We start from the raw sequence: 144,179 nt of genomic DNA on the forward strand, positions 1-144,179 counted from the left end.
TTCCGCTTCCCACAGCATCCCTCTCTCCACTTCAAAAGGATGTCAGACGGTATATAAAAAGCTTTGCGATTTCTAGATGTTATTCATGGGCACAGAGATCTTACCACAAGGTAATTTCACAATTTCACCCCAGAAGAATTTATGACAAACTGAAAAATATGCCTCATTTGTCTTTCTGACAATTTAACAAGGTTAGCTTAATTAAGCCAGAAGTTCCTCCTTAACATAGACATATTTTCAGGCTTTGTCCTTTTTAGGTGCTTTGTTCACAGCACACTTCTGATGAATACATTATGAAGCAATTATAATTTCCAGATATGAAAGAAGATGCGAAAACCAAAAATCGTCTCTTGAAGACGGATAGCATCACTCAGGAAATATTAAGAGTAAACAACTGTGCATGTCTTTCAAATTCCCCAAATGAGATAGCATAAATGCTGTTATAGGGAGAATAAATATAGCATCTTTTTCAAAGGACAAAAAAAGTAGATAAGCACTGCAGAAGTGTCAGCACGACACATTTAAGAATTTTCCTTCAGCTACTATCTTAGCTGGTCTTCGACAATGGTTAGTCAAGACTCCAGTCCCTAACATAAAGGTTGCCTTAAAATTACTGGTAAGAAAAGGTTATTATTTCTGATATTTTAATTCGTATTTGTTCAACAATGTCTTTTGGACACACGTTAGGACCAGAGTGAGAATGAACTTTAAAGACAAGTTAGTCCAGGGCTCCAGATTCCAAATAGTACAGTGAGAGCTCCCAGGAAACCTACAATGTTACCGTACCGATCTGGAAGCCACTTGCCATCCACCTGTCTCTTCTATGGCCTGGGGGGAAAAAAAAAACAACACTAGAACTTCCAATGCAAAGTCAATAGTCTTTTCTTTCTTTATTTTACTGAGGAACTTTAAGCATGTACTGGTAGTGAAAAGACAAAGGAATCACAAAACTTCAGAGAAATGAAAACTAGTTTCTTCTACTTGGGAAAACCTTAATATGGTCCAACTCTTTCATGTTATGGGCAAAAGATAAGGCTCCAAATGAAATTATTTGTCCCGTTAATTAAGCAGGGACAAGAATAAATCCAGTGTTTCCTCCTACATACTATGTTCTTTTTACTGAATGTGGAACTTAATGTGTGCAGAGACTACAAGAGTTGAATCTCCAGACACAATAGGGAAAATGTTTTTGTCTGGGTTATAATAGTAGTAATACTGGATTCAAAATTAGAGATTACTCAAGATTATATTCAAAAGCTGTTTACCTACAGAAATCACCCATAAAATTAAACAGTCTCATATTTTATAATTTTAAGAGGTAACAATAACTTACCTGATTAGAAGCTGCTACTTTGAGAAGTGTGGGTAGGAAAAACAGGGGCCATGTAAGTTCTGATATTTGGTTCACTTGTAAAGTGATATAAATCACTGATACTCATTTCTAAAATATTTTCTTTCTGTAATATGTACCCCTAAGGATGGTCATGATCAGTCAGTACAAAAGAAATTCAGCTCAGTAATTATGGGTAACTAAGCTCTCGTCACTCAACAACTTTTAAGGAGTTTATTTTAGTGTTATACTTTCATTTTTCAGGGCATCGCCTTTATTTATGACTTCAGTAAAGCATGAAACACAAGAGATCAAGTTGTTCCCAAGCTAAGAACAAGGCTTTTTCTTAAGAAGCGAATAAACAAACAAATACACAAAATCCACAACCATAAATCATACACTAAAACCAAGTAAAACATCAGATTATCTGTACATCAAAAACAAATGAACTGCCTGGATTCCCTTTTAAAAATAACCTTGAATTAATCCTAAATCCTCCCTAGCTTTTCCTCCCGTCTCTGAATTTCTATAACATACTTTCTGTAATTCATAACACACTTCTTGCATTGTCTATATTGTTTTTATACAGAAAGGCATTAATTACATATCAAAGTAGACAGTTCCTTTGAGGAGACTTTACAGTATCTAGCACTATACATTGAATGTTAATAGGCATCCAGTAAAGACTGGTTGGCATCTACTTTTTTGGCAAACATTTCTCTATGATCCAGTTGGAGTGAGGACCATGTGTGCTGGCGGTAAGATATGGAACCTAGAAGAGTAGGACGCGAATTACGCACAGAGTCAACATCAAATAGGTTGCTGCCTAGAGAGAAGGGCCGATATAGCTTTGCTTTGCTATTACTAAAAGCCAAACTACAGTATCATTCTCAACAGCACAATACTTAAATGGGAAAAAAATGAACATACACTTTATTGCCACCAAAGATTGAACTGTAACTGTAAATACTAGTCTGATGAACACCATTAACATTTATAGGTCATGTATAATCCAAAAACAGCATGTTGAAGACAGGATCATTCAATCAAAAGCAATCCTGATATTGCGGTCTTGCTCCTGGCGACGACGATGCTCGAAAACCTGTGTTACCTCTTCTACCTTCCTTTGCAGCATGCCTACGGGGGGGAAGTTAGGCAGTGTTACTCGGAGGTCAAAATAGCCCAGGGACATAATAACTTATGTTCTCCCTTCAACCTATTATTTATAAAGCTTTACATGTCAATGTTAGCAGCCTTAAGTATTAAAAATAAAGAAGACAAAAAACTGCCGCTATCTAGTTGGAAACTTTGAAAACAGTGAACAGGAAGACAGTTCTTGACTTGCTTTCCCTATCTTTCAGGTAAGTAACAGTCGCCTTGACACTGTATGTTTTGTCGAAGAGAACTGTTAGCTGCTTTTTACTCATTACAGCCTAAAAGCACCGTACAGGATGGCCATTAAATTGAATGTGTAGATTTTGGTGGGTCTTTGCTGCCTATAAGCAAATTAGTACACTGAGTATCTTCACATTTCTAATGATTTATTTAACTTGGTGGTCCTTAAATTTGCTCGGTGGCAGAGCAACACAAAATACCATTCATTTTACCTTATAAAACAGTAACTTTCTGTGGTAAAAATAAGCTGTTGAAGTAAGCGTGATAATCTGATGTTTTCTATTTACGTGCACAAATAAATTTGGTCACTTGTTTTAGGGTTTATTAATGCTCAGTGGTTCAGAGGCAATAACTGGTGCCACAAATTTCAGAAAAATTTTACAAAAGAAAAACTAAAAACGTGAAAAAATATACTTTAGTTTTCTTCAACTGATTGGTAAAGAAGCAATGCTATGTAGTTTTTGAAGTATAATATCTCACCCTATCTTATGACATATAGGCATTCTGTGAGCTCACACCTTTTTTAAGAACAAGTGATGTAAATGATGGTTGTCTACGAAAAGACTAGGAAAACCATCTGGCAAAACACATCTCCTTTCTGTTGTAATAACTAACTGCAGGGTGCAAATTTTTTCCCCCAGATAACATTTTTCAATGTGGTAGAAGCACAAATGAGCACTACAAACAAACCGTTAACTTGAGGCCAGAAGTGTCAACATAAGCACAATCTGCTTAATTTGCTGATTGATACATGTTAAATGCAAAGGAGGACATTTACACAAATTTTCAAAATCAATGAAATGTTGAGAAACACAAGTCAGCATTATTAAGAGAGTCTTACCATAAATATTTTGTCATGTCTTCAAATTGAATTCTCAGGACTATTTCTGTATTAACATATTTTAAATTTTTTGGAGTTTTATTTTTTAAGGGCACCCAGGCACTTAACTGCCCAGAGTTCTGGTCCCATGATATGCATGCGTGACTGGTCTCTGAAGGCCTATTAAATTATATATCAAACTAGAAGTAAAAAGCTAGTAATAGTCAAAATTTGATGGGAAATATGCTATGCACATCTGACAGTTTTTTTAAAAAGTAACTGTATTAACACTATGAAAATGAAATTAAGAAAACAACTCTACTCCCAGCACCATCAAAAGATTCAAAATACTGAGGAATAAGCTTACCAAGTTAACTATAGAATCTGTATACTGAAAACTATAAACCATTGCTAGGAGAAACTAAAGAAGATCTAAAAAATTAGATGCTCCAGGTTCATGGATTGAAAGACACAGTGGTGTTAAGATATCAGTTCTCCTCAAATTGATCCACACATTCAATGCAATCCTTATGAAAATTCCAGTGGGCTATTTTTATAGAAGTAACAAGCTTTAAATTTTTCATGAAAAGACAAGGACCTAGAATACTATAAAAAGAATAAATTGCAGGAATTACACTACCCAGTTTTAAAACTTACTACAAAGCTACAGTAATCAAGACAGTATGGTATTAGCATAGGATAGAGATCAGTGGAACAGAAAGAAAGTCCAGAAATAAAACCCTATATTTATGATCAATTGATGTTTTTAAATTTTATTGGAAAATAGTTTATTTATAATGTGTTAGTTTCAGGTGTACAGCAAAGTGAATCAGTTATACATATAATATATCCACTCTTTTTCAGATTCTTTTCCCATATAGGTTATTACAGAGTATGGAGTACGTCCTTGTTAGTCATTTATTTTATATATAGTATTGTATATCTGTTAATCCCACTCTCCTAATTTATCCTTCCACACCACATTTCCCCTTTGGTGATCACAAATTTGATTTTGAAATCCGTGAGTCAGGTTCTGTTTTGTAAATAAGTTCTTTTGCATAATTTTTTATAGATTCCATATATAAGTGATATCATATGATGTCTGTCTTTCTCTGTCTGACTTACTTCACTTAGTGTGATAATCTCTAGGTCTACCCATGTTGCTGAAAATGGCATTATTTCATTCTTTTTTATGGCTGAATAATATTCTATTGTGTACATATACCACATTTTCTTTGTCCATTCATCTCTCGATGGATACTTAGGTTGCATCCATGTCTCGGCTATTATAAATAATGCTGGTATGAGCACTGGGGTGCATGTATGTTTTCAAATTATGGTTTTGTCTGGATATATGTCCAAGAGTGGGACTGCTGGATCATATGGTAGTTCAATATTTAGTCTTTTAAGGAAATTCCATACTTTTCTCCATAGTGGTTGCACCAATTTAAATTCCCACCAACAGAGTAGGAGGGTTCCTTTTTACCCACACCCTCTCCAGCATGTATTTGTAGAGTTTTTGATGATGGCCATTCTGACTGGTGTGAGGTGATTTTCATTTCTCTGATAATTAGTGATGTTGAGCATCTTTTCATGTGCTTTTTGGCCATCTGTCTGTCTTCTTTGGAGAAATGTCTATTTAGACCTTCTGTATAGTCAATTTTTAACAAAGGTGCCAAGACAATTCAGTGGGGGAAAGCATAGTCTTTTTCAGCAAATGATACAAGGACAACTGCATATCTACAAGGAAATGAAGTTGAACCCCTACCTTTAACTATGAAGAAAAATTGATTCACGGTAGATTATTGACCTAAATGTAAGAGCTAAAATTATATATGGAAAATAAAACAGGAGTTCCCGTCATGGTTCAGTGGTTAACAAACACGACTAGTATCCAAGAGGACACAAGTTCGATCCCTGGCCTTGCTCAGTGAGTTAAGTATCCAGCGTTGCCGTGAGCTGTGGTGTAGGTCACAGATGTGGCTTGGATCCTGCATCACTGTGGCTGTGGTGTTGGCCAGCAACCACAGCTCCGATTTGACCCCTAGCCTGGGAACCTTCATATGCCTCAAGTGCGGCCCTAAAAAAACAAAAAAAAAAAAAAAAAAAAAAAGAAAGGGAAAAGAAAAGAAAACACAACTGATGAAAGGATGAAAAAGATATGGTATATTCATACACTAGAATGCTAAAAAGGAATGAAGTACTGATGCACGTTACAACATAGATGAACCTTGAAAACATTGTCAGACAAAAAAGGCCATATATAATATGACTCCATGTATTTAAACTTTCCAGAAAAGGCCAATCTATATAGACAGAAAGTAAATTAGTGGTTGCCTGGGGCTCAGAATACGAGTGGGGATTAACCATAAATGAGCAAGAGAGAACTTCTGGAGGTAATAGAAAATGTCCTAAAACTGGATGTTGTGCTATTTGTACAAGCCTATAGCTTTAGTTAAACAGCTATTGTTTAAAACAGCATATTTGTATGTTTAAAATATTTCTTAAAAATGACTTCCCCCCCAAAAAAAATAAGATTCTGGTAAAACTGGTTCCAGCTAGCCCCATTCTGTTTGGGGCAGATGTTTTCTTCACCTTACCCTACTTGCAAATATTTCAGGTAAAGATTAGAAGACTTTCATAGAAAGTTGTGAAAATTAGAGCCTTGGTCATTAAACACAAACACTGTTTTCTACTGTAAATATTTTTAAGTTATACATACAAATATTCTTAGATAATATTAAATTCACTGTCAAAGGAAGCAATGTATTCTCATAATCACTGCTATAGTGTACCTCTTATTCTCCTTGTAGAAAAAATGACTGTGGCAGTAAGAGAAAAAATATCCTGATAAAAAAATGGTCAAAAGATATAAACAGGCAACTTAGAAAATCAAATATAAATTGTTTATAAATGCTTTTATTTATTGATTGATTGATTGATTTAAGGTTTTTATTTTTTCTATTATAGTTGATTTACATTGTTCTATCATAAACATTTTAAAAAACTCAACCTCATTAATATTCAGAGGAATGTAAATTAAAGGGAAATATTTTCACCTATAACTTTTAGCAAGGAATGATAATGATAATGGTAGTGGTAGTGATAATGATTTTAGAACCAGTAATAAAAGGAGTGCAGAAAGATGAGTACCCTAATGAATTGGTGGTGAAAATATAACTAGTACAACTTACTTGGAAGGAACTGTAAGCAACTGGCATTGCCGTGAGCTGCGGTGTAGGTCGCAGACGCGGCTCGGATCCCGCGTTGCTGTGACTCTGGCGTAGGCCAGAGGCTACAGCTCCGATTAGACCCCTAGCCTGGGAACCTCCATATGCTGCGGGAGCAGCCCAAGAAATAGCAAAAAGACAAAAAAAAAAAAAAAAAAAAAAAAAAAGCTGAGTACAGTGTGCTATGTACATATCAGGGGACAAATAAATTAAAAACATATACTGGCTCCCAAGTTCATGTCAGACACTGCTAAGTTCTGAAGATATAGAAATAACTAAGATATACTCTCTATCATCAAGGATCTCAAATTTCAGTAAGAGAGGCAAATATGTAAATAAACAGCTGCAACAGTGTATGATAGATGCTGATAATATCATATGTAGAATAACCTATTAGAAAGATGAGTCAAGGAAGGGTTCACAGAAGAGATGGTCTGGCACGGGAGCAGCTACCAGACAATGATGGGGTGGGATATGCCAGGTAGAATCAACTGAACATCCAAAAACATGGAGAAAAGAATATTAAGTGTTTGTGAAAACCAAAAATATTACTCACAGGCATTGCAAACAAACTTAGGGATCCCAAAGGGGAAAGGGAGGGAGGAAGGAACACATTAGGGGTATGAGATTAACACATATAAACTACTACACATAAAATAGATAAGCAACAAAGATTTACTGGATAGCACAAGGAAGTATACCCATTATTTTGTAATAACATATAATGGCATATAACCTGCAAAAAACTGGAATCATTATGCTATACTTCTGAAACCAACACAATATTGTAAATCAACTATACTTCAATGAAAAAAAGTAATGCTGCAAACAAAAGATGAAGCTGAAAACAGCAGGGGTTAGATTAGGTTATACAGAGTAGTTTGTAAATTATGCAAAGGAACAATTTATCATTGGGCAATGGGAACTACTGAAGAGATGATTAGAATAGAGTATCATTATATCAAGATCATTCTGGCAGTTGTGTAAAAGTGAATTGGAGTCGGGTAACACTGGGGAAAGGAGATCAGTGAGGTTCCTGGTTAAAGATTTAAACATATGAATTTATTGCTACTGAATTCCAAAACACTGGTGAAAGAGCAGTAAGGAGACTTTTAAAAAAAGAAAAGGATAAAAGCATAAAACTACAAGGACAAAGACAAAAGAAAGGAGACAAGAACAAAATTTTGAGAAATTTAACTAGAACCGTAGAAAAGACTTGGAATTAGCAGGACAGGTAATCCAAAGTGGTGCTGAAAGTGGGGCTAAAAGCAGGAATATGAATGATTAAAGAGACCCCCTCTTTTTCACCACATCCTATGCATCTGGGTGATTCTCCCTACCCAAGCCCAACAGAAGGCTTTTCCTTGGAGAGGGTAAACAGATGACCTCTAGACTGGGGATACCAGACAGAGCTGAGGGCAGGGAAACTGTACCAAAAACAGGGATTTAAAGCTTGCAAGAGATTAAGTAAAAGTCTACAAAATGAACATTGAGCCCCTGGTCCCCTCTCTAACAGCTTTATGAATACTGGCTTACCACTAAATTCATTAATCTCTAGCCAAGAATTAGAAAATTCTTCTTTGGAGAATATGATCAACTAAAGAGAAAAATCCTAAAGGTAAAAAAATCCTAAAAATTCCCAATCAAAAGTTTTTGCCAAGCTACTTTATACCAAGTTAGTAAATAAGCCCCATCCACAATTTGGTGTCTCATTCTTGAATATAAATGGACAATCAAGGATCACCACATATTTGAGAAAAGCTTCTAACATAAGAAAGACCAGGGGGAACACAACATTGTAAATCAACCATACCTGAATAAAATTTAATTAAAAAAAACCCAAAATAAATTAACCACCACACACACACAAAAGACCAAAACAAAACAGAAAGATAAAGAAAGTTGAAAGAAACAATCCAGGAAGAATAAAATATTTTTAAATATCATTAATATCCTCAGAGAGAGGATATTAAATCCATGAAATAAGAACTGGGTGCTATTTAATGCGCACACACAATCATAAAACAACACAACAAATGCTTGCAAAATAAAAATTATGGCAGAAAGCAAAGATCAATAGAAAGACTGGAATAAAAAGTTCAGTAAATATCTGAGAAAATTTAACAAAGACATAAAGAGAAATTAGAGAAAATAAATTTAGATCAGTCTAGGATATCAGACAGAATAAAAGAACTTCCAGAATCTTCTTATTCTTAATGGAGAATACATAGGAAAGTAAATTATCAGAATCCTAATTGAAGGAAATTTCCCCAAACTGAAAGAAATTAATTTCCCAACAGGAAGAGGTCACCAAACACCAGTTCAGTGGATGAAACAGACCCACAATGAGGCAGGTCAGCTGAAATTTTAGTATTGTGATCCTTAAAACTTCCGTAGAATAAATAAAACATAAAAATGAAGAGTTAACAAAAAAGTTCAGGAATTAAAGTGCCCTCAAAACTAGAAGATAATGGATAATATTGCCAAAAGTTTAAGAGAAAATTATTTCCAAGCTAGAATTTGACGTTCAATATTATCCATTAAGTGTGAGGGTAGATTAAAGATCTTTTCAGGAGTTCTCACTGCAGCTCACTGGTAATGAACCCGACAGTATCCACAAGGATGCGGGTACGATCCCTGGCTTTACTTAGTGGGTTAAGGATCTGGCATTGCCATGAGCTGTGGTGTAGGTCACAGATGTGGCTCAGAGCCCGTGTTGCTGTGTCTGTGGCATAGGCTGGCAGCTGCAGCTCCAGTTCAGCCCCTAGCCTGGGAACTTCCATGTGATGTGGGTGCGGCCGTAAAAAAAAATGAGGGTGGTATGGTGGTATATATATTATATGAATTGCATAATTATATATATTTGTATATTGTATGCATGTATTATGTATATTATAGATAGATAAATAGAAAGAAAGACATGAAAGAAGGAAGGAAGGGAGTGGTGAGGGGAGGAAGGGAGGAAGGAAGAGAGAGAGAGAAAGAAGGAAAGAAAGAAAGAAAGAAAGTGGTATAAAAGAGTTAAACCCTCACCTCTTATTTTGGGAAGTCAGTACAGAAGGCCTATAATGGAAAAACTAAAAAGTAGTAGTATACATGGTTTTTAGAGATACTTATATTTTGCTTTTTTTTAAAAAAATAGCTAAAATAATGAATATGCTTCTGGGGAGTAGGAAATGGGGTATGGACAAGGAACTGATATTTTTCATAAATGATATAAAACTATTCCACTTTCAAAGTAGGAGAGGACGAAGATCTGAAATAAAGCAGTGGCAGTTATCTACTGAAAAGAAAAGATTCAAGAGCTACTTAAAAAGTATAATCATAATCACTTACTAAAGAAATTGAAACAGCCTATCTTAAGTCTCTGAATAAATAGTAGCAATCAGCTGAGAAAAAGAAAAGTTGAAGGAGTTACAGATCTGGGAGGCCCAGGAGAGAGTGAAGATAATGATAAACTTATACAAATTTAATTTGAGGTGCTTTTGGCATATCCTATGTGCAGATATTTGTTAACATGGAGCTTTAGAACAGATAGAGAAGCATTAGTGAAATTGATGATTAGAGATGACAACCAAGGTTTCAAAAATGCCGATTATCAGGAAGCCCTTAAAAGAGAATACTTTTAGAGACAAGGAGAGGTCTCAAACCAAAAATCTAAGTTCCTAACTTAAGAAAACTGAAAAAGAGTAAAATGAACCCAAAGCAAGGAGATAGAAGGAAATATTAAAGAGTAGTTTTCACAGAAATTGAAAAAAAAGGAACACTATTGAGAAAAAGCAAGGAAACCAAAAAGGCTAGTTCTTCAGAAAAAAAAAACATCAATAAATTGATAAACCTCAATAACGAGACAAAAACCTCTGTACCAAGACAGGAAAAAAAATTGAGAACACAAATCATCAATATAAGGAATAAAAGAGGGTATATCATGACAGAACCTGTAGCCATTAAAAGGATAATATTTCTATGAACAACTTTATGCCTATAAATTAAATGACAGTAGAAATACACCACAAATTAAGAAAACTCAACCAAGATAATATGAATAATCTAGTCCAGAAGCATGAAAAAAATTAACTTAGTAATTAAAAAGTTCCCAGAAGAGAAATATTCAGGCTCAGATGGTTTCACTGGAGAATTCTACTAAATATCTAAAGACAAATCAATACCAATTCTTCACAAACTCTTCTAAAACAGAGGCCTGGAATTCTGTTGTGGCTCAGCGGGTTAAGAACCCAACACAGCGTCCATGATGATGCCGGTTTGATCACTGGCCTTGCTTAGTGGGCTAAGGATCTGGCATTGCCACAAGCTGCAGCATAAGTTGCACATGTGGTCAGATTTAGCACTGCCATGGTTGTGGTGCAGGCTGGCAGCTGCAGCTCTGATTCAACCCTTAGCCTGGAAACTTCTATATATGGCAGGTGTGTCTATAAAAAGAAAAAAACAAATAAATAATTTTAAAAATAGTGGCCTGATAACAAAACTAAGAAATGACAGTACAAAAAAATAAGAGAAAACTATAGATGAGTACTGCTCAGGCGCATTAAAAAAAAAAAAAATCTCTCAAACTCTTAAAAATACTCAAGAAAATTCTAGCAAACCAACTCCAACAATGTATAAAAGGAACTAGTAACCAGGACCAAGTAGATTTTATTCCATAAATGTGAGGTTGACTCAGTGTTGAAATATGTGTCAATGTAATCCACCATATCAACATGTTAAAGAAAGATCACGATTATATTGATTGATGTAGGAAAAGCCTTTGACAAAATCCAGTATTCATTAATGATAAAAAGTCAGGAAGAGTAGAATTACCTCAATTTGTTAAAAAAAAAAAAAACTACAAAAAACCCTACAGCTAAAATCATACTTCTAGTGAAAAACTAAACTCAGAAACAAGGAAAGGGTGTCTGCTCTCATCACTCTTATTCAACATGGTACTACAGTTCTAGCCAGTGCAATGTGAGAAAAAGAAATAAATAGTATACAGGTTGGAAACCAAGAAATTAAAATGTCCCTTTTTGCAGATGATATAACTACCTATGTAGACAATCCCAAGGAATCAAAACCAAAACAAAACAAAAACCCCCCAAAAACAAACTCCTAGAACCAAGAAGTGAATTCATCAAGCATACAAGATAACATAAAAACTGAGTTTTTATGTACTAACAATGAACATGTGGAAACCAGAATTTAAAATTCAATACCATTTGTAATCACTACCAATAAAATTAAATACTTAGGTATAAGTCTAGCAAAACCAAAACATGAATATGATATGGGTGCTGAAAATGACAAAATGCTGATGAAAGCAAGCAAAGAAGATCTAAATAAATATTGAGACATACTATGTTCATGGATGAGAAGAATCAACATAGTAAAGATGTCAATTCTCTCCAAACTGACCTACAGATTCAATGTAATTATTATCAAATCCCAGCAAATTTTTATCGAAATGCAAAGAAATTAAAATAGATATAACAACCTTGATGGAGAAAAAGAAAGTGAAAGAAATCACTCTCCAAGATATTAAGGCTTACTAGAATGAAGAGAGTGTGATATTGGTGAAGGGAAAGACATATAAATATATGGAATAGAAATCTCAGAAAAGTTTTATATTCATAGAGGAAAAAAATAACTTTACCTAAATCTCACATCTTATACAAAAATTAACTCAAAATGGATCACAGCCTTAAACGTAAAATATAAAACAATAAAACTGTAGGGAAAAAAACACTGGAGAAAATTTAGGGGATATGGGACTATACAAAAAGTTCTTAGACTTGACACCAAAAGCATGATCCAATTAAAACCTCAATGATCTCACTACACATCTATCAGAATGGCTAAAATGAAAAAAAAAAATAGTGAAAATACCAAATGCTGAGGACACAAATTAGATCACTTATACATTCCTGGTGGGCATATAAAAATGGTACAGCCTTTCTGGAAAGCATTGTAACAGTTTCTTATAAAACTATATATGCAACTACCATATAACCTAGCAATTTCACTCTTGGGCACCTACGCCAGAGAAATGAAAACTTATGTTCACACAAGATTCTGTAATAAATATTCATAGAAGTTTTATTTCCAGGAGCCAAAAACTGGAAACATCTAAGATGGACTTACAACAGTTTGTAAGATAAATATCTGGGGAATTATGCTGAGTTTAAAAAAAAAAAAGCCAACCCCTAAAGATTACATGCTGTATGATTCCATTTTAGATGGTATTTTGAAATGATAAAATTTTAGAAAGGGAGAATAGATTGGAAGTTTTCAAGAATTAGGGGAGCATGGAGTAGGAGAATGTGGTGGGAGGTGGGTGTAGTGATAAAAGGGGAGTATTGAGAAATTCTCGTGGTAATGGAACTGTTCTGTATTTTGACTTTAGTTGTGGATATACAAACCTGCACCTGTGATATAACTGTATATGACTAAACACACATACACACAAGTAAAACTGGAAATCTGAACAAGTCAGATTTTATAGATGTTAATACCCTAGTTGTGACACTGTACTACAGTTTTGGTTGTTGTTGTTTTGCTTTTTTAGGGCCACACCCACAGCATATGGAGGTTCCCAGGCTAGGGGTCGAATTGGAGCTACAGCTGCTGGCCTCCACCACAGGCACAGCAATGCAGGATCCAAGCCACGTCTGCAACCTACACCACAGCTCCTGGCAACGCTGGAACCTTAACCCACTGAGTGAGGCCAGGGATCAATCCCGAAACCTCATGGTTCCTAGTTGGCTTCGTTTCCACTGAGCCATGATGAGAACTCTTTGTACTACAGTTTTGTAAGATGCTACCACTGGGGAAAACTAGGAAAAGAATAAATAGGAACTCTACATTATTTCTTCAGGACCTCTGTTATTTCTTCCACTATACGTGAATCCACAATTACATAATAAAAAATTTCAATTAGTGTAAAAGACTAACACACACAAATAAGGTTTTGATTCCCAACTTCTAGAAGTGCCTGCTAGGCACCTAATATGACCCTCAATTTGTGTGAGGCAACAGTGTCACTGTTTAGTATAGTTGGCCATCTTTTCAGCTTTCCATACGGGTTTCCTCACTGTTGCATGTCTGCTAAGCCAAAGCCACATTTTAAGGTTTAGTTACTGTAGTATATACTTCAGTAGTAGGTTAGACTGCTGTTTAAAAGCAACCTTGAAAACCTGGGAGCTTAACCTAATTAAGGTTTATTTCTCAATCAAAAAGGGGAAGAAGGAGGTCGGAAGTGGGAAATGGGGAGGGAGAGAGGGAGGCAAAGAAAGGAGAGACAGAACACTGTTTTCCCACTTGTCACAGGTACTTTTAAGAAGATTCCCAGGTTACTGAAACTAAAGTAACACTCAGAATAAACATACTCGAATTCTTAGTGCTAACTATGGTCTGATGGGAAGAAGAGTATTTCTAGAGACGTTCGAAGCTCTCAACTCTGCCACAAGAATTCTCATCCTAATCTCGTCACTGATAAATTAAGGTGGTGATGACAAGACACTCCGCTTGTATACAGCACTATCCTTCACATGAGATTCATAAAAAGTACATTTCAGGGAAAGGAATAAAAACAAAAAATGGCGAAGGCATCCTGAATTCTTGGAGGTAGAGAGGCAGGAAGCAGGACACGGTAGTGGGATTATTACATCTGAAGTGGCCCTTAGAGAGTCATCCTGTTGAAATGTAACTTACTATTCAAGTCTCATTTCAAATTCTAGCTTTTCTAGAAAATCAACTAAAGATTAGGTTGCTCTTTCTTTACTGCCCCCAGAGCCACACGAACCTGTTCAAGGTAGAGGTGCGTGCCATTGATGTTTCTACTTCCTACACTAATTAACACAGCCCCTTGGCACATAGTAGGTGCTTTGTATTTAGAGTCACAACTACTTTGTGGTTTTGACTTGCATCTAAAAGAACACTTTCTATTATGTAGCAGTTGAGTTTTCAAAATGCCTATACATATTACCTTATTTGATTCCCACAATATCCTAGGGTAAAGAGAATAACTAAAAACTCAGGAAGGCTCAGTGGCTTCCCAAAGGCCAAAACTAATGAGAATGGATAGCAGGACTCATATCTTCAGACTCCCAGATAAGAGTACTTTTTCTATTACAGTGCGTCTGTCTGTCAAATGCTATGAAAATTTTAAATAAAAAGTACCAACTGGCACCACAGCATAACACTATTTGTTGTCCTTTCAAACACTGAAGTGCTCAAAATAAAGCAGGTCTATCTGAATCCCAACTGGGGAGATGTCATTGGTGAAATACTATCAGGCCACTTTATCTATGAGGTGGCCATAGAGCGTGGGCCCCAAAACAGCATTATTGCAAGGCTGTAGTATATTTATAGTTTTTAGCCACTAATAGGAAGAAAATTGCTTTGGAGAAAAATCTGTATATCACACAAACAATATAAATTCTGCTATTTGGGAGTGATTTAAATCATGTTACATATAATTCATCTGGGGAGGCTCTCCAGCTTGAGGAAATTCACTTGGGCACAAAATGTACATAAGTAGGATTAGTGAGAAATCTAATTTTGCAGATGTATTGAGTTTATTTCAAATCTGGATTTACATATAGAAAGGAAGTTTGGGAAGAGGAGCTCTGAGAATGTTAACTATCACATACTCTTTCCTAACAGGAGCTGAAGACTTGATCATTTTTAATCTTAGTACCCTAATCTAACCTACAACAAAGTCCTTAGGATCAAGGAACAATGGTGTGACAATAAATCTATTTCATCTGTAAAGGGGAGCAGAGATGAAGGGGCAGCTCATTAAACAATGGGAAGACATAAAATACCTTTCACTTAACTGCAGTGGGAAGAAGCAAGTAAGTACCTGTTTCTGTTGAGCTTAAGAGACCCTTTTAAAGTGTTTCTTTGTGTTGTTGCCACATCTCTGATCAAGATCAAGAGCATTCACCTCTCAAGTTTCTGAAGTGAAACATTATACTCCAGAACACACAGATGACCTCATTGATCAACTGATGTCACCAAGATTTCCCAAAGAATTTTTGAAAAAAGAAGAGGTAAAAGAAACCACCTCAATCAGTAAAGCAGATTCTATTCTAGAAGATGAAATAGGAAGAAGACACATTAATTGGAATTCAAACGTATCTTTTGGCATCTTGGCATTAGATACACTTTAGATATGAAGCAGCTGAAAGTAATTAATAAAAATATTTTAGGTGTTCCCTGGTGACTCAGTGGGATCTGGCATTGCCACTGCTGTGGCTCAGGTGGCTGCTGTGGTGCGAGTTCGATCCCTGGCCCAGGAACTTCTGCATGCCATGAGTGTGGCCAAAAAAAAAAAAAAAAAAAAAAAAATTAAAGCACTTCTTGTCTGGACCAAAGTTTCTTAACTATAGTTAATAACACTGTATTGCCTATTGAAAGATGCTAAGAGTAGATCTTAAAAGTTCTCAAGAAAAAAATTCTAACTATGTAATAAGGTGACAGATGTTAACTAGACTTATGGGGCAATCATTTGGCAATGCATACAAATACTGAATCATTGTGTTGTACACCTAAATCTAATGCAATGCTGTATGTCCAATACACCTCAATTTAACAAAAAAGAAAAAAGAAAAAGATGCCCATCCTTGAAAAAAGATCTATTTTAAAATAATCTTTCAAACAATAAACATTAACTTTGGGTAAAAATGAAATATGATTATGACATATCACAAAAAGTTGCTTCTCTAAAATAATCCTGAAGGCATTTTATGTAAGTTAGTAGCATCACACTAGATGACTAAGTATGTTTTATGTCAAAAATAAATAAATAAGGTGTTCATAGGCCAGTGTTAGTAGGACTATATTTTAGAAATATCACAGTTTCTTACAGCATTTCTAGGTATGCTAAGGATTATTCTCTTTCTGCCATAAATAGCTGGCTAAATGTTGTGAGCAGATATTAAATAATTATGGCAGTCTAACCCATAAGAGACTGCAATGATTACAGATGAAATATATTTTAGTCATGTACCTTTGGGACACTTCGTAAGAGAAGCAAATGTGATGACAATATTTAAGGAACTTTCAAATAATGACAAGTATAAGATTTTCCACCGCCCATCTTTCCACCTTTATTATGGTGTTTGATAAATATATATATTTTTTTTTGTCTTTTTGCTATTTCTTGGGCTGCTCCCGCAGCATATGGAGATTCCCAGGCTAGGGGTTTAATCGGAGCCATAGCCACCAGCCTACACCAGAGCCACAGCAACGCGGGACCTGAGCCGCGTCTGCAACCTGCACCACAGCTCACAGCAACGGCAACGCTGGATCATCAACCCACTGAGCAAGGGCAGGGACCGAACCCGCAACGTCATGGTTCCTAGTTGGATTCGTTAACCACTGCGCCACGACAGGAACTCTTGTTTGATAAATATTAACAGATATGACAAGGTTTGGTATATGAAGAAACCAAAAATGCCTTTCCTTCAGGCCTATCTCCCCCCCTCTAAAAGAAGTAGCTCCATATATTTTAAATGAGTAACAAATTGGCTCAGATTGATTGCCAACCCTGTCATAAGTGGTCCCAGCAGAGCTGGAGTTGCCGCAGTTTCAGTGAATGCCAACTGAGAAGACAGATGTGTGACTACAGCATTGCCATCAAGCCAACCTCGAAATAATGCCATAAATTTGTACAAAGAGAAAGATAACAGAGGGAACTACTATATGACTATAGTTACTATTAACTCTCAATTAGCTATATTAATCATGAGGAAAAGCAGCATAGAAAATGTTAAAAAAAATGAAAAAGTATCAAATTTGAAAACTGGCCAATACCAGCACATGTTCAGATGCTCTCATTCAATACTCTTATGGCTTATCTCTTTCTAGTTCAGTTCCATCATAGTTCTATGTAGATTACAGGAAGAAAGGGGCCTGGTTCTTTATTTACTCATAGATATTGAAAAATTTACTGAATATGGTGTAATATTTTAACATACTTAAAGTGTAATGTATGATTTTCAAACCACCTTTAAAAACAAGTTGATTTTTAACTTAAATACATGATCTTATTAGCATTAATAGTTGTTTTATACCAGAAAAAAACTGTACTGTCATTAAAGATATCAAATCATAAAAATGTTTCCCAGAAACCTTTCAAAATACAGATTTCAGCTTTAAAATCATTGTTTTAAAAAAAATCTTAGAGATTTCTCTTTGGTAAACAAATTATATTATTTCTATTGCTAAAATAACAGATGTATTAGTTTTTCTATAAGTATTATTTAGAATGTGAATAAAGAGACTCATTGATAAGTTTAACCTTAAAACTTCTCAGTCCACAACATAGAGAACAGACTTGTGGTTGCCAAGGGGGAGGGGTTTGAGGGAGGGAAGGAATGGGAGGATGGAGTTAGCAGATATAAGCTAATATATAAAGAATAGATAAACAAGGTCCTACTGAACAGCACAGGGAACTATATTCAATGTCTTGTGATAAACCATAATGGAAAAATTATATATATATAATTTTGTTGCACAGCAACAAAATTAACACAATATTGTAAGTCAGAAATTACAATATTGCACAGCAGAAATTAACACAATATTGTAAGTCAACTATACTTAGACTTGTAGTTGCCAAGGGGGAGGGGGAGGGAGTGGGATGGATTGGGAGCTTGTGGTTAATAGATGCAGACTATTGCCTTTGGGATGGACTAACAATGAGACCCTTCTGTATAGCACTGGGAACTATGTCTAGTCACTTATGATGGAGCATGACAATGTGAGAAAATAGAATGGGTCACCACGCTGTACAGTAGCAAAAAAAAAAAAAATGTATTGGGGAAATAACAATTGATTACAATTTAAAAAAATTAAAACAAACAACTTAGTCCACAGATCATTTCAGCAGACATGATCCCATTAATTATTAAAAAGCAAAATAAACCACCACCACCAACAACAAAAACCTTCTCTTAGCATAAATTCTGCCACTCTCCATTCCTTGATCATGTCATTTGCTGATGTGAAAAGGAAAGCTTCCTTGGGTGGGAATAGTAAAAAGGAGCACACAGTATCAAGAATTACCAGACTTTTTCCATTATCATGGCCTCCTTTGTCTCATTTGGGAACCTCTGTGAACTCTCATTGCCCCTCCAGCTGAATTGAACAGAAAAGTAACTCCAAGTAATCATTACTCTCCATTGTCTTACTCTTCTTACCCTGTGTCCACTGAGAACTTTACCCAAACATCTAGAACTTACATCCCATCCAAGTATCACCATTATCATACTTTCAAAACTCTTGTTCTCTACGGTTAGGTACATGACTAAGATTTGTTTTTATATCCAGTAATGCCTACGTTAGAATTGTTTTAAGGGCATACCAGTAGAAAAAAAACACTGTTGTGATAATTAGGAAATTTGGATTCTGGTCCTAGCTCTGCCACTAATTAACTGTGTGCTCTTAGGGAAGTCATTTAACCTCTCTGAACTGCAGTTTCTTCATTTACATAATAAAGTAAGTTCTTTGTAGTGCTAACAACCTTAATTTTATTAGTAGGAAAACACTGGCTGAGAGCCTTGAGATTTCATTTATGACAAAGAGGATCCCAGCCAAGAGAAAAAAAAAAAATCACCATAATCTTTCTTTACCTAATTACATTTTGACATCCCCCAAAACTCCATCCAAAAAGCATTGCTCATTGTAGGAAAATATGCATCAGACAGGAATACAACTGAGTGAAATTTTGTATAATCTCATTGCACAGTGTTTTCTGGCCACTTACATTCTCCCACATCTCAGCTGTTCCAACATCACTAAATAGTTTTCAATGATAATCTACCTGGAACTACCTTCTCCAGGCCCAATTTAATAGCTACCTTTTGAAATCTAAGACCCTTCTTGTCTTTCTCCCCACCCCCACTTCTATATGCAGTAAACCCTGACAACCGGTTCTGTTACTATCATTTACTGACCACTGACCATGGGCCAGGCACCACTCAAGGAAAGTTCAATGTCACTTCTTTTAATCCTTACAAAAGCCCTAAAAGGTAAATATTACCCTCCATTTAGAGAGAGATTAAGTAACAATTAAGGTCACACAACTATTAAGTGGTAACACCTTGACTTGAATCCATATCTGACTCCGAAACCTCTTCCCATCAGGTAATTTGTACTAAAGCAATATAGAACTTAACCTCCCTCTAATTAGATTCAAAACACAATTTAGAGAAAAGGAAGTAAAGATGGATAATGATGATATAGGTTATGTGTAGAATGGAAAAAGAAGTAGTTCATGGCTGATGACCTCTATTAATGCAGAGAATAAGGAATCTATAAAGCCAAATAAGATTTGTATTATTTTCATACCACATCTTTAAAAATAGTAACTCTGATTGGCTAACTAGCCCCCATTTGTCTTAATTACTGAAGTCTCATTATATTCCATATTTAGGCAAAAGTCCCTAAAACTCAGTTCCCACCATTTTTAATTTTAAATCGGTAGAAAAGTTGAGAGAAAAGTAAGAATCATAAACTCGTATACCTTTTCCTACATTAAGCCACTGTTACCATATTGCCACAAATTGTTCCTTCTCTTTCTCTTCACAAATGGTTTTGGCTGAGCCACTTGAAGTAAAACTAGAAACATGACACTACTCTAAATAATGTAGCATAGAGCTTATAAGAATAAAACTATTTTCCTACATAACCGCAATAACACACATAAGAAAATTTTAAAATTCCTTAATATTTAATGTATAGTCCATATTCAATTTCCCCAATTGTTCTAAAGGTCTTCTTGATTTTGATCCAGTATCTAATCAAAGTTTTTTTTTTTTTTGGTCTTTTTGTCTTTTTAGGGCCACACCCCCTGCATATGGAGGTTCCCAGGATAGGGGTTTAATCAGAATTGTAGCCACTGACCTACATCAGAGCCACAGCAATGCGGGATCTGAGCTGCATCTGTGAACTACACCACAGCTCACGGCAACACCAGATCCTTAACCCACTGAGCGAGGCCAGGGATCGAACCTGCATCCTCATGGATGCTAGTTGGTCTTGCTAACTGCTGAGCCATGATGGGAACTCCTAATCAAAGTTAATATGGTAGACTTGATTGTTATATTTCTTTTAATCTACAACAATCCCCTTAATTTTTTGTTTTGAATTTTTTTTGTTTCCCATGACTGATTTTTCAAGAGTCAAAGCCAATTATCTTTCAGAATGTCTCACATGTAGACTGCCTGATTCTTGTGACTTGATTCAGTTAAACATTTTTGGTAAGAATACTACATATGGGATACTGTGCACTTCTCATGTCAGATCAAGAGACACACAATAATAAGTTATCCCACTATTGGTGATATTAAATTTGATCACAATTAAAGTGGTACTCATCAGATAGCTCTGTTCTAAAGGCACATTTTCTCTTTTGTAATTCTTAAGTAATCTGTAGACTGGTATTTTTGAGACCATGCAAATACTTTGTTCCCCAACAATCTTAAACTCAATGGTTTTAGCATTCCTTGATGACGCTTGCCTGAATCAATCATTAAGCTGAGGCTACAAAATTGTGACTTTCCCATTAAACTGTACAATTAAACTGAGTGTATAATCACTTATATCTGGAATCTAATATATGGCACAAATGAAACTTTCCATAGGAAAGAAGCTCATGCACTTGGAGAACAGACTTGTGGTTGCCAAGGGGGAGGGGGAGGGAGTGGGATGGACTGGGAATCTGGGGTTAATAGATGCAAACTATTGCATTTGGAGTGGATATGCAATGAGATCCTGCTGTATAGCACAGGGAACTATATTCAGTCACCTGTGATGGAACATGATGGAGGATAATGTGAGAAAAAGAATTAATAAAGAAATATATATATGACTGGGTCACTTTAAAGTAGAAATTAACAGAACAATGTAAATCAACTATAATGGAAAAAATAAAAATCATAAAATAAAAAATGACTGTATATAAATTAATGTAATTAAAATGAAGCATAAAAGTTATACCTAAATAAAACTCAAAAACAATAACTCTCTATTTGGTCCATTTCCTGCTATTATATTTTTTCTGCCAAGAAATGACTAACAGTTAAAATATTTTATAAATGAGACAGGATATTCAGGATCAGGGAAAGCTTAGTAAAAGCGATCCATTGAAAACGCTTTTAACAGTAGTTCTCTAATTCTGGCATGCTTCTATAAAGACTTTTCCTTGCACCTCCCATTTCTCTCTCTCTCTCTTTAGAGTATCACTGCAGACTCATGAATTTTTTTCTCCCTCAATGTATTATCATCCATCATTGTCATTCTTTTTGATGTTGAAACCTGATTTGGCCAGTAGAAGCCCATTAAAGCACAATCTTGTGTCCTGATATAATTTCATTAGCCTTTGAACAATCTCTGTTTTCTGGCATAAAAAGTACCAAACTTAACTCTTTCCTTGACTAAGACCTGAGAGCAGGTATTTCTCCAAGAAGTCTTGGTTCCTTTTAATGGTAATGGTATTTAGAAACCAAGATCTTGGTGCTAGATGTGCTCACTGCTATCAGGGTGTGTCATTGCTTCTTGGCCCTTTCCATGTACAGAAAATAGGGAATAGGAATTCATACTGATATTTCCAATTCAAATTTATAATACAAGTATAAAAGAGGGAAAGAAAAATATATCATCTTTCAATGAAAATCTTGGTTTCTATTATCATTAATATATTTGTGCATTTTCTTTATACTATAAAATATATGAAATAGCATCATTATTATACCATGTTTATATAATTATAGTATAATTCTGAAACTAACAATAAAATTTTTAAGAAAGCTTAAGATTTCTTTTTTTTTATGTCCACACCTGCAGCATATTGAAGTTCCCAGGCCAGATACTGAATCTCAGCCACAGCTATGACTTATGCCATGGGTGCAGCAACGCTGGATCCTTAACCCATTGTGCTTGGCCACAGATTGAACCTGTGCCACCAAAGAGACAATATCAGATCCCCAACCTGTTGCACCACAGCAGCAACTCCAGCTTAAGATTTCTTTGCACTTCTTTTTATCACTAAGATTACATCCTAAAGATTAGAGATGATATTTATGGAGGTCTTTTACTTACTGAGTTAATGTTTTCTAGCTTTGTGTATAGAGGTTTTAAATATATTTAATTGGCTTTAATCCTAGGTACTAATGTTTTCTGATGCTATTTTAAATGGTGTATTTTAAATGTTATTTTTTCATTTGTTTAATGCTGGAATGTAGAGACAGAGGTGATTTTTGCATATTGACCCTTAATTCATTAACTTTATTATATTCATTTATTAAATTAGTTTGGCTATTAAAAAAGAATAAAATCTGAATCAAATCAAATAAAATTTAGCTTTGAAGGCAATTTGAATAAAAAGATTACATTCTAGCAAGGATGCACCATCAAGAACACTATGTTCAAAGGAGGGAGAGAGTGGGACAGACTGGGAGTTTGTCAGCATTAGTAGATGCAAACTATTACATTTAGAATGGATAGTACAGGAAACTATATCCAATCTCCTGGGATAGACCATGATGATAGATAATATAAGGAATGTATAAATATGTATGACTGGGTCACTTTGCTGTGCAGCAGAAATTGGCATAACATTGTAAATCAACTATACATTAATAAAAAATTTAAAAATTTTTTAAAAACTTTGTTCAAAAGTTATTTGAACTGCATGATTTTGTTATAAGTTAGTTACACAGGTTTGTTTGGTTTCATTTTGTATTCAGTTTTAGCATTTGTCTTTTTCCTATTATTTTTGGCTTAATTTTAATTTTTGAGTATTTAACTTTTAAATGGCCCAAAAGTCAAAATTATATAAAAAGGTATAAACAAAGAAGTCCTGTTTTATAGCCCTATCTCTTCCATTCCCTTCCTAAACACTCATCATTTTTATTCATTTCTAGTTATCTGCATTTCATTTTATAAAAATAAGCAATTAGAGTTCTTCAGGATTAATACAGATACACCATGTGTTAAATTTAACAACACCCCTACAACTGAGCTTTTATTTGAGTGCGGTCTTGGTGCTGACTTGTATCACATTTTCTACCTGCAATGCAGATAATTTGATGTACAAATAAACTCTTACCTGATGTCTGATTAATCCATTGCAGAGAATCCATATGAGCATTCAGAATTTTGCAGATCTGCTGGAGCTAAAAACAAAAACAAGATTTTTAGATTATGATTATTCTGATATGGAAAACAAAAAATAAAAATAAAAAACTGAAATTTGGAAGTTATTTTCATTTCTTCTGGTAAGAAACTGCCTGAAAATGTGCTATGAGAATTGTGTGGGATTTTGCTATTTCATATTTGTAATGTTCATTACATCTATATATTAGTTCAATCTATTTTGTAACTGTTAAGAATTCAATTTCTACAATAAAAGCTGACTTCTATAGTACAAAAATAAAGAATATTAAGAGACATTTAATAAGAAATGCACATAAAATGTTTTTAAATATTACCTTCTGTTAACAAAAGCAACAATTTTTTAATTGAAGTATAATTGACATATATTAGTTTCAGGTGTATACAATAATATTTGTGTATATTGCGAAATGATCACCACATTAAGTCTAGTTAACATACACCAGTTACAAAAAATTTTTTTTCTTGTGATGGGGACTTTTCCAATCTATTCTCTTAGCAATTTTCAATAATGGATATTATTTACTATGGCCACATGACTTATTTATTTTTTTACTTATTTATTTTATAACTCGAAGTTTGTTCCTTTTGACCCTCTTCAGCCATTTTGCCCACCACCCTTTCCTGCCTCTGGCAACCACAAATCTGTTCTGTGTATCTATGAGCTTGGTTTAGTTTTAGTTTTTCAATTCCATTTATAAGTCAGATCATATAGCATTGGTCTTTGTCTGACTTATTTTACTCCACATAATGCCCACAAGGTCCATCCATGTTGTTCACAAATGGCATGATTACCAACTCAGCAATCTTTAATAAATGATAATACTCAGTTGTCAAGGGTGTGTGTGGAAAAGTAGGTATATTCATATAGAGCATATGGTACTATAAATTGACCTAGCTCTTAAAAATATAAATTTTTGCAATATATAGCAAAGTCTTAAAATATTCATACTTTGTAATGCAGTATATTATAGTTATAATTTATAATTACATTATATTTATAATTATATTTCTGGAAATCTATCCAGAGAAAATACTGAAATCTAAACATCATTACAGGTTAAATTTATAATGATAAAAAATTTGAAACAATATCTATCCCAATTTAAAAAATGATTAGATATGTTATGGCAAAATCACCTCTAATGAAATTTTATAGAGTCATTAAAACCATATTTTCAAGGAATGGCTAAAATTTTAGGAAAATATCATGAAAGAACATTGAGTGAAGACACAATCCAAAACTTTATACAGGCATGTTTCCGATGCTATTTAAAAGAAAATAAGCATTCTTACTGGCAGAGCAAAAAATTACTTAGAAGAAATACACTAATGTATGGCACAAATGAACCTATCTACAGAAAAGAAACACAGTCATGGACATGGAGAACAGACTTGTGGTTGCCAAGAGGGAGGGGGAAGGAGAGGGATGGACTGGGAGTTTGGGGTTAGTAGATGCAAACTTTTGCATTTGGAGTGGATAAGCAATGAGATTCTGCTGTATAGCACAGGGAATTATATCTAGTCATTTGTGATGGAACATGATGGAGGATAATGTGAAAAAAAAGAATGTATATGGATGTATGGTAGGTCACTTTGCTGTGCAGCAGAAATTGATAGAACATTGTAAATCAATTGCGATAAAAATTTTTTTTAAAAGAAATATACTCATCTATTCTAATATATTGGCAGAGTACTAGTACCATAGGTGATTTAGTTTTCTTTACAGATTGCCATATTTTCCAAGCTTAATACATTGAATAAGTATATATATTAACTTTATAATAACAAATGCTAAATCTTTTAAAAATTTTAGAACACTTTTGACAAATATTCTGGCAAAGTCCAGGATAATATTGAAAACAAGAAGAAATGAAAATGTTGCCACACTTTACAAAACAGTGTATAATAAAAACAGCAAATTTAGTGATTTTAATATAACAAACAGAAGCATAATTTGTAGTAGGAAGAATGAATTTTTGTAAAAAATATGTGACTGAATATCATATGCCATAATATGGACTTGCTATTAAGTCCACATTTTAAAATATTGCGTGGTCTTTCCTATTTCCCCTCCAAAATGGTAAAAATAAACAGGTGAATCTCGTCATTGTGAATATCCTGGAACATACTGAGTATTTTTCTACGCTGGCGAATGGCCCACAATAACAAAGGTTTGTTGATCTGGTTACAATTAATTATCTACAAGAATATTACTGTTCAGCAAATGTTTCCTCTGCTTCCTGTCCAATAATTTATGCTATCTGAGAAAAGAAATGAATTGTTGCTGATCTCTTGCTTCGTCCTGCTATCAAGAAGCAATTATCCTTTAATTCACCCATCTTAAACATCTCAATCACACTTGCCAGAAAAATTAAAAATAAAAGACTCAAATCATTTACTCTCCTCTACTAAAATAAAATAAAACAATCCAAGGCCAAGTAGAGAAAGAGGATAAGGTTACAGTCTCTATTTACTTACTCTGTTCAGAACATTTGTCTTATATTAATTCAGCACAGAGAAACTAGACATGTCTAAATCTGCATGTATTTATCTATGCATCAAAGATCCAAGACAAAGAACAATTTTGGATTTTAGAATCACAATGGTGAGCTAATATTTCACTAAAAAGAAAATCTATATTGTCAATTCTTGATCATCAGCATGAACACAGAAAGACGGTAGCATGTACATGTAGTCTCAGACTAATTTTCATTTGTCTCTGTTGAATTTTAGATTCACCCAAAGTAGAGAATGACATTATTTTTATAGCTAGAGGGGACTTCAAGATCATTTAGTCCACTTTGACATTCTGCAAAAGGAGCTAAGACCCAGAGAGATTAAATGACTTAAAATAAAATTCTAATGCTTCCTCAACTATACAATGCTATCTAATTCTAATTTTAAAAGCTAGTAATACATATATAAAGAACTGTCTATATATAGTAGGACAAAAAGCTTACTAAAGATAATCACTATTATATATATATATATATATATATATATGATTCATATATATATATGATTCATTTTCACCTACTCTGATCCTGGCCTCATTCCTAATTATAATCATCTGATAGAAAGTACAATGGGATCTCCCACAGTGGGAAATTCCTCTTACCACTACTGCCATGGGGTGGGAGTAGTGAAAAGGAAGACTCCATTTCACTGCTAAGACAATAGGGAAAGGCAGAAGAAATAAGCTCCTTAGAGTATAAATAAAGGAAAAATGCCCAATCAAAACACCTCAACTTATCAAATTAATTCAAAACACCTCAACCCTGTAATTGGAGCCTTGAATGTATTTTCTCATGTTATGACAGATTTGCATTATGAGTTAACTAGGATTCCATAAGGCATGCAGGAACCTAATAACCATACTTAAAGTTTCTATGGAAAAATATATTCTAGGAGAAGGATCAAGATGGCAGAGGAGTAACACATTGCACTCACCTTCTCCCACAAACACATCAAAAAAACACATCTATATGTAGGATGATTCTCACAGAATGTGTACTGCACACTGGCAAAAGAACTTAAACCACCAAAAAGGGCAAGAAATCCTCCACATAAATGGGTAAAATGAAAGGGAAAAAAATACAGAGAAAAGGAATCAGGATAGGACTAGCACTCCTGAGAGGAAGCTATTAAAGAGAAAAGGAACCAAAACCTAGGAAGCCACCTTATTGACAGGGTGATCAGCCGAGACAGAGGGACGTCAAAATCTCCAAGTAAAGCACAGCAGCTAGACTGAGGAGGCCAAAGCAGAGTGACAGCCTCACAGATCATCTGCAGCACCGCCCCAGACACCACAGCTTGAGATGCTCGGGTGGGGGCTGGGCACTGAGACTCAGGCTCTAGAGGTCAGTTCCAGGGAGAGGACTAGGATTGACTTTGTAAAGAGAGCCGGAGGGGCTAAGGAGCAGTGTGCCACAGGTTGGAGAGTGGAACGCCCCAGCCGAGGGAACCTGGGAGGAGGTCTGGGCCCTCAGGAGAAGCAAGCATCATTGTTGGGGAGGGCGAGAGAAGGAGGGGCAAACCACCATAGGTATCTCTTTCCCTGCACAGACGTGGACTCTCAGAGGGCAGGGAGCCTCTGGTGCTGTCTACAGGTAGCAAGAAGCCACTTATTTGGGCTACAGGAGACCAGGCACCTCTTGAGGGTGCTGCAGTCAGCCAGACACCTCTTGTGTGGGCTAAGGGCAGCAGGGGGCTAAGTGCGATGTGGAACCTCTTGCACAATCTACAGGTGGTGGAGATAAACCACGGCAGTCATCTCAGAAACCAGAGGAGGGCATGGCTTGCCACCACTAGGAGTCTGTAAACAGGCTCCACCTGCAGCTGCAGTCACCTTAGAGGTCGGCAAAAAAAAGAGAGAATTGCAACTGAGCACCACCTATTGTTGCTTTCACTCCCCTGGGATCACACCCTCCCTTCTGCTGCTGCCACTGTCAAATGCTCTGGGGGGTGCCTACGCATGCCTGATCACTGTCACTTCCCAGGACCCTGCAGCTAGAAGTAGCCTGTGCAGCACCTCCTGCATGGCTAAGTGGAGTGGGGTGCTTCTTGTGTGGTCCATAGATGGTGGGGGAAAACCACCACAGTTATCTCTGACTCCACAGGTGGGCATGGCCCACCACCACTAGGGGTGCATGAACAGACACCACTTGAGGCCCCAATCACCCCAGAGGGCACCACAAAGGAGAACGCTGTAAGCAAACATCACCCATTATTGCTCTCACTCCCCTGGGTACTCTAACACCCTGCCCCTGCCACTGCCAAATGCTTCAGGCACTGCCTAAATCTGCCTGAGATTCATTACCACTTCCCAGGACCATGCAACTCGGAATAGCCTGTGCTACCTTCCTTCAGGTCCTTGCTACTGTCAAGAGCCCAGCAACCAGGCACTGACTACTAGCCCTATGCATTGCCTCCTTCTCCCTGGAAACACACTCAGCACCCTATCAAGAGGATAACCACCTGCTGGGACTGAAAGAAGAGACAGAAAATATCCAAACTTCCACACCAAAAATAAGTAGTAACCCTCCACAAAATACAAAGGGGTGCTCTTGCATAGAACTAGCCCTCAAGACTCAAGTAGTGGGTTTTGCTAAACTCACAGAAAAAGGAAAATATAACCGAAATGAAGAAGCTCAGGAACCATTCCCAGTTAAAAGAACAGGAGAATTAACCTGAAGCAACAAACAGACCTCTGCAGCCTAATAGACACTAAGTTCAAAAGGGAGGTAGTGAAAACAGTGAAGGATTTAGGGGTGAATATGAAGGACTTAAGAGCAGATATAAACAGTAACACAGATTACTTTAGAAAGTAACTAGAAACTATAAGGAGGAACCAAGAAAAATTAGAAAATTCATTTGCAGAGATTCAAACTGAGCTAAAGGCACTAAAGAGCAGAATGAATAATGCAGAGGAACGAATTAGTGACTTGGAAGAAAGAATAACGGAAATCGCCTGATCAGGACAGCAAACAGAAAACCAAATGAAAAAACATGAAAGCAATATAAGACATCTATAAGATAATATAAAGTGGGCCAATTTACGCATAATAGGGATTCCAGAAGGAGAAGAAAAAGAAAAGGGGATTGAAAATATATTTGAAGAAATTATGTCTGAAAACTTTGCAAATCTAAAGAAAACAGATATGAAGATACAGGAAGCACAGAGGGCCCCAAACAAGTTGAACCCAAACAAGCTCATACCAAGACATATTATAATAAAAATGGCAGAAGTTAAAGATAAAGAGAGGATTCTAAAGGTAGCAAGATAAACATAAAGCGTTAATTAAAGTAAACCCCAATAAGGCTATCAGCGGATTTCTCTACAGAAACACTACAGGTCAGAAGAGAGTGGCGAGATATATCCAAAGTTCTAAAAGGGAAAAATCTGCAGCCTGGAATACTCCACCAAGCAAGAATATTGTTTAAATTAGAAGGAGAAATAAAGAATTTCTCCAACAAACAAAAACTAAAAGAGTACAGCAATACTAAATCCATTCTAAAAGAAATACTGAAAGGGCTTCTCTAAATAAAAAAGAACTAAAAAGAAATAGTATGGAGGAAATCACAATTGGAAAGCAATCACTTAAATAAGCCAGTTTACAGATTTAAAAGGAAAAAAAAACCCTATTGTAAAAGTGATGATAAACACAAGGAACAGCAAAAGGACAAATATGAAGATATTAAAAAAGGACTTCAAAACCATAAAATGTGGGGAAGGAAAGTAAGAAAATCTAGACTCTTTTTTTAGAATGTGTTTGAGCCTATAGGACTACCAGGCTAAAGCAAGCAGGGGTTAACATACTTGAAAAACAGCACAACCACAAATCAAAACCAAACATTACATCCATGAAATTAAAAAGAAGAGGACATAAGCATAAAATAGAAGGAAATCATCAAACCAAAAAAAAGAAAGGAACAAAGGAGAAACAGATTCAACTGGAAAACAAACTTTAAAATGGCAATAAGTAAATATCTATCAATAATCACCTTAAATGTCAATGGACTGAATGCTTCAATCAAAAGACACAGAGTGGCAGATTGGCTAGAAAAGCAAGAGCCTACAATATGCTGTCTACAAGAGACTCACCTTAGGGCAAAGGATACATATAGATTGAAAGTGAGGGGATGGGAAAAGATATTTCAAGCCAATGGAAAAGATAGGAAAGCAGAGCATTGCAATAATCATATTAGACAAAAGATACTTTAAAACAAAGTCCATAAAGAAAAAGAAGTATACTATTTAATGATAAAAGGATCCATTCAAGAAGAGGATATAACAATCGCCAATATATATGCCCCTAATATAGGAGCACCCATATATATACAACAAACACTAACAGACATAAAAGGAGAAATTGATAGGAATACAATCAGAGTAGGAGACTTTAACACCCCACTCACATCAATGGACAGATCCTCTAGACAGAAAATCAATAAGGCAACAGAGATCCTAAATGACAAAATAGAAAAGTTAGCCCTAATTGACATTTTCAGGACATTACCTCCAAAAAAATCAGAATATACATTATTTTCAAGTGCACATGGAACACTCTCAAGGATTGACCACATACTGGGGTGCAAAACTAACCTCAACAAATTTAAGAGTATAGAAATTATTTCAAGTATCTTCTCTGACCACAATGGCATGAAACTAGAAATCAACCACAGGAAAAGAAATGAGAAAAAACTGACTACATGGAGACTAAACAACATGTTGCTAAAAACAAAAAACAAAAACAAAAACAATGGGTCAATGAGGAAATCAAAAAGGAAATTAAAAAATAACTCAAGACAAATGATAATGAAAACACAACCATTCAAAATCTATGGGATGCTGCAAAAGCAGGGCTTAGAGGGAAGTTCATGGCAATACAGGCCTTTCTCAAAAAAGAAGAAAAATCTCAAATCAACTTAATTCACCACCTAAAAGAATTAGAAAAAGAAGAATAAACAACACCTAAAGTCAGCAGAAGGAAGGAAATCATAAATATCAGAGAGGAAATCAATAAAAAGAGATTCCAGAAAAAAAAAATAGAAAAAAATCAATAAAACCAAGAGCTGGTTCTTTGAAAGGGTAAACAAAATTGACAAACCTCTCGCCAGACTCACCAAGAAGAGGAGGTGAAAAAACCCAAATAAACAAAGTAAGAAATGAAAAAAGGAGAAATCTCAACAGATACTGCAGGAAAACAAAAAACCATAAGAGAATACTATGAACAATTATATGCCAACAAATTTGACAACCTAGAAGAAATGGACAACTTTCTAGAGACTTAACAGCCTGCCAAAATTGAATCAAGAAACAGATCAACTGAACAGACTGATCACAAGAAATGAAATTGAATATGTAATAAAAACACTTCCTACAAACAAAAGTCCCAGACCAGATGGCTTCACAGACAAATTCTATCAAACATACGAAAAAGAACTTATACCCATCTTTCTTAAACCCTTCCAAAAGGTTGAAGAAGGAACACTCTCAAAGACATTCTATGATACCACCATCACCCTAATACCAAAACCAATCAAAGAAACTACCAAAAAAATAAAATTATAGGCCAATATCTTTGATGAACATAGACCCAAAAATTCTCCACAAAATGTTAGCCAACTGAATCCAACAACATATGAAAAAGATCACCAAGACCAAGTACGATTCACCCCAGGTTCATAAGCATGGTTCAACATACACAAATCAATAAATGCCATACACCATAATAACAAAAGAAAAGTCAAAAACCACATGATCATCTCAATAGATGCAGAAAAAGCATTTGACAAAGACCAACATCCATTTGTGATAAAAATTCTTACCAAAGTGGGTATAAAAGGAACATACCTTAACATAATAAAAGCCATTTGTGACAAACCCACAGCAAATATAATACTCAATGGAGAAGAGTTGAAAGCCTTCCAGCTAAAACCTGGAATAAGACAAGGATGCCCACTCTCACCACTTTTATTCAGCCATAGTATTGGAAGTCCTAGTCCCAGCAATCAGACAAACCAAAGAATAAAAAGTATCCAAATTTGAAGAGACGAGGTAAAATTGCCATTATATGCAGATGACATGATACTATATATAGAAAACCCTAAGGACCCCACACAAAAACTACTCAAACTGATCAGTGAATTCAGCAAAGTAGCAGGATATAAGATTAACATTCAGAAATCAGTTGCATTTCTGTATACTAACAATGAAGTATTAGAAAAGGAATATAAAAATACAATACCTTTTAAAATAACACCCCCAAAAATTAAAAACCTAGGAATAAGCCTGACCAAGGAGGTGAAAGACTTATATGCTGAGAACTATAAAATATTAATCAAGGAAATTAAAGAGGATTCAAAGAAATGGAAAGATATTCCATACGCCTGCTTTGGAAAAATTAATATTGTAAAAATGGTCACATTACCCAAAGCAATCTACAGATTCAATGCAATCCCTATAGAATTACCCATGACTTTTTCACAGAACTAGAACAAATACAAAAATTTATATGGAACCACAAAAGATCCAGAATTGCCAAAGCAACCCTGAAGAACAAAAACCAACCAGGAGGCATAACTCTCACAGGTTTCAGACAATATTACAAAGCTACAGTAATCAAAAAACTGTGGTACTGGTACAAAAACAGACATCCAGACCAATGGAACAGAATAGAGAACCCAGAAATAAAACCCAGGCACCTATGGTCAATTAATCTTCAACAAAGGAGGCAAGAATGTAAAATGGGGAAAAGACAGTCTTTTCAGCAGGTGGTGCTGGGAAAACAGGACAGTTGCATGGAAATCAATGAAACTGGAACACACCCTCACTCCATGCACAAAAATAAACTCAAAATAGCTGAAAGACTTAAACATAAGATAAGACATCATCAAACTCCTAGAATAGAACATACGCAAAACATTCTCTAACATCAGCCTTACAAATGTGTTCTTAGGTCAGTCTCCCAAGGCAACAGAAATAAAAGAAAAAATAAACCAGTGAGACCTAATCGCAAAGACAAGCTTTTACACAGCAAAGAAAACCATAAAAATAAAACCAAAAAGACAACCTACGGAATGGAAGAAAATAGTTTCAAGGGATGCAACTGAGAAGGGCTTAATCTCTAAACTATACGAACGACTTATACAACTCAACAGCAAAAAAGCCAACAACCCAATTGAAAAATGGGCCAAAGACCTGAATAGACATTTCTCCAAAGAAGATATACAGATGCCCAACAAGCACATGAAAAAATGCTCAACATTACTAATAATTAGAGAAATGCAAATCAAAACTAGTAAGAGGTACCACATCACACCAGTCAGAATGGTCATCATTAACAAGTCCAAAAATAACAAATGCTGGAGATGGTGTGTAGAAAAGGGTACCCTCCTACACTGTTGGTGGGAATGTAAATTGGTACAACCACTATGGAAAACAGTATGGAGGTACCTTAGAAAACTAAATATAGAACTACCATATGACCCAGCAATCCTACTCTTGGGCCTATATCCAAACAAAAAAATTTCATTGAAAAAGATACATGCACTCATATGTTTATTGCAGCACTATTCACAACAGCCAAGACATGGAAACAACCTAAATGTCCATCGAAAGATGAATGGATTAAGAAGATGTGGTATATATACACAATGGAATACTACTCAGCCATAAACAAGAATTAAATAATGCTATTTGCAGCAACATGGATGGAACTAGAGACTCTCATACTAAGTGAAATAAGTCAGAAAGAGAAAGACAACTACCACTTGATATCACTTATATCTGGAATCTAACATAGGGCACAAATGAACCTTTCCACAAAAAAGAAATCATGATCTAGGAGAACAGATTTGAAGTTGCCAAGGGGGAGGGGGAAGGAGAGGGATGGACTGGGAGCTCGGGGTTAATAGATGCAAACTATTGTATTTGGAGTGGATAAGCAATGAGATCCTGCTGTATAGCACAGGGGAACTATATCTAGTCATTTGTGATGGAACATGACGAAGGATAATGCGAGAAAAAGAATATATATATATATATATATATATATATATGTATGTATGGGTCTTTTTGCTGTACAGTAGAAATTGACAAAACATTAGAGTAAATCAACTATAATGATAAAAATAAAAATCATTAATTTTTTTATTTGAAAAATTAAAATTAAAAATATAAAAAAGAAAAATATATTTGAAGTCTCAAACAGTTGACTTATCAAACTATTAAGCTACAACCTAATTTAATTATAAATTAAGGATGCCTGGATATACATAACAGACTCAAATATATATATATAATGTATACTCTAAATTACAAGAATATCTAGATTAATATGTAAAAGGAACAATAACTAACAAGTAAGTGAACAGAAAAATAAGAACAGGGACATACTTACGGACAAAAGAGAGAAAATACTGAAAATTTGAGGAGAAAAGTAATTTTTTTACCCTCCTGAGAAAAATCACAAAAAACTCACAATGTTTTTCTGCTCCTAAATATTTCCTGCCCTACTAACTATATCCAAGAGTTTCGTATCTCTGGAGGCGGATAAGGAGCACTCTAGAGGACAGGAGTAGGTGACTAGCTAAAGGACCAACAGAATGCTAATTTCACCCTAAATTTTGGTTATCTAAAAAGACAAAGCAGTTAACACACCGGCTCAGTAGTGTCAGCAGGACTTCCAAAGGTATTCAGGTGCTCAATAATGTCCTTGAGATCTTGTGCCATTCGTTTCAGCTGAGCATCTATATTTTCGGCTAACTTGTAACTGAAAAGGCAGATAAAATAAAGGGGTTAATAAGACGTTTTCTCCACTATGTACTGTTACTGGCATACAAAGAATGAAACTGCCAACTGGATTTGCCACAATTTCCCTACCTTCTCAATGGGTCTCAGTAATGACTAACAACACTTATTTTATGGACACAGCATTTGGGACCATATTCTATGAAGACTCCATAGGTGAAGGCTTTTATCAACCTTGTCATTTTTACAGTCACCTATTTACCCTCTGGATAACGTTCTGGGGAGCTCTGAAGCAAAGGAACTCTTTTTTAAGTATCAAAATAAATTCATAGGTCACTTAGATATGTGAAAAGTTATTTGGAATTTAGCAACATTTGATAAATACTGAGATGTCTTCAATGATTTTGATAAATCTGCTAAGTTCACAACAAACCAATTAATTGGTTAAATTCTCAAGATTTCCACCAAAACTATTTGTGCACATGCACACACACACACACACACACACACACACACACGCACACTCTTAACCTAGTCAATGAATGAGAATTAAAGTGGCCAGAGGATCTTTCAATTTTAATGTCTATAAAGGTTAAATAATTCAATTAGATTTATTGATAACTATCTACTGCTTTTCTATCCTATAGTACTTATAGGTAATTGGTTGCCTAGATTGTTGGAAATTTTAGTGAAGATTCTAACAAAATATAAATTTGACTGCCTAAAAGCAATTGGAAAGGGACTAATATTTCAATTATTTCTTCAAACTACAGTTAGGATTCTCATAGCCATGAATGTTTCCAAAAAAATGACAGAATGCATAGAATAAGCAATGCAAAGAAAAGAAAGATTCACAAAAGCTGAAATACAAAATTAGAAATAGAATTAGGGTCCACAAAGATGAGCTGTACTTACCATATTTAATATACCTACAAAATAGCTAAATTGTAAGCCTTTTAAAAATAAGCTGTCTTGATTCACTAATAAGCTATTGATAGAATGAGTCAGATTAGTCTCAACCTAGTTTATGTAGCACATTCATATAAGTTCTAGTAACATTTTATAATTTGGCCTGATGACCAAATCTCAGTTGCAAAGAGATAAAGCTACTGTGGGAATACTGGCAATTATTGACTGAAGGTAAAGACTATATCATACACAAATAAAATACATCCAGCCCAAGACATTGATAAAATCATTCAATGTTTAAAAGTCATGCAGTTTGCCCCCTGATTAACAAAATGCCTTTAAAATAAGAAATGGATTTATCACTGAGGCAACTGCATGAACATTAGGTTTAAAAGAGTCAATATAAATAGAAGACCATAAATATTCCACAACATCATGACACCACACACATGAATTTTGTATTTCTAATTTAAGAACAAACTTGACAAATATAAAAACTTTACAGTGGTTATGTATAAGCTTGAGATTAATGAACAGCGTACAAAATGCTATAAAACAAAACTGCCAGATGATTACTTCAAGCATCCTGAAAAGATAAACAGTAAATAAGTTGAATAACTTGATAAATGGAAACTACCAGAACTGGTAATTTTGTATGAATTTTTATTCCCTGCCTTCCATTTCATCCCCCCCCCCCTTTTGATAGCTAAGTCCTGCCCCGTGCCTCTATTCAGTTACTTACGTGCTCTCACGCTCATCTGTGTGCTGCAGATACACAGACCCATTCTGGTCCTTAACAGACTCCTCCAAAGGGATCAAGAGATCTTCCAATTCCTTCTGCTGTGACAGGATAAAATCCAATTCTTTTTCCAGCCTGAAAAAAACCCAAATCAGTAGAAGGGTAATGAAAGGAATTTGGAGTGACAAAATAAATGTCAATAAACTGTAACAAGAAAAAAAACAACTAGACAAAGAAACATATCTTTAATCTTTCAACCTAGGGAATCTAAGATTCTACCTTTTCTGATCCAGTTTCACTTTTTCTACTTCTCCATGCAAAGCAGTAATCTATAAAGGAAAATAAGAATGCAATACTGTAAATATTTGAATTTATATTATAATTTTAAAGCAATATCTATTTTTTCATATACAGTTCAAGTTTGAAAGAATTCCTAACTCAGGGCACTTACTACTTAGGGAAAATACTTTTAAGTTTATCACCAATATTGGAAGAGATAATTAACTTCAAAATACAGATCTATTCTCTTGTGTTCATCTCAAAATATTTGTATTAATGCAAATAGATTAATGGGAATATCTTCTTACCTTCTCACCATTCTCAATCAAAGTATTGTCCCAAACATTGACCTGGGTGGCCTGGTGAAGAAAGTGTTTCTCTTGATCCTCTAACTCAAGGCTCCATTTGTTTACCAGACCATCCAGCTGACCATATGTCATCACAGGAGTTATGATTGCACTTAAAAAAAAAAGGATACAGTATGATCAGATGACCATACTTTCAAAACTATGATCGTATTTTTTAAAAGTATAACATAGGTGGATTTAGAAAGAAAATAGCACTTGAGGAGTTTCTCAGACCTGCTCCCCAACAAACTACCATATCTAATAAAGACGATTTTAAAAACAACCATTCAAAGTCTGTGGAAATTATCCTAAGGGAATATAGCAAATACGGAAAAATGTATTAATAAACCTACTAAATCTCAGTAAGAACAGCTAAAGTCTGTGCCACTGCCTGCTCCCTTCCTTCTCCCTCAGCTCAGTGTGATGTAAGCTCCATTCTGCGTGCATGTGGCCCAAGAGACAGGCTTCCCTCTTCCCTCAGCTCTTAGTCTCAGTGATCCATTTCTCCATCTAAGCAGTAGCCATGAGACAGGGTAGGAAACTGACTTTCCATCCCCCACTGGGTTGAACCAAGTGGAACTCGGATTCCCCTACCAGGCAGTATCAAATAGGCTGAGCAGGTAGGTAGCTCATTTTCCACCCTGGGACTGGAGAAATCAGGCAATGCTCTGTTTCCTCTTCTGGGGTAGTGTCAGTAGGGCTGGGCAGAGAGGTAAATCATCAATTCCCAGGTCAGCAGAGGCAGACGGTGTTCCAATTCTCCCACTAGGGTACTGTTGGAGAGGTCCAGTGATAAGCTGAACCTTAACCCCTAACCATCAACAAGACTTAATAAGACAGTGAGACAGAGTTAGTTACTGTTAGGCTTCACCCCTTGTCTTCAGTGTCAGTGGTGGCCAATAGAGACCTAAACCTCTATACTCACCCGGCATCATTGAGACTGAAAAAGGTAATGCCACTCAGGCTAGTAAAGACTCCACTTCCTACTATGCCTGTATCAGCAAGGCTCAGTAAAGAGCTTAACCTCCATACTCACTGATAAAACCAAGACTGACAGAGGCAGGGCAAAGCAGGGCCAGTCAGCACTCTGTCTGCCTTCTCTCAGAGCCTGAGTCAGTGGGACTTAGTAGTGAGCTAAGCTTCCATATCAGCCCAGCATCAATAAGGCTGAATGAAGTGATATGATGCAGAGTAATCGCCATCTCGCTTCCTCCCTCCTGTGTCAGTGGGGCCCAATACGAAGCTGAAATTCTATCTCCACCCTGCAGCAACTAAGCAGTATGCATTAGTCTCCCACTACCTCTTATTCTGGGGGCCCCAGGGCAGCAAGCAAAGAGGTGCAATGCAATGTTCCATTTTCATGGGGAATGAGTCAGCAGGGCTAAGGGGGAGAACTGAACTTCCATAACATTTATCTGCATTGAGGCAGTGTGAGGCATTATACCACTTTTGCTTAGGTGGTGTGAGGAGGGTCCAATGGGAAACTGAATATACAGATACACTCAACTGTTGTGCAACACCTTAACAAAAGGATTCCCTGATGATCAAAGATTTAACATAACCGATAAAATGTCCAGGATACAAGTGAAAATTACCTATCATATCAAGAACCAGAAAAATCACAGCTCGATAGAGAAAAAAATAATCTAGAGATGCCAACATTGAGAGGTATGAGACATTGGAATTATCTGAGAAAATTTTTAAAGCAATTTTAAATCAATCTTCAAAAAAAAAAGTTCAAACAAGCAATTATGACCTCTGGGGAAAGAAATGAAAAAAAGAAAATCTCAGCAAAGAAACAGAAGTTACGAAAAACAAATGGAAATCAAAGAGCTGAAAAATAGCTGAAGTAAAGTTCACTTGAAGAATTTGATACTAGAATGGAAATAACAGAGGATAAAATTGGTGAAATTGAGGATAAAGCAGGAGAACTTACAGAGAAAATAGGCACAAAAAATGAAAAAAAAAATATCCAGGAACTGGAGACAGTAATTAGAGGTAAATATATATCATCAGAGAATTATAAAAAAGAGAAGACAAAATAATGCCATGTGCAGCAATATGGATGGAACTAGAGAATCTCATCCTGAGTGAAGTAAGTCAGAAAGAGAAAGACAAATACCATATGATATCACTTATATCTGGAGTCTAATATAAGGCACAAATGAACCTTTCCACAGAAAAGAAAATCATGGACTTTGAGAACAGACTTGTGGTTGCCAAGAGGGAAGGGGAGGGAGTGGGAGGGACTGGGTGCTTGGGGTAAACAGATGCAGAATGTTGCCTTTGGGATGGATTAGCAATGGCATCCTGCTGTGTAGCACTGGGAACTCTGCCTAGTCACTTATGATGGAACACGTAATGTGAGAAAAAAGAATGTATACATGTATGTGTAACTGAGTCACCATGCTGTATGGTAGAAAAAATATATATATAAATAAATGATAAAAAAATAAAAAAGGCTCTTCACAACATTCAAAAAAAAAAAAACAGAGAAGACAGAATGAGATTGAAAAAGTATTCTGAAAATGAAGGTTGAAAAATTCCCAAAGTTGGCAAAAGATTTAAACCAACAGACTCAAGAAGCTGAGCAAACCCCAAAGAGAATAACTCAAAGAAATCCACACTAAGACATATAATATTTAAATTTCTGAAAGCTGAAAATAAATTTTAAAAATTTTAAAGCAGCCAGAGAGAAACAACACATTCCTTAAAAGGGAACACTAATTCGAATGAAGGCAGACTTCTCGTCTTAAACCATGGAGGCCAGAAGCAAGTGTCACAACATTTTTCAAGCACTGAAAGAAAAAAAAAAACCTGTTGGCCACAACTGTTACATTTGGTGAAAACATCCTTAAGAAATGAAGGGAAAATAAAGATTATGCAAAGTAAACTTAAGAGAATTTGTTGCTGTCAAACATACCCTCGAAGATTGGCTAAACAGAAAGCAATTGAATAGAAGAAGGCATGAAATTTCATAAAGGAAAGAACATCTAAATATTTGAAAAAAGGTAAATATAACAGGCTATTCTATTTCTTAGGAGTTTCATAAATCATATTTGATGGTTGAAGCAAAAAGTATAAAACCACAGAATGTGGTGTTCAATATACATAGAGGAAGTACCTGAAACAGTGATACTTAAAAGATAAGAAGCATAAAGGGAACTAAATGGGAGTAAAGTTTCTACACTTCCCCCAAAGTGGTAAAATGTCAATATGCCTAGATGGTTTTAAGTTACATATGTATACTCCAATACCTAGAGCAACCAATAAGAGAATACACAAAGCAATATACTCAGAAACATTATAAACAGAACAAGATAGAACCCTAAAAAAATGTCTAAATAATTCAGACGAACATTTAAAAAAGTGAAACAGAAAAACAAAAAACAGAGGTAATGAACGAAAGATAAAATGGCAGGCATAAACCCTAACATATCAATAATTACCTTAAATGTAAATGTGATAAATATACCAACTAACAGACATAGAGAGATTGGCAGAATGGATAAAAATTATGATCCATCAATATGCTGTGTACAAGAATGAAACTCACTTCAAATGCAAGGACACATGTTGAATGTAAAAGGATGAAAAAAGATACACATGCAAGATTCTTTTTTTAAATAAATGGCTATATTAATATCAGATAAAGTTGATTTCAGAGTAAAGAAAATTACCAAAGAGGGACATTACATAATGATAAAAGAATTGTAGCACCAGGAAGGCTAACAGCCTTAAATATGTACCAACCAAATAGCAAGGCCTCAAAATACATTAAGTAAGATGATAGAGCTAAAGAGAAATAGACAAATCTACAATTACAGTTGGGAACTTTAAAAAGCCACTCTCCACAAGTGAAAAGAAGCACTAGAGAGCAGCAAGGATACAGAACTGAAAATACAGAGAAGCAACAGTATCTAATTGATATATACAGAACACTCCACCCAAAAGCAGAAAACACAATTTTCAGGTGCTCATGGAACACTCACCAAGAAAGACCATACCCTAACCCATAAAAAAAATTGAAACAAATGTAAAAGAACTGAAATCATATAGAACATGTTCTCCAACCATAATGGACCCAAACTAGAAATCAATACAGAAAGAAAACAAGAAAATCTCCAAATACTCGGATATTAACACGGTTCTAAATAATCTATCAGTGGATGAGGAATTCGTAAAGGAAAATTTTTAACTACATAGGACTGAATGAAAATGAAAATACAGCACGATAGAATATGCATATACAGCTAACACAGTGCTAAGAATATTTGTAGCACTAAATGCTTTAGGTTACAAAGTGCTAAGAATATTTGTAGCACTAAATGCTTTAGGTTACAAAAGAGAAATGTCTCAAATCTTTAATCTAAGTTCAGAGCTCAAGAAACAAGGAGCAAAATAAAACCAATGCAATCAGAAGGCAAGGAATAATAAAGAGCAGATAACGATGACATTGAAAATGAAAATAACAGAATAATCAGTGAAACAGAAGCTACTTCTTTGGGAAAAGATTAATAAAATTGATAAAAGAAAGGTACAAATCACCAATATTAGAAATGAAACAGGGGGAGTTCCCGTCGTGGCGCAGTGGTTAACGAATCCGACTAGGAACCATGAGGTTGCGGGTTCGGTCCCTGCCCTTGCTCAGTGGGTTAACGATCTGGCGTTGCTGTGAGCTGTGGTGTAGGTTGCAGACGCGGCTCAGATCCTGCGTTGCTGTGGCTCTGGCATAGGCTGGTGGCTACAGCTCCGATTGGACCCCTAGCCTGGGAACCTCCATATGCCACGGGAGCGGCCCAAGAAATGCCAAAAAGACCAAAAAAAAAAAAAAAAAAGAAATGAAACAGGGGACTATGCCAATAGTTATTAAAAGGATAAAAGGGATATGAACAACTTTATACTCATAAATTCCACAACTTAAAAGAAACAGACCAATCTTTGATTACGAGGCTAGTATCATCTAGATATCAAAATCAAAGACAGAATTTAAAAAAGAAAGGGAAAAAACCCTACAGTCCAATATCTCTTATGAACTTAGATACAAAAGCCCACAAACAAAATACTAGCAAACTGAATAAAAAAATGTATAAAAAATACATCAGGATCAAGTAGGATTTATTCCACATATGCAAGACTAGTTCAACATTCGAAAATCATAATCAATGTAATTCACCATATCATGAAGCTAAAGAAAAATCTTAAAAGATCACATTGACTGTGGTAGAAAAAGCATTTGACACAAATATGTCCAGTTGATCTTTGACAAAGGTGCAAAAGCCCTTCAATGAAGGAAATTATCCTTTCAACAAATGATGCTGAAAAAATTGGACATCTATAGACAACAAGAATGAACTTCAATAGAAAACTCACACCTTACACCAAAGTTAACTCAAAGTGGATCACAACCTTAAATGTAAAAATGTAAAAATTAGAAGAAAATCTTTGGGAGCTAGTATTAGGCAGAGAGTTCTTTTTTTTTAATTTATTTTTTTCCCCACTGCAAGGGGATCAAGTTATCCTTACATGTATACATTTTTCCCCCACCCTTTGTTCTGTTGCAATATGAGTATCTAAACATAGTTCTCAATGCTACCCAGCAGGATCTCCTTGTAAATCTATTCTAAGTTGTGTCTGATAAGCCCAAGCTCCCGATCATTCCCACTCCCTCCCTCTCCCATCAGGCAGCCACAAGTCTCTTCTCCAAGTCCATGATTTTCTTTTCTGTGGAGATGTTCATTTGTGCTGGATATTAGATTCCAGTTATAAGTGATATCATATGGTATTTGTCTTTGTCTTTCTGGCTCATTTCACTCAGTATGAGATTCTCTAGTTCCATCCATGTTGCTGCAAATGGCATTATGTCATCCTTTTTTATGGCTGAGTAGTATTCCATTGTGTATATATACCACTTCTTCTGAATCCAATCATCTGTTGATGGACATTTGGGTTGTTTCCATGTCCTGGCTATTGTGAATAGTGCTGCAATGAACATGCGGGTGCATGTCTCTTTTAAGTAGAGTTTTGTCCGGATATATGCCCAAGAGTGGGATTGTGGGGTCACATGGAAGTTCTATGTATAGATTTCTAAGGTATCTCCAAACTGTTCTCCATAGTGGCTGTACCAGTTTACATTCCCACCAACAGTGCAGGAGGGTTCCCTTTTCTCCACAATCCCTCCAGCACTTCTTATTTGTTCTTAAACTTGACACTAAAAGCACAATTCACTAAAGGGAAAACTGATAAGTTAAACCTCATCAATTAAAAGTCTTGTTTGGTGAAATATCATTTAAAAGATAAAAAGTGGGAAAATTAAAAAATTATATTAAAAAATAAAAAAAAAAGATAAAAAGCCAAATTATAGAGTTAGAGAAAATATTCGCAGACCACACATCTGACAAAGAGCAAGTATCTAGAATACATACAACTCTCAAAACTTATTTTAAAAAATTCAAGTAGAAAATGGACAAAAGACATGAACAGACCCTTCACTAAAGAGAATATGCAGATGGCAGATAAACACATGAAAAGATGTTCAATATCATTAGTAATCAGGGACATGCAAAGTAAAACCACAATGAGATATCACTTCACATCTACTAGAAGGGCTAAAATAAAAAACAGTGACAATATCAAATCCTGGAAAGAATATGAATAAGATGGGTCTCTCATACATTGCTAGTGGGTATGTAAAACGGCACAGCTGCTCTGGAAAAGAATATGGCAGTTTCCAAAAAAAAATAAGCTTGCAACTACCATACCATCCAGAAACTTTATAATACCTGGGCATTTAACTCAGAGAAATGAGATATATGTTCATCAAAAACCTGTAGACAAATGTTCATAGCAGCTTTATTTATAATAGCTCCAAATGTCCTAGATGTCCATTAACAAGAAAATGCTTAAACAAACAATGGTGCATCCATGATATCACAGAATACTATTCAGAAATAAAAAAGAGCAAACTATTGATGCACATGACAACCTTATCTCAAGAAATTATGCCTAGTGGGAAAAAAAAAGTCCCTGAAGATCACATACTGTATGATTCCATTTGTATAGTATTTCTTTACGTGTCAAGATACAGAAATGGAGGAGTTCCTGTCTTGCCTGAGCAGTAACAAACCCAATTAGTATACATGAGGACGTGGGTTTGATCTCTGGCCTCACTCAGTGGATTAAGGATCTGGCATTGCCATGAGCTCTGGTGTAGGTCACAGACACGGCTTGGATCCCACGTTGCTGGGGCTGTGGTATAGGCCTGCAGCTACAGCTCCAATTCAACCCCTAGCCTGGGAACTTCCATATGCCACAGGTGTGCCCCCCCCAAAAAAAGACAAAAAAAAAAGATATAGAAATGGAAAACAGAGTAATTGTTGTCCAGGTTCATGAAAAGGAGAGGAAGGTACCAAGTGTGGATATAAAAGGAAAACAGACAGAGTCCTTGTGAGAATGGAACTGTTCAATATCTTGACTGTATTAAGATCAATATCTTGGATGTGATATCGTACTACAGTATCACAAGATGTCATTATTGGGGAAAACTAGGTTAAGTACACAGAGAATTTTTTGTATTATTTCTTAGAAGTAAACACTAATCTACAATTATCTCAAAATAAAAAGTTTAAAAAAACAAATAATTAGAGAGATTCGTGGCATAGACTGTAAGAATAGAGGCTCTAGAGCTCAACTGCCTGATTTTTAATCCTGGCTCAACAATTACCAAGTCTGTGACTAGAGGCAGAGTATAAAATCTCTTCGTGCTCCAGTTTCCTCATCCATGCAATGAGAACAAAAATAGTACCTATCTCATAATGTTATTGTGAGGATTAAATGATATAATGTTTGTGAAGCCCTATCACATTGCTAAACATACAGTAATTACACAAGAAATGTTACTTATTTTTAGCAATAGTAATAATCGAATTATAATAGTATTCAGAAGACAAAGGTATTCTAGTTCAACTTCCTAAGCAACAGGAATCCTTTCTCCAATTGCTCCTCAATCTGAGTCATTTACCTTACTTTCAAACACTATTCTAAGGATATACAAGCAAACCATGCCTTCTAGGTGATAATTAAAACTCACAAATTTTCAAATAAACAGGCTTACTTAACAGTCGAAGTAAAAGGTATAGAAGTAATGCCGACTGGAACAGTGTTATCAATCCCAGTTGATGTCAGTGGTTTTATGTTCAAGGTAAATCCACTGGTGATGGTAGTGGTGGTAGTGGTGGTGACAGTGGTGGTAGTGGTAGTTGATGTTGTAGCTGGAAAATAAAGTGTATAACTCAGCAATAAATAAGAAACTTTTTAATTCAGTCCTTGATCATTCAGGATTAAAAACTACAAAAGCTTTTTTTTTTTTTAAATGTCAATTTGAACTCCAAATTGTATGGAATTTTAACTCAATGTTGCTATAACACATGGCAGGCTAGGTATCTGGATTCAGGTTCATGCTAAAAACTTAAAATCCTGGCTAAATCTGTCAAAAAGTAAAATTGGTAGCCTAACCACACCTTTAGCCATTAAAGAAACTGAATCAATCCTGAAAACTCCTCCTATAAAGAAACTCCAGACCCAGATGATCTCACTGGTAAGCTCTACTCAACTTTCAAGGAAAAAAATAATTGGAATCTTACACAAAATCTCTGTACATTTATATCTTTGCATACTTACATGAATATGTTTGTGTAATTAATTCCTAGGAATGAAATTGCTAGATCAAAGGGTCAATCTACAACCCTCTCAATTGAAAGTGCCTGTTTCTCTACACTATAGCCCATAGCAGGTATACATCTTTGCCAGTATTACAGTCAAAGGCCTCTCAAAGCTCTATCTACAGCCCAGACCTCTTTCCTATGTCTTTTTCTATTATATCCCTACTAGAATGTGCTGTCTTCTACAGATGAAATTCTCAATATACATCGTGGACCTAACTAAAACTCTTCCTTCCCCATGTTTATTGCCCACTTCTCTTCAACTCATAGTTATCTCTTGGTTTTCTGAACTTCTATAGCACTTTTGGTTCTTTCTCACACAGTGAGCACTTAAAAAAAGCAATTGCACATAAAGTTGTGGCTGGTAGGGACTGGAAATGTTTTCCTTCTTTTTGGTTTCCTGCATTTTCAAATGCTGCTTCTATAACAAAAAAATTGCTATAAACATATATAACAACATGTATACAATTATTTGTTTTACATTAGCCTTGCTTTCTCAATTGGCAATATTTTCAAGTTAATTCCTGCTTTAGATAAATACATATGTCATGCTGCTGGCCAACATGTACTGCCTATTCTTAGGGAAACTGGCCTGCTTTGCTCCTGCTGAGGGATTAGGCTCAGACACCCATTCTTAATTTCAGTAACTCTCTCTTTTGATCCTGGTTCACAGTTGATTGGGACAAAGGTGGGCATCTGAAGTATAAAAGGCCATCCCATATGTTACTGGCAGCCTATGAGAGGATCTGGCACAAAAAGCTCTAGCTGAGGAATTCCCTAGTGGCCTAATGGATTAAGGATCCAGTGTTGTCACTGCTGTGGCTCAGGTCACTGCTGTGGCTTCCACATGTCACAGGCATGACCGATAAATTAATTTATCAAAATAAAAATAAAGGAGTTCCTGTCGTGGTACAGTGGTTAACAAATCTGACTAGGAACCATGAGATTGCAGGTTCGATCCCTGGCCTTGCTCAGTGGGTTAAGGATCTGGCGTTGCTGTGAGCTGTGGTGAAGATCGCAGATGCGGCTCGGATCCCACGTTGCTGTGGCTCTGGTGTAGGCCGGCGGCTATAGCTCCGATTAGACACCTAGCCTGGGAACCTCCATATGCCGCAGGAGTGGCCCTAGAAAAGGCAGAAAGACAAAAATAAAAAAATAAAAAAAAAAAAAAAAAAAGCTCTAGCTGAACAAGGATAAAATGGGTCAGAATCTCATTTTTTTAAAATTTAGAACTATGGAAAGTATCAGACAAGAGATAGAAACATAGAAATATTTCCAGAAATATGGAAAGAATCAGACTCAAAGCAGAAATTTGGAATCAGACTACAGGCAGAGGAAGTTAATATGAAGAGGAGAAACATGAAGCAGAATTAAGGAAGCAAGTCAAAATTAAGAATAAGCTAAAACAGTAAGGCAGAAAAAGAGGTAAAGAAACCAAAAGAAAGTTAAAAAAAAAAAAGAAATAGACAAAAGGAGACTAGCTGAGTTATGTTTATACAACATTACATTCAGAGGTCCCTAAAAATGACTTTAAAACAACTTTTAAATGCCAATTTCTCAGGGAGTTTCTGTCATGGCTCAGTGGAAATGAATCTGCCTAGCATCCATGAGGATGCAGGTTCGATCTCTGGCCTCACTCAGTGGGTTAAGGATCAAAAGTTGCCATGAGCTGTAGTGTAGGTCACAGATGTGGCTCGGATCTGGTGTTGCTGTGGCTGTGGCTGGAAGCTACAGCTCTGATTCGACCCCTAGCCTGGGAACCTTCGTATGCTGCAGTACAACCCTAAAATAAATAAATAAATAAATAAATAAATAAATAATAAATAAATAAATAAATTCCAATTTCCGTAGGTTCAGTGCCATGATAATACACGTATTAGATTTCCACAAGATGCCATTTCTCTTTTGGCCACAAAGATCCTTACAATTCCCCACTTCTCTGTGTTAGCTTTTGTTGAGAGTGGAGTGAGCACCACGAGGGAAGACCATGCCCAATCACAAAGGATCCCTGGAGTCACTAACACCCAAAACACCGGAGAGATTAGATCCCACGTGGCATTCTTTACAGTCATATGTCATCACGTTCTTCATCTGAGAATAAAAAAATTTATCTGAAGAGTTCTTTCCCCAGAAATGCTGAAAATTAATGACACTGTAAAGACCCCCCTTTACTGATTAATTCTTTTAAACATGTGTAACTACTATATTCAAGACAGAAAAACGGAAAAACAATGACGAAAAAAACCAAGTCATTCTTGTAAAAGAGCTATCTTTACCCAAAGAAGATTTTTTTTTAAAGTCTGCATTTCCTGACATGGACAGATGTCCAAAGATAATATATACTTAAGAGAAAACAGCAAATTCTAAGATTATGTGTGTGTATCCCATTTTTGTAAAACAAGTAAGTTTAACATATTTTTTGTATACGTTTGGAAAAAAGGCTGAAAAGACAAATAGCAAACTGTTCTCTCCAGATGGAATGATAGATGTATGTACGTGTGTGAGGTTCACGTGTGTATGGTTTCTCCTTACATGTGTGTATTCACGTGTGTATGGTTTTTATAATTTTTTTTAAAAAGCAACTACCATCACCACCTCTAAAGAAACATATTTACAGACAAATGAACACCTCTCCAAAGATTCTGTGTGATAATTTCAGGAAATTAATATCTGTCAGCCTAAACACAAAGGAATCTTGAGTCATAAAAAAATGGTATGATTATTTCAAAACTTTATATAGTATTTATCTTTGTTTCTTATTTTATATTATTTTTAAAGGTATAAATTAGTTCTGGCATAAGAGACAATACTCAAATAACAATAATATTTCAATTAATACCAAAGGAAGCAATGGATTTGAGAACGAAGGTTCTATCACGGTCTGATTTTGCAAGTTACAACTTTGGTCCAAACTAAATACAGTCAACTCTAGGTTATCTGTGTAGTGAAAGGGAAGCAGAGTTATATAAATAATAGAAAATAATTGCGTACCAAATTTGGATTTACATTTAAATAAATCTCATTCTGATGATCTTAAAAATCATTCCATAAAATAGTGAAACCGGAGTTCCCGTCGTGGCGCAGTGGTTAACGAATCCGACTAGGAACCATGAGGTTGCGGGTTCGGTCCCTGCCCTTGCTCAGTGGGTTAACGATCCGGCATTGCCGTGAGCTGTGGTGTAGGTTGCAGACGCGGCTCGGATCCTGTGTTGCTGTGGCTCTGGCGTAGGCCGGTGGCTACAGCTCCGATTCAACCCCTAGCCTGGGAACCTCCATATGCCACGGGAGCGGCCCAAGAAATAGCAACAACAACAACAACAACAACAAAAAGACAAAAGACAAAAAAAAAAAAAATAGTGAAACCATCCTTTAAAAGAAGCTACTAGACAATTTTCCTATCCTGTCTCTGATCAACAACTGTGTATCTTACTCCATACTAGGAATGGACATCAATACTTTCTCAGACTCATACAAAAGATGAGATTGATAACAAGCAAGCTTCTCTTAAAACTTGCTAGTGTTACTTAGGGTAAAGAATAATCCCAAGTGGCTATAAAGTTATAGATACGGTACCTGAAAACTGCCTTATAAGGCTGATTTGTGAGATGAAGAAATGAGCAAGTAAATACACTTGGGGAGAAGGAAAGGTGAGTGGGGGAAAAAACAACTCTGGGTTGGGGTATGGAGTTGAGACCTGTTGATGGGGAGGTGGGTAAGTACATAAGGTTGTGGTGGATGGAATTAGCTAGTTGCAAAGGTACCAGTTTGCAGGAAGGAATGTGAGGACTTAGATAGGGAGGGAGGGAGGGAGTTATGGTAGTCACCAAAGAGCCTGCAAATTCATATTTCAAAGACTCAACCCACAACTGAAAGAATCAATTTTTTGTTCAGTATTTTATAAGGGAAACTATGTGTTATATTTTTTTTTTTTTGCTAATATGGTCACTATAGTTCTCAAGCCATACCCTTCATCATGTTCATGAGTACACAGTAGGAACTCAGTTAAACGTGGGTGATGCAAAAGATGGTGTACATCTCTGTTTAGGAATAATTATTCTAAACTTAAAAGAGCTTGACTTTTAGTTTATACCAGGTTTGAAGAAAGATTCATTTCAGCCCTAAGTAAACTTTTTAAAGAAAAAAAACAAATGAGACTTCCTTAAAGTGGAGTCTGACTTAAATGGTGGTTTAAGTAGCAACTGACCTCTAACCACCCAGCTGCTCACAATAGCTAAAAGGCAATGGGTAACCAAGTCTTCTTTAACCTACCACCTAACTAGCACCTAACCAGCAGAAACAAATTTAGGATATGTCTATACAAACTCTTATAATCAGTTTTTGGAGAGGATTAACTTTAATACAGGTCAAACCTTAAATTAACTTTTAGAGAATAAAACTCTATGAATCCCAATGCACTAGGTGACTTTAAATGGTATGATCAATACTAAAAATCCTTAAGTTTCAAAGTTGATAAGATTTGATAGCAGCTTTGATTATAGTCGCCTCAAAGAAGTAATATCAATGATATTAACTATCACATTCTACTCTTTGGCCATCGTCAATATTGATGTACCTATTGGATACTCTGATGGGAGATGATCAAAACCTAATTAGACAGTCCTACGAGCTAAGGAATACAACCTACTTATTGCTTGTTATGCAGTAGATTTCCAAGGAGCATCCAAACACATTCCAGTAATTCTAAAATCTTACTAGATGCAACAGGCATTGCTCCACCGGCTCCAGGGAATTTTAATCCAAATCCCAAAGTTGTACCACCAAGTGTTCCAGTCGAAGTTGTCGGGGAACCAACTGCAGAGAACAACATAATATTACCTATTACTCTTTTAATCAAAAACAGTGAAAATTTCATATAGAGCCATTTTCATCTGAGGGGTCCTTTAGTAACTTTGGCTAAACTTCAGATAACTATGATCAATCCATTTATATGAAAAGTCCAAAAAAAGCACAGAGACAGAAAATAGATTAGTCTGAGGCTAGGATATCTTATGGGGGTGATAAAAATGTTCTAGAACTGAATTATAGTGATAGTTTCACAATTCAATAAACTTATTAAAATAAATCACTGAATTAGGAGTTCCATCATGGCTCAGTGGAAACAAATCCGACTAGTATCTATGAGGATACAGGTTGGATCCCTGGCCTTACTCAGTGGGCTAAGGATCCAGCTTTGTTGCGAGCTGTGGTGTAGGTCGAAGATGAGGCTCGGATTCCAAGTTGCTGTGGCTGTGGTGTAGGCCGGCAGCTACAGTTCCCATTTGACCCCTAGCCTGGGAACCTCCATATGCCATATGCCATGGGTGCAGCCCTAAAAGACCAAAAAAAAAAAAAAATCACTGAATTATATAATTAAAATAAGTAAATTTTATGACATGTAAATTATACCTCATTAAAGTTAACTTAAAAATACTGAGGTCAAGATTTCTTTTCATTTTGTAGGCAAGGACATCAAAGAGAGGAAGGAAAAAAAAGCCTGCCAAAGGCCACAAGTCAAGCCTTTGATTAAAAATGGAATTCATTCAATAGTTTTAACTCCCAACCTCAGACATGGTCATTTTCACAAATCTGTTATACTTGAGAAAGCTAATGCTTACATATATCAAAATGTTTCCAGAATCTCAGTTACGTCTCAAGATTGGAACTGTCTCTACTTGGAAGTAAATACAACTCCACAATGGTAATCAGCAATTTCAACTAACATTCACCTATGCCAACTGCACAAGAGGATGGGAATGGTAGGCCACCATTCTGCATGCTTGACTTGGCATCAGCCATTCCTGGTAAGTTTTATTCGGAGGAATGGTGACAGTCTCACAATAACAGGGCTTTGGGAGGACCAGATTACTGCTAGGATTACAATAATGAAATCTAATGATAAACATCATGGCACTGTTGAAAGGGCTCAAGAGCACAAGCTGCTTATACGGACCTGTCAGAAAGAACTGCCTAAAGATACATAACAGAATTCAATATCCTCAACATCTGCTATTACTCTACTAATGGAAAATGTGTAGCAAAGAAGTTGAGGTTACAAGATAGTTAATGTTCTGCTTCTCATTTCAAAGCACCCAGATGTTCATCTTCAAGGGCAAAGAACAGGAGACATCATACAGTGTCAACTAAAGCTCAAAACTACAGCTGGTCCTTTTGTCATGTAACAGTTCTGATAGGTAAAATTTAAGGACCACAAACTTGGTCTATATAGAAGAATAAAACCCATCAAGGCTCCAACATTTATTTCCCATTGTATCTTTTTTTTTTTTTTTTTGGTCTTTTTAGGGCTGCACTCGCAGCATATGGAGTTTCTCAGGCTAGGAGTTGAATTGGAGCTGTAGTTGCTACACCACAGCCACAGCAACATGGCATCTGAGCCATGTCTGCAACCTACACCACAGCTCACGGCAACACCGGATCCTTAGCTCACTGAGAGAGGCCAGGGATCAAACCCGAATCCTCATGGATGCTAGTCAGGTTCATTAACCACTGTGCCACGACGGGAACTCCTCCCATTGTATCTTATTCACATGGATAATAAGACTTCTTCCCTTCAGACGTACTTGGCAAATCTCCCACTCTTCCTACTCCCATTAGCTTCAAGTTGTTTCAAAACATTACGATGTTAATGAATAATATGCTTAAAATTATCACATTAAGCTGTAATAATCATGTTAATATAAAATTCACAGCAAAAGCCATGACAATTAGGTTCTTAAGCAAAGCTACTATTGATATGAGCAGTTATAGATGGGATCAAGCATAATAATTTATGAGATGTAGGAAATCCATAGCTTATACTGGCAAGATGAGTTAAGTAGCCTGACGTGAAATAATGGTATTTTCTTTGCAACCAGTAACTTACATGAGATCCCAGTAGCAGCAGTGGAGGATGAAGCATTTGAAAATGAGGTAAACAGCATGGTGCTTGACCTAGTAGTGGCAACAGCAGTAGATGCTGGATCCAAACCTAAATTTAATTGACAGACAACTATGTCAGTAAAAAGAATTTTAACAAGTAAAACACCATTATAACAGATTTCACTTATATGGAAAAACAAAAACAAAGCAAGAAAAATCAAGTGCCCTGATATTTAATAAATATGACATAGTAAAAGCCTGATTAAAAAAAAAACAATTCATTTGTACTGCTTAGTATGGCCAGCCTCCTAGCACCATCATAAGAAATTCTACTTGACTAAAAAAGTAAGCAACATAGGACAGGGATCCACTTCCAGAATTGTGATATAAGAAATCCTAGGGACTCACTCCCCAGTGAAGCAACCATAACTGGTTTATATATATATAAACCAGTTATGGTAAATATAATAATAATAATAATATAATAATATATAATAGTATTATACATAATATTATTATATATAATAATATCATATAATATAATAATAATATATATATTTAAATTGAAATCTCTGGAAATTGTCCTGAAGGTATACCCCAAATAAAGAAAGCTTTATTCAAGAAAATCTGCTAAAATTCAGTATTACCCATGAGAGTTCTGTGGCATAAACAAAATGCACTCTGTTCCTTCTTTCCATTGCCTTGCTAACCTTGAGAGAAGCTACACTCTAGGCAGGAGCAGCCAAGAAGCCTGGACTCCCTCTTCCCTCAGCTCCCAACCAAGGAATACAGTATCTCTTTAGAAGGAGAGGCAGCCAGCATTTCTCATCACCTCCCAAACGTAATTAAAGGGCTGTACAATCAGCACCTAGTGAGTACCTGATGAGTACAGCCAGGGGTTAAGGGGGGCTCCCTTCCTTCAGTCAGCCCCCACTCATAGGGCAGAGGCTCTACACCAGGCGCAATAGGCTGAAAATGCTAGAGCCCCAGTAATCACTCTGATTGCTTTGTCCTAGCTCCCTCACCGGGCTGAGGTTGAATGCCCGAAGAGATAAGCAAGAAGAACAGAGGCAACCGTCACTGCCCAGCACCCAAAGCATTGGTTCAAAGATTTTACCCAGGGATAAAGGGAGCACATAAGAACAGAGAGTTCCCAAGCTATGCAGCTATGTCCAAAAGAACTGACTTTATCTGAAAAAGAATGAGAGGAAGTTTAAGCCAAAGGACTCTCTCTCAAAAAAAAAAAAAAAAATAGAGGTTTTGGTGGTAAACAATTAACAGGAAGTAAGTAGCTTCATGAGAGCAGTAATTTAGGCTGCAGGCCAGCTAGGTTAGCAGAGATAACCAAGGAAAGAGAAGGCTGAAGAGCTCTCCTGAGGATCAGAAGAATTAAGTACTGATACATGCTACACCACGGATAAATCCTGAAAGTATTATGCTAAATGAAAGAAGCCAGACACAGAAGGCCACATGTTCTATGATTCCATTAATATGAAATGCCCAGAATAGGCAAATTCATAAAGAGAAAGTATATTAGTGGCTGCCAGGAGCTAGGAGGAGGGGGTAGTATGGAGGGACTGCTAAAGGCAACAGGATTTCTTTGGGGGGCTATGAAAATGGTCTGGAATTACATAGTGAGGACAGCTGCACACCTTGAATACGTTTTTAAAAAAAAATACTGAAATTTACACTTTAAAAGGGTGACGTTTAAGATATGAATGATATTTAAAAACCACGTGTTCCTCTCAGTAGAAGCAGAAACGGCATTTGAGAAAATCCAAAACCCTTTCATGAGGAAAACACTCAACAAACTAGAAAGAGAAAGAAACTTCCTCAACATGATAAAGGGCATTCATGAAAAACCCACAGCTAACATGCTTACAGCGAAAGACTGAATACTTTCCCACTGCCATCAAAAACAAAAAAAGAGGATGTCTGCTCTTGTCACTTCAACAACACATTGGAAGTTTTAGCCAGGGCAATCAGGCAAGAAAATGAATAAAGGACACTCGATTGAAAAGGAAGAAGTAAAATTATCTCTATTAACAGATGACATGATCATGAATACAGAAAATTCCAAGGGATCCATAAAAGATCTATTAGAACAAAACAAATTCTGTGAGTTCCCATCGTGCCTCAGCGGAAATGAATCCGACTAGGAACCATGAGGTTTTGAGTTCGATCCCTGGACTCGCTCAGTGGATTAAGGATCTAGCGTTGCCGTGAGCTGTGGTGTAGGTCACAGACGCAGCTCGGATCCTGAGTTGCTGTGGCTGTGGTGTAGGCCGTCAGCTACAACTCTGATTTGACCCCTAGCCTGGGAATCTCCATATGCTGTGGGTGCGGCCCTAAAAAGACAAAAGACAAAAAAAAAAAAAAATCTGCAAAGTTGCAGGCTAGAAGATCAATATAAAAATAAATTACAATTCTCTACGTAAGCAATGAACAATCCAAAAATGAAATTAAGAATATAATTCCACTTACTATTGTTCGAAAGGAATCAAATAGTTAAGAACAAATCTAACAAAAGAAGTGCAAGGCTTGTATCCAGAAAACACAAGACATTATTGTAAGAAATTAAAAATACCCTAAATAAATGGAAAGACCTCATGTTCCCGGATCAGAAAATTTTATATTGTTAAGATGGTATGGAAGACAGAAAAGTGGTCCCCAAAGATGGCCACAGCCGAATACCCAGATTCTGTGAATATGATATCTTACTTGACAAAAGAGACTTTACAGATGAGATCAAGGTTAACTAACTTGATATGTGGAAATTATCCTAGATTATCCAGGTAAGCAAAACCTAAGGATATGAAATCCTTAAAAGTAAATATTCTTTCTAGGCTGTGGTCAGAGGAAGACAAGAACTATAAAAGACTGGTCAGAAACATTCAAAGTTGTTGATACAAATAGCCATTCAACACTTGAAATCATAATCAATGTCCTTAGTCATTAGGGAATTGGAAAACAAAACCACAATGAGAAACTACTTCATATGTACCAAAATGACTATAATCAAAAAGACAGATAATTTCAAGTGTTGGCAAAGATATGGAGAAATTGGAAACCTCATGCAACGCTGAGGGCAATATAATACAGTATAATCTCTTTAGAAAACCGTATGGCCCTTCTTCAAAGTGTTAAACATAAAACTACCATATGACCCAGTAATTCCACTCCTAGGTATACAAACAAAAGAAATAATATATACCCAAACTAAAACATGTACACGAATGTTCACTGCAGCAAAATTCCTAACAGAAAAAGGTGGAAGGAAAACATCCAAATGAATATCAATTAATGAATGGATGAATCAAATGGGATACATTAATACAATGGAATTTTATTTGGCCATCAAAAGGAAGAGGAGTACTGATACATACTAAAACATGGATGAGCTTTGAAAACATTAAGCTAAGTAAAAGAAGCTAATCACAAAATACCATATATGTATATGATTCTATTTATATGAAATGTCCAGAACAGAGAAATCTATAGAGACAGAAAGCAGATTCATGGTTGCCAAAACTGGGGTGAGGAGAGAATGGACGGTGACAGTTAATGGGTATGCAGTTTCTTCATTGGGTGATGAAAATGTTCTAAAATCGACTTGGGTGATGGCTGCACAACTATAGTAAAAACCAATTAATTATACACTTTAAATGGGTAAATTGTATGATATGGGAAATATACAATAATGAGTCTACGAAAAAAATTTTAAAATAGAAGTCTGGAATAAAGTTTCAGAAAACAGATTACCTGGCCTCTTTAAAATTTAAAATAGGAGTTCCTGGAGTTCCCGTCGTGGCTCAGTGGTTAACAAATCCAACTAGGAACCATGGGGTGGCCGGTTCGATCCCTGACCTCGCTCAGTGGGTTAAATGAGCTGTGGTGGAGGTGGCAGATTGACTCAGATCTGGCGTTGCTGTGGCTGTGGTGTAGGCTGGCGGCTCCAGCTCTGATTAGACCCCTATCCTGGGAACCTCCATATGCCGCAGGTGCGGCCCTAAAAAGACAAAAAAAATAAATAAAATTTAAAATAAAAACTATAAAAGAAATAAGGCTATAAGAAATTAAGTACATAAAGACACATATAAGATTAATAGGTTAACAACTGAAAACAAAGTTTAGCCTTAAAAGTTTATCTCTTCACGGCACAATGTAGTAAATGCTCAATAAAAGTTTCTGCTGAATTAAACCAACTTTTTCCAGATTCCAATAGATAATGACAGATATTCTTCTTCCTTTTCAAAAGGAAAAAGTGCTTAACAAGTAACTGCATCTGAATCTATTGCCACCCTCATACAGCTGTGAACAATTCATGGCAATATATGATGTTAGACTCTGAAAAACATCTAAGGACATTAGGGGTGGAGGGGATAGGTCCTGGGAAAGAATTGGGAACATTACCACGTATCTCCAACTATTTAAAATGTGTATCATGAGGGAGTTCCCGTCATGGCTCAGTGGTTAACGAACCCGACTAGTCTCCAAGAGGACACAGGCTCGATCCCTGGCCTTGCTCCATGGGTTAAGGATCCGGTGTTGCTGTGAGCTGTGGTGTAGGTCACAGACACGGCTCAGATCCTACATTGCTATGGCTGTGATGTAGGCCAGCAGCTACAGCTCTGATTCAACCCCTAGACTGGGAATCTCCATATGCCATGGGTGTGGCCCTAAAAAAAGACAAAGGACCAAAAAAAAAAAATTAAAAGGTATATCATGGACTATCCCTATGTTTCATTTAAGAGAAGCACCAATAAATAACCAAATACAGCAAAGGTGTTTTAATATTTATAATTCACTATCTACCAGCGAGACTAAATTTTCATCATGGGTTTAATGGCTACTGTAATTTTTTTATTCAAAATTGTCTACTCAGGAGTTCCCATCGTAGCTCAGTGGAAACGAATCTGACTAAGAACCACGAGGTTGCGGATTCGATCCCTGTCCTTGCTCAGTGAGTTAAGGACCTGGCATTGCCGTGAACTGTGGTGTAGGTCACAGATGTGGCTCGGATCCTGTGTGGCTGCAGCTGTAGCTCTGATCCAACCCCTAGCCTGGGAACCTCCATTTGCCATGGGTGTGGCCCTAAAAAGCAAATAAATAAATAAAAATAAGAAAGTTGCAATTCTCACTTAAAATAAAAAAAAAATTGTCTACTCACATCATCTGCCCATTTTCTCATTGGAGTATAGTCTCCTCAGCATTGATTTTTATTTTTATTTTTTTGCTTTTTAGGGCCACACCTGCAGCATATGCAAGTTCTCAGGTGAATTGGAGCTGTAGCCAAGGGCCTATGCCACAGCCACAGCAACTCAGGATCTGAGCCGCATGCAACCTATACCACAGTTCCTAGCCACCTATGGCCCAGCCACAGCAACGCCCGATCCTTACCCACTGTGGGATGCCAGGGATCAAACCTGCAACCTCATGGTTCCTAGTCAGCTTCGTTTCGGTTGCACCACAACAGGAACTCCTCTTACAAATTTTCAGTAAAAATGTATATCAAGGCTATTTAGTCAAATACTGCAAATATTTCCCCAACCTTAGTCTGTTATTTACTTTTTAAATTTTGTTTGTATTTTTTATGTAATCAAATCTTTCCATTATTTTCTCCTTTGTGGTTTATGTGTCTATATCATGTTTCAAAATTCCCTCTTAAATATATAGAAGGTGTTCAACTTTACTTTTAGGGGAAATCACAAGTCATAACTACACTGAGAGCAATTTTACTAATAGATGGGTTGGGGAGGGAAACTAGGAGTTCCCATTGTGGCTCAGCGGGTTAACTAGCATCCATGAGGATGCTGGTTCAATCCCTGGTCTTGCTCAATGGGTTAAGGATCCAATGCTGTAGGTCGCAGATGTGGCTTGGATCTGGTGTTGCTGTGGCTGGGGCGTAGGCCGGCTCTGATTCGACCCCTAGCCTGGGAACTTCCATATGCTGAGGTGCGGCCTTAAAAAAGAAAAAAAACAAACAAAAACCTAGTAACACATTCTGTTAAGGACACTGGGAAGAAATGGGTAGGCTCCAAGATTTCTAATGGGATGTATATTGGGATAACGCCTATGGAAAACAAGTGGCTAATGTTTTAAAAATGATAAATGCATCCTCTTTTGAATACTTCTTCAAGTATACTTCCAGTAATACTTCTGGAAATTCATCCACAAAGATGTACATGTTAAATGATATCCATTGCACCGCTGTTTGTATTAGCAAAAGAGGAAACAACCCAAACACCCATCAGCAAGGCACTAGACAATAATTTATAGCATATCTATATACCATGGTATTCTGTGATGCTATAAAAAATATGAGGAAGCTCTCCATATACTGATTCATGTGAAAAGAGCTACAAAATCTTTGAAATAAGTGCATAAAAAGTTGTAAGTTTAAAAAGTAAGGTATAGACTAGTGTGTAGATTATACTATCATTCATATTTAAAAAGGTAGAGGGCTAAGAATATATATATTTGTATTTGCTAGCAAACCCATGAAGAAACTCTGGAAGGATACATACAATGACAGTGGTTAGCTGAACCAAGGGGGCGGGGGAGGGAGGAGGGAGTAATACAGGGTAGATGGGGGCCAGCTTACCTGTTTATACTATTTTACAGTCTTATTTTTGAACCCATTTGACTGACTATATTATATATTTTTAAATTATACTTAAGTAATTGTTCCTCTCTGCAACCCAAGGAATATTATTTACCCATTTTCGTATTCACCCATGCTTTTTAAATATTTATGGTTTCATTTTCTACCTTTAATTCACCTAGTATTTCTTTCAGTTAATCTTTTTAGGCAAAACATAATCCCTTTCCCCCTAAATCACCCAGCTAGCCAGCTATTGAAATTTATTTATTCACTACTCCATCCTCTCTCTCCAGATTGGAAATGTCATCTTCATAAGCCCAGGTTTGTTCCTGTACTTTAAAATTTTTTCACTGATTTTTCTTTCTATCCCTGCTCCATAAGAGAGTTTCAATTACTGAAGCACTAGAATTCATTTATTTTTAAGTGAAATATTTTTAACTTACAGTTAGAGAATAAACTTATATTTTCATGTATTTTTCTACAAGTACTCTACCATCCCTTTCCTTAAAAAAACAAAAGACATGATTAGTCTCATGCCTTTAGCTCCTATTTATTTATTTATTGTCTTTTTGCCTCCAGCAGCATATGGAGGTTCCCAGGCCAGGGGTCTAATCAGAGCTGTAGCCCTTGGCCTACACCACAGCCACAGCCACAGCCACAGCCACACCGGATCCGAGCCACATCTGCGACCTACACCACAGCTCATGGCAATGCTGGATCCTTAACCCACTGACTGAGGCCAGGGATCGAACCTGAAACCTCATGGTTCCTAGACGGATTTGTTAACCACTGAGCCACGACAGGAACTCCAAACCCCCATTTAAACTTGAGAATCTTATGAAGTCCCTCCTTTTCCTTCCCCCAAAGATTCCCACTGTGGTTTCACAAGAATTACATTAAATGTGTAGGTTAATTTGGAGCTAAATGACATTCTTATACTATTGAGCCTATGTATTCTTCATTTATTCTGACTTCTTTTACATTCCTCAGTAAAATTTTGTGGTTACCTTCCTATAGGTCATGCACATTTTTAAAGTTCATTTCTAAGTATTTCATACTTCTGGTGGAAACCGTTAATGGGAACTTCCTCCATTATATTTCCCAATTACTATAGTTTAAACATGGGAAAGCTATTGATTTTGCATTATTTATTTTGTAACTGGTCACATTACTGAAACATCTTCATGAGCACTAATTAAATTTACCGTTGATTTATGCCCATATTTTAAAATCTTGATCATCTGTCTCAGATACTGGCATAATTTCAGGGGCCTGATCTAAAAATCACATACCCAGAGGTAACTAAGGAAGCAAATGCCATTTAACATGATTTGCTTTTAGGCTAAAGGAATCTTACTCTTAAATAAGGAAGGGTTTAAAAGACAAAGTCTCATTTTCCTAATTATAGGACTAGAGCAGGGTTTTTCAACATTGCACTACTGACATTTGGGGACAGATAATTCTTTGCGTAGATAATGAAACCTCCATCAAAACCCTTAAATGGAGGGGTTTGGAGAGCTTCTAGGTTGGCAAGCACATGGAGATACTAGGAGGGTGACATGCATGGAGAAGACTTGGAAGAGCTGGGCTTCTCCCCCATACTTTACCCTATGTATCTCTTCTATTTGGCTCTCCCTAAATTGTATCATTTATAATGAACTGGGAATTGGGAGCCACATGTTTCCCAGAATCCTGCGAGCTATTCAAGCAAATCATCCAACTTAGGGAGGGAGGGATTATGGGAACCCTCAGTTTATAGCCAGTTGGTCAGAAATACAGGTGACACCTGAAGTAGGGGTCAGTCTTGAGGAATTGTACCCTTACCCTGTGGGGTCTGTGCTAGCTCCAGGTGGTAGGCATCATAACTGAATTGTAGGACACCCAGAAGGTGTCTGGAGAGTTGGCGAATTGGTTGGTGTGGAAAGAACCTCCATGTATCTGGTGTCAGAAGTGTTATGTGTCAAAGACAACAAAATTTTCCTTTATGTGCCCTGAAAAGTATTTAGCAGCATCCCTGGACTCTACCCCCAGATGCCAGTAACACTTACCCAGTCTGGACAACCAAAAATGTCTCCAGATACTGCCAAATATTGTCTAGGAGAAAGGGCAAAAATTGCCTCCAGCTGAAAACCACTGGACTAGAAATAGGGTTCCATATCATAATTTTCTCCATCTAGTGCTCTAAGGATAACAAAGTCAGCCTAATTCCTTAATGTTTAGGAACATAGGGAAATGTCAACTATCTTAACAAACTGTTGGCCCTAGAAAATAGGCAGGATTTTTTTTTAACAGAATGGGGGAATGTGGCTACATACTACAAGATAGTGGGGCCTGCTATAATAACAAAATGGTGATACTAGAAGAAGAAAGAACAGATCAATAAAAGAGAATAGGAAATCCAGAAGCAGAACCAAGCATATAAAATAATTTGGTGTAGGAGAAAGGCAAACTCTCAAATCAATAAGGGAAGAATTTAATGAAATACAATGGTTTAACTCACTAATCATTTAGGGGGAAAAAAGATTCCTAAAAAAACATAATAGAATTCTAAAAAATGTTGAAGTAATCAATAGACAGTCAGAAAATTCCTAAAAATATAAACTATAAAAGAACAAAAAGAATTAAGAATCTTAAGATGAAAAAGGTCTATACAAATAAGTCCACAGAGAGAAACTCATAAGAGATTTGACAACATAAAAATTAAAATCTTAAGGATTTCCATTTCTAGGAAAATGTATTTTTCCCTATTATTCTCGCTACATACAGTTAAAACCTCTGGACAATACAAAACGCTGAAAGGTGGAAAGAAGAAGGCAAACTAGCTGAGACCCAAGGAACATTATGGTAATGAGTTCCACAGGTTTTCTTTTTGCCTTGTATTTCCCAGGCTTAGAGTTAAAGAGGCTGGCCAGCCAGAAACACCAATGGATATATACCAAACCAAACAAAACCCAACAAAAGCCTGCAATCTAGACAAAAGACAAAGAAAAGGGCAGACCAACAAGACAGAAAACTTGTAGATGATAACCACCATACTATAACTAAACATCACAGGAAAAAAAACGTGGTCCCACTCCTCACCTATACCAGAGAACAACAGCAAGTGAGGAGCCTAAACTTCCACCTTCCTGAGGCTCATATGAGGTGTCCCAGTACCCTAGTCAGATGGTAACTGAGAAGATCAAGTAGGGAGTCAGGATGTTATCCCTGCCAGCAGTTAATGAACAATATCTTCCCATTGCCAGTGGAAACCACATCAGAAGCAGGAACTCCCACCCCCGTCCAGCAGTAACAAGGAGACTCTTGCCCTGGGTAGCAATGGAGACCAACTGGGGAAAATGAAGTTCTATTCCACATAACAGCAAACAAGGTGACACCCTTCTTTCCTATGCAAGAGAAATGTCAAATAAAGCCAGCTAAAACAAAAGTCTTGAATTTGATTTAGAGTCTCATAATACAATATGAAAAGAATGTGACTGGGTCACTTTTCTGTACAGCAGATATTGGCACAACATTATAAATCCACTATACTTTAATTTTTTATAAAGTTAAAAAAAATTTTTAAAGGAAAATGTCCAGGGAGTTTCCGTCGTGGCTCAGCAGAAACGAATCCAACTAGGAACCATGAGGTAGCGGTTCGATCCCTGGCCTCGCTCAGTGGGTTAAGGATCCAGCGTTACTGTGAGCTGTGGTGTAGGTCATAGCTCCAATTAGACCCCTGGCCTGGGAACCTCCATATGCCATGGGTGTGGCCCTAAAAAGACAAAAGACAAAAAAAAAAAAAAAAAAAAGCCAAAGAAAGGGAAAATGTCCAGGCTTCAATTAAAAAAATCACTCATCCTACCAAGAACTAGAAAGATCTCAAGCTGAATTTAAAAAGACATTATCAAGATAACAGAAACATTAGAATTATCTGATGACTATTTTAAAGCATCCATGTTAAAAATGCATCAAAATGAAATTATAAACACATCTCAAACACATGAAAAAATAGCTTAGCAAAAAAAAAAAAAAAGAGAGAGAAAGAAAAGAAATTAAAATCTCTACAAAGACACAGAGGATATAAAGAAGAACCAAGTAGAAATCTGAGATAACCAGATAACCAATAACCAAAATGCAAAGCTAAGTGAAAGGACTCAGCAGCAGAATGGAGGGGATAGAGACAAGAAACAATGAACATGACAACACAATAATAGGAATCATACCAAGACACTTAATAATTAAACTTCTGAAAACTAAAGACAAAGAAATATTGAAAGTAGTGAGAGGAGTCCCATTGTGGCTCAGCGGGTGAAGAACCGGGAATAGTCTCCGTGAGGGTGCCGGTCCAATCCCTGGCCTCACTCAGTGGATTAAGAATCCGATATTGCTACAAGCTGAGGTGCAAAGGTCGCAGACACGGCTGGGATCTGGCAATGCTATGGCATAGGCCGGCAGCTGCAGCTCCGATTCGGCCCCTAGCCTGAGAAATCCAATATGCCGCAGGTGTGGCCCTAAAAAGAAAAAATAAATAAAATGGAAGTATTTGCTTAAAAAAAAAGAAGAAGAACACGAGAAAAAGGCACTGCCACAAGCTGCAGCATAGATTGCAGATGTAATCTGGCATTGCTGTGGCTGTGGCTGTGCCCTGCAGCTATAGCTCTGATTTGACCCCTAGCCTGGGAACTTCCATATGTCACAGATGTGGCTGTAAAAAGAAAAAAAGAAAGTAGCAAGGAAAAACTGGCATCCGACCTATAGTGGAAAAATTATTTTAAGGACAAATAGTTAACACAAACTGAGATCCATCCAGACCATGGAATACTATGCAGCAATAAAATAAACAACTGACACACACAACAATATGGCTCATTACAGAGAAATATACTGAGTAAAAAAAGCCATTCCCAAAAGATTATAAACTTTTTTTTTTTTTGGCTGCACCCGAGGCATATGGAGGTTCCCAGGCTAGAAGTCTAATTGGAGCTGTAGCTGCCAAGCCTACGCCAGAGCCACAGCAATGCAGGATTTGAGCTGTGTCTGCAACCTACACCACGGCTCACGGCAACGCCAGATCCTTAACCCACTGAGCAAGGGCAGGGATCGAACCCGCAACCTCATGGTTCTTAGTCGGATTCGTTACCCACTGAGCCACGACGGGAACTCCCCATAACATTTTTTTAATTCATCTTTTTTTTTTTTTTTTTTTTTGCTTTTTTGCTTTTTAGGGCTGCACTTGTGGCATATGGAGGTTCCCAGGCTAGGGGTCGAATCAGGGCTGTAGCTGCTGGCCTACACCATAGCCACAGCAATGGAGGATCTGAGCCACATCTGTGACCTATACCACAGCCCACAGCAATGCCGGATCCCCAACCCACGGATTGAGGCCAGGGATTGAATCCGAAACCTCATGGTTCCTAGTCAGATTCGTTTCTGCTGCGCCACAATGGGAACTCCTATAAAACTTTTTTAAGTGACAAAATTATAACAATAGAGAACAGATCAATGGTTTCCAGGGTTAAATATAGTGTGGGAGTAGAAGAGAAGTAGGTGTGCAATGAAAGGGCAAAATGAGGGACGCAGTGGTGAGAGAATTATTCACCACTGATAATCAACATCCTGGTTGTGACATTGTACTATAGTAATACAAGATGTCACCTCCAAGAGAAAACAAAGAATATGTGGGATCTCTGTATTTTTTTCTTATAAATGCATGAGAATCTATAATTCTGTCAAACTTAAAAGCTTAATTTAAAGATTAAAACATTTTAATATCTATAAAACTCTAAGAAAAATAAAACCGTAACAAACTGGGGGAAATACTTCTTTTTTGAGGGAGGAGAAAATTACATCTTTCTTTTCCCTACCATCTAGCAGAAATTGAGTACTTTCTTCAATTATGAAGGTAGGCAACAAACCCCATAGGTTAGCAGTACCTGTGACTTTGTCACCAACAGAAATCACAGGTCTGAAAATATTTCTTATACAAATATCAAAGCGTTAAGATACTGAAACCACATATAAATGAGATAAAGATGGGCACCATATTAGAAAACTGAGCAAAAGATATAAAAAGGGAATTCATTCTCATTCTCTCTCTCTCTCTCACACACACACAACACAGATATAATTAATCAATAAATAATTTGAAGGGAAGTCAGCCTTACTAATAATTAAGGAAATGTAAAGGAACATGATGCTATGATACTATTCTCACTGTTCAACTACCGAAGCTTAAAAAATAAACAAAAAGGATAATATCCAACATATGTAACACTGCAGGGAAATGTATATTTTCATAAAAACAACAAAGATTACTAACACTTATTTACTGAGTACCTATCACATACACACCAAACAAGGTTCTAAGCATTTTATTTATATTAACTGAGTGACCTAATCCTCACAACAAGGTAAAGGGTTGAACACTTATCGAGAAGCAAACCAAACACTGAGAGGTTAGAGCAATTTGTCCTACGTCAGGGAACTAGTAAATAACAGAGCCAAGAGTCAAACTTTTATTTCCCAGTTGTTTTTTGATAACAGATAGGTATTATTTGTAATACCAAAAATTCATTTTGTATACAATTAAAATGATGCCCCCTCAAGATAGTGACTAAATATTCTAACATTATAATTATTTTAATGCTCCTCTTCATTTCTGTGTCCTATAATGCCATTAACAGCCAATCAAAATTGGTTATATTATCACTACTACAAATTATAAATAAGTTAGTTCTCTCTTATCCATAATTTAAAAAATATTTTACCTTTTTGGCTGTTTCCGAAAGCTCTGAAATCATTACTATACTGTGTAATATAATAATATATACCATAAAATCAAATGTATCCAATATCTCACTCGGTATCTTCCCCAAGTTCTAAAATATCTGAGGCATCCATAATAAAACTGAGCTTATATGCTTATAAATCAGTACCCTTTATTAACTGCATTTTGCCTTAGCAAGATCCTTTACAAATGCCTTCTCATTAATGTTCAGTATAGGTTAAATGTATTTTACTGAATCTTACCTATTTAGAAACCGGTAACCCATGCATGTAAGATGCCTCTACCAGCCAAAATATTTTACCAGTCCCCAATGATGCCACATTAACTCACTTATTATTGCACTGTTATTTTAGTATTCTCTAAGATTTTATACTCCAAAAATATTCTTTCCTGTTCTATTTCATCTCCTGATAAATTTCATTTTGGAAGTTTTATTTTAAAAAAGGAAAACAGAACATACCAACAGATTGTAAACAAAAACATACTTGCTAAACACAAGTACTAAACAGTTGAGGAAAACATTTCAGTGTAACTCTATTATTACTAGAGACCAGTTTATCTAGACTACTCAGAAGGTTGTCACTTTTCCCCAAAGAGTATTTGGTTCTAAACCTAAAACTGCAAAACCAGAAGGAGCAGCTTAGATTTAATTTCTATCACCTTCATCAATAACACTAACCTCCAACAACAGAGTTAAATCACATTCGGATAAATGTATCAAATAAGATTCTCAAAATCAGGAGTTCCCATTGTGGCTCAGTGGTTAACAAACCCGACTAGCATCCATGAGGAGGGAGGTCTGATCCTTGATCTTGCTCAGTGGGTTAAGTATCCGGTGTTGCCATGAGCTGTGGTGTAGGTCACAGATGCAGCTCAGATCTGACCATGCTGTGGCTGTGGTGTAGGCCGGCCGCTACAGCTCTGATTTGACCCCTAGCCTGGGAACCTCCATATGCAGCACACGCAGCCCTAAACAAACAAACAAACAAACAAAAAAAGAATCTCAAAATCAACCTTTAATACTGTGCTTCCCCGTTACAGAACAGAGTTCAAACCTTACCAGTGGATGGCAAAAAGGAGCAACTGATTGTGTAGCAACTGTTTCACTAGATGCACGAGTAGCAGTAGTGAGGGATAATCTTGCAAATGTGCTGGTTGAGCTGCATTCCCCATCAAGACAGTATTGAAACTGGTGCACCCAGTCTGAGGTGCACTTTCACCACTGGATCAGAATACTGTTGCAGTTGCAGACTGAGTAACAGAGCTGGTAGCAGAACCAAAAGCAAAAGGAGTGATACCATCATCTGGTGTGATTGGACACTGCTTGTTACAGCATTAGTAAGGGTGTTGGTACCCAGCCCAAAGCATCTCTAATCACTGTAGGTTGTGTGAAAGCCATGTTACCCAAGTTTAACTTTTGTGCATTTATTGTAAACAGAAAAAGGAAAAAAAATCAATATAATAGTTCTCTGACACATTAAATAGCAGCTAGATAACATAGCTCTTGTCAAACTGTGTTTTAAATATGAACACTTTGCAAGATTTTATTCTGTGGGTTATTTCATCTCAGTACAGAAAGAAAAATAACCAGATATTAATATAGGAATACATGCACAGAGCTCCCTTTTTGCTCATTCATAGATAAAGGTTTCCTAACCTGGTCTACTTTAAGGAGAAAAAAGTCTTAAAAGGTTTTGACGGGGAAGGAGTAGTTCAGAAAATTTTATTTTCAGTAGAGACAACAGAACTTACATTTCTATCAGCCTGGCAGACTTCATTAAAAACCATAGTTTTTTGTTCTAGACACAATCACAAAGTCACACAAGAGGCATCCCTTTAATAGAGTTTCCAGAAATTTTTAAATGTATTTCATGACCCATGAAAAAAGCACTTCAATATTTAAATTATCCACCCTAGGAAAGGTTATTTAACACTCAATTACAAGTTATTAGATAACTAACACCATAGGGGAAAATTCCAGAGGGAATACTCCAGCTTTCATCAGGCTATCAGGTGTTACTGAAAGAAATGGCTGGATCCAACTGAATTTAACATAGAAGGACATTTTCAAAATGCTCCCTTTAAAAATTCTGAGATGCATGAAGGAAAAACGTATACCCAAGGTCATTACAATGATCAATAGACAAAGATCTCTCTAGAGAAAGACACTTAATAAGCAAGCAGCCTAATTTCAAGATGATATATGTTCAAAACCCAGTGAGTACTCTTCCTATGGCTCACATAAAATGAAGGGATACCACTGATCAGAATTCAATGTGCCTTGTGTCTCAAATCAGCAACAGCTTCAATTTTATAAGACCATCTTGGGAATAAGTGGCATAATTCCTAATAATTGACTTAGAAAGACCATACTATCTCTTTACCCTTTCCATGCTTTGAATGGAAAGTTTGTCTTTGAAAGATGATTACCTTTGTAGGCACTAAAAGAATCAAACCATACTGCTCTTACCCTAAGGAAAATCCAGTTCCTACCGGGACAGGAGTTGATGCAACTTGGTGCTCCAAAGCTGAATCATGTATTCTGCCTAGCTGGAGCTGTGTTAATGAATGAGAACAGGCCAGTAGAAGAGGTACTTCTAAATGGTTGGGACAGAGTCCCCAAATTCAACCCTCCTATACAAGGTGTGAAGAAAGTAAACTATACCTGAAGCAGTTGTCTTTGCAGAGCCAAAAGTGAACCAACCTATAGGGGTACCAGTTCCTCCGAAAATAAACCAGCCCTGACTCCAAACTCTAAATGGGGGTGAGAGAGAAATGGAAAAAGAAAATCAAGAGATCTCAACAAGACTTCTAAGTCACCATGGTAGATAGAAGCCACACTGGAATCTCTCTCTTCTACTCCAATCTCCAAGAAATATCAGTTAAAAAGCACTTAATAAATACATTTTTTTTTAAAAAAATGCAAAGCAGAGTTTTCAAAGAAGACAAATTTCCAGGTACCAGACAGGAAATTCATATCTATGAGCAGAAGCTAAAACTGCCCAAGCCCAAGGGGGTGACTTGAATGAGATATCTGCTCTAAAAGCAGGAACTATGCTAGATTGTGGGTAAATTTGAGGCTAACAGGGTAAGGGCATAGTCTCCTCAATCTCCAGAGACCTAGTGAAGCTTAAATCTCAGAAACCTCTACAGAAGAATGGAAAAGGCAATGGAGACAGGCAAGCACCCCAAGCTGGTACAAAAAATATGCATAGGTGGCTCGAATTCAATCTACCTTTGTGATACAGAAATTTCAAACTAAGATGTTAACATAAAAACTAGTTAGGAGCTGATGAAACTTTCAGGGCCCAGGCAGCTAGTCCACAACATCACTTAGCAGAGATACCTCCACTTCCTAGGTCACACCCATGATCCTTAAAAAAAAAGCCCCCAGAAAATCAAAACTCAAAGATAAGAATTACGAAACATCTCCCACGTTGCTGTGGCTGTGGCGTAGGCCAGCAGCTGCAGCTCGGACCCTCCATATGCCGCAGGTGCGGCCCTAAAAGACAAAAGACAAAAAAAAAAAAAAAAAAAAAAAAAAAGAAGAACTTGGAGTTCCCATTGTGGCTCAGCACTCAGTGGTTAACAAATCCAACTAGCATCCAAGAGGATGCAGGTTCGATCCCTGGCCTCAGTCAGTTGGTTAAGGATCCAGTGTTGCTGTGAGCTGTGGTGGAGGTCACAGACTCAGCTTGGATCCCACATTGCTGTGGCTCTGGCGTACGCCAGTGGCTACAGCTCGGATTGGACCCCTAGCTTGGGAACCTCCATCTGCAATGGGTGTGGCCCTAAAAAGACAAAAAGAAAAAAAAAGAATTATGAAACATCTAAGTAAGCAGTCTATAAGCCTGAAAATTGAGGAATTAGAGATAATAGAGCAATATGAATGGCACATTAAAATGTTTTATACGTTCAAAGAGCTCAATAAATAAATAACATACACAAAGCAAACAAGTGACTGTGAAAAAGAACAGAGGACAAATCCAAGAAATGGATATAGTATTAGAAATAAAAGAGGTTCAAGCGATAGATTTAAATAGTAGACTAGACACAACTGAGGAGGAAAAAAATCGTGGAACAGGAAGAAAGAACAGAAAAAAAATCTGCCAGAACACAGGGCAGATAAAGTGATGAGAAAGCACAGAGAAAGATAAGGAGAAAATAAAAAAGAAGTTTCGATATATATCCAGAAGGAATGTCAGGAGGGAAAAAAATAGAATGGCAGAGACAATATTCAGGGTTAATAAATGAGTTTGCTAGAACTAAAGAGAAATGAGTCCTCATATTTAAAGCCACCAAATGCAAGCAGGCAATTCCTCCCACCACCATTCTCACACACACACACACACACACACACACACACACACACACACACACACACACACTTTATATTGAAATCCTAGACTATCAAGTGTAGAGAACAAATCTGAAAGTTATCAGAGAGGAAAAAAAAAAGGATTTACCTAATAAGGAGTAACAACCAGGTTGACAGCAGGCTCTTCGTTAGCAACAGTAAATGTTAGAAGATGGAATAATATCTTTAAATATCCCTTAAAATGTTAAGGGAAAATCATTGTGTACTTATAATTCTATCCCAGTCAAGATTCATAAAATGAGATGTGACTAACAATCAGTTTTTACACAATAGCTCTGAAAGGCAATTCTAAGAAATCAGTTTCAAAAATATTTCATCAAAGTTAAGAGCCCCATTACTTTATGCAGCAGCAAAAAGGAAAAAAAAAAAAAACCACAACACCAACCTGTCAATTTTTCTTATTACTTACATTTTTTACACTTTTTGAAAGAGCTCCTTTCAATGTAGACGTAGATTTTACTCAAACATGCATACATTAGGAAAAAAATATTCAGAATCCAATTTTCAAGTCAAATTTCTTGAAGTCTTCTGTGGCACCAGGAGCACTGTAGCTGCAGCAATTCTTAAAAGAACTCATAAGAACGAAAAGCCACTTTTGCTATGCTTTCAAGCCAGCTTTGCAAATATGTCTCCCACTTCAGCATAATCAATACCTAAACCTGATTAACCATCTTTTCCATTTGTTCCCCACAACCACTGCTTACTAGGAGTTAAAGGTGATCCCCTATGTCTCTGGGATTTTAACCCAAGCCACCCGTTATGCAGGTTTTGATCCTAGGCATTTTGATATTACATGTGCATATGGAAACAACTATGATGTCACAACTGCCATCTGGCCAAAGAGGATTGTAAGATACTATCAACTCTTAAGACTCATTTCAATCTCAGAGACCGTAAACTATGAAAACCTGTACCTCTCTAAACTGATGAAATAGTATCTTGAGTAGTGTTAGTGTCATGGTTATAAGTGAACACCTCCCCAAGAGTAAATCTGAAGAACAATATTTATCTAAATGTGTCAATTATGACATGCTTATTTTAAAGTTATACACATCTTAAAACTGGAACATCTTAAAAACGTGAACTGAAAATGCTGATTTCAATAGTGTAGTAACTCAGTCCTGGCAGGCATAGAAAGGGAGGCATTCTGGGCAGAATAAGAGCCCTTGCTATAGTTAGTCTTATATTCCCAAGGATACCACACTCCTGAGGTTGTAAATGTTATGTTATTATAAATATTATATAAATTATATATTATATTATATATTTTATATTTATGACATTCAATTATATGATGATATTAAAAATGTCTACAGAAAAACCATTGTTGTCAAAACATGGTTCTGATACTGTCACATAAATTGATATTTTCAGAATTAGGTACTGTCATCAATGTCGCAGAGCAGGCCAAAGGAGAAACTTCTGGTAGCCATCAAAAGGTGGAATTTTTTTTCCTGTGTCCTTGCATTGGTGGACTTTCTAGTCTTTTGGAAGTAATTTAAAGAATCTCCCTCTTATTAAGAATCCACCTGTCAGAGTGGAGCAGTGGCACAGTGGGTTAAGGATCCGGTGTAGACTGCTGTGGCTCAGATTCCATCCCTAGGCCAGGAACTTCCATATGCCATGGGTGCAGCAGAAAAGGGAAAAAAAAAATGTAGCAGGTGCATTTATACTTTTTCTTTCTTAGAAATTTGAGAAATAAAACAAATGAAAATCACCTTTGGGACTAAAAATGAATCTTTGTCACTAAGAATTTGTAATGAAAGATTCTTTCCCTTCCATTTCATTGAGATCTTATATCTGTCACATCCTTATACTTAACCAGTTTCTGGCAAAGGTGTTTTAAGTTTCCCATTGGTATTAGAGATTGCCAATTTCTTCTTATAACCCCATTGCTTTTTGCTTTATATCTCTTTCTTTGTTTTTGTCTTTTTGCTTTTTCTAGGGCCCCACTCTCGGCATGTGGAGGTTCCCAGGCTAGAGGTCAAATCGGAGCTGCAGCCACCAGCCTACGCCACAGCTACAGCAACACAGGATCTGAGCCACATCTGCAACCTACACCACAGCTCATGGCAACACCGGATCCTTAACCCACTAAGCGAGGCCGGGAATCGAACCCACAACCTCATGGTTCCTAGTCGGATTCGTTAACCACTGAGCCACAGTGGAAACTCCTGCTTTATATTTCAAGACCATGTTGTCAGGACCACAGATTCATGGTCCACCCTCTTGGTAGATTTCCTTTCTTTCACAGGTGTGAAATGTCTATTACTAAATTGCCTTAAATCATATTTTGTCTGGCATTAATGCTGCCTCACTGTTTTTCTTTTGGTTGGTATATGCCAACTATATATATTTTTCCATCCCTTTGTTTTCAACCTTTCTGAGTCATTTTTAGTGTGATTTTTGTAAAAAGCAAAGCTGAAAAATTTTAAATATAGTCTAAGAATCTCGTTTTTTTTTTTTAATCTCTTTTCCATTTCTTGGGCCGCTCCCACAGCACATGGAGGTTCCAAGGCCAGGGGTCCAATCGGAGCTGCAGCCACTGGCTTCTGCCAGAGCCAGAGCAATGCAAGATCCGAGCCACATCTGCAACCTACACCATAGCTCACGGCAACGCTGGATCCTCAACCCACTGAGCAAGGCCAGGGACCGAACCCGCAACCTCATGGTTCCTAGTCAGATTCGTTAACCACTGTGCCACGACGGGAACTCCAGTCTAAGAATCTCTTAAAGAGTAAGTTTAATTTTATTTATATTTATTATGACTACTGATATAACTGGACTCATCTCTTCCACCTTATTTTGTCTTTTTTTATTGGCCATGTATTATCTTTTTCTGCATAATTGGATTAATTGAATTTTCTGTACTCATTTTTCCCATAGTTGGAAGTTACATATTCTATTTGTCTGAGTTTCTCTTGAACTCTTTAACATATTTAAAGTCGTGGCTCAGCAGTTAACAAACCCAGCTAGTATCCATGAGGATGCGGGTTTAATCCCTGGCCTTGCTCGGTGGGTTAAGGATCCTGAGTTGCTGTGAGCTGTGATGCGGGTCACAGACACGGCTGGGATCCAGCATTGCTGTGGCTGTGGTGTAGGCCCTTGGCTACAGCTCCAATTCGACTCCTAGCCTGGGAATCTTCATATGCCGCAGGTAGGGCCCTAAAAAAGGCAAAAAATAAATAAATAAATAAATTCATGTTCTTCTAACAAAAGCCTGAAGTTCATCATTATTCCCCATGCTTTTTAACAAATAGGACCTTAGCACACTTTAGCCTCTCTCTGCATATCACTGCTTTAATAAAAAAAATGGAAAACAAGTCTGTACCCTATGTGGCCATGAGTAGGAATATCTATCTGTCTCTGTCATTGTTGAGTTCCTCTAGCCAACTTCTATTTCTCTTCAAAGTGCTCTCTCCTTATCCACACTGCCTGACTTGGAGCTTAAAGGTGACAAAGATACAGCTTTTTATGTTGAGCCCAGCTTTCAGTTCCATCCTGGATGCCTTAATGCAGGCATACGTATTCAAAGAAAGAAATACTAGATGGTAAATGCCTTCTGCAGAAAATTCAGTAGGCCCAAAGAAATCATCAGAGCTCACTCAAAAGGCTCCTGGAAATAGACAGATGATCCCTGCATGATAGTTCAATCTAAATGAGGCTTACTGACTTAACTAAACTGGATAGGAAGAAAACGATTCAATAAGCACCGCCTCTTGGCAGTTCCATTAAGTGAGTTACCAAAATGTTTTCTTAAAAATAAATTTACAAAAGGAGTTCCTGTCGTGGCGCAGTGGAAACGAATCCGACTAGGAACCATGAGGTTGTGGGTTTGATACCCAGCCTCACTCAGTGGGTTAAGGATCCAGCGTTGCTGTGAGCTGTGGTATAGGTCGCAGATGCAGCTTGGATCTGGCGTTGTTGTGGCTGTGGTGTAGGCTGACAGCTACAGCTCTGATTCGACCCTAGCCTGGGAAGCTCCATATGCCACAGGTGTGGCCCCAAAAAGACACACAAAAAAAGTTTACAAAGGGCCCTCCACATATACTACCCCAGCCAATTTAATTTAACGTAAAGTGCTATATGAAAACTTTCCAAAATATAATGCTGGGGTTCTCATTGTCAGTGAAGGATCAGTCAACCAGGGGTATTTATGGAGCACCCTCTTAGCTGGCCCAGAGAGTGAACATAAATTGCATTTTAAATTACAATTTAAAAAAAATACCATCTCATTTATCAGCACGCAAATTATCTTCTCTATGTACTACCTATTGTTATTTATGGATCCTAGGAGTGTTCTGGGTAGTAAGAAATCTGACTGAGGATCAATAAATGATGGGAGGTCATTTCAGGACATACTACTTTACCACTTAAAATTCTTGAATCTCTTATTTAAGAGGAAAAGAAGAAAAGATAGCATTCAGGAATCCGAAATTCCCTATCTTTTAATGACCCACAACAAATCATAAAGGTATTTTGATCTCCATTCTATAGTTGAGGAAACTGAGGCTCTGCGATGCTAAATCACTTTCCCAAGGTCAAACAAGCAGTAGCTTAAGCAACACACATTAGGAAGATAAATCTGCATCTCAAAGGGCAAAAGCAAGTAAGTTCAAGCCCAGATACCTATTATAAGCCACTTCAGCATAAATGTTGAGGGGCTTCTGTCTCACAAAGTATAAATTATTTGGGGGATCATTCGTGCTATTATTCCTCTACATTTCTTTGAGAAGTGACTGTCAAGAAAGTGACTAGCACAGAAGTTCAGCCATGTAATTGATTTTAAAATGTCCCTGCCTTCTTGGAAGCATATTAGACGAATCTTCTGCCTGGTTACTTGATAACCACCAAGTTCCACAAATTCACTTCACCTTCTCAAGAACATCACGACTAAATGATCTGGCCAGAAAATTCATGCAATGTGATTAGCCGTGTTATAAAATCATTCCTATAAATAGTAACTTCTGATGATACATATGATTCCTTAACATATCAATAATTATCGAACTAGGGAGAGAGGCAGAGAAGCAAAGGAAAAGTACAAACTCACCGAAGAAACCCCTTGTTCCACCAAGAAAGCCTTCCAGAAATGAAACTGAAGAAGAAAGTAGAAAAACTGAAGCCTCAAAGAACAATAAGGTCCTTATTGGCACTGACAGTTAATGATGCCAACTGTGAAAGCAGAAACTTAGTTACTCATGTTTTATCCTAGATGAATGTGATAAGGAGAGGTGAAATGAGCTCAGCCATTTTTAAGGGAATAGGAAGAGATCACAAATCTAATGGTGGGCATTTTATTTTGTGCCAAAATAAAAGACAGAGCTGCTGAAAATGGTACATTCGTTTTGAGTTCATCTTAAACATCTTAAGCACTATAACTCACTGATTATCTTTCACCTTAAGTGCTTTTCTCCTCCTTCACACTATAACTCGTCAAGGCCATAATATCAAAATCTTATTTTAAGGGCGACAAAGGTTTTTTCAAATCCCCAAATTAAGACCAACTTTCCAAATGTTACACTGACATTGCAGAAGACTGTACATTTCCATGAAACAGGTCTTATTCTCAGTGAATGCCTTTCGCAGTTACAAAATTGGAAAAGACAAGGCCAGGGGTGGGACCCAAGGGGAGGGTGGGCAGGGGCACTCAGGAGAGGGGAAACCTTGGAGGAGCTGAGAAAGTCGCAAGAGAGGGAGGGGTGTGGAGAGGAGGAGCCCAACGCAAGGCTCGGTTAAGTGGAAAGGAGGCAGAGGGACCCAAAAGGGCAGAGCCAGGGACGCGCACGGAGAAAGCACAGGGCTAGGGGAGGGGAGACAACTAGTCTGAGAGGTGAAAGAGGAATGGCATTCAAATGCAAAACAGCCTCAAAGGCCCACGACTCACTTTTAGAAGAATCCTCCCCCCAAACCTTGAGAAAAATCTGAAAAAAAAAAAAAAAGAAAGAAAAACTGGAGACTTCTGAAGCAGAATATTCACAAAAGTCTTGTACAAGTGTCAAGTAATAATAGTCATTTAAAGATTTCAAAAAATGTCATTTCACAAGGAAAAAATAGATCTGTTTTACATTTTACAAAGGAAAATAATTCGAGTTTATTTTTTAAATCAATCTCACTTTTCTCAGGGCTTTATTCCACAAAAAGCAAGCCAACAGGTATATGCCTTTGAAAACTAAGCATAATTCTTACACCTGTAATTTGTTTATTGTGGTAAAATATACATAATGTAAAATTTGCCATTTTAACCATTTTTAAGTGTACAATTAATTCAGTGGCATTAAATGCACACATGGCATTGTTCACCCATCACCACTATCTATTTAAAAACTTTTCCATCACCACAAACAGAAACTCTCAACTCATTGAACAATAATAACTCCCCACTGCCCACTCCCCCAGCCCCTGGTAACCTCTATTTTACCTAGTCTTTATGAATTTGCCTATTTTAGGTTACCTCTTTTAGTGGCAAGTATGATTTCTATGGATATTTGTATACTTGAAAAAACCTAAATGTCCAACAACAATATTGGAATGGAGTGGGGTTTTTGTTGGCCGTGCTCCTGGCACGTGGCAGTTCCTGGGCTGGGGATGGAACCCGTGGCGTCGCAGCCGCGACCTGAGCCACTACAGTGACAAACGCTGGATCCTTAACCAGCTGCGCCCTAAAAGAACTCCAGAATGGAGATATTTTTAAGTGGCATAATTATATGAAGAGTACTTTACAGCAATAAAAATAATGAACTTTATCTACATTTATCAGTATAGATAAATCTCAAAAACAATACCGATTCCCCTCAAAACTTGTAGAAGAGTACCGCATACCATTTATGCAAATGTTAAAGGACATGCAAAGCAATATATTATAAATTATTTGTGGCCATCTGCATTTGAGTGCACTTAAAAATAAATAACAGTTTCTGAAAAACAATTACCTCTGGATTGGAAAGGAAATGAGACTGGGAAGGGGTACAAAGAAGTAGTGTTTTAGTTTTATATTTAGTTTTAGTGTAATGTTTTACTTCTTTAAAAAACAATACCTAATGAATACTTGGCAAAAGGTTAACAAATGTTAAATCTTTGGTGGGTCCATGGATGATGGTGTATAACACGTCTCTATACTTTTCTGTTTAAAATATTTTTATAATTTTAAAAAGAGGGGCTAGTTAATGTTTTAGAATGACGGAAAAATAAGACAATCTCTGTGCTTTGAAAAAGGGGAATGTGCTAATACAGGCCAATTATAGCTTTTATTCTCCCAGTCAACTTAATTGCTTCCTTTATAAAAAAAATTTAAATTACAAATGAATACACACTCATATACTCTTTGGAAAAGATATTCATAGAGAAAGCTAATCACCATGAGTGTTATTACGGCACTTGAATCTGCTTCAATCTGCTATGATTCATATATTATTTAAATGTAAATCCTTTCGAAAATGTCCATATTTATTAGTTAAAAAATACACTCAACCTAACTCACATGTATACCGAATATTGTGGTTGATCACTGCTACTCCAGCACACACAAACGTAGATGGGCAAATTCAGACATTCGAGGGGGCAAAAACTCACAGCTCAGGTCCAGATTCCTGGCCTTCCTGTTAGGATTCCTTTTGAGTGCAAAGAAGGTAAAAGTTATATAAATGAAAATGATTTTAAATAGTCAAGACTTTACAACGTTATTGATAGCATGCAATAACCGGAAATAAATCGTTGTTCTGTTGTTAGTTTAGTAAATTATTAGTAAATTATAGCCATCTCTATTTATGGAATATTAGGCTGCTTTTAATAATGAAAAATATGAGGACTATCAGCAAGACAGAAAAAAATTCTCAGAACAGTACTAAATAAAAGGAGCAAAATACGGTATAAACAGGGACTAAGATTACGTAAAAATATCAGTCCATCTGGATAAAATAGGAGGGAAACAGAAATATCAGTTTTATCAGCAGAATTGAGGGAAAGTTTTCACTTTAATTTCTTTTAATGCTGGTTTAATGAAATATTTAATTAGTGTTTTTAAGCAGTTGGTATATTATTAAAAAAAATAACTAAGCTATATCCCCTTTTCACATCTATAACCCACAAAGTTTTAGTTGTGTTTTTTATCTTTTAGATCTCTCATTTCATCACTTTAAAATCAAACTAGCAGTCAAAATCCATAAATTCTGTTAACTCTGCTTATGGGATACAGGCAGTCAAAAATCCAGAAATTCTGTTAACTCTGCTTCTGGGATACAGGCAAGCCAGGGAAGCTCTTTTTCCCGTTTCAACATCTGCCTTTAGACCTGACCTGCTATCAAGGCAGGAGCGCTGAGAATATTAAACTGATCTAATCAAGTGAATTCTATCTGATACCCACTCACTGACAACGTGACCCTTGACAAGTTACTGAACCTCTCTAACCTTCATATTCCTCAACCCCTAACTTTCTGTATTTGCGAAATTCTTCTTGAAAGTCAAGTGCTTAAAGATTCATCTCAGACCCAGCAGGGATCTCCAAACTCCTGCCTCCCCAGCCTTGGAGAAAACAGCCTTAGCATTGGATTCAGCCTTGCCAGGGGCAGGCCAAACTTTGAAGAGGCAATTATACCCCCTAAACATAAACAGTTTTGTTTCCCAAAAAGAAAATTATTATATATTGAATATTTGCACGTCTGGTACTACACCAAGCACTTCATACATGCTATATGAACCACCTTCCAGGGGGCCCTACCGTGAATCCACAGAACCAGTTCCTGGAGTGAACCAGGGAAATCTGCATTTGTAACAAACATCCAAAGTGATGCCTAAACACTCAGTTTGAAAACCAAGGGGTCTAAAGCCTGAGTTTTTCAGACTGTAAATGACAATTCATTAGTGGGTTCACATTAAAAAATAGAATGGAAAGTATCAGGGTAAATTGCATGGAATTAAGTACTATTTCTGTGAAATAGTTGTCAGTTACACATTGCATATATGTACTGGATCACAATACAAAATTTATTTCTTGCTGTGAGTCACAGCCAACAGGTCTCCAAAAAGCACTTATTAGGCAATACAGACTTAGAATACTGCAGAGTGAGGGAGAATAGAAAGATAAAAAGCAAGCAAGAAGAAAGACAGCATAACATGCATGATTTAAGCTCCACAATGAAGAGAAATAAAACTTAAGATGCTTAAACTCTGATCACCTACAGTAATAGGGGGAATTATGGTATAGGTAATTTCCCCCCAAAGCCACAATTTTAGCCAATAACTTAAATATTCAACCTTAATTTTTTGTTGACTACGGTAATAACAAGTAGAATGGACAAATTCCTCAAGCTCTACTAGCCCCTTCACCATAAAGCAGAAAGAAGGAACGCAATTTAGTTAATTCATAACCGAATTCCAAGCCCTGGGGCCAAAATTAACCATCCACTAAAACCATCCTATCTCTCCTTGCTTACTGCACAAATAATATTTGAAGGGACCCACTATTGAACACAGCTAATCAGTTCCAAATACTCCAAATACTCGTTAAGCCATCTCTTCTTTTTCCCTTTTGTTTAAAACCAAACCACGGAATTCCTGAGAAACTAGGGTCACAACTGTACCTCTAGAAGTGCAAGCACTCCGATTGTCAAGCAGTGGCAAACCTGCGGCGCGCTTGCATCGCTCCACTCCTAGGCGGGAAAAGCCAGGCACCGGGTCCGGCGACATTCCCGAGAGTGGGAGCGACGCGTACCACCGGACGCTACCTCGCAGGAGCTTCGTGGCAAGCCGAAGGGATTCTCCCTCTGGGGCTCCGAACCCAGAAGTCTTGCCCACAGCAGAGGGGGAAAAAGCGCGATTCCACCATACACACGCACACACAATTCACACGCACAAACGCTAAGCCGAGACCGAACCCACTACACGTGTCTCTGTCACCGCGCGGAAAGGGGGCGTGGGGAGGGCGTGTGGTGCCGCAGCAAAATCTCCTCAACCCCCAGGGCCACCAAGCCTACCCTTCCACCCCCGCTGCTCCGGATCGGCGACAGGAGTTGTCCGATCTGGAATTCACGTGCAGGAAAAAAAAGTAACGATGAGGGAGCCGGCTGATGCCCGGACAATCGAAAATCCCGCAAACTTACCTTGGCGGCGGCGCCCCAAGGTAAATCGATAGGTAGCCGCCGAGACTGCGGAGAGGCCAGAGAGGCAGACCAGGGCCTTCTCCGGCGAGAACGAACTGGCCTCCACAGTGGACGCGTCCCCGCAGGAGCGACGCTAACTGAGACAGAGGCTTAAAGGGGGCCGACCTAGTTAACTGGTAAGGGCGGCTTGGACCCCGACTGGCACGCTCTCTGATTCGTTAATTCTCCTGCAATTTCAAAGGAGACTCTTCTACGATTGGTCAGGAAAGTCAAGCGGGAACGCGGAGGTGGGGGTGGGGGAGTTCAGAAACAAAGTTGTTACCCAGGCAACAGGGGGACGCAGAGCTCTCCGTTTATTTTCCAAGCCTACACAGCGACCCAAAAACTGACCCAGGTGAGGAAACCCGAATCTTAGGAGGGTGAAAAGAAGGGCCCCTCAGATGCCGCGGCTACTAGAGAAACTAGGGAGAACTCTAGATACTTAACGGCTCTGAGAAATACCCACAAAAAGCCGCAAGTTTCAGACAGAACAGAGCCGTTCCCTAAATCCCCCTGCCCTAGACGCTAAAAGCAAGATTCAATTTTAATAAAACTCAGGCTATTCAGGATATGAGTGAAAGATGGGGCCGTTTTACCAGACAAGGAAGGGATGCGGATGGAATGTCAGAAGGCCAAAATGAACATGCTAAGGCTTCTTTAGACACAGACACTGCTCGTAACGCTAATTTGAGAATGAAAACTGTTTCCTTGTAAGTGTATCTGGGGGCTCCGAGTTGGTTTTACATGTACACCGACCAGCATGCCTTGGTTGGGATACATATTTTTAGGGAGTATAACGCTGTTCAGACTGAAAAAAAACTGGCTTGTGGTACGTGGACAATGTCTTGTGTTCGAGAAACGTGAACGTTGCGACCTGAGAGTTCCAACGGACGTTGGTCAGGTCCGTTGAGGAGTGAAAAAGTCAGGCTGCACTTAGTGGGCTGGAGCGTGGTGTGCAAGGGCTACTTGTATCTACCAAACCCGCTACTCAGCAAGTAGCTGATTGGGAGAGTAAGTATTATATGCCGTTGGACTGTACCTGTCAAAAGGTAAGGAACTGTGACCAAAAAAAAAAGTGGGGGGCGGGGTGAGGGGAGAGAACAGAGTTTGAGCACTGAGGTGAGGGTCCTTTCCCCTAAGAGCTTCTGGAAAGGATTCAGAACAGAGGCTATTTTGTAAAGAAATAAAAACAAGCCTATGGACTTGGGGAGGAAAATTCAAAGCACTGGAGAAAATGTGCTTTTTCAATTCCTTTGTAGATAGAGGTGGATTATGGGAATGAGACAAACAAGCAAACAAAAATTACAAGTGTATGAAGTTTGGCTAAAATAAAGAATAATGGATTGAGGAAATATTAAATCAAAAGAGGCTCATTTCTTGACCTTTAGGTTTATGAAATATTCCAGGTACTTTCAAAAATCATCTTCCATTAAATATACTTTAAATTTGTAACAGAAACTCTAAGTCCCCATGGTTATTTATGACTTAGTAGATTTGCTGGCAGTGAAATTTAGAGACCCTAAAAAAGGAATTATTTGGGGTTTTGTAAAAACAAAGTCAAAATGAATTAGGTTTAATAGGCAGGGAATCATTGATGGGCAGAGTTGTCAAAAATGTAAAAAAAAAAAAAAAAAACCCAATTAACCAGTATATTATCATTTAACTCAGAAATAGGCAGAGATGATGTTTACTTTTGTGTTTCCAAAAGAATTTTAATACAGGAATTGTTAAATAAGACATTATGTAAATAAAATTGCAGAAGAAATGCCAATTTTATTTAGGACAGTAAATGGATTTTTGGTACTTTGAAATCATTCAGCTATAAACAGTCAGTAGTCTACATAGGGACATGTGTTTTCCTATTAAACAAGTTCCCCAAATGAAACTCTTTGGTGATTCTTTACTACCCTGATTTTATTTGCTATATAAACTTGAATCAATAAAATATCATCTATACCCCCCCATCTTTAAGGGATTAAAAAAACCCTATAAGGCAATGGGGGGGGGCTCTTCTCCCCCTCCCAGCTGTCCTGGGAGCTGCTTGCTTTCCTATAATAAAGACTTCGCTTGCTTGCAAAATAAATAAATTAATAAATAAAATATCATTTCTTTTTGAATAGTGTATAATTCAGAGTTTTCACTCATTTAAGCTAGACTTCTCTCCAATTAGTTCAAGTCTAAGAGCATTCTGTTGACACTGTGGATGGAGGCAAAAATAAACAGAAAGCATGACCCCTGTCCTCTCAACCAGAGTCTGACTTAATCTCAGTTTATTGATACTATTGCTTCAGTGCCATGGGTCTGGAGCCATCCTGGTTGAGCTTGTTTAGTCCCTAAAAGTCTCCAATGTTTTGGCAAAGGACTGGTTCTGAAGCGGCTGCCTTTTTAGGGCATTGTGGCTAGTATCAAGAGAAATTCCCCCAATCACACCTCTACCTATGAAGGCCCTAGGGGCTCAGGACGGTGTGGGAAAATCAAAGGCACTGTCTAGAAAATGCTGCCTTTGGAATGGGCCTAGCAAAAGAGAGTGAGAGAAAAAGAAAGGGAGGTGCTAGAGAACTTATTTTCTAAGTAACCAAATCCCAAATAAAAGATTTAGCAATATATTTTTTAATGAAATTCTCACTTAAATTTGCTTTAAATTTATTCTTGCCCTATTTAAATTGCAATGTCAGATGCAAAACAGCAGTGTGGCTCCAGAATCTTATCTTTCTTTCTTTCTTTTTTTCTTTTTAGGGCTGCACCTGCCACATATAGAAGTTCCTAGGCTAGGGGTGGAAGAAGAGCTGCAGCTCCAGGCCTATGTCACAGCCACAGCAACACAGATCAGAACCACATCTGTGACCTACACTGCAGCTTGTTACAGCTTGCAGCAACGCTGGATCCTTAACCCACTGAGTGAGGCCAGGGATGGAACCAACATCCTCAAGGATACCAGTCGGGTTCTTAATCTGCTGAGCCGCAATGGGAACTCCCTAGAATCTTTTTTTTTTTTAATCACTACGCTATGTTACCTGGATAGTCTAAGCAAAAGGAAGAATATATTCCAAAGTAAAAAGGCAGGAGATTATAGGGTCTGTTTAATTAGCAGTTCAGTTTTTAACGGACTGCTGTTTACATGTAGGAGAATAATAGGAAAGAAGGGCAGAAAATTGGGATTATATCCTCAAGGGCCTTTATTGCCAGGCTCAAGATGAACTTTATATTAAATTTACAGATAAAAGATAGTCCAACAAATAAATAACATTGCATAGTTCATAAAAAGAAATCTTGTTTTAGTTTTTCCAATGTGATCTGTTTGATATGTTTTTTAATAGTTTAATAAATTATTCTTAATTTATTAGACTTCTAGAAAAGCTAATAGAATTTTTGGGTTTTTTTTGTTTTGTTTTGTTTTTTGTTTTTTTTTTTTTTGCATTTTAGGGCCAAACCCATGGCATATGGAGGTTCCCAGGCTAGGGATCCAATTGGAACTGCAGCTGCCAGCCACAGTCACAACAATGTGGGATCTGAGCCGCATCTGCAACCCACTCCACAGCTCACGGCAACAGCGGATCCTTAACCCACCGAGCGAGGCCAGGGATAGAACCCACATCCTCGAAAATCCTAGTCGGGTTCATTAACCGCTGATCCATGAAGAGAACTCCTAGAATTTTCATTTCCATGGAATTTAGAGTATAGTTTTCTAAAAATTCAGATCATTGTTTTTCTCTTTTGATACTTTGAACTCTTTGATTAGGTACTTACAAAGTATTACTTATTCTCTTGTTTCTCAAAAATACAATATCAAACTTGTCATGATTTATTATTTTGTGTTTATAGATGATTATTATAGTTGATATGGTAATAATTATTTTTGCTGGAGTGCCAATTTTATTTTGATACTTCTGCTTCAATCTGGCTAAGTATGAACCTATGCCAACTGTGCACCAGAATAATTTAGAATTTAAGAAGTCTAATTCCTAATACGTTTCAGATAAAAAGAGCATTACTATAAACTACTGTAAATCATTTTACATCTCAAGGAGTGGTATTACCTTTAAAGCAGTCACTTCGGGAGGCTATCCACTTATTCTAATGCTGTTGTTATTGCTCAAATTACTTTTGAATCTACACTTTTAGAATCGCCTTGAGGCCGGTAGCACGTTCCTTTGAATACCTTCAAAGTATGAAATCGTCATATTTTGAAAGTAGATGTGATATTTAGATAGATAGAGAAAGCACTTGGAGACAAATCTGATGTGTAATCAAACTGAGTGATACCATAATGATACCTGTTTTCTTGGTGGTACATATGAAGGCAATTCCAAAATATTTTGAGCATTGATAGCATAATTTATATCAATATATAACCTTCCAAGGTGACTACTTTGAAATCAACATTCATATGAATTTAATCATGCTTCATTCAGTATTCACCAACTGCTGACTACATGCCAGCTCTGGTTACTGAAGATGCTCAGCTTCCAGGTATAGCTTCCAGCTGCCCACGCTGCCCTGCCTCTCACCAAATGGGAACCAGGCCAGAGCCCTTTCCCAAGTGGTGCAGACTTAGAATTAATCTGCTTTTCTTAAATCCAGTATCCAATGTACCTACTGAACCTGACCTTCCTTCATAACCTCCACTGCGACTACCCTGATGGTAGAAAGTCTCTGATGGCATTAGAAAGTCTCTGATGGCAGGCCTGGTTCATGTTCTCTTTTCTAGCTGTGATGTTGAGCCCTGCCCTATTCTGAACCTTCCTCTAAATGCCAACTCTCCCCCACAATCCTTAAGAATCAGATCCCTGCCTGCTATACCACTACCTGTGGACCAGGGTCCTCCTTCCCCTAAATAGGCCTCCCTGTAACCACGGTCATTCAACCTTTCTACCCTGCAACACTGCTCTCATCCTGATACTCTCCCTGCCTTGTCACTGCCAAGCCGATGAGCATGCATGAATAGCAGTTCTGATTGCTACCTCAGACACTATATTTGGGAATTCCAAATACCCTTCTTCTGGGCTAGCTCTACTGGTTCCAGTATCTTCCCCTTTCACCAGCCCACCATTGAGCTCTAACAAGCCTCATCATCATGTACCTGTAGGTGCTGACACTATGTGCCAATAATAATGATATTTTTATAAAGCTTTCATATTTTAGCAAACTCTTTCACCTATGTTGCATAATATGACCATCACAAAAATATTTTAAGGTAAGTAATGCTGGAATAATAAAACAATTTCTGCTATATATTTTTAAAAAGTCTCATTGTACAATCTCAACTCAAAATACCATTTATATCATTGCATCTGATATCTGGATCCATTTCTCCCTTTCTTATCAAAGGTAAAAAAATGTTTCAATAAACTTTTTGCTTTTAATGTTAAGTAAATATTTAATGAATGCATAATCAGCTAGGACTTTAAAAATATAAACAAGAGCCTCTTTGTTTAATTTAATGTGTCAATTATTCATTTCCATAGCAGACTACCAGACCATACTGTGAGAGAAGATGGTTTTATCGCCTCTTATTTCACCTTTTCCAATTTAATGAGTTTTCAATGTAATGAGTGTTATCATTAAGTTATTCAACATCATTATCAGGAGTGATATTAATGCCCAGCAAAATTAAATTTCTAAAGAACCAATAATAGCTAACGTATGTTGAGTACTTGCTGTGTGCCAGGCACTGTTCCAAGCTCTTTGATGTGTATTAAGCTACTTTATTCTTGTAACGAGCCTATGAAGTAGTACTATCATTATCACCATTTTATAGATAAGGAAAATGAGGTATAGAGAGTTTAAATGATATACCCAAAGTCACAGGGTGAAGAAATGAATGATAGATACAAATCTACACAGCTTGAACTCCAGAGCCCTTATTCTTAGCCACTATAATGTACTGCCTCTATGCTAGATGTTTGGGGCAACTGAACACTTGTTTCATGCCCTTGACATCTCCATAAGCATTAAGATCAGTTTTCCTTTTAAGAAAGAAAGTCAAAATAATGGTAAAACATAATAGTAAAACAAAAGGTCTGTAAAACACCATCTATGTGCAAATTGATTTTGACAGGTGATTGGACAGCACACTCTTTTTTAAATTTTTTGGGTCTTTTTAGGGCTGCACCCATGGCATACGGAGGTTCCCAGGCTAGGAGTCGAATTGGAGCTGTATCCTCTGGCCTACACCACAGCCACAGCAATGTGGGATCCGAGCCACGTATGTGACCTATACCACAGCTGACGGCAACTCTGGATCCTTAACCCAGTGAGCAAGGCCAGGGATCGAATCTGCATCCTCATGGATACTAATCAGATTCATTTCCGCTGAGCCACGATGGGAACTCCATGTACCGCACACTTTTGAGAGTCCCTTGGTATTACTGTTCTAGGCACAATGCAAAAATGTTAGTGGATCATTTAATAAAAATACTAAAGAAATGTTTTTCCTGTGAATTAACTTTACAAAATAATGCTTAAAAATATCAGCAGAAGTGTAGAAAAGATTCTTATTATATTTATGTCCAAATCACTAACAATAGGCCTGATTTTACAGTCTTTATTCAGGACAAAGTCTGATACTGCCAAGATTTTTAAAAATCCTGAATTCCCACTCCAAATTTAATGGTGGAGATTATTTTAAAAACTGATGTCTGGTTAGTAGGATTAGGTGGTTGTGATTTTCTTATTTTTAAATTGTATATTGTATATTTACTAAAATTAGTAAATAATTATATATTTCCTAAAATTTCCACAAAAGACATAGTACCACTATTATAACCAGAAAAAAAACAAATAATTGATTTTGTGTGAACTTTTATTGACGCTAATGAACCAACCCATTAGGAGTCTCAAATAGCAATACAGCGCTAGGTATCATCAAGGGTTGATTAAAATTTTAAATAAAGCAGAAGGTACAGGGCTGCCTGAGGCCAAAGTATGAAATGAGTAAAGTTCCTTGAGATAGATACTCCTCGCAACAAACCTCCTTTTCAGTTCACTGAATGGAATATACAGCCTAGACTGCATATATGAGACAGATAAAAAGGTAGTCAACAAAAGTACGTTTCCAAATAACGATGCACATTTTATATGACACTGACATACCCTTCTCTAGAGGGAGAGTTTAAGAATGTGTATTTTTTTTTTTTTTGGTCTTTTTGTCTTTTTAGGGCCGCACCTGCAGCATATAGAGGTTCCCAGGCTGGGGGTCCAATCCGAGCTGTAGCTGCCAGCCTATGTCAGAGCCATGGCAACGAGGGACCTTCACACCTTCACCACAGCTCACGGCAACGCCAGATCCTTAACCCACTGAATGAGGCCAGGGATCAAACCTGCGTCCTCATGGATGCTAGTCAGGTTCATTAACTGCTGAGCCACGACAGGAACTCCAAGAATGTGCATTTTTAAGTAACCCCCCAAGTGATTCCTAAACACACTAAAGCCTGAGCTCCACTATTAAGGTGCTCAAGGAATGCTTGTTAGATTGAGCATGAAGCTTTAATAAAGCAAGCTGAGTATTTGTGTTTACTTGCTGCCCCAGGTCTGTGAGTTGGCAAAATACCTATATCTAAAGGATAGGAGGATTTTCAAGGAGGAATAAGAGATAATGGAGTGACCCAGGGAAAGAAGGGAGATATGGCAATTTAGAAAAAAATCTTGGAGTTCCCCTGTGGTGCAGCAGTTTAAGGATCCAGCATTGTCACAGCAGTGGCTTGTGGCATGGGTTTGATCCCTGGCGCCAGAACTTTTATATGCTGTGGGCACAGCCAAAAAAAAAAAAAAAAAAAAGGTAGAAAAAAATCTTGTCTTAAATAACATAAAATAGAAAACTAAAATGCCTCTTTCTGATTATCTTCTTCTTCAGACTATGGAATCTGAAAATATGGACTCTGAAAATGCAGAAGCTGAAAACATGGAAACCGAAAATATGGAATCCGAAAATATGGAAATTGAGACCATTTCTTCGGTTTCGGCTCTGCAGGCTCTCTCTAAATTACTTTATCCTGAGGAGGATGACTTTGAGTTCGGACAGGTGGTCTTATACTTATAGATGAATTAGTTCTGATCACGCTAAGTCGTGAAACTGTATCTGAACAACTTGTTCCAACCTTGCTGTGGGAGCAGGGCTGTGTCATCTAATACATTCACAGGAGGTTGCAGGGCTGATTATGCATGAGAGTATAACCTCTAGTACATTTCTAGCAAACATAATTATATTTTTTTCTAAACTACCTGAACACTGAATAGGAAAATAGTTCTGTAACTATGGTAGCAATAGCCACATTTCAAAATGTTTGTCATTTATATTTATGGCCAAAGAATGCTTGACAACCATTACAAAGAGTGGTAGCTAGGATTTTTAAGCCTAGACAATATTCTTATAAAACAAATAATTTTAATTAGTATTAATTAGGCCCCCCAAACCCTTAATATTTTTTTTATTTGTCTACACATGAAGGCAGAACAGAAAATATTTTGAGCCAAATAATGGGATAAACTAGCTTCAGCCTATTAAAATTGGCTTCCGGCTACATGCTCAGATAGAGCTGCGGAATCTAATTAGTTGAATAGCATTTGGGGTCAGGACAGGGAACCTCAGGGAAGCTTGCAGCGGCAAGATGGGCTTCATTTTGGGTAGAAGAGTTCCGTGAATTGACCTTTGGCCATTTCACGTTCACGGCCAGTATTCCCAGAATAATCAAAATACTTTCATGTAACCTCCTGCTCTCCATTCTCCTTCCCCTTAGATATTAGCAAACCTTGGCTATCAGACTGCCTATGTGAAGGCAAACAAAATTGGGGGCAGAAATCTCATACTCTAGCAGAATATAGCAATTTGCTGTATTTTAATGTGCTTTGTTATTATGACCAGTTTACCGTGAACAACCATCTCTCATGAACATACATATCAATTTTCTCCTCCTCAAATTTGTTTTTGCCATAGTGTGGAAAAACAAGTATTATAATCTAAATAAGCAGTTTATTCAGTGGTTCAGATTGACATTGGATTGAGCTGCCACCCTCTAGGAAGAAGTTAGGTGGAACAAGGCAGAATCAAATAAGTCAGGCAATGGAAATAAAATGTGTAGAGGTGGGGGACAGCGTCGGCTTGGAGCCAGGATTAGGACCCACGAAGTTCTAGTCAGGGAAAAATTATAAGTAGAGGCCAAACAAAGAAAAACCAGATCATTCGTAATAGCATGGAATATATACAACAAATAGGACCCAGAGAGAAAGTGAAGAGCAGTATAACAATGAAGGGGAGAAGGCAAACTCATTTTTGCTACCCTAGCTGAAATAGAACCACACATCCTGGGAAATGTAAGGTTATGTCATATAGACAAAATATATAAAGTATTTGAGAAATGGTGATGTTGAATAAAGCGAAGTGGAACTTATAACTGGAACATATTCATCAGAGATAAGAATTTACCCTGGTTACAAAGCCTGGTTCTTTGGCATTTATGTATGGAGATGTTTATTTGCATCTAAAGGTGTTTCCAGGGGAAAGATGAGTGCTTATGAGAATAGAGAGACTAGAATAATTTTACCAAATTGTACAATTTATAGAGGAAAATTACTATAATAATGTATGATTCTGTATATCTGGGTTATAAGCAATTTTGAGATAATTGGTCATTCAGACACCGCAGTACAGATATCATTAGAGGATATAGAATTGAAGTATCAGAACAGTGGGAGAATAATTAATGTTTCTAATGAACTATTAAATTTTCAAGGAGAGAAACAGCTTTTCATTTTTTAACACGTTGTAATCTTGGGAACGGTAGAATTATAAGAGTGATGTGTTTTTAAAAATACTCTCACTGAAAACAGCATTTAGGACTGTTGCATACACATTGGTTTATTTACAGTATGAGAAGAGAGTATGTCTATTGTTTTTTAAACTCACAAGGGGATCTTAAGACCTTGGGAAATAAGGTTCATCACCCTTCACAGACAATGCAACAAAGAATATTCTAACTCTCTTACATATTGCAAAGTGGCATGAATTGCAATGACAAATTGTTCGGACAATTGAATGTGGATTCACGGTAGAGGCTGAAATTATATTCTTACAGAAACAATGGCCAGATGGTTTTTAATGTTTTTATTATCCAGATCCATTTTTTCACTTGAAATTTTTATTTTTAATCATTTATTTTCATTATATTAATAAACTGAGACTCCCTCTCTGTTCTGTTCTAATCATCACTGTCCATGGAGAGTATACCAATTTTTGTCAGGAATTTTCAAGTTTTTATTTCTACAGATTTTGATTTGCTGTGGAAGGAAGCACTCAATAAAACAAGAGGCCCTTGTATTCCAAGAAATGCTTTACCCTGATTGGCTATAAGTATTATTAGTATCTGGTGACTAATAACTTAAGAAAAGCCCTGTAGAAGCCCTGTAGAGTTCTCTGATGGCCTGGTGGTTAAGGACTTGGCATTATCACTGCTGTGGCATGGGTTCGATCCCTGGCCTGGGAACTCCCGCATGCTGTGCATGGCTAAAAAAAAAAAAAAAAAAGTGTGTGTGTGTGTATGTGTATATATATACATACACACACACACATATATATACATATATATGTATATGTATATATGACTTCAGTGATTTAAAAGAAAAAAATGTACAGAATATTGTCTTGGGATTTTCACATAAAAATGCCTTTAACACGTTAACTGCAGACATAGCAGTTTTGAAGCACCTTTTGGAAAGGAATGGTTACTATCTCAGAAACCATTGAGATGTTATCGATTAATTTCTAATTTATAGCTGTTGGGATAATTCAGCATTATAAAGATATAGGTGAGCTTTTCCACCAGCTTTCAAGGACAGACACTATTCCTCTTGCCCAAACAGGATATTATACCTTTTGCACCTGTCTGAAGTCTTGGGAGATAAGGACAGGGACCTGGGAAAGGAAAAGTTAGAGGTGCTAGTTTCCCAGAACCCAAGGAGATAAGAATTTTTGATTTTTGCCAGCAATGAAGTGAATTGGAGTTGAAGAATCTGACATCAGCAAGAACAATTAGTAAAAACACTGGGGTTTTCTTGAAATGTCACAGAACTCCTGGAACACCTGACAGGGACCAATGAGGTTGTTACCGCTATACTGATGGTGTACTGTGTGTTATACTTAGTTGAAATAAGAACACTGTTCTTCTACTGCTGAGCTAGGGGCAGTGCTGTGGTATGGTGTACACTTGTGCAGAAGACGGCAAAATAAACCTGAACTTGCATGAAAATGGAAGTGGTTCAGCATGTATTTGACACTATTAAATTGGGATTTCTGTTTAAATTCACTAGTTCAGTGTCATGAGGTGATGGGAATGAAGAAGTGTTTCATATCCACAGTAGAAAGAGTAAAAGCTATTATCAAGACTTTTGAATGAGTTGTTTAATGTCTAAATACCTAGATTCTATTTAGTGGTTTGTTTTTCTCTCTATAAAACTTTCCTTGCTTCTGTCCCACATCTAACTATGACCAGACAACTGTCAAAACCCAAAGGAGTCGGTGCTGTTATACTAACGCTTGGTTCTAACTTTCAAAGAGATGAATATGGCTCAGTCTCCTATCCCCAGAAATACATGATTCGCTGGGCAGGAACTGGAGATTTAGTTTGATCAAATATCACTTCTGCCTTAGGGTCTATGAAAGGAAATACTTTTTGAAAGGATGAGGAAAACACATTCAAAATAATACTTGACATCTGTCTCTCGGTCGTATAACAACAATGGATAATTAGCCTGGGAGGCTCAATGAAATTGTAGATGGGAAGCTTATCAAATTTAAAGTATTACTGGTCATATAAGTTATACAAGTAGTAATTACAGAACGTTGGACTTTTTTCCTTCTCCTCCAGTCAAACAGTTCATCCGCGATTGGAGCCATGGGTCCTGGGAATATTGGACCACCAAAAAGAGAAGAGCTTAAATGTAAGTTATTTAATAAAGCATATAGCTCAATAGAATCAGAATAATCTTTTCTTTGGGAGCAAAATTACAGGGAGAGTAATACTAACACTAGCACTTATCAAAGGTGAACTCAAATAATTGTGAGAACAACGAACAGCTATATACATATATGGATACTGTTTTTATGCTAGTGTTGCAGGTAAGCCATTTTTTTAGTAAGAGAAATTAATTTGCCTTTAATTTTTCACATTTTGGGGCATATTTCCTGAGATGGAAAACCAAGAAAGTCACACGTGGTTAGATAACTTTTTTATTATTGAAGATCTAGTTACCGAGACGTTTCTTTACCTGCTACCCTGCTATATTCTGGCAATTTCATAAAATTCATTTGTTAATTCATTCAATAAATATTTATTGAGACCCTATTATGTATCAGGTAGTACGATCATCTTTGAGACTACAATAGAGATAAAAATAACACGGATCTCTACCTCCATTGAGCTAATAGTCTTTTGGAGAACACAATAAAACAAATAACTACATGATTTTTTCTTACCTTAAAAGGCTTATAAATTAAAGCCTATGGAGTGACTTTTAAATTCATGGGCCCAAAAAAACTAGAATAAATATTTGTGGATGTTTTCCCAGCATTTTGGCCTATACATTTCTACAGAGTTGAACATTCTGTACATCTTTTTTTTTTTTTTTTGTACATCTTTAAAATACAGAAAGTTCTAATTCTGTCGGTCATGATCACAGTTACCAGAGGGCGGACAGGGAAAGAAAGTGAAGTACCTTCATCAATTTAGGTAATTGTAAAAGATTTTATCTGGAAAAAATGTTTAGAATAATGGCTAAAATGAGGTCTAAGTGGACGATTTTAAAATTTCAGTTATTATTATTCTACATACTCAAGAGTCTATTTGCCTTATCAAGAGATATTCACTCCATGGAAGACTAGCTCAAATTTGGATGTATTTCTGTGCTGCCCGTATTTCTGATAATGTAGGTCTAATAATCTCTAAATTCTGCGAACAATGAGTCATATGTAAAACGTTACATATAAATCTGTAATTAGGCTTTACAAAGCCCATGCTAGATAGAAGCAGATCATTTCAAAAGAACTGGCAGAATTGAAAACCTGACAATCAGGTGCATTTCTGGGAATGCTTGAAAGGACTCAAAATAATGCTCTGCACCTAATGTGGGTCTCCATTTGCTGCCCCAGTAGTTGGAACAAATGCAAGCTGGGATTTTGCATGCCTATTTACTTTTAAACATTTAAAAATGACATGTAGAAACCCAGGCACATGCTCCGTTTGACATGAAGGACAAGTGAGATTTTCTTTACAGCTTGTGTCTACATGAAGAAAATACTGGATTAAAAATGATCGTTGTCTCTACTGTTTTCTGTTTCTTTAACTGATAATATTTATTAAGAATTATGTCAGGCTTGGGTGGAAAAGTTATTGAAGGGCTTTTATATTGTAAAACACAATGTGAGATAAGACATTTCTACCCAAATCATATTAATTGCATATTCGATTTCTTCTTTTATATAAAAATATTTTACACATGAGCCTATTTGTGTCTGAAAAAATGTATGTCTTTGCATATGTTATATACAATATGTATTTTATATACAATATGTTATTTTATGTACTAAATTATATATGTTTTACATGTGTATATACACATATGAGACACACACACACACACACACACACACACATATATATATATATATATATATACATATACATACACAGAGAGAGACTGGAAAGATATACACCAGAATGCTATCATTGATTATTTTTGGGTGGTTGGATTGTAGATTATTTTATTTTCTTCTTTTTGCTGATATGTCTTTTCCAAATTTTCTACAATTATTGTTATAATTCTTAAATGTATTGGCTGTGTGTTGATTAAAACAATTAAGTCAGTTGTTACTAATTTAGCTTCCTTTGACCAAAAAACAAGCTAGTGATTACAAATAGAAAATGTTTCAGAAACAGACTCACAGACACAGAGAATCAACTTGTGGTTGCCAATGGGGCGGGGTGGAAGAGGGATGGATTGGTAGTTTGGTGGTAGTAGATGCAAACTATTATATATAGAACGGATAAACAACAAGGTCCTACAATATAGCACAGGGAACTATATTCAATATTTTGTGATAAACCGTAATGGAAAAGAATATTTAAAAAAGAATATATATGTATGTATAACTGAGTCACGTTGCTACGTATCAGAAATTAGTACAACATTGTAAAGCAACTGTATTTCAATAAATTTAAGAAAAAAGAAAATGTTTCACTTCAGTGATCCCAAACTGAGTGAGAAGAACAGGAGCAATTTTAAGGGCAAGAGCTTCAGCTTTATCTTCCCTTTCTTCACAGTCATCCCTCAAACAGGTGATGAAAATACCAAGGACATCTGGAATCCAGAGGAGGTTCCAGAGGGAGCAGAGCACCATGATACGTGGGATGATAGAGAAACACCAGAGTAAGTCAAGTGAAGCCAGGACGTGTTTAGGGGTGTAAGTTAGATGTGTCATCTGATACCATTCTATTTTTGACAAGATGCATAAAGTACTTCTACCACATAAAAGATAAAACTACGGTGACACAGAGAAGGCATGTGTAATTGATGTGTTTTTTTCCTCCTAGAGCAGAAACAAATAATGAAACATAACACTTTCCTTTCTGTAACATCTTATTATCTAACAAAAAATGAAAAATACAGTCCTTTCCATTATAAATTTGTATTTAATGTCATTTAGTTGTATAATGTGGAAGTAACAGTGGGTAATACCAGCCCATTAAATTACAAGCATTCATACGAACTAAATTATCATGCCGTGTTTATGTGTCAAAGACCTGCTTTTAATTACTCGGTGTTCCACAATTTTGGTAAAAGGCTATGTTCTCCCTCCAATTATCGATTGTTACCTGGACTTATTTTCTAGTTATTTTAGGATTATGTTTAGTATATTTTTTAAGCAGGATTAAAGGCTTGCATTGTAGCCTTTTCAATAGGAATTATAAATATGACATTTAGAATTATCATAAAAAGCCTTTCACACTAATAAGTGAAACCACTCATACTTTTAAGGATTAAAGTATGTTTACATACATAATTGAAATTAATGATTAAATACAATAAGCTTTAAATATAAGTACTTTAAAATAAAATCTTGATCGAATATTTAGAATAGCTTGAAATACAAAGGCAATATTTATTAAATTGTAATTACTTTATAATTTCTTGAATACTTTTAAGGCAAGGGATCTGAGAATTTTTCTAATTCTGACTATAAAACTGTGTCCAATGTTTTTTAAAAAAAATTCGATGCTCCTATCTTCTACATCAGTTCTGAAAACAGAAGCAGTAGAAGACTGCAGACAATTAACTGGAAAAAAGCATCCAGCTATCAAATAAGCAATGTAAAGAAAAAAACCCATAAACTTCATTAAAAAAGAAATCAAAGGGGATTTTAAAACATTTCTGTCTACATATTAAGGATAAAGAAAGTAAATCTCAGAGTATGTTTGTATACTGCCCACACATCCCTATAAAAGATAAGAATTAAGTCATTCATTTGACATATAGTTTAATGAACATCAAAATCCATATGCGGCTCGTTCCAAATTTGAGTAAATTTTTACTTTTCATCCTGATGTTCGATGTTCTGTATAAAGAATATCCTCGAAAGCTTTAGATGAGCAAGAACTCCAGTCAGGATATGAAGAAAATTGCTTTATAAGATTTTTTTCATCTTTATTTTCTATCTTATGCAAATACATTTCAAAATATCCCAATTGGTAAAGAAGAAAATGTGAGTAGACAGATCACAAAAGAAGACTCACAGGTGACCAAATAAAAAATAATAAGGGCCCGAGCTAAGTCACTGGCCTGGGAGAGAAATCTGAGGTCTTTATTCGAAAGATATTTGAAGGAAGATTTGATATTTGATTAGATATAATGAATGAGAGAAAAGAGTCAAAGATGTTGCTGAGGGGAGTTCCCTGGTGGCTCAGTGGGTTAAGGATCTGGTGCTGTCAGTGCTGTGGCCAGGGCTCAATCCCTGGCCCAGGAACTTCTACAGGCCATGGGAAAAAATAAAAGATTTTTTTAAAAAAGATGATAGCTTGGGTGACTGGGTGAAGAGTAAAGCCATTAACTGTAATTTGGAATGTGTTGGAGAAGCAGTGAGTCCAGTTTTAGGCATGAGGACAATGAGGTGCCTTGGGACATCCAGGCAAATATATATAGTAGGCAGTTGGAAAATTGCATCTGGAGATGAGAAGGGCAGCAGCTAGAGCAAATCCACGTGGGAGTCATGGGCATATAGATCGATATCTTTGTTTTGTTTTAACCTGGCTTCACCTTTGTCAATACCTGGTAACTGTTATAGTCTATTAAGGAAAAAGTGTCCCATCTCAAATAGCTACTCACAGCTAGTCTTGTTCCAACTCTGAGAAATACCTTTTTCTTCCTTGGGCATTCCTATTTACAAGTGGTCAGAAGTTCAATGCAAGTCCTTTAGTCTTCCTATCTAGAGAGTTACTGCTTCTTCATTAGAATAGAATTAAATAGAAAAGATCATTTATAAATGTTTGCCTACTTCATTCCATCTAAAAAGATAGGGTTCATTATGACTAGGGTTTCCTATAAACCATTCTATCCCTGGGCTATGGCCCCACTATTCTTCTGAGCCAGTGTTTCTCAGGAAAGGACTTTCCTTTTTTCGTCTACTTTTATTAGAAACTTATTAGAAGTTTCCTCACTCTGTTTTGTTTGTATAGCTCCAAAACAGTTAAGCTTTATTTTCAGGGGAAAAAAAAGTATATACAACATAAATCCTGCTTTACAGTCTTAGGTATTTTTGACGGAATTTCTAGACTTCAATTCCTTTAGGTTCTGCTCCATGCCTGAAAAAACTGCAAGCACTTTATTTGGTCCTTTTTTTGTAATAGCATGTCCTCACAAGTTTCTGGTTTTCTGCTCTGTGACAGAAAATTGCTCTTTCATTTGAGTCTCTATATCGCTGACTTTTTTTTTTTTTTCCAGATACGAAATTGTATTCAAACAGCATGTGGGAACAGAAGATATGTTCCTGGGATTGACCAGAAAGGATCCTTCAACAGCATGTTGTAAGGATCTAGTGGTAAGCCTCTCCCCCCTCCCCATTTTCCACATGACCATTAGAGTTAAATTGACTGTTATATACATAATACCATAGACAAGGCTGTAAACTCTTTAAAAAATAATGGTTGCTATGTTTGAGGTACTAAAGGGATAATAGAATAGAGAGTTTAAAATTGGTAAATGCACGGACTTGGAGAATAGACTTGTGGTTGCCAAGGGGGAGGGGGAGGGAGTGGGATGGATTGGGAGATGGGGTTAATAGATGCAGACTATTGCCTTTGGAATGGATTAGCAATGAGATCCTGCTGTGTAGCACTGGGAACTATGTCTAGTCACTTATGATGGAGCAAGATAATGTGAGAAAAAAGAATGTATACATGTATGTGTAACTGGGTCACCATGCTGTACAGTAGGAAAAAAAATAATGAATTGGGAAAATTTTAAAAAATGGTAAATGTACAAAATAAACTAAATATACACATATGGATAAGATGTACAAATAAACATACTAGAATCATATTACATAACACACTACTTCTAATCCTAATAAAACTGTCCAATCGGGGGAGTTCTGTGGTGGCCTAGCAGTTAAGGATTCGATGTTGTCACTGCTGTGGCTCAGGTTCGATCCCTGGCCAGAAAAAGAAAAAAGAGAAAAAAAGCCAGCCCAATCTGTTTGGACTGCATTTTCTTTCATCTCAGTTCTGTCCCATACATGCCATCTGACTGGTTATTACTTTCTGATGAGTTGACAGTCAATCAAAATGAAATATTTGCTTCCCTGAATCTGTCTTATCTCTTATATCTGTATTTCTTTTAATGACTCAGCTCACATTCGGGGACTTAAAAGGGGATATTTTCCCCCTTAAATTTTGGATCTAGGAGTTCCCGTCGTGGCTCAGTGGTTAACGAATCCAACTAGCATCCATGAGGACACGGGTTCGATCCCTGGCCTCTCTCAGTGGGTTAAGGATCCGGTATTGCCATGAGCTGTGGTGTAGGCTGGTGGCTACGGCTCCAATTGGACCCATAGCCTGGGAAGCTCCAAATGCTGCGGGTGTGGTCCTAGAAAGACCCCCCCCCAAAGTTTTTTTTTTTTTTTTTTTTGGATCTAAACCACTGGCTCAATAGTCTAAAAAGACATCTAAAATGTTACTTGGCTCCCTTATCTGAATGACACTACAGTATGCTGGAGAGCATCCTTTGCCAAGCCACTGTTTCTGTATAACAGCAATAGTGACGCCAACACTATGAGACTACTTCACTTTTGCTTGTGTGAGTTTCATAAGGATCTTATTGAAAAGTCTGGGCCTGACCAAGTGTGTGAAATGCAACTCATTTTGGCAATGTACACTAGTAATTCTGGCGTTCAGCACTAGGAATTCATTTTTTGAGATCAGGGGCTATGCATCTGTATTTTCCCCTCCCTTTCTTATAATACTTTATAATATAGAGTACTGAGGTGCCCATAGGAGATGCTTAATATTTTTCCTTAAGCAAATGATAAATGGGTTTCTCTTTTGCATAAGCTTCAGGTTTTCTCTTATTAGAAAAATTTAAGACAGCCAATCAGATCAAGTAACATAATGGGAATAGTGTCTTTAAGGACCTCAGGAGATTTTTCAAACTCTTAACGAGTTAAGGTTTCAAGTGATCTCGAAGTAATTAGCTCCCAGGGTTTTACCAGTAATATTCAAATTTTAAATGACTGTAAAATTATGGTTTTGATGTTGGTATTGCGGATTACTCTAAAGAAATTCTAGGCCCTAAATAAATAAAACTGTTACAAGCCTTTCCATTTTTCTCATGCAACTTGCTACTAGCATATTAATATTAAGGCATGCTGGATGAAGAATCTTGGAAACTAAATCACACCTCAGAGTAGGAGGATACAATTTATCTAAAACTCAACAGGTATGTGCAGAAAAAGACTTGATCCCTCCCTCTAATGAACTTAGAGTTGATTGGAAAGACCAAACTAACATGAACGAACTCATTTTATTATTAACAATTAAACTCAGTGTTGACAATTTTTAAGTGTATCAGGAGTTCAGAAGGTTTGGGTAAGACATGGACACCTTTGAATGCTAGCAACGAATGAAATATTTGTTGGTGCTGTGGCACTTTATATGCATAGCGTTATGTTTTTTCTTTTTCTTCATACATTCAATCTTTAAATATTCAGTGCACACCTTTACATACCAGGCACTGCCCTAAGCACTAGGAATATAGAGACAAATAAGAAACAGTCAATTACCCTCAAGGAATTTATAGTTAAGAGATGGACACCTAACAAATCATTGTGGTTCAGTACAGCAGGTATGTGTTTAGAGGCATAAACCAGGTGGGTGGTGACATAAAGCAGAAAGGGATCAACACTGGGTGGATAGGATTTCTCCAGTGGACAACATTCTGAGAAAGGCACTCCAAGCACAGTTAGGAGCACATGGAAAGGTATTCAGGCATGAAATAGTATGGTCTATTTGAGTAAGTATTGAGTGTAACAAGAATAAAGAGTAATTGCAGACAGTGGTGTACTGGTAAGCTGTCTCTCAAAAAAGGAAAAAAAAATAGATGTGTAGCTGGAATGTTATCCTGTAGGCATATTAATGATGACATCCACTGTCATTGCTTAACCCCGCTGGGAAGACTCCAACTAAAGAGGTTATTGACCTCATCTTGAATATTTCTTGCACAAATTTATAAGCTTATTATTCCTGTTAATAATATGGCATTTTCTCAACTCTAAGACATCACCAAATTGTAGATGTGCCATTTATTTAGTAACAAAGGAAAATTAGGAATACGACCCCATTAAAAAAACACACCGATTGTGTGATTCATCCCAGTATTGGAAACATTAAAATGCGAGGAAGATTGCACCTTAGAATTGGTTAAATATGTTATTTGGGGGCTGGACTTGGTCTCTATATAACAGTCCGACCCAGAGACTTTAAGAAGAAGCCCTCTGGTTAAGCTGAGGAAGGTAATAGGAACACAAACAATCTGTCTAAATACAAGGATTGATTTGGGGGTTAAAAATTTATAAGGGCCACCCTTTCCTTCACCCTCCCCAGACTCCAAATAAGAGAGCAAGATTTATGAGTCTTAAATCAAAGTGTTTGTCCAAAATAAAACTCTGAGTTAGGAATATGTATGTCTTCAGCAAACCTGCCCTTCTTTCCTTCTAACTCCAACCCGAAGAGCTCCATCATCCAAATTACGCCTGCTGGGCTCATAGCTATCAAACTTCCTTTGCTTCAATCTATATTTTCACATTTTATTCTTTAAATAAAAATTCTATATATTTAAAGTGTACAATATGTTGATTTGATACACATTACACGATCTGACTAATACATTCAAACTAACGTATCATCTCACATACCATTTGTGTGTGTGTGTGTGTGTGTGTGTGTGTGTGTGTGTGTGTGTGTGTGGTGATAGCATCTGAAATCTAGTCTCTTAGGAATTTCTCAGTATTCAATGCAATATTATTAACTATTGTCATCATGCTGTACCTTAATTTTAGAGCTAGAACTAGGCCAGTGGCTTGTAGGCTTGTTTTGTTTTTAGCTGCTAACCCCTTTCTTCAGACAAAATTCTAGGAGAAAGCCCAACATTTAAAATGCATAAAATACTACTGCCTTGGTTAAAAGGGTGCTATCAGCCATGAAACAGCTCCTAGGAGAAAAACTGGTGCTCTTCGGGACATAGTTTGAAAGATGTTGATTTAGACTTTCCTCCTTATATTACAAATATAAGGTCAAGCTTACAAAGGCCAAATATAAGGTTGAGCAAACAAGGTCAAACTTGCAAAGTCTCTTATGTGAATACAAGAGAATCTAGAGGGCTTTTTCCTCCTAGGTGACATGCACATGTTTTTCTTTAAAGCCCATGAGTGAATGCCTCTGTCTTAATTTTATATTTTATTTTATATTTTATCTTCTATACTCTCTAACCCCCACAAGACTTCTGCTATAATAGATTTGATACATATCCTTGAATATACACTTATCATTGTTTCCCATAATTTTAAAATTCAACACATACTTATTGAGCATTTTTACTAGAGGCCAGATACTTGATATACAGTGTTCAACAAAATAGATATAAAGTTCTCCTTCTCTCCAGATGCTTCTTGTTAAGAGATCAAGCAGTCCATAAGCAGCAGCACAGACTTTCATAGATCCATCCAACTAGGACACAATGAGCCCAAAAGGATGTAGTTTATTACTTACATAGATAGCATAAGCAAGATCAGCACAGTGTCAGCTCCTCATGCCCCTTTGCCCCACAGGACAACATTGAACTAAAGGGGCCAGATGACAGGTGACATGAGTAATGGGACACTCTTGCTGAAGAGCCAGCTCTAGACTGCAGCTAAGCTGTTTTATAGCCTGCATATATATCCAGGGGAAGGGAGCTGGACAGCCCTATGCCTTACTGGAACCTCATGGCAGCATCCTGCAAGATAGAGAGCCTCCCACAAGGTAGAAAGACAGATAAGAAACAGCCTTGAGGCAGCTCCTCACAAGAATACCTATCTTCCTGTGTTCTAGGAGGATCTCAGGATGTTCTGCCAAGACTGGGGGCAGACTGCAGTTGAGCATTGCCTACGTGACCTATGTGACTAGTGCAAAGTTGCCAGAGTGCCATAGTGGAGCCATTTCCCTGCATTTACAGTCCATAAATAAAAGTTTTTATCTTGATTGTTTTTACTTAACATGATATAATGACAGCAAACAATTTACATAGTGTTTACTATATGCCAGGCAGGTTTAGATGAGGTCACATAGGTGGGGCCCTCATGATAATATTAGTGCCCTTATACAAAGAGACACCAGAGAGCTTGCTCTTTTTGCTTTCTCTCCCTGTTATGTGAGCACAGTGAAAAAGGCAACCATCTACAAGTCAAAAAGAGAGCCCTCACCAAAAGCTAATCATACTGGCATGTCTATAGTATTTTGTTATGGTAGCCCAAGCAAACTAAAACAACATGAAATTTGGACTTTAGTTTGTCAGCATTAGAGTTCCTAAACATTATAAAGCAGGTGAATTAAATGAGTAGTTGTGTATTTCACAACTCTAGTGGTGGAGAAGTTGGTGGAGATTATGGTTAGAGATGAGTGTGAGTTTGGGAGACTAGTAATGGAAAACCAGTCAATAGACAATTGTAGTTCAGCTGAGAGAAGTGAGAGCCTGGCCTATGGAAGTGGGGATAGAGAGGAAAGAATGACTTCAGTGAATGTTTTGGAGGTACAGTTGACCCTTGAACAATCCTAGGGTTGGGGCACCCATCCCCCACACAGTCAAAAAATCTGCTTCTAACCTTACAGTTGGCCCTCCACATTTGTGGTTCCACATCCATGTATTCAACCAACTGTGGATGTAGAGTACTGTAGTATGTATTTATTGAAAAGGATACACATCGTGGAACCACACAGTTCAAACACAGTGTTGTTCAGGGATCAACTGTAGTGTTGATAGGATTTAGAAAGTAGTCAAATGCGATATGAAGGAGAAACAAGAGTCAGACTTCAAGCTTGGGTGACTAGATGAGTGGTGGTGGCATTAGTCGAGATATGGGAAGGTACGGTAACTTATATCTGATGGTAATCTTAGAGATGGTTTTTATTTATTTTTGCTCATCTGAATTTTCTATATTTTTTACAATTACTATCTATTACTTTTGAAATGAGAGTAAACAAAGGGTGGTTTTGTTTGTGCTGTGGGGATCAGGTATGGAATGCAAAAGAAGGAAGACAAAATTCTATGAGAAAAATATTTTGGGTGATACTGAGTTTCAAATGCCTGTGGAAAATCTTGTTGGATGTGTAGAGAAGGCTATTAGAAATACAAATCTCAATGGAATTCAAAGACAGAGACTGGAGATGTTGACTTTCACAGTTGGTATTTGCTCTCTGCAGAGGTTAGAGTATACTACCACAGAGTGCTGGCTTTACACCAGGCTTGGAATTAAGTAGAACTGTTTTTAGGTAGTATGTGTATGTTTGGAGAGGGGGAGGTGTTGAGGGGGATACTAGGAAACGTGCGGAAATGGGACTAACTGGGAACAGAATAAGTGGCCTTTGGGATGGGCTCAACAATTAGAGAAGAGTAAATTCTCACTCCAGTTCCAGGCTAGGTACTGAAAACCATGAGAAATCGGGTCAATGAAATGAGGTTGGAATTGTGGCATGGCTTTCAGGCTACAAACAACAATGATGAGAAAGCCAAAAATCTGTCACAGAAACAAGGTGGGAAGATGGGAACTGGCCTACCCCTGAGAAACAGGGATGACTGAGTATCTGACCTCTTGGGTGCCAGTTAGAGGGTGTAGAAAAAGGAGTTTTAGGTATCAAAGATACATAAGGATATACCCTGGCTTTCCCATTGGACTATTTGTGGCAGGAACGACAATAGGTGCAATAGGGAAGTAGGTCAGTGGATTTCCATTTTCATCCATGGGTGCTTAACAGCACTATCTCTAAAAATCCCAAAATGAATGGGATTTAGGTTTATTGATATTCTGCCAAATGACCCATCATTTGTTCTCGGAGCAGGGACAAGCCTGCAGATAGCTTGATACTCGTTTTGAGCTGCAATGGATACATACTATTTTGGTGCTCCTACTCTAAGGGATCTATATTGATAAGGGGAATTCTGATGTGACTTTAAAAACAAGCCATTAAGCTGATTTTTATTTTTCACTGTCACCTCCTCACTGGGATATGAGCCTTATTCCATCTCTGGATCTCACTGAGAATGAGGTGAGAGTCGGGGATAGGATAGGAGTCAGTCACCATCTGGCAGACACAACCAGGAGTCACATGTTTATCACACGTATTCATCTCAGAAAGGGTTATCAATCATTCTGAGCAAAGTGTCTGCACATCCTCTGAGAATTCGCTTGCTTCTTGAATGGTGTGCTTCTCAAATCCTGATTTCTCCCTTAAGGTTAACACAGTCATATTCATTTACCTCTTATGAATAAATAGATTGGGCTGCTCGATAATGGAATGGGTTCTCTTTTCCATTTAAAATTCTGGAGGATGGACACCTTTTTTTTTTTTTTTTTGGTAGGCTTTCTGATTATGCTAACCTTACTTGATTGGTTATATATCATACTGTGTGGCAGGAAGAAAGATATTTGAGCTATAATACAATTCCTTATTATCAGCTCCAGGCAGCACAGTAAACCTTCAATTAAATTTCTAATAGTTCCCTCAGTAATATACGTACATTTATAGTTAATATCATAATATTTTTCCATAATGATGGTAGGGGAATGAATACTCCCTTAAAAGCTAATCTAATTGTACAGACTTAATATATTTCTGATGATGGAAGTTATATATATATTTAAAATTTTAAATAATGCCAAAATTAGTAGAGTTGAAAATAGAAGTCCCCCATAATGAGAGAGAGAGAAATACATAGATAGATAGAGATCGAGAAAGAGAGACACAGGAGAGGGAGAGAGGGAGTTTGAGATGGGTTTAAGGTCGAGGATCAAATGAGGGTGAAAGATGTCTTATACATATTACTTGGTAATAAAATCAGTAATTTCACATTTTGATGATGTTGTTATGAGGCGGTTTTCTCAAATATTTTAATTACATGGTCCAGAATCCTTGAACCAGAACTGGCAGAAACTTCTGAATCCATGCAAGCAGATTCACAGATTAACCATAGAAAATACAAATATTTGAGGGATGGGTAAAGGAAGAGGAACTAAGAAGGATATTCAGAGATAGGGAAAACCATAACAATCTCTACTATCATAGAGAAGTAAAGCATGACTGGGATGCAGAAGGAACTTTTAGATTCATCAATTAAGAAGTCTTTGGTGACTTTTGAAAGACAGCGCTTCCCAGGCATGGTAGGGGCCAACACTGGATTGAAGAAAGTTGAGACGTGGATAGGAAGTGAGGAAGAGAGGGCAGACAATATAGATTGTTCGTTGAGGAAGTTTGGCAGTGAAAGGGAGGAGAGAGAGGAGACAGTTGTTGAGGACGATGCTGGATTTTTTTTTTTTTTTAGGATAGGAAAGACTTTTATCTTTCCTTCTTTTTACAGCTGCACCTGTGGCATATGGAAGTTTCCAGGTTAGGGGTCGAATAGGAGCTACAGCTGCCAGCCTACGCCACAGCCACAGCAATGCCAGATCCAAGCCACGTCTGTGACCAACACCAGAGCTTATGGCAACGCTGGATCCTCAACCCACTGAATGAGGCCAGAGATGGAACCTGCATCTTCACAGAGACTATCTTGGGTTCTTAACCCATTGAGCCACAGTGGGAACTCCAGAATAGGAAATACTTAAGAATGCTTTTCAGTTGATGTCAAAGGTCCATTCATTTACTCATGTAATATTTATGGAGTGCCTACTGTGTGTTACTAGGCTTAATGAATAGACCATAAAGAAGTAGTCATAGGAGTTCCCATTGTGGCTCAGGGGACTCAAATCTGGCTAGTGTCCATGAGGACACAGGTTCAATCCCCGGCCCTGCTCGGTGGGTTAAGTATCCAGCGTTGCCATGAGCTGTGGTGTAGGTTGCAGACGTGGCTCGGATCTGGCCTTGCTGTGGCTGTGATATAGGCCAGCAGATACAGCTCCAATTCAATACCTAGCCTGGGAACCTCCATATGCCACAGGTGTGGCCCTAAAAAAAAAAAGAAAAGAAAAGAAAAAAAAGAAATAGTCATGGTATGGGCCCTTAGGGGACTTCTAGAAATGGATGGAGACATTTTTAGTTACAGGATGTTATTGACATTTAGTACTCAGGGGCCACAGATGCTCTAAAACCTGTAATAAGAGAGACAATCCTGAAATGAAGAGTTGTCCTGGATAAAATTAGAAAAAGGGAGACTGAAGACATAATATAGCCACCCAGCAATATTCCACCCTGTTAATTAACTCCTTCCTTCTTGAAACATTTTTTTCTCTTTACTTTAATGACCTCACTCTCTCCTGATTTTCCTCCAAAATCACTGGGCATTCCTCATCTCCTTTGGTCCTAGATCACTGGCTCTTTTCTTCCTGCCTAAAGTTCTCTAGGACTCTTTAAAAAAACTATGTGTTTTTTCTCTATTCTCTTTCCATCTGTCTTGAGATAAATACTATTTATCTCTCTAATCTTGACTTCTTACATGATCTTTGGATTCATATAACCAACCACTTACTTAACATCTCCCACTTGTTTAATATACAACTCAAACCTACACAATGTCCAAAACAGAATTCTTGTAGTCCCCAAACCTCTTTCCTTTTTTTTTTTTTGGTCTTTTTAGGGCCCCATTCACAGCATATTAAAGTTCCCAGGCTAGGGGTCAAATCAGAGCTATTGCTGCCAGCCTATGTCACAGCCCCAGCAACACAGGATCCAAGCCATGTCTGTGACCTATACCACAGCTCACGGCAATGCCAGATCTTAACCCACTGAGTGAGGCCAGGGCTCAAACTCACATCCTCATGGCTACTAGGGGGGTTCATTACCACTGAGCCACAAAGGGAACTCCCCCCAAGCTCTTTCTTATTGATCTTCCTCATCTTAGGAGATGGCAACAATAGTCACTCAATTGCAGAGCATACTTTTAGTGGAAGAGATAAATGAAAAATACACGCATAAATTTTATTGTAGATTGGGAGGTGATTAATGCCATGAAGAGGAAAAGAGCAAGAAGAAGTGATATGGATCCCTTGGGTAGTTAGTGCCTACAATTTTAAATAGTGTGATCAGGGAAGACCTCACTGAGAAGGAAATATTTGTGCAAAAGCTTGAAAGAGATGAGGCAGTGAGGCTGGGATGTTGGAAAGGTTATTTAAGTGGATGTTTAAATCACCAATTATTTAAGTGGATATTTAGATCACCAATATTTAAGACAGCAGTTAATGTTTGAAATTATCAGTAGAGCACAAAGAACTATTCTTAGAGAAATTGGGATGGGAGGTCCTGATCCAGGAAATTGGTAGTTGGTTGCAACGAGGAGGGTAATTGCTGGTATAGTGTGAATTCATGAGATTTATTTTTAAAAGCTGGAAGGAAAAGGGCAAGCCCAGTGGTACAAGGGGATTGGGAGAAAAAAAAAACAGGCATAAATTTAGAAGACTATAGGGGAATCAGTGTCATCAAGGGAGATCCAGATTGCAGTTACACCAAGAAGTTGCAGAGACTATTCACAGAGGCTTATGAGATAAAGGATGTTGTACAACGTGTCCCAGAGGACCTAATGGAAGGGTTTCATGAGGTTTGGTAAGGGCCAGGAAATGGAAACAAAATAGGAGATACGAAGACCAAATGGCAATTATTAGGTGATAAGGAAGGACTTGGAAATCTGAGGCTTTTTGTCTTTATTGACAAGTAGAGATAAAAATATGAGTTTAGTTCTGGTAGTCTCAAGGCATCTAATGGTGGTGAGGCTGTGTTTGGGGGTGAGTGTGGGAACCAAAAGAAGTATGAAGGTTCCGTAGATGAGTATTCTTACTCCAGAATGAGCTGAGCTTACTCTTGATGCCTGTGAGAGGAGAGGAGTCATGCTCCATGATCTCATGAAACAGGTATGGAAATATAGTACTGGACTGTCTCACAATGGCAACATTATAGAAAAGGTATCCATTTATTTTAAAAGAAATCTGTCGGTTTTGAGTCCTAGTTTTGGGAAACACATACCTCTACATTTTTATTCTTCAGAGGTAAGTATTTATACAGTTTCACAATAGGGGGTCCAGCACCTTTAATTTTTTTTTTATTTTCCCATAGATTATCATTGCTCATGAGGGTTTTTATAAAATACTTACTATGGCACAATGGAAAAATATCTCACATATATTTCCAATAATTAAACAACAGGAAATTAAATCACTGAAGCAATTCAGAAGGAGACCTACCCAAACTTTTTCTGTTAATCAAGATTTCCTAATGTTATGTTTGGAAACTCACACAGTCTTCTTTGCTAAGAATCAAATATATTGATGTGGTTGCTATATTTCTGTAAAATAAGAATATTTTTACAGTATTTAGAACCTATATATTAAGTAAGACTGTCTTCTGAAGTGTCAGGCCACATTTTTTTTTTTTGTATATCTTAAGCTTCACTTAAATTTCACTAAATAGCATAGACTGGTCAAGTTACATATATATGTATCACTTATTCTTTTGTCCTGGTATTTAAGAAGTGATAGTTCAAAAGGAAACCTAAAATGGATGAGCTCCATGGAACACTTGCTCTCTGGCCTTCTCATTTCAATTTTCAAACAAATTAGAATATGATCAAAGGCACTTACCAGAGGAGTTGGGAAACCTGTATTAATCACTTACAGATTACAGGAATATAAGGTCTTTAGGAACCATCTTGTCATATAAATCTATTATAAGAACAAGACAATAAAGAGGACATTTAAAACTCAAAATGACAATCTCACATTAATGACCCCACCCCCAAAGGCTTTGGCATATTAAGCCAGCTCTGAGAAAACCCATAGAGGAGAGTAAATGGAAGACAAGGAAAACAATTTGTAAGCAATTTGACCTACATTTCCCTGTCTCCAAGAAAGCCCCAAAGTGAATTCCTAGAGAGATTAAGGGAGTAGTTTCCACTACTTGCCTGAAGACCGGCTGAATGTGGGACAAAGGGGTCTCACAAACTTTAAATTAGTGTGGTCTCTTTTCTTGATACTTTTTATTCACAAGACCAGAAGTCAGAAATATGAACTGAAGTTAGTGATGGGTACTGTGGTAGCCAGCATTCCAGATGGCCTGCAATATCACCTCCTAATATTCTTCCCTTTGTGGAGTCCCTGCTCACATCTAATGGGGCTGACCTGTATAATCAATAGGATATTACAGAAATCAAAGTGTGTAATTTCTGAGGCTATATATTTTTTAAAATGGCATTGCTTCTGTCTCACACTTTTGAATCATTCACTCTGGAGAGAAGCCAGCTGTTGTGTTGTAAGGACACTCAGGGCCCTAATTCCTATGGGGAAGTCCATGTGGTAAAGAACTGAGGCCTCTTGCCAACAGCCATGTGAGTGAGCCATCTTGGATGCAGATTCTCTAGCTCCAGTAAAGCCTTCAGATATTGGCAGCCCAGCCAATATCTTGACCACAACCTTATGATAGACCCTACACCAGAACTACCTAGCCATGCCACTCCTGAGTTCAGAACCTATGGAAAATGTGTGAGATAGCAATTTTATTTTGTCTTTTCAAGGGCAGCAAACATGGCATATGGAAGTTCCCAGGCTAGGGGGTTGAATCAGAGTTACAGCTATGGGCCATAGCCACAGCAACATGGGATCCGAACCGCGTCTGTGATCTATACCACAGCTCACAGCAATGCCAGATCCCCGACCCACTGAGCAAGACCAGGGATTGTTACTGCTGAGCCACGACCAGGAACTCCGAGATAAGAAAATGTTTATTGTTGTTTTGAGCCATAAATTAAGGGAGGAGGAGGTATAATTGGTTTTGGTTATACAACAATAGATAACTAATAAACAGTAACTAATATGTGACAGAACCAGAATTCAAGCCCAAGTTTGACTCCAAAGGTCGATCTTCCAAAAGGTTGAAAGATTCTCAATGAAATGTTTAGCAAGTTTTCCTTAGTTTACCTATAAAAATAATTTTTCTTTAAAATGAACTCAATTCACAACTTATGTAAAAAAAAGAACATCAGTCCTTTTGTTTGGTCAGTGACGTAGTCTATATTTACTACTGTTGGATAAGTTAGGTGTTGAGTATGATCAGTTCAAAGTCAATAATAACTATGCCTGTTTTTCCAAGTATTTATTAAAAGTATTTCTAAAGAAATCTGATTCATATTTCAGGAGGAGTTTTTCTGTTGATTCTTCATTGAATCTTCTATTTTATGAGATATTAATGTGTACCATTCCACTTAATTTGTTCCTTTTCCTGTCCTTCCTCTGAAAGCATTTTAGTGCACAACTTTAATTTCCTCAAGAGGAAAAAAATTAGTGAGTTGTTTCTGAATTACCCTTAACTTGACTTGCAAATGCTTTTAAGAACCACTTTGAAGTTCTACCCAAAAGCTTATCTAAATTTCACTAAGTCATAATTTTTTTTTCTTACTCAAAATGTCATTTCAACCCTGGGAAAATAATTCTTTACCTTGAAAAATATAACCATTTCAGAATAAAGAAACAAATATTTGTATCTCTTAGTTCGAATGAAATGAGTTATCCTGCAACTAAAGAACATCGCAACCCAACTATCAGATTGGAATATTATTATAATAAAGAACATGTCTTTCTTGTCCAATAGACTGCTTATTTACTTTGAGGTAGAGCGCCTATAATTACCTCTTTGAGAAATGTTCTATTTCTCTCATTAAAAGCATCTCTAATTAAGAAGACTTGAATTTTTTAAATATAAATTAGGAGGTAATTCTTTGTTTAATGAAAATATTAACCAAAGGATATATTAGATAGTAGGACCTCTGGAACTCTATTTACAAGTATTTGTTTATATGGAATTTTAATAAAGTAAAATATAACACAGACATGTTCGTTCACATATTTTATATAGCAAAAACACTATTGCCTATTTTAAGCTTCTTACAAGGAATTCCAAATTTTCCCACTACTTATTGACATATATTTCCTTCATAACCTGTTGCTTTTATTCTTGCTATTCCAGCTCAAAAATCATCAGATGTCCAATGTTTCAGATCTTTTATCTCATTTTAGATAAGGCTTCATAATTTATCTTAACCTTGGGTTGTTTTTCTTTGTTTATGGAAACTATACACTATGAAGAGAGAGAGAGAGAAAGAGAGAGAGAGAGATCATCAACTTCTATCAAAAAGAGGATGAATTAAATTAGAGATGAGACATTATATTGTGATAAAATGCACATAATATACAATTTACCATTAGTGACATTTAGTATGCTTTACAATGTTGTGTAACCATCACCACTATCTAATTCCAGAACATTTCCATCAACCCAAAAGGAAATCCACATTCATTAAATAGTCACTCCTCTTTTCTTCCTCTCCAGCCCCTCTAGTAACTTCCAATCTGCTTTCATTCTCCTCGGAGTTGCCTATTCTGGATATTTCATATAACTAGAACACTATAATATGTGGTTTTTTGTGCCTGGCTTCTTTCACTTAGGTTATTATTTTCAAGGGTGATTCATGTTATAGTTCTTCATTCCTTTTTATGGCTGAATAATATTCCACTGTAGGGATATGCTACATTTTGTTTATTCATTAACTGTTTATCCATTATCCAGTTAATTAACTTTTAGGTTCTTTGTGCCTTTTGACTATTTCAAATAATGCTGCCCTGAACAAAAACATTATGTACATAATTTTGTTCATGTGCCTGTTTGTTAGCGCTTATACACACACATGCACACATACTCAAGAGTCGAATTGCTGGGCCATGTGGTAATTGAGATGAGACAGTTTTAAGCGAAATCTTACTAAATCAAATAGTCCCGTTTTTGTGTGGGGGGGTCATATTGTTATTTCTCTCTTGTTATGTTAACTTTTTCTGGACTCCTTACACTTCTCTAGGAGATGTGATATGGGAGTTTATACCAGGAGACTTCAAGAGGACATCACCAAGCCACACTCGACATGAGAACTAAGCACTTTTATACCAAGTACTCAATGGTATAAAGGCAGTTGAAGGTCCCTAACTCTAACAGGTGCACTAGTATACACCTTCATGCAACAGAAGTACAAGCATGTAACTAAAGTTGTTTCTATAATAGCTTTGGAAGCAGATAGATTATAATCAAATTACAGACAGTTGCTTGGGTCACTCACTAAACATCTCTGTATCTCAGTTTCTCTATCTGTAAAATGGGGGTAATAATCACTGCTTCTCAGGATTGTTATGAGGAAAGAGCATACTCTGGCACAGAGTCATCACTTAATAAATACTAGTTCTCATTCCCCCATATTTTTGTACACTCTTCAAATTAACTGCTCTTCAAGACAACAGCATTTTTCTTCTCATTTTCTCTTTCAGGTTAAAATTAAACTGCCAAATACAAACCCTTCTGAAATTAAAATTGACATTCAGGAAATGATCCTTGACCTCCGTACTCCTAATAAGTGAGTAAAACTTAGAACTAGAATAATGAATATTATAATATTAATGAATCTTTAGTTAATATCCTTCTTAAAAACGTATAGTTATTTTACATCTCCCCTAAAGCCTAAAGAAAAGTGAAAAAGTCAGTTGATCATTCATAAGTTTGATCTAGGTAATATAAACTTAAATATATTTGTAAATACCTAGATTTTTTTCTACTTTGTATGCATGCATTTGGAGTGGGTTGATACCACCAAAATATAGTCCTTGACATTCAGATACAGTTTGCTTATCTGTCAGGAGAAATAGCTAGAAGTGAAAAATCTCTTAAGTTGTAAGTCTTGCACATGTTTTGTTTTGTTTTGTTTTGTTTTTGGTACAGTGATGGCATAAAAGCACTATCTTTAAACTTTTGGGATACTGTGGGGCTCTAAGGTTAAACTTGATTATGTTGATCTAAAAATCAAGAAGAAAAGTCTTATCATCAATTACTTAAAAATTCTAACAGCTAATATATCACTAGATCCTCAAGTTACATGAATACATTTAAAAACAATGCAGATGAAGAGTTTCCTGGAGGCCTGGTGGTTAAGGATCCAGCATTGTCACTGCTGTGGCTCTGGTTCAATCCCTGGCCCAGGAACTCCGCATGCCACGGGTGCAGCCAAATATATAAATATAAATATAAATACAATGTAGATGATAATGGAATAATGTAATTAAACATTTTGATACTTTCCAAATAGTCTTATTATTACACAGGTTCAAATCATGTTTCCAAACAAATGGACAGTAAAATTCTGATAAAAATGTTTATCCTGAAACCTGGATAAATTAGTCCTGTCTCTCGAAAGTAAGTCTATAAGGAAGGAATCGATGCAAACTGGCAGATGCTAGATAAAATATCTAAACATCTCACTGCTTTGTTCGCTTTTCATCTGGATGTATGGCACTGAGCACACTTTGGTTGACTGCAGTGGTTCTTTCTCTGTAACTCATAAACATTTCAAACCGGGTGTAGGGAGCCGTCAGCTGCTGGCACATTCTCTACTTTCCATTATCAGTACCTATCATTCTCTTTTGTTGATCGTAGGGCTTCAGGAAAATTTTTTAAAAATTAGGTCTCTGGTACAAAAGACTTATAGGAGTAAATAACTCAACGTACATAAATAGCTTAACCTTGATTTCTGCAGTAGGTGCATTTAACCCAAAATGATCTACAGATGAATACATAGCAAATATTTTCTCAATATAATTTCAAAAATGTATTCGCTCGAAAAAATTGTCACGTTATAAGAAGTACATTCCTTATTCCTACCATTCACTTCAATGAGTATTGTAATTTTTTCATTACATGTTATACACGCATTTACTCTCCCACACAACCTTTGCAAGGAAAGGTAGTTAAATGAACAGTCAATCTTCCATGATATTTGACGCTTGTTAAAAGCACACACATATCTACACACCGCGGACTTAATTTCCGTTCCCCTAGCAGTTCTCACTGTCGCCATCAATCTTTAAGCAGCTGCTCTGGCTATGCTGTCATTCCAGATTATCTATCAGAGCCCACTAAATGAAAGACTTACACAGAGATACTTTTCCACATAGAATGTGGGCTGCACTAGGTCACTTGCATCATATTGTACTTAGACATTAAATGCTCAGTGCAGACAGGTACTGTCTCTTAAGAAAAAAAATCATTAATTAAGATAGAAGACAGAAGATAGAATTAAGGGTTTTATCACTTTTCTTAAACACTCGAACATTCTTTGGAGCCATGCTATTACCTAAAATTGAATTATTGGAAATGTGTCTTGTTTTGCATTTATTGATATGCACGTCTACTCTCTTTAGTTTCTAACTTTGACATCCTGCAGCACTATGCTTACTGGCTCCAAGAAAGATACAAGGGGACATTCTGCTCATCTACTAGGCAAAACAAGTGAATTATTTTCACTGGACTGACTAGTAATATCACTCTATTGATAGTCAATTGCACTAAAATCGTTAATAAAACCCAGATTTTTATCTTTATAGAACCAAAAGAGACAAAAGAGTTTACTGGATTCTTCATTTTAAAAAACTGGTTGTTTTGGCATGTAGATTCCCAACATGATGAAGGTAGAAAGGAAGAAAGGAGAAATTGTATAATGTCTCAGAATCTCCTCACTTTTGTCTTTATATGGGGTTTCATTATTTCTTAGATGCATTCTAAGAATATCATAAATGAATTTCTTGAATATGATAATAAAAACACATTCTAAAGACAAGTATGAGTTAATTTTTGGTTGCGTGTCGCTTTAGAGTATTTTCACCTTTACTGTGCTCCTTCGATTTAGACTGAGAATTGACTGATGTTCAAAGGCATTAATACCTAAAAGAAAATTCTTCTAAATGGAATAGTGAATTGCAGTTCAGTAGCTATTTCTGCACTTTCTTTGAAAATAGTTATGCCTCCAATAGGAAACCTTAAAAAGGCTGTGTCTTTTTTTAGCCTAGATATGTAAACCAAATAATGTATTAACTACATAAAATAAAAAGTGCATTATGTAAATAGACACAGTACAAGATTGCCCTTTATTTAAATCTCTTGCACAAAATATCAACTTGAATTCTCTAATATAAATGTAAGCAGGTAAATCTCTAAACTAGTATCCACTGTATAGATTAAATTTTTTGGTTTTACTTTCATATATTATTACTTGCATTTAAATAATTTCTAGTGAAAATTAACACTGGATAAACATTTGATCAGTGACTAAACTGTAGCTTCTTTAAAAATAAATATATTTTCAGCGTAAATGCAAAAGGATTGGGCTTAAAAGTTCATTCATGGAGTTCCCATCGTGGCTCAGTGGTTAACGAATTCGACTAGGAGCCATGAGGTTTTGGGCTCGATCTCTGGCCTTGCTCAGTGGGTTAAGGATCCGGCGTTGCCGTGAGCTGTGGTATAGGTCGCAGATGCAGCTTGGATCCTCCGTTGCTGTGGCTCTGGCGCAGGATGGTGGCTATAGCTCCAATTAGACCCCTAGCCTGGGAACCTCCATATGCTGCAGGAGCGGCCCTAGAAAAGGCAAAAAGACAAAAAAAAAAAAAAGTTCATTCATATTTTATTATAGTACTAATCTATTACTAGTTATTCAAATATCATTTTGTGGTGACCTATTTGTTTCTCATTCATTTATTCATTCACTCAACAAACATCTATGAAGTCTGCTAGACACTGGGGGGACACCAAGGTAAAATACAGTCCTGTTCTTCGATGAACTACATATTTGTAGAATTGTGTATTTGTAGAATTTTATTTTGTTTAAAATATAAATCTTACTTCAGATATGAGACAGTAAAACAGACTAGGCAAAAGTACTTCCCTTCTAAAAGCCTAAATAAGTTTGCACAGTTTCTACTCAAAATTTTAGTATGTGAAGCCATACTACTAAAGACTAGACAAAAAATGTGGGGATAGATGGATCATTCCAATGGCCACTAACTATCTCTTTTGAATTTATTTCTGTCCGGACAGAGAAATGCACATTATCATTGGAACTCCTCCTTGAGCTGATTTATAGTTGTCTTTTAGTGCAATGAAGCTACCACCACTGAGCTTTGCTTCCTTTTAAAAGTGAACATATTATCATTTGTAGGATAAGGGATAAAGCAAATCTAACTCTAGCACAACCTATGTTATAAACAACTTTTAAAAGATGGACCTTAAATATTTTTGTGCCCACTTTTTTGGGGGGATGTCAAATATTACTGGCTATAATAAAATACATCAGGATTTCATTACTTCAGGAGGAAGGAGGTGTTTCTCCTACCCCAAGTATCTGGAATGGAATAAGAGTAACAGAAAATGTCTCCTTTAGGTTCTAGAGATGTGTGATAAATACTTTTAATGAACCCAGTTTCCTCAACAGAGGTCTTAGCAAATGAGCAGAGGCAATTGATTTTCAAGGGTTTTGTTTTCAAATACCATTCTTTGTACAAGTATGCAATAAGTACTGCTAAAATGATGACATTCCTTTACTGATTTGGATCTTATACCTCTAAAAGAGCTTTTCTGTCTGCTTTTTATAGAGATACTCAAGCCTTCTCTACTGAGAACGAGTAACAAGTGTTTCATCTATTTAATTTTCTTCAGATACCAGCATGTGCTGACCCCATACATAATTCAGATTCATACCACTGTGACAGAATTACAAATGCCTTATCCCAGCCATGCACCTAAAGCATACAGCTATCCAGCAATTGAGCTATAAACTGCAAACTACACTCAGCAATCTCTCGCAGGAAATTTTGGTCAATGCAGGGTAGAAAGAACCAGAAGTAAGCAAAGTGCTTTCATTGATCTGATATTGAAATCAATCTGGGCCTGAGTTTCATTAACTACACCTGTAGTAGAGGCTCAACCTAAAGTTGTGTTAGTGGAATTATAGTTTTCAGATTTCAGTTTTCAGATTTCTCTCGGGCAACCACATCCCATCTACACATATGTATGCCTGGCAACAGATCTGTCCAACCAGGTTAAAGTTACAATGGTTCTATTTCCATGCCAATGAACCTATGTTTATATCATGCAGAAGGACGTCAATTTAGAAAAAAGAAGAGGGATCAAAATTACTGCTTGGGGAGTTCCCGTCGTGGCTCAGTGGTTAATGAATCCCACTAGGAACCATGAGGTTGCGGGATCAATCCCTGGCCTCGCTCAGTGGGTTAAGGATCCGGCGTTGCCGTGAGCTGTGGTGTAGGTTGCAGACACGGCTTGGATCCTGAGTTGCTGCGGCTATGGTGTAGGCCATTGGCTTCAGCTCCGATTAGACCCCTAGCCTGGGAACTTCCATATGCCACGGGAGCGGCCCAAGAAATGGCAAAAAAAAAACCTACTGCTTGGATTTTTAAAGCCAAACTGGTATATACTACTTGTGTTTTTTAGGCATATTTTTGGTCCAGTATTCATGCCGTCTCTATACATTTTTGGTTCCTAACATTCTGATGGAATATATTGCTTCCCATCACCTTATTAAAAGTGGTATCTTCTTGATATCATTGATTGTAGGTTTTTATTTTGTTTTGTTTTTTTTTTTTTTTTTTTAGAAAGCTGTTGGTAACCCTTCCCCATCCTGTGGAATGCAGCAGTGCCAAAGCTTACTATATCCTTGAAACTGAGACTCTCGAAGTCACTGTAACTATGAAACGAGAACTGGATTTTGTTAATTTCTTCTGAAACTGCATGAATAAGGAGGAAAAGTGGTAAAACAGCACAAAAAAAATAAACACTTTGAAAAAATTGGTTAATATTTTCTATCTTCTCTTTATTATTCTGAAATAGTACAGATAGGGCCTTAATTCAATTTTTTTGATACTCTGATCATTCATAGTTACTTCTATTACTCTAATAGGAAATACTGTTTTCTCATACTAATGTTATTCCATTTTTATAGTGATAGCTGGATAGAATTTACAGGTTAACCACTTAGATTACTACATGGTCAATTAAATAAATGAAATATGACCATGAAATTGTCAGTCTACTTATTTCAGTAGTCTGAAGAACTTAAGCCAATTGATTATACCACGATACAATCAGTTGCATAGCAATTGGCCATTATCATCACTAGAAAAGTTTATTTGGTTTGCTTTTTTGTTGATTTAATCACATGATTTCAAGTGCTCTCTGTTTAGGCTCTCACTATTGTTCTGGAATATACAAATAACAAAGGATTACAAAGAGTTTGATGTGCCATGCTAACAACATGCTTTATTGAATAAGAAAGACTCTTGAGCAGTGTTATTCAGCTTCCTCAGTCCTGCTCTCAGTGTTTGGCTCTATTTAGATTAAAATTATTTTTCCCTTTGTGCACTAATAATTATTAACAATGCTTTGTTGAGTACTGTGTTTATACTTAGTAATTGAATCCCTTGACATTTAAAAGTAATATAAAGTGTGGTGCAGTTACAAATCCCGTTCTCTCATTTCTTATATTTATTCTTAATTGGACATACTTATTTTTATGAATTATGCCAATGTACCCTACCTCCTCTGTATTGTATTGCATAAGTTTATTTTAGAATTATTTATGAATAAATTATATTTTAAAACTTGTGTGATTTTGTCTGACACATCATTGTAGAACTCTGGAGTTACCTGGGAGTAAATTTTGAAAAGAGAGGAACAGCTGAAAGATGTGAACTATTAAGGGACTAAATACAGAGATTTTTTGACTTAATTATGCCAAAAACTACCAAGCATCTAGTTTTTGACTAGGTCAAACAGAAGGAAGAGATTGAGATTCTGGAAAAAGTGGTTGTGTTCAAACACGAAGCTCTTGTAGAGAATCTGACTTTGAAATCACCACCATGACTTTCTTCTGTGAGGGCAAGAATTGAGAGTGGGATTAACTGAAAGGAAGTTAGTAACTGTGAATTTAAGTTCATGGTGTTACAGGATCAAAAGAGTGTCCTGCTTTGCTTTGTTAACATCTTTTTAAAAGGCTATATTTTAAGAATTTACGATTACACCCTAAACTGTAAACTCTGGAGCAAGCCAGAGCAGTAACCAATATTTTTCTTCTCTGGAAAGCAACAATGAGTCAGTGGAAGACGTATCTTTTTTTCCTATGTACTGGCCCTAATTACCAAGGCCATTATTACTCAAGCTCACTGAATGTGTATAAGTTGTCCCTGGAAAAGAAGACAGAGCATATCCAGGCCAACTTGAATTGGGCTTTGGTTATGTGGTATTGTATCAATTATGTAATGAAATAGAGCTTCAAGACAATGAAATGTGATCCAGTGATTTATACCCATACACAAACAATCCTACTTCACTGTCCTTGGCCTCAGAAGTAACAATTGTTGTTGTTTTGTTTTTAAGCTGATTCACAGGACTTTTTTTTTTTTTTTTGTCTTTTTGCCATTTCTTGGGCTGCTCCCGCAGCATATGGAAGTTCCCAGGCTAAGGGTCTAATCGGAGCTGTAGCTGCCGACCTACGCCGGAGCCACAGCAATGTAGAATCCAAGCCGCATCTGCAACCTACACCACAGCTCATGGCAACACCAGATCCTTAACCCACTGAGCAAAACCAGGGATCGAACCCGCAACCTCATGGTTCCTAGTGGGATTCATTAACCACTGAGCCACGATGGGAACGCCAGGGCTTTCTTTTTTTAAACAGAGGAATAGTTCACTAAAGCAAATGCAGAAAAAAAAAAAAAAGGAAATTTATCTCCTCAGAATTTTTCAATGACTCTCAGACATTACCAGGAGAAGTAGAAGTTAAAACCACAGTTGTGGCATATGATTACCTTTCTCCTTCATGAACTTCTTTACCTCGCTTATTTTGGTCCCATAATCTCTAGTAGCACTTGTGAGGATTCAGTCATGCATTCATGCACTCATCATTTAATTCTTTCAGCAACTATCCACTGAGCATTTATCACATGCCTGGCACTATGGTAGGTGCTCGGGATATAGTAATGACCAAACCAGATGTGGCCCCTGTCCTCAAGGAGCAAGTAGTTTAGCAAGGGAGACCAACAATAACCAAATAAACATATAAACATATATTTTCAAGTTTATTGTTACTATGAAGAAAAAGAATGGGTGCTTTGAGAGTATTAGAGAAACCAAAACCTAGGCTGGGGAGGAAGAGCAGAAAAGGCTTCCTTGAGGATCTGGTATTTCAGCTGGAACATGGAGAATACCTAGGATTTAGCCAGGCAAAGAGAGTGTTGAGGAAAGGAGGGCATGAAGGCTTCTAGGTGCAAAGATGGGAAGAACTTGGAGAGTGGACCTCAAGGAAATGAAAGTCATTGTGACTGTAGTAAAGTGAAGCCAGCAAGTGTAAGCGGAGGTAATGTTGGAAACATAGGCTGGGGCAATGTCAAGTAGAACTTTACAGGCTGAGGTTAGGAACTGAATTTTCTGCTAAGTGCTTTGGAGAAGAGAATGTATTAGGAGGCAAGAATGGAAATGGGGAGAGCAGCTAGAAGGCTATCGCACTAGTTCAGGCAAGTTATTATTCTACGCATCATCCTGAGTAAAATTCATTGTTGTTGTTTTTCCTAATCTGAAAAAAATACATGCTTAATGCTCCAAGCAGGAAACTTTTTAACAATACAGACAAGCTTTTTAAAAACAAAGCAAAATTTAAAATCACCTGTAAGCCAACAAACCATAAATAACCAGTCTTAACCATTTTTAGTGCCTCTTTCCACCCTTCTTTTTCAAGGCATAACATAGATATTATTTTTCCAAAAAATGGTATATCATGCAAACTGGCTTTATAATCTACTTTCTTTTAATTCCCAAGTAAATTATTTTTATTATCTTTTTGTTTCTGGGAATTCTAATTTTGTTACATTGTGATAAAAGGGTCTGATAAAAGATCCACTTTTTTTTTTTTTTTTTTGTCTTTTTGCCATTTCTTGGACCACTCCCGTGGCATATGGAGTTTCCCAGGCTCCGAGCCGCGTCTGTGACCTACACCACAGCTCACGGCAACGCCAGATCCTTAACCCACTGAGCAAGGGCAGGGATCGAACCCGCAACCTCATGGTTCCTAGTTGGATTCGTTAACCACTGCGCCACGACGGGAACTCCAAGATCCACATGTATTTTTAAAGGCTGATAAATATTGGGTACAGAATTTACATATATATTTATATATATATCTCAATTTTTAATTTTATTTTTTGTAATATTTTTATTTTTTCTATTGTAGTTGATTTACAATGTTCTGTCAATTTCTGCTGTAGAGCAAAGTGACCCAGTCACACATATATACATATATATATATATATACACATTTTTTTCTCTTGTTTTCACTTGTTCCATCACAAGTGATTAGATATAGTTTCCTCTGCTATACAGCAGAATCTCATTGCTTATCCACTCCAAAAGCAATAGTTTGCATCTACTAACCCCAGAATTCAAGTTTTTGTTAATCGTGTTGTTTAGATCTGCCACATTCTTGTTAATTTTTGGTCTGCTTTCTGTATCAACATGAAGAAGTTTACATTAAAGTTTACCAGTGATGATGGATTTGTTGGTATCTTCTTATAATTCTGTCAATTTTTGCTTTTTTTTTTTTTTTTGTCTTTTGTCATTTTAGGGCCGCATCCCTGGCATATGGAGGTTCCCAGACTGGGGTCGAATCAGAGCTGTAGCCTCTGGCCTACACCACAGCCACAGCAACGCCAGATCCGAGCCACATCTGCGACCTACACCACAGCTCACGTCAATGCCGGATTCTTAACCCACTGAGCAAGGCCAGGGATCAAACCACATCCTCACGGATGCTAGTAGGGTTCATTAACCACTGAGCCACGATGAGAACTGTCAATTTTTGCTTTATATATATAAGGCAATACATTTAGGTGCAGACAGATTTAAAAATTGCTCTATCTTCCTGGTGAATTATTCCTTTTATCAGTATTCTGTGACACTCTTTATCCTTAATATTTGTTGCTTTAAAGTATGTTTTGCTCAACATTAGCTACATCAACTTTGGTTAGTATTTGCTTGGCCTACCTTTTTCCACCACTTTCCATGCCTTTATGTTTTAGGTATGGCTTTTATGAACAAAATTTTGATAAATTTTGGATCTTTAAATGCAACAAAGATTCTGTCTTTAAGCTCAAATATTTTAGTCCAGTTACTTTTATTATGATTAATATACACTTGGATTTATTTATATCACTTTATCATGGGATTCTTCTCTATTCTGCTTTTTTTCTATGCTTTTTTCATCCTTGCTTACCTTTTTTTCTGTCAGTTTTCAAAATTCTTTTTTTCTCCTGCTGGCTTGGAAGTGTATGAATATACATTTATTTTCATTTATTTCACTTGGTACTTGTTCTTAAATCTTCCACCAGTCCTGGAAAATCCTCAGCCATTATGTCCTCAAATATTTCCTTTCTTCTGTTCTATTTTCCTTCTGGAACTTCACTTAGATTAAGGTTGGACCTTTCATTCTATCCTCCATGTTTTTTAGCCTCTCTGTTATATTTTCCATCTCTATTTTTTCTTGTATTTATTTATTTTATTAAAGTGTAGCTGATTTACAATGTTGTGCCAATTTCTGCTGTACAGCAATGTGACCCAGTCATACATATAATAGTGGCAATTTTCTCAAATCTATACCCCAACTCATTGATTCTAGTCTTGCTGGTGATTGTTTCCACTGACTCTCAGTCATTGTAGATCACTTATTCTTGAAGGGTTTTGTTGGTTTTTTTTTTGTTTGTTTTTTGTTTTTGATATCTTATTTAATGGGGCTTTTAGAAAATTCTCTGAAAACTTCTTAAGTCTGTGTTGCGGGAATAGCCCTTCAAAGCAGTTTTACCTTGGCTTCTGCCAAGAGTCTCAGGGTACAACTTCCCTGGTCATATGCAGGTAGTATAAATTAAAACCCAAAGCTCACATGAGTTCCAGGCCTGTGCTTTAAATTCTCAGAGGAACTTTTTTCTCCCATCTTTGACTTAGCGACAGATAAACTTCCTTGTTGTTTTTTATACCACAGATGCATATTTTTTTTCCTACTCCAACCTTTTACAGAGAGTATAGACCTCCCAGGGGATTTTATGATGGGATGCTTGTGCCCAAGACCTCACCTCCTGACTCTGTGGTTCTAAAAAGTTGAAACTCCTTCCCAAGGCAACCACAACCTCCACCCACAAGATTACAATTCTGATTTTTCATTTCCTCTTCATTTCTTGCATCTGGGAATTTTCCTTTATTTCTTATGAACTCAGTTTTGCAATTTAAAAAAGTGTGTATTTTATCCTGCACTACACAGGTTTATATCAAGAAGGTTTTCAGTTAATTTAGGTGGCCGTATTGTCAGAAATGGCCAGTCATCTTTCTTAATTGAGCAAAATATTTTTAATATCATCCCATGTTAATAAATATTCTTTTTAGAATGATTTTTATTTTTTCTATCATAGCTTGTTTACAGTGTTCTGTCAATTTTCTACTGTACAGCAAAGCGACCCAGGCACACATACATATATACATTCTTTTTCTCACATTATATTCTTTAACACAGTTGGTTGTGGACAGAATTTCCCTGAAATTAGATGCCAACTCAGGCAAAAGTATATTGGAGAGTGCTTTTGGGATCAACACTTGTGGGAGAAAGGAAAGGAAACGAGAATGGATAAAGAGAGAAGTTGGGCTGCAATGCAGCCAAAAGGCCTTAGCAGATCACGTAGGGAGCTCTGAATCTAGAATAATCTCTCAGAATTGTCCCAATTGGAAAAGGAAGTTGAACATTTATACTCCAGCATTGACTGGTCATTGAATGCAAGCTGCATCTTGAAAGAGGGTATCACCTTAGGACAGGTCACTCTCTTTAGCTGAGTTCCCAGGGAAGGCTGACAGCTGAGGACTGTCTGCCAGTAGCCCTCCTAGCTGCTGGAGGGATAAGGCCTTCTGTCTTAAAGCAGGGTCTGGATGCAATAATGGTGTCAATGAAAATGATTTTTAATTGTTTCAGAGCATCCCACCATATGTGTATATATAACATAATTAATTGATTCTAAATATCCAATAATAATGGATTGCCTATTCCTATTTTTTCTATATTGATAATACAATATGAGCATTATTGTATATTCTTTTAGTCCACATCTCATACTTATTTCTTTAGCTTAAATTCCTAGAAGTAAAATCATTAAATATACATTTTTTTTTGTCTTTTTTTTTTTTGTTGTTGTTGTTGTTGCTATTTCTTGGGCCGCTCCCGCGGCATATGGAGGTTCCCAGGCTAGGGGTCGAATCGGAGCTGTAGCCACAGGCCTACGCCAGAGGCACAGCAACGCAGGATCCGAGCCGCGTCTGCAACCTACACCACAGCTCACGGCAACGCCGGATCGTTAACCCACTGAGCAAGGGCAGGGATCAAACCTGCAACCTCATGGTTCCTAGTCGGATTCGTTAACCACTGCGCCACGACGGGAACTCCTAAATACACATATTTTAAAATATTTTTTGTATGAGACTCTCTAGTTGCAACCATGTTGCTTCAAATGCCATTATTTTCATTCTTTTTTGTGGCTGAGTAGTATTCCATTGTGTATATGTACCGCATCTTCTTTTTTTTTTTTTTTTTATTATTATTTTCCCACTGTACAGCAAGGGGGTCAGGTCATCCTTAGATGTATACATTGCAGTTACAGTTTTTTCCCCCACCCTTTCTTCTGTTGCGACATGAGTATCTAGACATGGTTCTCAATGCTATTCAGCAGGATCTCCTTATAAATCTATTCTAGGTTGTGTCTGATAAGCCCAAGCTCCCGATCCCTCCCACTCCCTCCCCCTCCCATCAGGCAACCACAAGTCTCTTCTCCAAGTCCATGATTTTCTTTTCTGAGGAGATGTTCATTTGTGCTGGATATCAGATTCCAGTTATAAGTGATATCATATGGTATTTGTCTTTGTCTTTCTGGCTCATTTCACTCAGGATGAGATTCTCTAGTTCCATCCATGTGGCTGCAAATGGCATGATGTCATCCTTTTTTATGGCTGAGTAGTATTCCATTGTGTATATATACCACATCTTCCGAATCCAATCCTCTGTCGATGGACATTTGGATTGTTTCCATGTCCTGGCTATTGTGAATAGGGCTGCAATGAACATGCGGGTGCATGTGTCTCTTTTAAGTAGAGCTTTGTCCGGATAGATGCCCAAGAGTGGGATTGCAGGGTCATATGGAAGTTCTATGTATAGATTTCTAAGGTATCTCCAAACTGTTCTCCATAGTGGCTGTACCAGTTTACATTCCCACCAACAGTGCAGGAGGGTTCCCTTTTCTCCACAGCCCCTCCAGCACTTGTTATTTGTGGATTTATTAATGATGGCCATTCTGACTGGTGTGAGGTGGTATCTCATGGTAGTTTTGATTTGCATTTCTCTTATAATCAGCGATGTTGAGCATTTTTTCATGTGTTTGTTGGCCATCTGTATATCTTCCTTGGAGAAATGTCTATTCAGGTCTTTTGCCCATTTTTCCATTGATTGATTGGCTTTTTTGCTGTTGAGTTGTATAAGTTGCTTGTATATTCTAGAGATTAAGCCCTTGTCAGTTGTATCATTTGAAACTATTTTCTCCCATTCTGTAAGTTGACTTTTTGTTCTCTTTTTGTTTTCCTTTGCTGTGCAAAAGCTTTTCAGTTTGATGAGGTCCCATGGGTTTATTTTTGCTCTAATTTCTATTGCTTTGGGAGACTGACCTGAGAAAATATTCACGATGTTGATGTCAGAGAGTGTTTTGCCTATGTTTTCTTCTAGGAGTTTGATGGTGTCCTGTCGTATATTTAAGTCTTTCAGCCATTTTGAGTTTATTTTTGTGCATGGTGTGAGGGTGTGTTCTAATTTCATTGCTTTGCATGCAGCTGTCCAGGTTTCCCAGCAATGCTTGCTGAATAGACTTTCCTTTTCCCATTTGATGTTCCTGCCTCCCTTGTCAAAGATTAATTGACCATAGGTGTCAGGGTTTATTTCCGGATTCTCTATTCTGTTCCATTGGTCTGTCTGTCTGTTTTGATACCAGTACCACACTGTTTTGATGACTGTGGCTTTGTAGTATTTCTTGAAGTCTGGGAGAGTTATGCCTCCTGCTTGGTTTTTGTTTCTCAGGATTGCTTTGGCGATTCTGGGTCTTTTGTGGTTCCATATAAATGTTTGGATTGTTTGTTCTACTTCTGTGAAAAATGTCATGGGTAATTTGATAGGGATTGCATTGAATCTGTAGATTGCTTTGGGTAGGATGGCCATTTTCACAATATTGATTTTTCCAATCCAGGAACATGGAATATCTTTCCATTTCTTTACATCTTCTTTGATTTCTTTGATTAAAGTTTTATAGTTCTCAGCATATAGGTCCTTTACCTCTTTGGTCAGGTGTATTCCGAGGTATTTGATTTTGTGAGGTACAATTTTAAAAGGTATCATTTTTTTGTATTCCTTTTCTAATGTTTCATTGCTGGTATACAGAAATGCAACTGACTTCTGAATGTTAATCTTATATCCTGCCACTTTGCTGAATTTATTAATCAGTTCAAGGAGTTTTGGGGTTGAGTCCTTAGGGTTTTCTAGGTATAGTATCATATCATCTGCATACAGTGACAGTTTGATCTCTTCTCTTCCTATATGGATGCCTTTTATTTCTTTTGTTTGTCTAATTGCTGTGGCTAAGACTTCCAAAACGATGTTGAAGAGCAGTGGTGAGAGTGGGCATCCCTGTCTTGTTCCAGATTTGAGTGAGAAGGCTTTCAGTTTTTCTCCATTGAGGATTATATTTGCTGTGGGTTTCGCATAAATGGCTTTGATTATATTCAGGAATGTTCCCTCTATACCCACTTTGGCGAGGGTCTTGATCATGAATGGATGTTGAACTTTGTCAAATGCTTTTTCTGCGTCTATTGAGATGATCATATGATTTTTGACCTTTTTTTTGTTAATATGGTGTATGATGCTGATTGATTTGCGTATGTTGAACCATCCTTGTGAACCTGGGATGAACCCAACCTGGTCATGGTGTATAATTTTTTTGATATGTTGTTGGGTTCGGTTGGCTAAGATTTTGTTGAGAATTTTTGCATCTATATTCATCAATCATATTGGGCGATAGTTTTCTTTTTTGGTGGTATCTCTGTCTGGTTTTGGAATGAGGGTGATGGTGGCCTCATAGAATGTCTTTGGGAGTATTCCTTCTTCTTCAACCTTTTGAAAGAGTTTAAGGAGGATGGGCACCAATTCCTCTTTATATGTTTGATAAAATTCACCTGTGAAGCCATCTGGTCCTGGACTTTTATTTGTAGGGAGTGATTTTATGACCTCTTCAATTTCATTTCTAGTGATTGGTCTGTTCAGTTGGTCTGTTTCTGCTTGATTCAGTTTTGGCAAGCTGTAAGATTCTAGAAAATTGTCCATTTCCTCCAGATTGTCAAACTTGTTGCCGTATAGTTGTTCATAGTATTCTCTTATGGTTTTTTGTATTTCTGCTGTATCCGTTGTGATTTCTCCTTTTGCATTTCTAATTTTGGTTATTTGGGTTCTTTCTCTCCTCTTTTTGGTGAGTCTGGCCAGGGGTTTGTCAATTTTGTTCACCTTTTCAAAGAACCAGCTCTTGGTTTTATTAATTTTCTCTATTGTTTTTTGAGTCTCTATTTTATTGATTTCTTCTTTGATCTTTATAATTTCCTTCCTTCTGCTGACTTTAGGACTTTTTTGTTCTTCTTTTTCTAATTCGTTTAGGTGGAGGGTTAAGTTGTCAATTTGGGATCTTTCTTCATTTTTGAGAAAGGCCTGTATTGCTATAAATTTCCCTCTGAGCACTGCTTTCGCAGCATCCCATAGATTTTGAGAGGTTGTGTCTTCATTATCATTTGTTTCAAGGTAGTTTTTAATATCTTTATTGATTTCCTCATTGACCCACTGGTTTTTTAGTAGCATGTTGTTTAGTCTCCATGGAGTAGGTTTTTTCTCTTTGCTTTTCCCATGGTTGATTTCTAATTTCATGGCATTGTGGTCAGAGAAGATACTTGAGATAATTTCTACGCTCCTAAATTTATTGAGATTCGCTTTGTGTCCCAATATGTGGTCGATTCTTGAGAATGTTCCATGAGCATTTGAGAAGAATGTGTATTCTGCTTTTTTTGGATGTAGTGTCCTGAAGATATCAATGAAGTCTAACTTTTCTATTGTTTCCTTTAGGATCTCTGTTGCTTTATTGGTTTTCTGTCTAGAGGATGTGTCCATTGATGTGAGGGGGGTATTTAGGTCTCCTACTATGATTGTATTCTCATCAATATCTCCCTTTATGTCTGTTAATATTTGTTGTGTGTATCTGGGTGCTCCTGTATTTGGGGCATATATGTTGACAATAGTAACATCCTCTCCTTGGATGGATCCCTTAATCATTAAATAGTGTCCTTCTTTGTCTTTCTTTATGCCTTTTGTTTTAAAGTCTATTTTGTCTGATATGAGCGTTGCGACTCCTGCTTTTCTGTCGTGTCTATTGGCGTGAAATATTTTTCCCCACCCTTTCACTTTCAATCTATATGTATCTTTTGTCCTAAGGTGAGTTTCTTGTAGGCAGCATATTGAAGGTTTTTGCCTTTTTATCCACTCAGCCACTCTGTGTCTTTTGATTGGGGCATTCAGTCCATTGACATTTAAGGTGATAATTGATAGATGATTATTTATTGCCATTTGAACCTCGTGTTCCAGTTGATTCTATGGTTCTCCATTTTTTTTTTTTTTGGTTGGATGGTCTCCTGTTATTATCTGCTTGAGTGGTTTTTTTTTTCATTTTTTGCAAATGCAATATTTGGTTTTGGCTTGTGATTGCCCTGTTTTTTAAGTATGCTAACCCCTTCCCATAAATGTGTGTTTTAGCCTGATGGTCCTGTAAGTTCAAACACTTCATTACTATATTAAAATTAAGAAGAGAGACATACATATAAACAAAAAGGGTTATTTACCTCCTGACATCCCTTGCCCACATTTTATGGTTTTGATGACTCTTTTTTATTTTTTTCTTTTTAATTTTATTTTGTTTGAAGCATGTTCATGATTAAATCTGTATGCTGGCTTATTTGAGTGACTTCTCTCTGATTGCAGTTTCCTCAGTCCTAGTTCTTCCTCTTCTTCTTCTTCTTCTTCTTTTTTTTTTCTTTTCTTTTTTCTTCCCTTTCCTTCCTTTCTTTTTGGTTTAGAGAAGCCCTTTCAATATTTCCTTTAACCTGGGTTTTGTGTTGCTGTATTCTTTAAGTTTTTGTTTGTTGGAAAAAATTTTTATTTCCCCTTCTATTTTAAATGATATTCTTGCTGGATAGAGTATTCTAGGTTGCATATTTTTCCCTTTTAGCACTTTAAATATCTCTTGCCATTCCCTCCTGGCCTGTAGTGTTTCTGCAGAGAAATCAGCTGATATTCTTATGGGGGTTCCCTTGTAGGTAACATTCTGTTTTTCTCTTGCTGCCTTGAGGATCCTGTCTTTATCACTAACTTTTGCCATTTTTATTATGATGTGTCTTGGTGTGGGTCTGTTTGGGTTCAGTTTGTTTGGGGCCCTCTGTGCTTCTTGTATCTTGAATCTAGTATCCTTTAGATTTGGGAAGTTTCCAGCAATAATTTCTTCAAATATATTTTCCATTCCCTTATCTTTTTCTACTCCTTCTGGAATTCCTATTATTATGCGTAGATTGGCCCGCTTTATATTATCCCATAGGTCTCTTATATTGCTTTCCAGTTTTTTGATTCGGTTTTCTGTCTGTTGACCAGATTGAGTGATTTCCATTATTCTATCTTCCATATCACTGATTCGTTCTTCTGCATTATTCATTCTGGTTTTTACTGCCCCTAGTTCAGTTTGCATCTCTGCAAATGAATGTTCTAGTTTTTCTTGGCTCCTCCTTATATTTTCTAGTTCCTTTCTGAGGGTATCTGCATTACTGTTCATATCTTCTCTTAATTCCTTCAGTATTTTCACTATTTCTCTTTTGAACTCCAGGTCTGTCAGACTGCCGAGATCTGTTTCATTGTTGACTGTTTTAGGTGAGTTCTCCTGTTGGTTTGACTGGGGGTGGTTTCTCAGCTTCTTCATCTTGCTTGTTGTTTTCTTTCTCCTGAGGGAGTTGTACTCTCCGTGATCAGGCAGTGTTTGCCTTGTCACTGCCGTGGAATATTTCCTGAGGGCTGGCGTTGTTGGTCAATCTTTTTTGAGGCAGTGTGGCTTTTCTGGAGTGTTGATGGGGCTAACAGGGTTTCTTTGAAGCAAAGGAGGACTTCCTGAGGGTAGACAGGACTGAGAGGTCCACACCGTGATGGTAGCAGATTCCACTTGGCCATGCAGAGCTTGCTCTGGTGTTTTTAGGCTGTGGGGTTCTTGCAGGGGGTTGGCGGTGTTGGGCAGCTGCTTTTTAGGGGTGCATCACCCCCTGGGGGCTGGAGCAGCTATCTGGGGCACTGAGAACCTGAGAGGCTCTTCCCTAGGGCAGCCCAACTCAGAAGGACAGCCTGAGAATGTAGGCGGATCTTTTCACAGTCTGGCTGAGCTTGTTGCAGCTTTTCTGGGCTGCAGGGGGTCCTGCCTGGAGCTGGCAGTCCTATGCAGCTGGTCCACTAGAGCATCCCCTGGGGGCTTGGGCGGGTAGCAGGGCCGTTGGAAACCGAAGAGGCTCCTCCCCGGGGCAGCCCGACTCAGAAAAACCGTCCGAGAATTAGGCCGATCTATTCACAGCCTGGCTAAGCTTGTTCTAGCTTTTCTAGGCTGCAGGCCTTTTCTCGTGGGCTGGTGCTGTTTGGTGCTGCTCTGCGGAAGTGTAGCCCCTCCAAAGGGCAAGCAGGCCTGTGCAGGGACAGCCCCTGCGGTGGTAGGCTTCAGGCAATTGTTGAGGCCAGCCCTCCTGGATGGCAGGCAGCCCCAGGTCCGTGAGAGCGTAGGGCGTGGCGGGGGTGGGGGGAGGGGATGCACTGGGAAGCAGAGTTTTCAGCTAGCTAGCGGGCCTGTAAGCTTGCTGTGGCGTGGGGGGGATTCTATGGGGACCCACCCCTTCTTCTCTCCCCTCCCCAGCACGGGCGCAGACCAGGCTCTTCTCCCAGGTTCCCTCTGATGTGGCTTTCCCCTTCCCCACTCCTGGAGTATTGCTCCCTTCCTCTGCGACGGCTTTGTTTTCTAGTCTCCCAGGCAGTCTCTGCCCCGTCAACTGGTTTCTAGACCTCCCAAGCAGTTTCCGCTCTGCCCCGCCCCCTAGCCCGGGGACTAATCTCTGGAGCCGAGGTCTCGGTGCCCAGCCCCCACCCAGGCGGCACCCCCCAGGGATTAACCTTCGGAGGCGAGGTCTCGGTGTTCAGCCCCCACCCAGGCGTCCCCCGGCCCCCTCTCGGGGACTAACCTTCAGAGGCGAGGTCTCGGTGTTCAGCCCCCCTCCCAGGCATCCCCGGCCCTTTCCCGGGGACTAACCTTCAGAGGCGAGGTCTCGGTGCCCAGCCCCCACCCAGGCGTCTCAATTTTTGGTGACTCCGCCCGTAGTTCAGATGGTCCGTTGGGTTCTTGATCGGCTTTTCCGTACTCCAACTTACTGCTACACTCTTCTCTGCATCTGGAGATTCCTCCGGTTCGTTTGATCTTTCGCCCGGTAGGTGACTTTCCAGGGTGCGGGATCCCTTTCTCCTCCGCAGTTCCCTTTCGGGAGCCCTCGTCTCGCTCGGATTCGCCTTCTCTCGCTCTCCTCTTTTCTCCTGTTCTGCCCAATAATGTCACGAATTTCTTGCCGTTATTGGAGTTTAGGTTCCTCTGCCAGCGATTGGTTGCTGTTCTGTGTGAGTCATTTATTCTGTAGATGTGCTTTTTTTGTTGTGTTTGTGGGAGAGGGCGAGCGTGTCTTCCTACTCCTCTGCCATCTTGTCCTGCTGTACCGCATCTTCTTAATCCATTCATCTGTCAATGGACATTTAGGTTGTTTTCATGTCTTGGCTATTGTGAATAGTGCTGCAGTGAACATAGGGGTCCATGTATCTTTTTGAATTATAGTTTTTTCCAGATAAATGCCCAAGAATGGTATTGCTGGATCATACGGTAGTTCTATATTTTCATACTAAGTGAAGTAAGTCAGAAAGAGACAGACAAATACCATACGATATCACTTATATGTGGACTCTAAAATGTGGCACAGATGAACCTATCTACAGAACAGAAACAGACTCACAGACATGAGAACAGGTTTGTGGTTGCCAAGGGGGAGGGAGGAGGGAGTGGGATGAACTGGGAGTTTGGGGTTGGTGGATGCAAACTATTACATTTAGAATGGATAAGCAATGAGGTCCTACTGTACAGCACAGGAAACTATGTCCAGTCTCTTGGGATAGACCATGATGAAGATAGAAAGAGAAAAAGAGGAGTTCCCGTCGTGGCGCAGTGGTTAACGAATCCGACTAGGAACCATGAGGTTGCGGGTTCGGTCCCTGCCCTTGCTCAGTGGGTTAAGGATCCGACGTTGCCATGAGCTGTGGTGTGGGTTGCAGACGCGGCTCGGATCCAGCGTTGCTGTGGCTCTGGCTTAGGCTGGCAGCTACAGCTCCGATTGGACCCCTAGCCTGGGAATCTCCATATGCCACGGGAGTGGCCCAAAGAAACAGCAAAAAGACAAAAAAAAAAAAAAGAAAGAAAGAGAAAAAGAATGTATATATATGTATGACTGGGTTACTGTACTGTATAGCAGAAACTGGCACAACACTATAAATCAACTATACTTTAATACAAATATAAATGTCTTATTAATAGGATAAAAAATATTTTTATAAATTTAGTCAATTTGCCTATCAAAATGCTTGCACTAATATATAACTCCCCAACAATATATTAGTACCCATTTCTCTACACTCTTAAGAAATCCTGAAAGTCATCATGCTTTTTCATAATTTCCAATTTAATAAGGAAAAACAGCATCATGTCATTTTTACAAATTCCTTTCTTTGACATCAGTTTGTGTTGGTTTCTGTCTATTGATAGCAATACTAGCAGCCAGGAATGCCTAGGGCCCTCCCCTGGACCTGTACTACCTGTGAGGAGCCACCATAGATGGTTCCCCAACTGGAGTCAATGTTGTGGCTAGACTGGCCCTCGTAGTAGTTCTTATTACAATTGCAGGACGCACTTCTGCAACAACCATCGGGGAACTTTGAAAAAACAAGGGATGTTATTTACAGGTTCTAGACAATACATGGCATGTTCGAGGACCACACAGAGAGATGTGGTAAACAGAGTGTGGACCTGGGTTCCGCCTTTATTGGGCTCAAGGGTGACATGTTACAGGGTTTCCCCAGATTCACTCTTCATTGGTGAATTTAAAACATAAAAGCAGGAATTAAAATGTAGGAAGGGAAAGTCAGCAGTTAGTTAACTAGGTTGCCCAGGGCTTTCTAAAAGGAGAACTTGGAGTTCCCGTTGCGGCCCAGTGGTAACAAACCCAACTAGTATCCATGAGGATTTGGGTTGGATCCCTGGCCTCACTCAGTGGGATAAGGATCTAGTGTTGCCATAAGCTGTGGTACAGGTCGCAGATATGTGGCTTGGATCTCGTGTAGCTGAGGCTGTGGCACAGGCTGGCAGCTGTATCTCTGATTGGATCCCTAGCCTGGGAACTTCCGTGTGACACAGGTGTGGTCCTAAAAGGCAAAAAAATAAATAAATAGAAGGAGAACTTCATAGGTGGGGTGGCTTGATTCTTTATCTTCTTGTGTAGCTGGCAATGTGTATATTGAAGATGTATATGTCTTTGCAATGGATGCCTCAGCAATCAAAAGCTTGATGTCAGGCACTTATATTACAATCAAAACATATAACTGTAGGGCATTTACACTACAGACTTACTAGTGAGGTTGAACAATGTTTCATACATTTATTGGCCACTTATGTTCTTGCTTTGAGGACCATTTTAACTTTGGATCATTTCCTATTAGCATATTTAACTTTTTCTTATTGCTTTCTAAAACATGTATTAAGAATATCAAATTTGGTTATTTGGAATACATTTTACAAATATTTCCCCCAGAATATTCTTTACCTTTTAATTTTTTGTCTTTTTTAAGGGCCGCGCCCGCAGGACATGGAGGTTCCCAGGCTAAGGGTCAAATCAGAGCTGTAAGCCACCGGCCTACACCACAGCCACAGCAACACCAGATGTGAGCCATGTCTGCAACATACACCACAGCTCACAGCAATGCCAGATCCTTAACCCACTGAGGGAGGCCAGGGATCCAACCTAAGTCCTCATGGATACTAGTCAGATTCGTTTCCACTGATCCATGAAGGGAACTCCTAGTTTTGTTTATAGTACTTCTAATAGAAATTTTTTACTGTTATGTAGTTTATTTGTAGACAGATTATCCACTTATTTGTATTTTGGTGGTTTTGAGGTCTCATCTTCTACTTTTAAACTATATCCATCTGGAATTTATTTTAGAACAATTAATTTTTAGCCTTCTAATACCAGATTTGAGCATTATGAAATGCATTTAAAACATTCACTGTCACACTCTGGCTTCTCCCATTTAATTTTACCATGAAATCATCCATAAATTATGCTGTTAGAAGAGCAGTTGATGATTTGTAATATATTACAAAGTAACAGAATTTACTTGAGTGCAATGCACTTTTAGTCAACTCCTCTGACAAGATAATTCTTAAATATTTCTATTTGACTTTAAAATACATTCACATATGTATGAATAAGACTTACACTGAATTTATACTAGTACAAATTTAAGAAGCCTCATTATGAACACCGAACAAGAGACGTGCTAGTGTTTTGTTGTTTCATACTCCAAGCAGAAAAAGACAGCATCGCTTTTCAACGTAAGTGTATTTTTATCTAAATATACTGTCTGAATATTCCCACATTCAGGAGTGGCGGGGTAGGGGGCACTCCTTTGTCCTAGGTAGTAAGGGTGAAGGTAATTGTTTTTGTTTACAATATTTGCCTTGTAGATAACTCAGAGTACAGGGAAAGGCAATGCCAAGGTTAACATGGAATCTTGATGCAAATAAAAAGCTCCACTGTCCCACGCATTGACAAAGAGGCTCCCCCAAAAGCACCCTCCACAAAAAGATTAATAACAAAAAGGAATACTCTTCCTAATCCAATTATCTTTTGATGGACATTTGGGTTGTTTCCATGTCTTGGCTATTGTGAATAGTGCTGCAATGAACATGCGGGTGCATGTGTCTTTTTTAAGGCCAGTTTTGTCCAGATATATGCCCAAGAGATGCAGACTATTGCCTTTGGAATGCATTAGCAATGAGATCCTTCTGTGTAGCACTGGGAACTATGTCTAGTCACTTATGATGGAGCAGGATAATGTGAGACAAAAGAATGTATACATGTATGTGTAACTGGGCCACCATGCTATACAGTAGAAAAAAAAGTAATGTATTGGGGAAATACAAAAAATTAAAATTAGGAGTTCCCGTCGTGGTGCAGTGGTTAACGAATCCGACTAGGAACCATGAGGTTGAGGGTTCGATCCCTGCCCTTGCTCAGTGGGTTAAGGATCCGGCGTTGCCATGAGCTGTGGTGTAGGTCGCAGATCCCGCGTTGCTGTGTCTCTGGCGTAGGCCGGTGGCTACAGCTCCAATTGGACCCCTAGCCTGGGAACCTCCATATGTCATGGCTCCATATGCCACGGGAGCAGCCCAAGAAATGGCAAAAAGACAAAAAAAAAATTAAAATTAAAAAATTAAAAAATAAACATTTCATGTAAGTGGAATCATACAATAAACAAAAAAGGAATACTCACTTGGTACACACTTCTTTCAAATAATATGGATTACACTATATAGTTAATATTTGCTAATGGTTGTTCCCTCTACCAGACCATGACCTGCCTGTGGACAGAGATCATTCCATGTATGGAACATTACAGTTGTGTAATAAACATTTGTTGAATAAAGAAATAAATGAGTGCTTTCATTTTTTTAAAAAAAGGCAAACTCTCCAGAAGCCAATTAGGAAGAGACACTGTATAATATATATGGTGTACGTAGTGCCTATCCTGAATTTGGGGTTCAACTTGCTCCCTCTTATGTGTTGCTTTTGGCCATACACAACTTCAGGCAGTCTTTCTTTCTCTGCATCCTCCATTTTTTCTTTTTACAATCCTTGATGCACTATAGACTTTAAAAGTCAGTTGAGGAATCTGAATAAAGTCTATAGTTTAGTTAATATTATTGTACCAATGTTAATTTCTCAGTTCTGATCATTGCTCTATGGTAATGCAAGATGTTTACGTTAGGGGAAGACAGGTAAACTAAGAAACCTTGCTATACAATTTCTGACACTTCTTGTGAGTCTAAAATTATGTCAAAATAAAAAGTTTGTTTTAAAAAGTCGGTAGAGGAGTTCCCGTCATGGAGCAGTGGTTAGCGAATCCGACGAGGAACCATGAGGTTGCGGGTTGGGGTCCCTGCCCTTGATCAGTGGGTTAACGATCCGGCGTTGCCGTGAGCTGTGGTGTAGGTTGCAGACACGGCTCGGATCCCACGTTGCTGTGGCTCTGGCGTAGGCCGGTGGCTACAGCTCCGATTAGACCCCTAGCCTGGGAACCTCCATATGCCGTGGGAGCGGCCCAAAGAAATAGCAAAAAGACAAAAAAAATAAAATAAATAAAAATAAAAAGTCGGTAGAGGCGAAAGTCAGCTGCAAAATTATAATCAAAGCATCACTGATCCGGCTGCCTTTGCAGCTTGGGACTTTATTTTTTGCCATTCTCACCTATGGAGTGTTTCAAGCTTTGTTGAATATACTCCACTAAGGAGAGAATCTATTTGTAGATGACAGCTGGTTTTATTTCACAAATACAACCTGTTCGACATAAAAGATGAGCTTAATTCCAATAAGGTTGGTAAGTGAAATTCTTTGCTAGACATTGTAGATGTGGTGTATAGAAGTATACAGTCAAAAAATCTATAGTTTACGAGTTCCCTGGTGGCCTAGCTGTTAAAGATCTGGCATTGTCACTATAGTGGCTTGGGTCACTGCTGTGGTGTGGCTTTAATCCCTGGCCTGGGAACTTCCATGTGCCACAAGTGTAACCAAAAAAAAAAAAATCTATAGTTTGCTTTGGAAAATATGAGTAGCACATGACACAAAAGCAAATAAATAATATATATGTGTTACATTGCAGGACATTAGCAAAAAATGGTAGTGTAAGGATTACAAAAAATCCTCTTCTCCATAAAAGCAATGAGAAAACTAGCCAAAAAAAAAAATCTCAAGGAGTTCCTGTCGTGGCGCAGTGGTTGGCGAATCCAACTAGTATCCATGAGGTTGCAGGTTCGATGCCTGGCCTTGCTCAGTGGGTTAAGGATCCGGCGTTGCCGTGAGCTGTGGTGTAGGGCAGACGCGGCTCGGATCCCGAGTTGCTATGTCTCTGGAGTAGGCTGGCAGCTGTAGCTCTGATTAGACCCCTAGCCTGGGAACCTCCATATGCTGCGGGAGAGGCCCTAGAAAAGGCAAAAAGACCGAAAAAAAAAAAATCTCAAGAATTAACTTTATAACAACTCTGGAAATTAACTAAAAGCTTGCAACCACCCAGGGAATGTTTATTTAAGAAAAATGGCTGAACCTGAGTAAAAATAGCAAGATTTGTGGCATTTTAACTTACCCTATTCCTACTTGCACCTTCTTCCAGCTCCACAGTAACTTTGCAAATCACAGGCCACAATCATGGTGAAAACAATAAGCCTAGAAACCACTGGAGGGAGTTTGCGATGGTTAATTTTATGTGTCAACTTGACTGGATCACAGAGTGTCCAGATATTTGGCTAAGCATCATTTCTGTTGTGTCTGTGAGGGTGTTTCTGGATGAAATTAGCGTATTTGAATCTATAGACTCAGTAAAGCAGTTTGCCCTCCCATTATGGGTGGGCATATCATCCAATCCATTGAGGGCCTAAATAGAACAATAAAGTGAAGGAAGGAAGAATTCAACTCTTTCTGCCTGATTACTTAAGCTGGAACATCAGTCTTTTCTTTCCCCCCGTGCTCTTATAGTTCTTAGGCCTCCAGACCCAGGCTGGAATCTACATCATTGGTTCTTCTGGTTCTCAGGTCTTAGGACTCAGACTGAATTACATCCCTGGCTTTCCTGGGTTTCCAGATTGCAGATGGAAGATCATGGGATTTCTTAACCTCCATAACTGTGTGAGCCAATTCCTTATAATAAATCTATATCTGTGTCTATATCCCCATATATATTTCCTATTGGTTCTGTTTCTTTAGAGAGCCCTAACTAATAAATAAATACAGAACTCCTTCAGAGTCCCATGCCCAGTATTATGCTGATATATAGACAAGACAAACACAACACAAGTAAACTATAGACCACTGTTCTCTATGAATACGAATGCAAAGATGCTCAACAAAATAGTAACAAACACAATCTAGCAACATATCAAAAGGATTAAACACCACGATTGAGTGGAATTTATCTCAAGAATGGAAGGTTGGTTCAATATATAAAAATCAATGTAACTCAGCATATTCATAGAATAAAGGACAAAAAAATATGATCACCTCAATACATACAGAAAAAGTATTTAACAAACTTAAATACCCTTCATGACAAGGACATTCAATAAATTAGCAATAGAAGGAAATTTCCTCACCTTAATAAAGGGCATCTATGAAAAATTCATAGCCAACATAAGAGTGAAATGTAGAAAGCTTTCTCCTGAGATCTGGAATAAGACAAAGAGGTCCACTTTTAGCACTTCTATTCACCATTTGACTGAGGGTTCTAATCAGGGCATTTAAGCAAGAAAAAAGATGAAATCATCCAGATTAGAAAGGAAGGAGTAAAACTACTGTTTGCGTGTAATCTTATCTTATATATTAAAAAATATACAGATTTCTGTATATAGAAAATCCCAAAGAACCCTCAAAAAAAAAAAAAAAACCTCTTGGGACTAATAAATGTTTTTATCAAGCTCTAGGACATAAAATCAACACAAAAAAATCTGTTGAATTCCTATACACTAGCAATGAACAATCTGAAAATGAATTAAGAAATTAATTACATTTATACTGGCATCATAATAAAAGACTTAGGAATAATTTCTCAAAAGAATGTCAAGACTTGTATATGGAAAACTACAAAACATTGTTGAAAAGAATTAAAGAAGACCTACATAAGTGGAAAGATATTCCACGGTCATGGAATAGAAGATTTAATATTGTTAGGATGGTAAGAGTTCCTCAAATCTACAGATTCTACCCAAACCCACCAACCCTATCAAAATACCAGGTGGCTTATTGCAGAAACTGGCAGACTGATTCTAAAATCTATGTGGGAATGCAAAGGACCCGGAATAGCCCAAACAATCTTGAAGAAGAAAAGTGAAGTTGGAGAACTTATATGCCCCAATTTCAACACTTACTACAAAGGTATCCTAATCAAGAATGTTCCGAATAAGCAAGTCCATAGAGATAGAATGTAGATTTGTGTTTGCCTACGTCTGGCAGGGGAGGAACACAGAGGAATGAGATAATGAAGAGGCAGATTGTTTTGGGAGTGATAAAAAATGTTCTAGAAAGTGGAGATGGTCTGTGGTTCAGTATTATGTACTGCCTTGATATCTAAAATGAGGAGGAGGGTGTGGATCTAATAGCCTAACCATAAGCCATCCTTCCCAATCTACTCCTGTGGATAAGGTCCCCTAGCTAAACAACCCTCCTTATCACAGGGACCAGGCAAAATTCCTGCTTATCTTTAAGTAAAAAGTTTCAGTTCCCTGGTAGTCTGTGAAATTATTCAAACAAACCATCATATTCTCATGTGGAAATGAAGATCACCCCACCCTCCTTATACTACAAAGCCTGCCTCCCACAGCCCTTGCTTATTCACTCTGTTCCCAAGTACAGCTCCTTTGTGACCTTGTGTGACATGCTGTATCTTTCCCCTGGGGATTGAGCATAAATGATTAATAAACTGCTGTCAGTCTCATCTGTCCAGTGTCAGGTGTCATGTGCTTGGCCATTCTCACAACCCTACAGTGGGACTCCCTCTCTCACTAATGGGGTGAAGAGCAGGCAATAAAAATAGGGTTGTACATTTTTGTGAATTATACTAAAAAACACTGAAATGTACACTCTAAAAGGGTGAATTTTATGGTATATAAATTATAAATCAATTTTTAAATCACTGAAAAATAAGTCCGATGAAAAAATATGTGCTCTAGATGATAAATTCTGTAGGTTTTCAGAGGATTAGATAAGGAAAAGCTTCATATAGGAGATAGGTCTTGATCTGGCTTTTGTAGGATGGCCGAGGTTTGAGTGCTCCTGGTAAGTGAAAGCCCAGAATGAGAAATGAATATGACAGATTTGAAGCACAGTATGCAAACTGATCTGACTAAATTGGATGATTGCTTTAGGGATTAGCAAAGAATAAATCTGGCTAGGTAGGTGGAAGAAAAATGAGAGAGGAGCTTGAAAAATCAGAAAAGGAGTTTAGCCTTGATTCAGTAAATCCAGATTTTTATCAGATAATTGACATGATACAGAGAGAAGAGGCAATATATAACCTAGTAATTAAAGAGAATAGCCTGTAGAGTCAGACAAACCTAGGACTAAATTATGGCTTAGACTATTTCTGTTATGAATACTGTATCTTTACTATTTCACAGCTTTGAAGGTAGTTAATACCTTCGAATCTTGATATGGCAAGGCATCATTGTCACTTTCTCTCATTAACTGTGCTAACATTCTCCTACTTAACTGCTTGTTCTAAATATTCTTTTTTAAAGCTTAGAATGATTTAGCAACAAGACTCTGGGAAAGCTTGCTAATCTGATCCTCAGTTACATTTAAAGTGCTTAGAAAATTGTATTGTTTTGAAATAGTTTGACTTGAACTGAGCTCAAATTTACCTTTCATTGGTTTTCTAGGAAATAATGTAAACAAAACAATATGTCGCTTTGAAGTATTGAGAAATTAACTTTGTGAAGACTTCAACAAATGTTTTAATGGGATGGATACCAAGTTCTCTATGAAGCTTTTATCTTTTTTTTTTTTTTAAGCTGCATTGCAGCATGTGGAAATTTCAGGGCCAGGGATCAAACCCATGCCACAGCGATGACCTGGGTCGCTATAGTGATGACAATGGATCCCTTTTTTTTTTCCCCACTGTACAGCAAGGAGATCAAGTTATCCTTACATGTATACATTTTTCTCCCCACCCTTTGTTCTGTTGCAATATGAGTATCTAAACATAGTTCTCAATGCTACCCAGCAGGATCTCCTTGTAAACCTATTCTAAGTTGTGTCTGATAAGCCCAAGCTCCCGATCCCTCCCACTCCCTCCCTCTCCCATCCGGCAGCCACAAGTCTATTCTCCAAGTCCATGATTTTCTTTTCTGTGGAGATGTTCATTTGTGCTGGATATTAGATTCCAAATATAAGTGACATCATATGGTATTTGTCTTTGTCTTTCTGATTCATTTCACTCAGTATAAGAGTCTCTAGTTCCATCCATGTTGCTGCAAATAGCATTCTGTCATTCTTTTTTATGGCTGAGTAGTATTCCATTGTGTATATATACACCACACCTTCCTAATCCAATCATCTGTCGATGGACATTTGGGTTGTTTCCATGTCCTGGCTATTGTGAATAGTGCTGCAATGAACATGTGGGTGCATGTGTCTCTTTTAAGTAGAGTTTTGTCCGGATAGATGCCCAAGAGTGGGATTGCGGGGTCATATGGAAGTTCTATGTATAGATTTCTAAGTTATCTCCAAACTGTTCTCCATAGTGGCTGTACCAGTTTACATTCCCACCAACAGTGCAGGAGGGTTCCCTTTTCTCCACAACCCCTCCAGCACTTGTTATTTGTGGATTTATTAATGAGGGCCATTCTGACTGGTGTGAGGTGGTATCTCATGATTGTTTTGATTTGCATTTTTCTTATAATCAGCGATGTTGAGCATTTTTTCATGTGTTTGCTGGCCATCTGTATATCTTCCTTGGAGAACAGTCTATTCAGGTCTTTTGCCCATTTTTCCACTGGTTGATTGGCTTTTTTGCTGTTGAGTTGTACAAGTTGCTTATATTCTAGAGATTAAGCCCTTGTCCGTTGCATCATTTGACAATATTCTCTCCCATTCCGTAAGTTGTCTTTTTGTTTTCCTTTGCTGTGCAAAAGCTTTTCAGTTTGATTAGGTCCCATGGGTTTATTTTTGTTCTTATTTCTATTGCTTTGGGAGACTGACCTGAGAAAATATTCATGATGTTGATGTTAGAGAGTGTTTTGCCTATGTTCTCTTCTAGGAGTTTGATGGTGTCCTGTCGTATATTTAAGTCTTTCAGCCATTTTGAGTTTATTTTTGTGCATGGTGTGAGGGTGTGTTCTAATTTCATTGCTTTGCATGCAGCTGTCCAGGTTTCCCAGAAAGGCTTGCTAAATAGACTTTCTTTTTCCCATTTTATGTTCTTGCCTCCCTTGTCAAAGACTAATTGACCATAGGTGTTAACGTTTATTTCCGGGTTCTCTATTCTGTTCCATTGGTCTGTCTGTCTGTTTTGATACCAGTACCACGCTGTTTTGATGACAATGGATCCTTAATGCACTGCACCACAAGAGAACTCTGAGGTAACTGATAACAGAGCAAACGATAGATTATTTAAAAAGCTTAAAAGGAAAAATTAAGTTTTCCATAGGGACTCTGAAGAGTTACTGCATATCTTCTTGTAATCTAGAAAACCAAACACATACGTAAGGCTGTGCATACACTTAAGGAAGACTTGAGAAAGCCATAAGGTTTCACCCTTGACTGATTTGTGGTTCTGTGCAAGCAGTAAATGAAGGCTAATGCAGAATTGTTAACTGTTTGGATGAGAGTTAAAGGTGCCCAACATGCTTGCAGAGCCCCTAGGCAAAAACTGGGATGTTCTAGTTCTAGGCATTTAAGGAAATCTCTACCTAAATATAGCTGCCCTTTAAGCTACCTGAGCAGAGATTTCACTGGCCACATATGACGTGTACCGAGCTTACTGAACACACAAACAACTACAAAAATCCATCAATAACAATACACTCCAGGGAGAGGGAACAATATAATTTCCAGGATTGTCAAATTATAGTATTTATTTATTTATTTATTTATTTATTTATTTATTTTTAAAGTGTTTGGCCAAATCTGTGGCATGTGGGAGTTTCAGGGACAGTGATTAAGCCAGAGCCAGTACAGAGACAATGCCATGTAGTTATGCTGTATGTCACAGGGGAAGCCCAAATTATATTATTTAAAATATCCAGTATTTTATATAAAATTATGAGACATGAATAAATCCTATGGCCATAACACATGAAAAACACCAAGAAGTAGAGACTGTCCATGAGGAGGCCCAGACATTGGAAGTATTAGGCATAGACTTTTAATTAGCTATTTTAAGTTCAAAGAACTAAAGGAAACCATTTCTTAAAAAAAATAAAGAAAATTAGGAGAATAATATCTCATTAAATAGACAGTATAGATATTGAAATTATAAAAATGAGCCAAGTGGAA

The 144,179-nt window shown here is 37.3% G+C and overlaps 2 protein-coding genes across 15 annotated transcripts; one reads left to right on the forward strand and one right to left on the reverse strand.

Moving 5' to 3' along the window:
* NUP62CL (nucleoporin 62 C-terminal like) lies at positions 1,542 to 81,182 on the reverse strand. Of its 12 annotated transcripts, none has more exons than XM_013983737.2 (13): positions 80,926 to 81,110; positions 78,401 to 78,438; positions 76,716 to 76,752; positions 71,238 to 71,400; positions 53,082 to 53,186; positions 50,915 to 51,013; positions 45,595 to 45,751; positions 37,443 to 37,593; positions 37,135 to 37,184; positions 36,859 to 36,990; positions 35,118 to 35,229; positions 23,886 to 23,952; positions 1,542 to 2,467 (listed from the first exon to the last, which is right to left on the reverse strand). In XM_013983737.2, exons 4-13 carry the CDS (start codon positions 71,302 to 71,304, stop codon positions 2,373 to 2,375), a joined length of 1,035 nt encoding a protein of 344 aa, XP_013839191.1. In that variant the 5' UTR covers positions 71,305 to 71,400; positions 76,716 to 76,752; positions 78,401 to 78,438; positions 80,926 to 81,110; the 3' UTR covers positions 1,542 to 2,372. The 12 variants fall into 12 exon arrangements, with proteins under 12 accessions (XP_013839191.1, XP_013839187.1, XP_013839194.1 ...); XM_013983733.2 differs by having other exon boundaries at positions 78,309 to 78,438; XM_013983740.2 differs by lacking the exon at positions 78,401 to 78,438.
* Positions 81,241 to 119,204, forward strand: PIH1D3 (PIH1 domain containing 3). Of its 3 annotated transcripts, none has more exons than XM_003135296.5 (7): positions 81,241 to 81,319; positions 88,817 to 88,984; positions 92,823 to 92,895; positions 95,274 to 95,379; positions 97,948 to 98,044; positions 113,039 to 113,124; positions 118,202 to 119,204. In XM_003135296.5, the coding sequence occupies exons 2-7, from the start codon at positions 88,820 to 88,822 to the stop codon at positions 118,329 to 118,331; spliced, it is 657 nt and encodes a 218-aa protein (XP_003135344.1). In that variant the 5' UTR covers positions 81,241 to 81,319; positions 88,817 to 88,819; the 3' UTR covers positions 118,332 to 119,204. The 3 variants fall into 3 exon arrangements, with proteins under 3 accessions (XP_003135344.1, XP_005654348.1, XP_005654349.1); XM_005654291.3 differs by lacking the exon at positions 81,241 to 81,319 and adding an exon at positions 81,345 to 82,013; XM_005654292.3 differs by lacking the exon at positions 81,241 to 81,319 and adding an exon at positions 81,345 to 81,975.

Source organism: Sus scrofa, chromosome X (assembly GCF_000003025.6).
Source record: "Sus scrofa isolate TJ Tabasco breed Duroc chromosome X, Sscrofa11.1, whole genome shotgun sequence".
In the NCBI taxonomy this organism is placed as follows: Eukaryota; Metazoa; Chordata; class Mammalia; order Artiodactyla; family Suidae; genus Sus; species Sus scrofa.

What these genes read in the sequence shown, in the direction of transcription:
- PIH1D3 (XM_005654291.3), top strand. Translation starts at nt 81,987, where the DNA reads ATGCCGTTGGACTGTACCTGTCAAAAG. An exon ending in ATGACTTTGAGTTCGGACAG is followed by an intron (nt 88,985 to 92,822) that starts GTGGTCTTATAC and finishes CTTCTCCTCCAG; the next exon opens with TCAAACAGTTCATCCGCGAT. An exon ending in GACCTCCGTACTCCTAATAA is followed by an intron (nt 113,125 to 118,201) that starts GTGAGTAAAACT and finishes TTTTTTTTTTAG; the next exon opens with AAAGCTGTTGGTAACCCTTC.
- NUP62CL (XM_013983740.2), bottom strand. Translation starts at nt 71,304, where the DNA reads ATGTATGCATGTTTGAGTAAAATCTACGTCTACATTGAAAGGAGCTCT. An exon ending in TGATTGAGAATGGTGAGAAG is followed by an intron (nt 37,185 to 37,442) that starts GTAAGAAGATAT and finishes TTTCCTTTATAG; the next exon opens with ATTACTGCTTTGCATGGAGA. An exon ending in ATGGATTAATCAGACATCAG is followed by an intron (nt 2,468 to 23,885) that starts GTAAGAGTTTAT and finishes TCCCCCCCGTAG; the next exon opens with GCATGCTGCAAAGGAAGGTA.